Source organism: Scomber scombrus, chromosome 22 (assembly GCF_963691925.1).
Source record: "Scomber scombrus chromosome 22, fScoSco1.1, whole genome shotgun sequence".
NCBI classification, from domain to species: Eukaryota; Metazoa; Chordata; class Actinopteri; order Scombriformes; family Scombridae; genus Scomber; species Scomber scombrus.
In genome coordinates, this window is record NC_084991.1 from 16793665 (window position 1) to 16916997 (window position 123333).

At 39.1% G+C, this 123333-nt stretch overlaps 9 protein-coding genes across 10 annotated transcripts; 3 read left to right on the top strand and 6 right to left on the bottom strand.

Annotated features, from left to right (window-relative positions):
* Positions 1–2805: 2805 nt before the first annotated feature.
* apaf1 (apoptotic peptidase activating factor 1) lies at positions 2806–47236 on the bottom strand. Of its 2 annotated transcripts, XM_062443426.1 has the most exons (27): positions 47127–47236; positions 45551–45732; positions 44890–45079; positions 44407–44604; positions 43943–44132; positions 43294–43406; positions 42945–43076; positions 42555–42793; positions 42162–42329; positions 41836–41967; positions 41416–41529; positions 39600–39784; positions 39039–39165; positions 38260–38385; positions 37909–38049; positions 37596–37721; positions 37170–37316; positions 36162–36290; positions 35734–35859; positions 34334–34453; positions 34032–34157; positions 29047–29172; positions 27369–27500; positions 27153–27278; positions 25105–25230; positions 23526–23672; positions 2806–4597 (listed from the first exon to the last, which is right to left on the bottom strand). In XM_062443426.1, the coding sequence occupies exons 2-27, from the start codon at positions 45692–45694 to the stop codon at positions 4451–4453; spliced, it is 3777 nt and encodes a 1258-aa protein (XP_062299410.1). In that variant the 5' UTR covers positions 45695–45732; positions 47127–47236; the 3' UTR covers positions 2806–4450. The 2 variants fall into 2 exon arrangements, with proteins under 2 accessions (XP_062299410.1, XP_062299411.1); XM_062443427.1 differs by lacking the exons at positions 2806–4597; positions 23526–23672; positions 25105–25230; positions 27153–27278; positions 27369–27500 and adding an exon at positions 31975–32023 and having other exon boundaries at positions 29121–29172.
* A 2309-nt stretch (positions 47237–49545) lies between these two features.
* On the bottom strand, positions 49546–58595 carry tcp11l2 (t-complex 11, testis-specific-like 2). Its single transcript, XM_062444036.1, has 10 exons — positions 58499–58595; positions 55599–55779; positions 55108–55240; positions 53859–53979; positions 53421–53644; positions 52997–53133; positions 52451–52638; positions 51445–51626; positions 51124–51296; positions 49546–50992 (listed from the first exon to the last, which is right to left on the bottom strand). The coding sequence occupies exons 2-10, from the start codon at positions 55765–55767 to the stop codon at positions 50730–50732; spliced, it is 1590 nt and encodes a 529-aa protein (XP_062300020.1). The 5' UTR covers positions 55768–55779; positions 58499–58595; the 3' UTR covers positions 49546–50729.
* Positions 58596–61091: 2496 nt separating this feature from the next.
* Positions 61092–66184, top strand: depdc4 (DEP domain containing 4). The gene is made up of 9 exons (XM_062443801.1): positions 61092–61167; positions 61750–62173; positions 62308–62462; positions 62592–62787; positions 62957–63207; positions 63467–63609; positions 63896–64021; positions 64283–64361; positions 64899–66184. Exons 1-9 carry the CDS (start codon positions 61092–61094, stop codon positions 65096–65098), a joined length of 1650 nt encoding a protein of 549 aa, XP_062299785.1. The 3' UTR covers positions 65099–66184.
* Positions 66185–66976: 792 nt separating this feature from the next.
* scyl2 (SCY1 like pseudokinase 2) lies at positions 66977–77943 on the top strand. The gene is made up of 18 exons (XM_062443667.1): positions 66977–67110; positions 68536–68732; positions 68877–69034; positions 69437–69581; positions 70460–70609; positions 70768–70989; positions 71545–71661; positions 71805–71930; positions 72119–72295; positions 72861–72983; positions 73231–73344; positions 73593–73725; positions 73831–73949; positions 74083–74183; positions 74425–74494; positions 74601–74678; positions 74784–74906; positions 74990–77943. The coding sequence occupies exons 2-18, from the start codon at positions 68556–68558 to the stop codon at positions 75620–75622; spliced, it is 2766 nt and encodes a 921-aa protein (XP_062299651.1). The 5' UTR covers positions 66977–67110; positions 68536–68555; the 3' UTR covers positions 75623–77943.
* Positions 77944–78020: 77 nt separating this feature from the next.
* si:ch211-244b2.3 (uncharacterized protein LOC557230 homolog) lies at positions 78021–83003 on the bottom strand. The gene is made up of 12 exons (XM_062443668.1): positions 82979–83003; positions 82848–82868; positions 82682–82727; positions 80984–81258; positions 80738–80858; positions 80573–80651; positions 80315–80426; positions 79950–80055; positions 79742–79823; positions 79601–79664; positions 78782–78890; positions 78021–78655 (listed from the first exon to the last, which is right to left on the bottom strand). Exons 1-12 carry the CDS (start codon positions 82982–82984, stop codon positions 78594–78596), a joined length of 1083 nt encoding a protein of 360 aa, XP_062299652.1. The 5' UTR covers positions 82985–83003; the 3' UTR covers positions 78021–78593.
* Positions 83004–84360: 1357 nt separating this feature from the next.
* si:ch211-244b2.4 (uncharacterized protein LOC541512 homolog) lies at positions 84361–90300 on the bottom strand. The gene is made up of 10 exons (XM_062443916.1): positions 90255–90300; positions 88602–88717; positions 88275–88464; positions 87302–87446; positions 87071–87203; positions 86833–86953; positions 86650–86728; positions 86301–86403; positions 86075–86195; positions 84361–85216 (listed from the first exon to the last, which is right to left on the bottom strand). The coding sequence occupies exons 1-10, from the start codon at positions 90268–90270 to the stop codon at positions 85161–85163; spliced, it is 1080 nt and encodes a 359-aa protein (XP_062299900.1). The 5' UTR covers positions 90271–90300; the 3' UTR covers positions 84361–85160.
* A 1072-nt stretch (positions 90301–91372) lies between these two features.
* Positions 91373–93904, top strand: si:dkeyp-38g8.5 (uncharacterized protein LOC568385 homolog). The gene is made up of 4 exons (XM_062444037.1): positions 91373–91512; positions 92060–92153; positions 92880–92967; positions 93060–93904. The coding sequence occupies exons 1-4, from the start codon at positions 91440–91442 to the stop codon at positions 93774–93776; spliced, it is 972 nt and encodes a 323-aa protein (XP_062300021.1). The 5' UTR covers positions 91373–91439; the 3' UTR covers positions 93777–93904.
* A 1063-nt stretch (positions 93905–94967) lies between these two features.
* On the bottom strand, positions 94968–105928 carry epyc (epiphycan). The gene is made up of 9 exons (XM_062443669.1): positions 105743–105928; positions 100012–100174; positions 99137–99634; positions 98601–98813; positions 97523–97654; positions 97108–97266; positions 96779–96981; positions 96384–96479; positions 94968–95138 (listed from the first exon to the last, which is right to left on the bottom strand). The coding sequence occupies exons 1-9, from the start codon at positions 105926–105928 to the stop codon at positions 94968–94970; spliced, it is 1821 nt and encodes a 606-aa protein (XP_062299653.1).
* Positions 105929–111206: 5278 nt separating this feature from the next.
* Positions 111207–112375, bottom strand: kera (keratocan). The gene is made up of 2 exons (XM_062444047.1): positions 111514–112375; positions 111207–111376 (listed from the first exon to the last, which is right to left on the bottom strand). Exons 1-2 carry the CDS (start codon positions 112373–112375, stop codon positions 111207–111209), a joined length of 1032 nt encoding a protein of 343 aa, XP_062300031.1.
* Between the last annotated feature and the right edge of the window lie 10958 nt (positions 112376–123333).

Consider the following 123333-nt stretch of genomic DNA (forward strand, 5'->3'; position numbering starts at 1 on the left):
TTAAAGTCTGTGTAAAGTCAATTCATTGATTTATTCCTAAACATACATGTTGTATGTATCTCAAAAAGGTTACAGAAAACGCAGATAACTATGCAGTACTGAATTGTGGAGATAGAGCCTTAAACTGTTTCTCACCTTCACATTTTTCCTGATTTTCTGAACCTGCAAAAAAGGGCTACCCCGTGACGCAGTGGCGTACTGCGACCTTGGTCCCTCCCCTACTATATAAGAGTCCGCTCTCCTCAGTGGTTAACCTGCCTAGTGGCGAGTTATTGTTAATATTTAACACTAGGCTACTACTACTACACAGTCTACAGTTAGCCAGTTAGCTGAGCTAGCGGCAGAAAGCTGTCAGAGGTAGCGTCCATGTTTCTGGTAGGTGACACTTGGTAGGGGGCGGGGTTTCAGCGAATTTGGCGGGCACTCCCACAGTGTATGGGAGCAAAGAGGCTGGTTTTTACCAGGCGGGGAGTTCTGCTCTGAAATGGTGCCAACGCGGAAGTAACTTAAAACTGCATTCTATCAAAAGGCCACCAGGGGGCGAACGTTTTGGTGTCAAAAGGATTTTTATCTCTATACAAGTCAATGGAGAATTCACCAACTTCTCACTTGATTTATAACCTCAGTAAACGTTTTCAAAATGTGTTTATGGTCTCAATCGCTAGTTTAAAGCCTTCTTCAATGCAGTATGATGTTCATTTGTGAAATTTTGGCTTCCCTGATTTTATATTTGACGATAAAGTAGGGTATGCATTGCATGCATGCGTGGCTACGTCGTGATTGACAGGTCGATTGGTTCATAGGTTCAGGAGGGCGCCTCTTGCTCCTCCTGATGCCCATAAAAGTAGAATCTGTGGGGGGGGGGCTTTACCCGGCATGCACCAGAAATTTTCAAGATGGCACTGCCCAGATCCAAAACTATTCGCTTCCATCACGTCACATCCGTCACGGATGTTACGTCCATTTTATATACAGTCTATGGTTTTTACACAACTTTGAATTTCAATTTCTAATTTCATATATTTGGCGATTTTTTTAATCATTCAAATTTGGCAGGGTGGTTAACAACACACTTTTCTGTGGTATGTCAAACTCAGAACACATATTTATTCTTACTTTACACGGAATCTAAAATACAGTTTCAGATTTGTGAAATCTTTATTCTGATATTTTTTCCATCCAGACAGCATTGGACCAGATCCAGATCAAACATCAATATATTTAAAACGCCAGATTGACAAGTCTAAGTACAGTGGGTTTTTCATCTGGACCTGGTCTGGATGGGGGGGGGGGGGGGGGGTCATATTTGTGTTAGGATGGATCATAGACTGTGGTCACTTTCATCCCAAATCTGATGAAACACTGCACAATCACACCAGAGTTTTCAGTCACTGTTACAACACACAACTTAGTTGAGAATCTGTTCTCAACCTTCACCCAGCAAAATAAGTTTAATGAAAGTCAAGTAATCGATGGATACGAAAACATAAATCAACCATATTGCCTCAGTAAATGTTAACACTGCTTGTCACCATGGATTGCAGCCCACACTGTGTCAGCATATAGGATATACATCAAACGCTGTGTAACAAATACACACCTGATGCACCTGTTGTGACTACTTTAAGGCAGAAAGCTTAATATTCTTCATTGTAAAGCCAACACATATGAAAGTCTGTATTATACTGCAGCACTGCAGCTGACAAATGGAGCTTGATTGGTCCAGATTTTGTGATTATTTCTACCTGCTTCCCAAAAATGTAATTTTGATAAAAGTAACAGTGTGGCTCACAAATAGATTTAGACAAACAAAACAAAACAGGAGGACAATATGTTTGTGTGTCCAAAAGAATAAGCAGGTATGTTTGTCAGCTACTGTAAATAGCTAAGTTGTTCAAACAGTGGAACACATTAGGGAGATAACAGGGTACAAGGGGTTTCATCTCTGTAATCACCGAACTGGGACAGGATGTTATATCTGATCCATGTCTATTTTGCTGTTGTACATAATACTCCTTACATTGTAGCACTTTGTACAATGTTAGAATTAAATAAAATGTGTCTCCAGGCAGTTTAACACACTTTGAAATAACAAGTCAAGACACCCAATTTCCCACCTTTTCTAAATATATTCTTTACAAAATCTCATTTTGATCTTATTCAAGATGGACTGTGACAGAAGCAGTAAATGTGAAGACACTGTGTAGTAATTCGGTGATGAATCTGAAGGAATGTCATTTCCCAAAATCTAAATAGTCAGAAATAATTAAGTAAAAAGCATACAGTGATATAAATCGTCATTATGTAGTGATCATCAGTAGGCATGTGTCCAAAAACTACTCATTATTGCTGAAAATACTACATAAATCACTACAGTTTTGCTATATATTTCAATAGCAATCAAGTAGTAGAACCAGCAGGTTTTGTGTGAAGTGAAAATAGTGAGTGATTTAATAGTTTTTTCATGAGAGGCTTTATATAACTTATTTGGCTCGAGAGCAGGGATGACTTTCACTCAATTCATTCCAAGCGTGAAAACATTTTCTCAGTCACTGGATGACATTTGGAGTGAAGATTGAAGGTGAAACAGCAATTCAGACAGTTTGGGGAATTTTTAAGACCAGTGTTGAGACAGCAACTAAATCACTAGAGGAAGAGGGAGGATGTGTGCCAAAATGGGAATGATAAACTCATAGATTCCTTAGTCATTACACACAAGACAGCATCATAAAGCAAGAAATGAATCAATAATTAGAATGAAAATTGAAATCGAGACAAAGACCCAAAACAAGATCATAGTGTGCTTGGTTTAATTTGTTATAAATTACACTCACATTGCACCATATCATATAACAGTATCAATACATCCTGAGCAGACATCAATATTTGAATGATTTTGCTTGACAGAGGCCTCCTCACAGGAAGGAAATCTCTTGATTGAATTTATGCTGACTTTAAAGCACCAATCAGGAAAAGCATTGTTCAGAAATGTTGAAACGCATCCTTGCTTTTAATTCATTTATTGTCTCTACGTGCTATTATCCCCACTGTCATGAATGGGTTTGATAGTGGAGGGGCACTTGAGAAGAAGCACTCGGCTGTCTAGTCAAATCAAAGTATGGATGCATTTGTAGAGTCTGGACAAAGCCAAGTTAATTAAAGCATCATGTCGAAGATTGTAACTGCTGCTTCAAAGTGCACAGAACAGGAAGAATGGCTCAGTAGTAAGACATTGCACAGATAAAAATTTTAAGTAGAATATTGTGTTTTAAAAAATTACATAACATTTTGGTGTTTGGTGTTGAATTTTAAATAACATACTGTGATTTTTTTTTTTTTTTCAGTATTTTTTGTAGAAAACCTTTGATCCAAGTTCAAAAGTACAAATAGTTTTGGAAATACAAAATAGTCTCACAGGCTTTCAAAAGGCTTGAATTCAATTTTAAATGCCTAATCATTAAAACTTAATCATGCTATCAATTATTAACGCCTATCAAAGTGCACCAGTAGTACAGTCAATGTATGCTGGTTGACTGAGAAGGGAAAACCCCACGTACACAAATCACACACCCTCTAGTATTTACAGAATTCCTGTTCAGAATAAGGCTGCAGTGGAAATAAAAGGCTCAGAACTGCTCATACTAAAGACCAAGATTCTTTACCCTGGAGGAAAATCCTGCCATGAAAACACAAACATATATATATATATATTTTTAAAAAAAGATGGTTTACAACATATCACAGCATAAACAAGTCTAATGCGCTTCATGACTTCTAACAGATCCGAGGACGCTCACGATGGCTCATATCGATTATATACGGCGGAGTGGAAAATCTCTCACATTACATGCAATAACATTCAGCCCCAATGCATATGGATTTACATTTATTATTCACAATCCAACTGATGTAGGTTGATATGAACCTTTTTATTAGGTTTAAATGATTCAAAGGATGCTTGCGAGGACCTGAGCGTCAGGAATGACGTAGTAAACTTGTTGCTTTTTGATGTACCTTTTTTTCCCTCTTAAAGGGGATTCTGCTCCTTTATGTACAAAACCATGTATCTGCATCCACTGTCTTGATGTGTTTAAGTATTAGATCAGGAGCAGGAATTTTAAGGCTGATGCATAATCACTCCAGCTGGAATGTAAGCTGACGGTCCCTGCAGTGGTTTTCATTTAAAGAGGGTGTAAACTAATGAAATTAGCAAGGTCAGCTAATTCTACAGAACTGATTGATAAAACGCTCTGTTTTAATGCTGCAAACTGCTAATAACTGCAGTAGAAATGCTAACTATATATCTGAGAAGTGTGTGTTTGACTCAGGGATGCTGCAGTTTGTAGTTTAACCTTCTGCGATCGTCCTTAATGCAACCGAATGTGTTCACTTCAATGTAAATCGGTAACGCTGTAGTTTTTTTCTCCTTTTTAAGGTAGCAGCGTCATCATCACACGACCCTCTGGAGGATGTAGAGGATGCCGATGTTGTCGATGGTGACGAAGGTGGAGAAGTCGGATGACACGTGGATCCTCTTCAAAGCGCATCCTGAGGGGTAGAAGGTCTGCAGAGCTTCACCTCTCTCCACATCCCACCACTGGCCAAGAGAGAGAGAGAGATAAATTAATTGAATGGTTTTAGGCTCCTTGTAGACAAAACTACTACAGAATACCTGGGCAAGGAAAATAATCCTAACCGAAGAGCAAATTGTGTACAAGCTTGGTGAGTTTGTCAGTAGAAGATCACAGACACAGGCAACCACACTGTGCTCACTCAAGAGATCAAAACATTGAATTTTCTGTCTTTGAAATGTGTCAGACCGCCTGTCTAAAATCATCAATCCGACACGTTCACACATCTTTAAAGGAAAGGTTTATTTTCTTCAATACCACAATCATGACCGTCTGTTCTATTTGAATCTGGAGCCAGTTAGCTTAGCCTAACTTAGTATAAATGGGGGAAACTGCTGGCTTAGCTTTGTCAAATGCAACAAAAAAAATTTGCTCTTAACATCACTAATTAACATGTTATGTGTTTTTAATATAATTCATACAAAAACCTAAAGTCTTGTCACCTTGAGATTGCCAGGCAACCAGCACAGGCAGACAGGAAGTCCCTGCTACCACCCAATACAAAATCTGGCAAATCACAATGGTTGTTTTTACATTATCTATACTTTTTATGTTTTTGTACAGATAAAATAAAACTAACTATTCTTTAAATATATGTACTATTGAGTTTGGCACAAAATATGTTGTTTCTTTCCTAGAGTGTCTTTCTTTATTGTGTTTTAACTGCTGCTCTGTTGTTCTTTGTTCTCGTGTAACTTCTTTTTGCCACTTCATTTCATCTATGTAAAATGTCTCTGGTTGCCTTTAAAAGCACTGTATAAATAAAATGGATTGTTATTATGCTCGTCTCCCTTCTCAAGTGCTCCGACTATAAGTGCGTCTTGTTTTTCACAGCAATGAAATCAAGCATGTTTCAAAACTGTTTGTCGTAGGTCACAATCGCTCAAAATAGACGGCCCAGTAAGACGAGCGTCAAGAGTCAATATTTCATACCAGAAGGAGTGTCATCTCTCAGAAAGTCTCAGATCTCAAAAAAGTGTTTGGGACAGGTAAATCACGCACTGAGTTTGATCTGAATCTGAGCTTTTATTGGCTTTTTAAGATGGCCATGATGAGTTAAATAGTGCAATATTAGCAGACTCAAACTCACACACAAACCCTCTGTTGTGCACACATCCGTTCACACACACACGCAAACCCACAGGCTTCCCAAACACACAGACAGAGATGTACACACATACACACACACACACACACACACACACACACACACACACACACACACACACACACACACACACACACACACACACAAAAATGTCCCCCAGCAGCTTTCCTGAATGATTCCGTTTAATCTCGGTTTAAAGTTGACATTTTCCATTGAAGCCCCTTTCTCAATGGGATGAATCATCAAAGGCACATCCAGTCAATCATTTATAGCCTGGCACGGCTGTGTGTTTGTATCTGCGTGAATGCACATTCAACTTTGACAATGATAACCATTATAACTACACATCAAAATTGTACCTCTTCCATCTGAATAAAAGAGGACACGCGTCAAATTAATAAACTGCAGTTTCACTAGTGTGTGTGTGTGTGTGTGTGTGTGTGTGTGTGTGTGTGTGTGTGTGTGTGTGTGTGTGTGTGTGTGTGTGTGGGTGTGTGTGTGTGTGTTTGGAAAGGAAAGTGGGCCAACTCTTCAGTCTCTCAACAGACAGGCGGACAGACAGACTGACACATAAGAGGTGGCGGCAACAGATGTCTAGATTACAGAACAATCCTAACACACTCGCACACACACACACACACACACACACACACACACACACACACACACCATAAATCACACACTCTTCAACGGCATTTAGGGGAACTCATTTGCATTTTCCCGATATAGCATTGAAACACACTGTCTGTGGAGGTGTGCTAGGTGCATGTCTCAGATTTTCTTTCATATTTTCCCCCTCAGAGGATAATAATTCTATGTAGGCTAGATAAATTGCAGTGTGTGTGTGCTGATAAATGGCCCAGTATATTTCTATTGCTGCAGGGAGGTTGGCCATATTTCCACTGATTAGATGTTCTCCACTGTAACAATCATAACACGCACAGACAAACACACATACACACACGCTTGCTTTCCTCAAAATGCAGCTGCTTCATGGAAACCTTGTCACAACAAATAAACACTTCTGAGTAAAAAGACAGAAAACCAAAACATAATAAATTGTATTAAAACTTCATTAAAAACGGAACTTAAATTGATCTGGAATAAAGTCTTTCTGCTGAAAAAACAAGATTTTGGGCTCTAAAAGAAAATAATCTGCTTTAGTTATTTTGGGAGTGTACTGGGACTGGAGGAAACAACATGAACAAAGACATCTCCGAGATAATAACCTTTATCGCTTAGTGCGATATCGCTTTAAGACTCAACAATTATTGAGGCAGTTTCAACATGTTTTCCGACACTGACAGCTAAGTAGTTTAGTTTCAGTTCATTTTACAGTCTCTAACATCCAGTGACTGTTTTTTAATTTCACTTTCTAATAATAACTGTCTTATTATTCTTACTCCATTTGTTTTCTCTTTGACTCCAGCTAATTAACATTAAGCATGCACTGATTTTCTTCCTCAGTTGAAAATCAGGGATGAAAACATTTGTTGTGATGAGAGATATGTTTTTTTCTTACAAGTATTTGACCACCTACAGATTAAGCACAGGTTAAGTCTGGCTTTTTCCTCCTGCTGTATATTTAGACCAAGAGGTGGGTCATGGCTCACTTAGTTTAATACCCTCTTTCCTGGTTTGACATCTTTACACAGGTCAGATCCGACAATAAACCTGTGTAATTGTCCTGTGTGAAGAAGGCTTTAGATAACTGAAAGAGTCAGAGGCCTGCGACCTACAATTATTAATAATTCAATGTGCAAAGATAACTCTTTTTCTCCTTACACATTTCTGTTTTTTCAACTAGAATCACCCTGAAGTTAGACAGGAAAACATTGCACACAGTCCCATAATAAAAACACTTAATTGATGTAGACTTACTGTGTGCATTTATTCAAAAATAATGAGTTTTGCTTATTTTTTCAGGCTTAAGCATACCATAATAAATCTGGTGATGTTTACATGAACAGCAGAGCTATGCAATGTAATTTGCAGCTGGCCTCAGGGCTAAATGTGTTATGAGTGAACACAACATTTAGTCAAGCTAATTAATTTCATGTTTCTACAGGGTACGTACATTTAACATATGGACTGAATAACAAACCCAAACATGATAAATCATTGTTTGTGTGGTATTTAAAATAATCCTCTGAAGATTAGAGGACTGCATGAGGTATTTAATTGCACAGGATGGAGAAACAGATGCAAAACAGCTGCACAGTCAAGCGCGTGTTCACATAGGCTGCAGCAAAACTCGCACGTTTTTCTGCGAGATAAGAAAGCATACATTCTGAACACGGGAGCATAAAAAGATTCATACAGCGTTCGCTATCGGATCACCATTTGATCTGTGGACTCTGCAGGCTGAATGTCAGTGTGAAATGGTCAGCCCAGACAAGCTGACCTGACAATCCACATTACTGGTAAGTGTAAAAGAATAGGTTGACAGTTAACAGACAGTGCCTAACAGTGCCTAAATAGACATTGGCATGTTTTTCTTGCTGTAATAATTCCTCCAGTTCATGCTGGCCATTAAGAGATCCCTTCATGATGCATGGAAAATATCCACTTTACCTGACTGAATCAGGACAAGAAAAATGATTATAGTGAGCAAAATTTGCTTCCATGTTCTTATGGGCACCTGATTGTTGCTTTAAGATAGACTTGAGAAATTGTGAACCCATCCTTTAACACACTGTGCCACTAACATCAGGGAAAGTTAGGGGGAAATTAAGTACTAAGACAGTCTACAAAGGGAGAGGAAGGAGGTTTTTCCACTTGGGGATTTAACAAAGAACTTTTCAAAGTCACAGAATAATCATGTCAGCCATATTAAACACTTAAGTCACCATGTCTTCTTCTGTTGGTCTTTATGAAAGAAAGTGTGAAGGTTAATCACACAGAACATTGAACACTTCAACATATACTCTTTTTTTCTGTACTGATCATTTATTATAGATTAAATCTGGGTTGTTTTGTCAAGAGATGAAGAGAACGGGGGAGATGTCTGGCTGGATGAAGAAAGATGGACAAAATAAAATTGGGATCGATAAAAAGGTGGAGGGGTGAACAAGGAGAGCAGAGCAGATATCAGAGGAGGGTATGAGACATGGTTAAAGTGTAATTGCATCTGAATGGAAGGAAAGATGGCTGCCGGCCATCAAAGCACTGACAGCTCCAACAAAGAAATAATACTTAGATAGTTACACACACACACACACACACACACACACACACACACACACACACACACACACACACACACACACACACACACACACACACACACACACACACACACACACACACACACACACACACACACACACACACACACATTTAAGTACAAATGCAGAAATAAACCTCCAAGCAGACAGAGCGAAACAGACGAGAGAGAGAACAAGTAGAGTTGAACAACAATACTACTGAATCCCACGACAAACAAAAAGAACAGACGAATGATGAAACTCCACGACAAAATAGAAAACAAGACATGGAAAAACACTCCATAACTCCAGCTGGTTATAAAAAAAGGATTAGCAGAGAGATGCCATGTTTGGAGAAAAGAGATGGTGCAGAATAAATGTTTAAACGAGTCCGCTGGCTTGATGGAAGGAGTTGTGCAGATGGAGAAGTGCAAAAATGACGTTAGCTTCAGAGTGAAATTGGATTTACTAAGGAGGGAGGAGAGAAAAAAGGCCAGAAAATCACTATGTTGAATCATTTACACCAGAGGACAGTGACTAGATTGGATGGCATACATATTTATGCATTTGCATGCGAGGGAGACAGAAATGTCTTTGGTTAGTGACAGAGAGGAAGGGTAAGACAGAAAATGAAGGTGCACACATGGGAAGTAGGTAAAGATAGAACACAAAAACAGAGGGAAGTTGCATTAAACAAAGGAGCAAATGCATATTAAAAATGTAAAGATGCTGCAAAACACAATACACATTTATCATAATAGCGACGCACAAGGTCCTTGTCTGTTCTTAAGGGTTTGGTCTCTCTGATGGGAATAAGCAGCAGTGCTTTATGTGTTTGTGTGTGACACAGAGAGCCCATATCCTCAGAGCAGATGGCTGATGTGCTGATATCAACACCATCACTGTGGGACCATTGATTTATGGTAGTGCCAGTGATGCGCATAATCGCTAAATGACTGTATGTGTGTACTTCTGAGTTGTTGGTGAGAAGACAATACCCCTGGGCGTGTTTACTGTAGAGGCGAGTATGTGTGTATTTGTGCGACCGCCTTGGATTTTTATTACTGTGGCCACAAATACTTCCAAAGATCCAGCACAGCATCCTCATCCTCCATCTGTGTGCTGAGGCTGCTGAAATTCACTCGAAGGATGGTTGGAAAACGGGTTTGTGACAATGTTCATCTGAACATCACATGAATACTAATGCGAGGAAGACACACACACACACACACACACACACACACACACACACACACACACACACACACACACACACACACACACACACACACACACACACACACACACACACACACACACACACACACACACACACACACACACACACACAGGTGGGACTAATTGGATATATATTGAGAAATGACATGAATGTATTAGCATTAAAATGACACACTCTTAAATCAAGTGTGGAGATTACAATCTGACACTCATACATTGAATGCAGGTTATAAATATGATGGAGATTATTCCATAAAACAGCCAGTGTTTCTTATTGACTCCCCTTACTAAATTTATACCAGATTAAAACCTGGTGAGCAGCAGAGGGAGATAATTCAGTACTCTGGTTTATCAGCCATCAGTTGGTCATAATAATCATCATCATTTTTAATGTATACAACAGATTTCAACCGAACTCCAAGGAGCAAAAACTGCTTTCCGATGAAAGGCAAAATAGTATGAGCAACAACATGGGCCCAATGAAGTCAAAAATAATTATAATTCAGGAAAAAATGATTAAAGATTAATTGCAATTTTCTTGGCTGATTAAATTTTTTTTTTAAAGTCTGACCTGCAGATTCAGATTTTTTTTCTTATGAAGAAAACAAGTGATCTCTAAAAATAAAACAAGAACAACAGAAAAAAGACATAAAACAGACAAAAGATAATACTAAAACAGCAGCATAAAGCACGATGGTAAAATGATGAAGCTGTGTCATGCAACACGGTTTCTATTAGGATGATAAGAAGGCGACTCTATAAAAATCCTGCACCAGCTGATCTAAGAATCCATCAAAGTGGAGGATAGTTTTGTCCACTACTCTTCCTAAGGTCAAGAATTAACTTTCAGTCTCAACGTTTAAATCCAACATGGACAAGAATCTTTAAAATCATTTAAAAGTGAAAATCTGAACATCTTTAACTACATGAACACTGGGCGAACTCCATCTGCTGAGAATGATCATGTGATACGATCAAAAGCTCCAGCACAGCTACTGGCTGGACCTTGCAGATAGCCTTTATCTTCAACTAATGTTTCAAATGGAAAAAAAACCTTAATCTCAATTTATATTATGATACTGATTTCAACCATGAGTTTGTGAAGTAGAGCTGCAACAATTAGACGATTAAATGATTAGTCAAGTGATGTAAAAAAAAAAGTGTAAGTATTGATTGACTGATTAATCCTATAAATCACTTTTCAAGCAAAAAAAACCAAAAACATTTGACGGTTCAAAAGGCTCGTTAATGTGACAATTTGCTTCTCTGATCACATATAAATCAACTTTGTTTGGATGTTAGACTTGAGGTCAGACATTTGATAACATCACCATCACTGTTCTGTTTTATAGACTAATCTATAAATTAATTAATTGTTGTGTTATTAGACAACAGAGAGGTGGATTGATTGAAAAACGGCTGCAACTCAATGGGCTTTTTTTTTTTCATTCATTGTATTGTAACAATGTTGCTGACTTGGCAGAGCACAAAGAGAACAGAATGATGGGGTTTGAGGGTCGATGCATACATCGCCTATTTGAAAGGTGATGATAGAAAACAACCCTTATCTATAAAGCCACACCCTACTGCAATTTCAGATAAGCTCCCTCTGAGTGTCACACACACACGAGTCAAAATCACATCTGGGAAAGCCGGATAGCCGGCGTGTGTGTGAGGAACCCTGATTCATTTCAGCTAACAGCATATGAGCAGCAAATCTACTGTGACAGTCCCTCAACGCTAGCTCTCGTGAAGCTAAATAGGTCTGCTTATTCAGGCTACCTGAGGGAAAGTTAACATCGCTTACATAACAGAATTATCTGTCCATGTGTGTTCTTGTGATGCTTGGCGCGGACTAGCGCACAGTTGCGTCTTTCAGAAGTAGTGGAAAGAAGTAATTTATCTTCCTCCGACATAAATAGCTCTGATACAAGTCCAGGGGGAATAGATACCGTTTCTACACTTTATAAAAAATCATAAAGACTCGACAGCCAGCGGGACGCACACAATGGACGGAGGGAGGAGGAAAGGGAGATTAAAGATAGAGGGGACACCAGCTGGAGTAGATTCAGGCGATTTTATAAGGCCACCTCCATTACAGAGAGAAAAAACAAGGGTGTGTGTATGTGTGTGTGTGTGTGTGTGTGTGTGTGTGTGTGTGTGTGTGTGTGTGTGTGTGTGTGTGTGTGTGTGTGTGTGTGTGTGTGTGTGTGTGTGTGAGACCAGGCCAAGAGTCTTGCGGAGTGGGAAACAGTGTGACACTAAGGTTGAATTATTCATCCAAGGTTCCGTCCAATGAAATATTGATGCTCAGACAATCCTCTATACATCCCTCCCTCCCTCCCTCCCTCCCTCTCTCTCACACACACACACACACACACACACACACACCATCTTTCATTCTTCACTTTCTCTCACTCGCCTTTCTTCATTTCCACCGGCGACTCTTTGTTAATCGAAGATGCGACCCTGAAAGAAGGAAAAAAGCGGGGAACCGAAATGAATACGGAAAACAAGAGCTGAAGAAAGATATTACGTCCTTGGATTAGATGGATTCTTCCTCTCTCCTCTATTCATTAGTTCTCTCATTTCTCTTTCACACACCTCCTTTTGGCCTGTCAGACCTTACGGTGTGCAGAGAGTGACAAATCCATAAAAGCAAACATTAGAAAGAGAAACCATAACACAGAGAGAACAAGAGACATCAAAGGAGAAAGGGAAAAAATGAGCTGCTGGAGAAAGGAGGAGCAGGGGAGTGAGAGAAAGAGATAAAGAAATATAAAAAGAGAAAAAATATCATGTGAGTGAGAAAAAGAAATGATGATGCAAAATAAGACAACAGGTTATATCATACTGGTTTATGCTGATTAACAGAAGGGTTCGGGTTTTTATAATTTGGTAATATCAGCGCTTTTTCTAAAACGTGGCGCTGGTTTTCCGGGTTTTCCACCAGCACTCAAATGCAGCGTGCACAACTAACACACACAATAAGACCTTCAAAAAATAAAATAAGTAAGACAAAGAAACAGAGTTCATGACAAAAATGATAAAGAAAAAGGAGTAAGAAGGACAGGACACTGATAGAGAGATTAAGAGAAAGTAAGTCATTATGTGTGTGTATCCATGCATTTTATAAAGCACACACCATCTCCATCTCTCTCTCTCTCCCTCCACATCGTCCTCTGTCACTGATCTCCCATCTATGCTTTCCCTCATTTCATCTCGGTGTGATTTGCACACACAGCGGCCCTTCTTCTCCAGCCAGAGAGACAATTAACCCTGGCTTAATGAGCGACAAGCGGGAAACAACTGCCTTCCCAGAGACAGATAAATATTTCACCATCCTGTGTTTATACCCTGAGCTCGACAACAAGAGCACAGAAACCAGGCCACATTCGTTCCGAGCTCTTGCAGAGTTCTCAACTCATTTCATCTCGTGAGGAAGCAAATGACAAGTGAAAATGGCAAAATAGAGAGCCGGGGACGTAATGTGGAAAATATACATATACTCAGGGTGCTGGGTGATATAGTGGAAATATTTATCACGATGAAATGTTTAATTTCAGTTGATCTCAATAATTATTGATAATACAGTGACCTATTTTTTGATGAAGACTATTAGATAAAGGTTGGGGGGAAAAAAGCCAAACTGGAAAGCTGGCCTGCCCTTCTTTTAAATCAACAGATACGCCGTTTCTGTTGTTCTGTCACATGTTGATGGGGTTAGTGGGCTGTTTGCGTGTCACACGTAGCAAACTCCATTATCAAGGTATAAGATAGGTTGTTTATGGGCCAGGGAGGTAGCGCGCATCTTTGAAAGCAATTTTCTTACCGGTATTGACGAAGTCTCTATCGCTGGTACATATCGCTATCATTTTAACACCCAGGCCAAGTGTAAGTTAAAATACACTTTTTTGAAACTTGAAATGATGGGGGGGAAAAAAATAGAACAATAGATTCCGCGAGAAAGACAGATGCACTTTCAGGAGCTGTTTTGCATCTCATGAGTGTGTGTGTAGGTATTTTTAGAGGCAGGTTTGCTTCTCCCGCCGAGCAGCTCTGTGGGGTGCTTGCTTCTGAAAAAAAAAGAGCGGTGAACGCAATCAAAACTGCAAACGTTTCCTGAACCAACATGCTGTCCTGTTACCTTGGCTCATTTACATGTCCTCTCAAAAGAGAGCAGTCATCAAAATGTGTTATTTCCATCTCTGGGCCGATTTTGCAGGTGGCGGGGGAGCAAGGATCAAAGTAAGAGCCTAGTGGGTGCAACTAGCCTGTCAGCCAACGTACTGTAAAGCACAGTAAAGTAGCAGTAATAACCAACAGGGCAGTCTTTATGCTGCTTCACAAATGCAAAAATGTACAGGAAAGTGCTGCTGGGAATTCGAATGGAAGGTTAATGAACTCCTATGAGGAAATGCAATCGCTGTTGTTGAAAATAACGTGTCCAGAAAGTTTTATTCGAAGCAGGAAAGAAACATTAGAGGAATAACAAAAAGAGAAAACAAAGAAGCACACTAACTCCCTGGTTGCCAAGAATGCGTGTATTAATAAAGAAGTGCTACAGCCTATTAATAGACTATTCATAAAGCACCCGGCATAAAAAAAAAAAGAAACCCACTGCTGTTCTTTGCTACAGATGCAGACATGTGTCAAAGCTCTCCTACAGGCCTGTCATTTAACAGCACACTAACATTCACAGCCAGTGGGATGAAAAAAAACCCATTATATATGTTAGGCCCTCAAAGTCAGCCGTACTGGAAAACTGTGACACAGTGATGAAAAGTGGACTGTGTATGAGTCCGATTCAGTCAGCTGCACTGTAAAACTGTCACATATTCTGACTTTGAAAGCTTGCCATGATTTTTCTTTAACCACTTAAGCAGTAGCAATGAAAGACTGGATTGTGTTGTGTTGACTGTAAAACTGGCATTTCTCTATGTGGAGGGGCATTTGGAACGTATTAATTATTACCACATAAAACTGTATATATATATATATATATATATATATATATATATATAGATGTGTTTTGATGGGTTCTTCTTGCACAAACTGGATTTTTACTCGGAAATAAAATCAAATAAGTGCTACTTTTGTTCTGGCTACATGAATATACAGTAGGTGTAGCTGCCCAGCTGCTATGACGATGGGTTAGATGTTTGTTGCCTACTGTTGATGTGAATTTGAGGGATTATTCTCTGATCCTTATATTTATCTAATTTTGTTATTCTACTTCTCCACATTGTAACTATACTATTGTTACTTCTATCTACTCTGTCTTTCCTAGTAGACGGTATCCCTCCAGTGTTGCTCTTACTTAAGTTTCTTGCTATTTTCATGGTTAAAAAGGTCTTTTGGGGGGGGTTTTCCTTGTTTGAGTTAGCATCTAGGATAGAGGGAAGGTGTGTGTGTAACCTGTATGAAAAGCTGATATTGTATCATGTTGCATCATCCTGCAGGTTCTATGTTGCTAATTTCAACAATTTCCTCAAACAGTGGCTGTCAAACGTTAAAAAATAAAAAATAAAAAATAAAAAAAAATCTCTCCCTCTCCTCTCTCCCCCTCCTTTCTTCTTTCTCTCAACTCAAGCAACCAAGGCAGATGGTCGCCCACCTAGGGCTCGGTTCTGCTTGAGGTTTCTTCCCATTAAAGAGGAGTTTCTCATTGCTGCTGTCGCCAAGTGCTTGCTCATGGGGGAATGTTGGGTCTCTTTAAATTAAATTAAAGAGTACGGGCTAGACCTGCCTTGAGATAATTTCTGTTGTGATTTCGCATTATATGGATATAATTGAATTGAATTGACCTAAAACACAAAGTAGGGTGCTGAGTGTTCTTCCTTTCTTCTGACACCACATCACAAACATCTCAAACTAACTCTGTGAAATGTGGTTTCTCTTTCTGGCACATAGCCTGCTTTGTTGTTATTTCCAACCAAAGGCATTGACATATGCAACAAGTCATATTTATGACTTCTGAAACAAAAAAGACCTCAGAAGAGGCACCTGGAGGCAACATACATCCAACCTGGAAAAGAAGAATGAATACTGGGACTAACTAATGTTTAGCCTCAAGAAGGAGCACAAAAGAACTGCTTTGCCAGCGAGAGAAAATGTAGACACATTTACTAATGGGTGAGTCAATCTCTTTATACAAGAATCTTGACTGTTTGATACCCCACCCATCCCTATGAGAGGTGATAGCACTCAATCTGTGCTCTGTCCTTTCTGCTCACTCCCTCATTGCTCAATGTTACGCAACAGTTTCTTAATCTTTGACAGATTCTCTGCCCATCAAATGTCTCTCGAGGGAAGGTCAGCGCAACCTTCACTCCTTCATTTCATCACGTCTCCCTGCCCTCCTTCCCTGCTTCATTCACTTTGAGTCTTGCTCAGAGTGATGACTGGCCGTAACAGTTAATTGGCTGCTGAGGTCTCGTTAAGACACGGTTAACGATGATGGCTCCAGCTGAGAAAGCAGGAAAGAGGATGACTAAAACCTGATATCGTTAGTGTTTTGGAAGGGTTTAATCTAACCTACTGTACAAAATAAGCATCAATTTAGAAATATAGTACACCGTGCAAAGGGTTGGAAGTGTAAAAATTACCTTTCAGTGAGGGAGCCTTTAAAAAAAAAAAGGTCAGCAAAGTGGACAAAGAAAATGACAACGCCAAGACAAAACAAATGAAGGTGTGAAACAGAGAGATAACGTCGGAGAAGAACACAGGAAGAGCAGGTCTGTCGGGGACTCAGAGTCAGAATAATAGGGAATGAAAGCGAGGTGAGTGTAAGAAGGTGAGATAAGGTGAAATTGTGTTTCTCCCTTTCTCCTCTATCAAAGGCTCGGCTGATAAGTGATGTCTGACAACACCGGTGGCAGGGGACTGCTGTCATCTAAAACACTCCCATCCATCTGGGGGGAAGAGTGTGTCTGTTTGTGCTTGTGTGTGTGTGTATATGACAAATGTCAGTGTGAGAACATGTGGGCGCGTAAGTTAATGTGACAGTGAGCATGAGGGGATTGAAAGACAAAAAACAAAGAAGAAAAGCAACAGTGTGTTGCTTCTTTCCTGTTTCAGTAACAAGTTGTCATGTTGTCGACTTGTGACGCTTTAGTTTAAAACAGTTTCTGGTTTCAAATTCAAGGTAGTCAGTCTTCTTGTTGACTGCATACGTGCATACGTGACTATTTATGAGAAAACTTCCGTTTCATTTGTGCTCCACCCTCTGCACGTATACTCATAGAACTGGGGTTACATCCAGGTAACGTCTGTTCCTTATGGATGGAGACGGTCTGTGTACTCTTGTTGACAAGTTGATCAACTTGTCACGGCCTGTTGGGGGATTTCACCTGTCCTGCTTGACAACACAACTCCAGCACACAGCCGGCAACACATTTCACACCAAGTTCTATCATGCTTTGAGCTCCTGGGGATGACACAGTAGCAAAAAAAACACTGATGTGGAAATAAGTCTGCACGTATTTCCACAAAATTAAATATATATTTCTTCCACCGTGTTACCCTTGGGAAGCTTGGTACAGTGCTATCGCACCTTTTTTTTCCTGCAGCTGACTAAAATAAACCGCACAACTCCGCCATCTTTGCAGTAGACTTCAGGGTGCTGAAGGTGGTGAGAATTCATGAAAAGTATCAAAAATGTAGGTGCCGCAATTATTCTGTAACTGAAAAATGTGACATTTTTAAAAAAATGCTCACTATACTCATCTTCACTATTGAGCAGGAAACAGGAAAGGGGTTAACTAACATAACCAGTCGTCGTAAGTTATTTTCCCACATGGATGAATGATTCCTCTCCAAAAGTCTAACTTCTTGGTACAGTAACTCACTGGCAATTCACTTTTCTAATTCAGTAGTGGTACCATGGTTGCATCAGGGAGTCTGATCCGACTGAAATGGGAGGATTAACAGAACAGAACATATCTGCCATCCCAGCTGACGACATGACACCTCAGTCTGGGGTTTTGACAGCTGGCTTAGCTCAAGAGTACCCAAACATATTGATTAAGACTGAATCTGAGAAAACAGTTCATGAAAATAGGTACAGTTAGAAAGATCAGTGTCAGTAATAATGAAGAGAAATTTGTTCAGTGCTTCTGTTTGGTTTGCTAGGTGTGAATTATTCTGGGCTGCTGGGCGTGTGTGTGTGTTCGTGCAGTCAGGATGAGCCTTTTCACACCTGCCGCCTCCCTCTTGGATCGTGGCACTGTGACAGATACTTCGGAGAGTGTCTCTATGTGTGTGTGGTGTGTGTCAAGGCCAGGTGTGAGACAGGTACAGCATTTCCTGGCAGGACCCAGAGCAGAAGGAAAGAGGACTGATGGGAGTCAGTGTAGGATGTAACAGCCTCTCTCAGAGGGCTGGCCCACACCACTTCATCACACACACACACACACACACACACACACACACACACACACACACACACACACACACACACACACACACACACACACACACACACACACACACACACACACACACACACACACACACACACACACGGAAAGATACCTACTGTATCTGCTTGGAAGAATGCATCCTTACAATTATACAACCACAAGCACATATCTCATGTTATTTTTTACTATAGAAAGCGAAGCATTGATGAAAAGGAGCATAAAACATGTTTAATTAAACACTCTACACAGGTACCAAGTCACAACAGGGAATTGGAAAGCGCATATACTACCACACAATAGCCTGCTGCTTTTAATTACACTCACAACATTCACCCGACCATACAGAGAAGGGAGGTAGTGATAAAACTGAGATGGAGAAAACAAGAGGGGTGGAGAAGAAGGGGGAAAAACAAGAAGCCTGAGAGATGATTAAGGCGCGAGCACTGATAGAAACGAGTAAAAAAACAGACGAGAAAACATCATTCAACACAGGGAGCCAAAGAGACAAATAGAAAGAGGCAAACAATAAAGACCCTTCACACAACAAGCCTCACGTTGCATCACATCAACCCATCAACTGAGTGAGAACCATGGGAGACATCACCCGCTGTCACTTCTTCTGCTCTTATCCGACCAATAACAACATCATCCAGTTTAGAGCGGCGAGAGCAACACACTGAGTCACACTGCAGACGGGCTTCTGATGTTCAGAGCTGCGATCACAGAGGATCTGATAGCTGAAAAATCTCCACTGAACCACATCTCGAAAAGAAAAAAAACATTACAGTCAACAGCACTGCTTATTTTTATTTATTTACCCAGCAATCCTCTTCAAGGAATACTTTCAGAGCGATGAGGATCACATTTATGTAGAGTAGCATGAGGCCAGGGATTGCTGTGGCACTAAAAACTGAGTCAGCTGCCAATTGAGACTTAATAAACATAATAAAAGAAGCATGTTTTTAATGACATTGGCAAAGAAAATGTACTTAATTGACAATCAGTTATATGTGGTTGATACCAAATGCGCTTTATAAGTTCAGTATGGATTGTTAAGCAACAGCTAAGTTGGGATAAAATATTGTTTAAAGTCCCCCTCCACTCAAAAATGTACTTATGGTTACTTCAGTTAGCTGTTTGCTTCCCTGTGCAGAATGATGTATGTGCAGAGTTAGATGCCTGAAGGCTGTTTTCAAGAGTATCTGCTCAAGGTGCAGCGTTTGTCTGTGCTCACTGAAAATGTAAGTTTAAGACGTGTACTTTTGTGACATTTCAACTAGTTTGGAAGCCAATCGTGGTCCAGAATACAACTTACACAAGTTTGATGTGGAAACTTGAAGCCTCCAGAGCACCAACACTGAGAATGGACTTTACAGTGAAGTAGGAGACATGTTGCAGTTGAACATTTGAAATGAAGGATATTTGCACATGAATAGATCCTTGAATCTATAATGAGAAGGAGTATGTGTCATTTTTAAGATTTTAATGAGATAATTGAACTTTTATGTGGGAATAAAACATATTAGACACTACATATTTAAAGTAGAATATTTTATTTACATTGTAAAACATGCCTGGATGTATTTAAGTCAGAAAATAAATTTTGAAAGCAGATTGAACAGTTTGTGGTCGTTTGAAACCTCAGTATTAGCTATTTGTTTTTTAAGATTTTGCACTGGATTCTCAATTTGTATATATCTGAAAACAGCAAACATCTATTAATCTGCAGCTTTGTTAAGTCAACCTAGAATAGGAAATCAATGAGCTCTGTCAGTAAGGTGAAGCTGTGGTATCTTTATTTTCAATATGATCCATCACTTTATTATCATGTTATGTAGTGAAAATGAATTTCTAACCTCATATTTCTACTATCTAAAGACAAGAAATGTTGCATGTGGCATTCAAGACAAACTTCAATATCATTCAGTCTTCATCTATTATCCAAATGCACATCTTACACAATCCCCATGATCCTCCATAATGAAATCTCTCCCTGACACCAGCTGAGGATAAAAACAAACCAAATACCTTCATGAGGACGCTCATATGACTGCCAAACTGTTTTCCAAGACTGACAGAAAAATAATTACACCATTCCATGATTTATTTTATTTTTTAGATGTCAAAAAGTAATTTATTTGACAACACTGGTATTCTTGTTTCCTCGTATTTTATATGGAAATGTTAAATTCATTTTTGTAATAATAATAAGTTGGTTTTAAGTGCAGAGTCGGAGCATAATTGCTAAGTTTTAGTTTCAAGACGTGCTGATACAGGCTAGTATGGAGACACGCCTTTGCAATAATCATTAAAACAGATAGACAGTTAGATGATTATCATGTTTCCTCACTCTCTGGGCTATATTATCTGTCATTAAAGGTACACACTCTGTCACGGTGATTAATATGACAGACAGGATGGCCTCTCATAGCTGTCCGGCCAATGCACAGTGCGATTAATCAATCAAAGCTCACGACTTGGGGGAGGGTTCACCCTTTAAGACAGGCATAATAATCCATCACTGCTCCGTGCATCCACATGCTGATCCATCAAGTCAACACTCCTTACAGAGGATGTAAGACGGAGGGTGTGAAACGGAGTAATGGAGTGATCCGTTAGCCGATTCCCAAAATAATTATAAGTGTCACAATGATCTAAGTGAGGACGAAGCTAATGATGCTACATTAGCACATCGAGCAGAGCGGGCCTGTCTGTAAAGTTCACAGATAAACAAATCAGAGGCCCTATTATTGCAGCAGCTCCTCATATTGTCGTCTGTACCCCCCAACAGCACTGTCAGACAAGATTCATGCTCCAAATATGTTAAACTGATTGTGAACATAATGTCACTGTCAATTGTATAAAAGTAGGTACCGTTTTAACTTGCTCTTCATACAAGATGATACTGATCCTCCAATTGTCGACATTAATAGTCCCCGTTTCTCTTGTTTTGCTCAAGTTCATATCAAAACTAACTATTTTGAGAGGCACAAGCTGGATGTTTCACAATTTTATTTTCTCTGCTTGCATGTGAACTAGTTTTTAAAACACATACTCTCAATAGCAACACATGGTTTCAGTTGTTACACTAGACTCAGGATGGTTAGAGGTGTGTCCTGAGCAATCGGCAGGTAGGTAGGGCTGAGCAACAGCAAATTCTGTATACAGTATATGTAAGATTTACTTATGTGTAATTAATTGATCAAAACTGATATTATATATATATATATATATATATATATATGCAGGAACAGATATTGACATTTCCACTCTGAATCTGCGACTTGACAATTTTAAGTTTAAGAAAATCCATAAATTCAACAAAATTAATGATTTCATTCATATCATGATGTACACCCTACCCTATACACAGGTAATCCATAATCTGGAATATATCCAGATTGGCTAGTGTGCTGCACTCTTATGTATCAAAGAAGCAATGATTTCAAGCCCTATTAGCACATACTGTATGACGTCATGCAAACACCTCCTCTTTCTTCTAGATAGTCTAAGGCAGTGGTCTCCAACCCTGCTCCTGGAGAGCTACTGCCCTGCATGTTTTAGGTATCTCCTCACTCTAACACACCTGATTCTAATAATCAACTCGTTATCAAGCCCTTTGACGAGCCTCAGCTGCTTGATAACGAGTTAGAGTGAGGAGATACCTAAAACATGCAGGGCAGTAGCTCTCCAGGAGCAGGGTTGGAGACCACTGGTCTAAGGACTTTCATTTTAATGCCCTTTTAAACTGCCTGTGCAGTGAGTACTTTGAGAAAAAAAATGATGGCTCTGACAGCTGAGAGTTTCCTAAAAATCCTCTAAATGCCATAAAACAAATAAGAAGAAAAGGTATTCAGAAAAAGAACACATATGGGGCTGTCATTATGTTCCAACTCAGGCTTTATGATCTTGTCAACAGCCGCATTCATAGAAGAGATTATGATGTGTTTTTGGCCATATGTCTATAAAAAGCCTGAACAATAGCAACCACTGCCTTCAACGCCGCTGTCGACCCACACAAGCAGGTATAAACAAAGACGTGCATGCTGTTATTCACGCACACAACACAAGCCTGCACACAATATCAGCAGCAATCTAAGGTATCAAGCCTCATCGATCAGAAATGCTCTCCCTTGAGGATTACATCATTGCCCAGCAAATAGCCAATCAGAGCAGAGATGAGACTGCCCGCTCTGTGACCCCATCTCCTGTAAAAATAACGGCAATAAGAAAGGTGTACACACACACACACTCTCTCACACTCTCTCACACACACACACACACACACACACACACACACTATTCCAGTCACGTCACAACAAGGCATTGATATCATTCTCTTGGGTATTTTATGGACAGTTTTTTAGGTAAACCTGCAGCACTACAACACTTCTTTGGTTAATGTAATACTGTGCATGTTGAGGTCATCTCTTCATTGTTTCTCCTGTGACACATCAAACATCTCTGATACATTGTTGAAAACAGCAGAACGTATGCAAAGTAAAGGAATTATGCTGCATGGCTTTGTTAAAGTGTCTTTATGGGTGCATATACTTGACTTTCAGTGTGGGAAGCAAGAGACACAAAGTGCATTTCAGTGCCAACTATCAGTCTGTATTTGTATCCACTGCAAAATACTGTATGTACAGCGGCTAATGTATTACACAACAGTTTTAAGAGGTCTCTTTTTTTTAAAGCTCTGGAAAACAAGAATACATAAATGACCACTTAAACTTCATGAATTAATAATTATGTGTCGATTTTGTCATTAATACAACAATTTGATGATCACAAGACAAAACTATTCATGTAAGACTCATTTTTATATGCCAAACTATGTCTTTTACTTCCCTGTGACTCCATACAACCAAGGTGGAGTAACTACATGAGTCTGAATGTATAGTATTTGTTAACATACCTTGATGTATCCCCCAGTGGAGACCAGGAGAGAGTTATCTGGGGAGAAGTGCAGGTCGGTCACCCAGCCTCCGTGGAGTGAGTCCATTCCGTCTTTACCGTCCCGCGAACAAATCTTCAGCAAAGTGCCATCATTGACACTCCAGAGCTGTAATGGGCAGTTTAACATTATAAATTACCAATAAAATAAACATTAAAAATCACTATTAAAACAACAAAGACGTTGGATTAAACAAGTCAAAAACTTCTTGACTTTGATAACAGACTTAAATTTTAGTGAATCATTTTAGATTTATGCAAGCTTGTGGTGAGATCACACGTTGTTATTTCCATATTTTGCTGCATGTGGTGTTAAAGGACATAACATGGTAGGGTAGGTTTTAATAACTTTGTAATGTTACAATGCCCTGTATATACACCTTTCCATTCTCTTGAATGAGAACACTTCAACACATGACAAAGATAACCAGGAAGAGTAACACCCATTGCTCTTTCTGCAGTATGGATCTAAATGAGGCCTTACCTAATGCACCATGATCAAACGCTTGCTTTGTGATTCCATCGTCACTAGTGCTGCACGTCATGTCTGTCTTGCAGCTGTTATGCAACTGTTCACATGCCGTGTACATTTGACAATGACACATCCACACATACAGCTATATATAAAACTTGGCATGCTTTGTCCTGAATGACTCACATTTGTTTCCATAGAAACCGGGGTGAGATTTCAGTGAGGTTTATGTAATTGGATCTGATGGATTTGGCCATTTCTGGATAATGGAGCGGTTCAGCTCAGAGGCCACCAGAGGGCATTAACCCTTTGTTGACTGCTTTGGCGCCACCATTTGTCGCTGAGCGGCGCTGATTGACATTTCCACATCTTCCTTTTCCTTCCTTGCTGTGTGTGTGTGTGTGTGTGTGTGTGTGTGTGTGTGTGTGTGTGTGTGTGTGTGTGTGTGTGTGTGTGTTCAAGCAAGTGGTGCAGATTCCAGTTTGTCCTCTCCTTTTCCCTCCCGCTGTCAGACATCTCCTCCTCTTCCTGCTCTCTTCAACTTAGCTTCTCACACAACCAGCACCTCCTCTGGCTCCTGCACCCTGCCTCCTTCCTTTCATCTCATCCCTCCTCTGTGCATGTGCGGCAATCATGATGTACTAGTAAGCACTTTATCTAAATGAGTGATGAGATGTAATTAGGAGGTGATCTCTGGAATAAATGTTGAGTGCTGTAATTGCATTTTTGTAGGTTGCATGGAAAATTGCAGGGTTCAAAGCATTACCAGTACTTCTCATATTAGTAACATAATGCCATTTGATAGACACACTGATAAACGTGTCTATAGGCAGGAGGCGCTATCACAAGACTTTCCTCACCTCTCATATTTAGCCTTTCTTCCAAATTACCTCCATCCCACCACTCTTCTTTTTCCTACCAAAATATTCTAGTTCCCACCCTCCCCTTCACCCCTTTGCATTCAGGCAACATACTGAAGTCGGTTTCCAACAGCGAGACCAAACCCAATGAGCCTGACTTCCTAGTGAGACATGCAAAAATAAAAATACTGCATGTTTGCAATACGCACCCGGATCTCTCCGTTGTCATCGCCTGTTGCGAGGCGTCGGCTGTCCCATGAGAATCGGCAGCTTCGGACACAGTCTTGGTGGCCGCTAAGCGTGTGGATACACTGCCAGGAGTCACAGCCCCACAACTAGGAGCCCAGAAAGAAGATATAATTAACAATAAGCACACACAAATTTAAGAGAAGCAGTATCATGAAGTAGAAATCGGGATTAATTGTTTATCATAAACAGATAGAGACACATTGTGAATGTGCTATTAAAGTGAAATGAGTATATATATGTGAGTAATAACCCATTTAGAAGAACAGACATCATGTTTTTTTAAACACAGAGCAGCTGTATGGGATGTAACTCCCCTTGGAGTGTGATATAGATGAAATGTACTTACAAAAATCAACAGAGCAGTGATTACCTTGGAATAACAAGTAATAATAATAATAATAATAATAATAATAATAACAATAACAACAAAGTTTTATTTCTGTTTCTCAAACCAGCCATCAGCCACTGATAGGTCTTGTGAGGACAAATAATCATGCCCAATGAGACGCTGCTTCAGAATGATGCAACTGTTAATGACTGTTTTCTCGCTCTCTGCTGTTTTCTTTCTTTCATTTTAAATTCCTCCACTCGATTCCTTTTTCTTTCTTTTCCCTCCCTCCCTCCTCTCTCTCTCTCTGTTCCTTTCTTACCCTGGTCGCATCCTGTGCTGTGCAGAAAATAACACAGTTCATAATTAGACACTTCATTTGGCAGCAGGCTAACTACGTCTGCACACAAAGTCCAATTCATCTGAAGGTCAGTCGGAAAAGAAAGAAAAGGAGAAAAAAGAGGAACAGATAGAGATGGAGGGAAGGAATGAGCTGGACAGAACGCCCTCCCTCTTTTTGCGGTGCTCAACAAAGACACCCATGGCTGAGCCTTTCGGTTTGACCTCTAGATAGATGGAGACCGGGGACTGTGTGTTTATGTGTGTTTTTGAGCCACCAAAGCCCCTATTCGGTCTGGAGAGCAAGGACTATGTGACTGGCTGCAAACCAGCCCCACAACACACACACACACACACACACACACACACCTCAATTATGATCTTTGCCAAATCCATAAAACACACATTCTCTCTCGCTCTCTACCATCCTTTGACTGAAGCCAGTTTGGCTGGCGACCCAGTGGCTGTTCTCTACAGTAAGTGTCGACCGAATCCAAATTCCTGTGTGAAACTCAGTGGCAGTGGCTCTTGATCAACTGCTTTAACAAATGCCTGAGAGAGCAGCTTTTCACTCAGGAACACCAGTTGTCATCCATGAGTGAATATTGGATGGAGAAGTACAAATAAAAACCCACAACTGTTTTCACGATTCAAGAAAATGAATGACTCTGACAGAGAGCCCGTGTCAAAGGGGGATACAGTCTCAATACAGCATGAACTGTGAAGTGCAGTTCACTTCTCTGTGGATGATGAGTAGGTAAAGCAATGATTTCAGAGCTGCTCAAGGAAAAAGGTTGAAAATTGTATCTCAAGCCCACTGAGTCAGTCAAAGTCGGCGCAAAGTCAAGCGCAGTAGTGTCTGTAAATGACAACCTGGCAATAACTACATCCAGACAGGGAGGTGGGTAGGTTGTGAGCCAGCCTGCCAGGCTGGTGGGTCAGCAGGTCCACGAGCTGCAGTCAGACTAAATGGTCACAGGACGTGGGTGTAGGAGGACAGACTGACCTGCAGCTAACTCACCATGTCTGGGACCATCTGCTGCACGCTAATCTCCAAGGTCCCTCGCCTCTCTACTAGAGAAAGTTAGCCTCAGATATCACCCACAGCAACACATCAGTGTGCATGTGCTGTAAGTAATCAGTTCGGAAGGAGGTTTAAGGGAAGACGCTGATGTGTAATAGGTCACGTTGTTACTGACAGCACAGACAGATATGTCTCATCCCATGAATATATGTGTGTGTGTGTGTGTGTGTGTGTGTGTGTGTGTGTGTGTGTGTGTGTGTGTGTGTGTGTGTGTGTGTGTGTGTGTGTGTGTGTGTGTGTGTGTGTGTGTGTTGAACCTTAGCAGTCTTGTCAGCAGAGGTGGTGGCGAAGAGGCATCCGTCTGGCGAGACATGACATGACAGGATGGCGCCTTGGTGAGCCTCGGTGTCCTGCAGCTTCTCTCCGCTTTCCACATCCCACACCTTATAGTGTGTGAAAGAATGATTATTTTGCACTTGGTTTCATGCTACAGTTAACTGTACTGTGTGTGTATGTGTGAGTGTATGTTTTACCTTGATGGTACCATCGAAGGACCAGGACAGCAGTCTTGTATCAGCAGGTGAGGTGGAGAGCAGAGAGAAGCATCTGATCTGCTCCTTGTGACCCTTCAGGACTTTACACTCCCCTGACTGCCACCTCCACACCTATAGAAGGCAGCAAAGAGACAAAAAGGGGAAAGTGATGTAATAATAATGTTTCAGTCAGTGATACTTTTCTTTGCTCTCACTCTGATGGACTCAAAGACTTCGATGCACGTGCATACTTTCCACTTTTTGGTGGGGCGGGGAGATCGCCCCAAATTAATAGCACTCTTATGGAAACCTTACATTTAACTGGCTACAGAAATTAATTTGTATAGGTAACATGTGAGATCTGTCCTGTCCTGTGGAGCCCATGTACCTTTGGGCCCCAAATGTTGCATTACAATAAAAGGCAGTTTCTTTGCCACAGGTAATACATTAGCCACGTAGCATACACAGATCATTTGATTGATGGGAAGCAACAGAGGATACCCTCATGTATACATGGGGTATAATCTTTCTTTAGAGCATTACTAAATTGCTAATACAGTAGAGCACAATATTTCATGTCACTCTTTTTGCTTTTCTGTCTTCCTGATCACTAATTGGGTGTGCTGGGTTTATGCTAATGGCTCTGCGGAGTCAAAACTCAAAACCTGTGCATCTATCCACAGAGTGCTTGTTTCCTGACAGTGTGCCAGCAGGTAAATGAGCAGTGACAGGAGTTCATCTGAGCTCAAACATGGGGGCAGGACAGACAGAATCATCCGGATCATCCTATCAATCATACCCTTCTGAATAGCGTCTGTCAGTGGTCCAAAGGTTAGAATCCATCACCAGCAACAACATCAATATCATTAGATCTCTTAACATTCACTGTGCATCTGCATTAACATCTAAATACACACTTCCATTTCCTAGAGAGCACATGTCAAACAGCACGCATCTGAATAGCTTCTGAATAAGTGGTGGACGGTCCGAGAATAGTGATGGCGTAGGCAGCAGCCGCATGAATACAGAACGAGGTGCTGCGCTGTCAGAGAGGGAAGGAAGTGCTGCAGTGGACAGGTCTGTCGGCAAAAAGCAAAGATGAAGAAGGAAGAGGAGGAGATGAGAGAGGAGGAGAGGAAAGGGGAAATGAGCAACAGAGCATGAACGGAGGGGGTTGACGGAGCGTAACGGCCTGAAAACCACACACATAAACTATACAGTCGCACACGGTCAACACATGAGCAGGATGGAGATAAAGAGCTATCGACAGCGGCATAGCTGCAACCAAAGAGAGGGATAAGGAGGGAGAGGAGACAAAAGAGGGGATGAAGAATGCAGAAGTGAAAAGGCCGACAGAGAAGATGGTAGTCTAACAGGTTGGGGAAGGTGAAAGCACCACGGACACCTGAAACACTGCTTGGCTGAGCGATTCAGCAGAGCAGGCAGTTTTACTCAAGGTGAAGAATGGAGATGGAGGGGGAGGAATAATCAATAGCAGAGAAGACAAATGTGAAGCAGGTTGGGGGAGGAGGAGAAAGAACATATCATGAATTAGACAGAAAAGACAGTGAGGTTGAGGGAGAGGTCGATGAATGAGAGCAATACAAACAGGAAAACCAGAAAGGGAAAAACAAAAAGCAATACAGATCAACTGAAGGAGAAAAGGAGTTAAGCCAACCCTTATGGTGGTGTCCTCTGAAGATGTGATGAGTGTTTGGCCATTCTGACTGAACTGGCAGTGCAGCACCGTCTTGGTGTGTCCCAGCAGAGTGGCTAGGATCTTCCCAGATGGCACCTCCAACACCTGGAGGGGGAAAAACAGAAAAACTTCAGCACCACAAGTATCCCAACAAACAGTAAAAACTATTATATAGCTTGGGTGTACTTGTGAGTTAATTAACAGGCATTTCTGGCCAAAATAAATGTGAATACTGTGCAGTGAGAGCTTCATCTCTAGAATATCTATGCAAACCTCAAATGAGAGCAGTGTTTGCCAAGATATACTCCGGGAGGAAAAGTGTCCCAGAAAGTTTCCTTAAAAATCTTGACATGAAGTCCCAGTTTGAGGAAGTGCTTGAGAGGGAGAGAGGTGAAGTGTGGCTGCATGGTAATATGCGCATCAAAAAGAAAGCCGAGTCGGGGGAAAAAGTCTGAGCTTTGAAAGACTGCGACTGTTCAGTCCGGTCAGGACCGCTGAGGGCTGCTGGGGGTCTGACAGCCCTTCAGGCATTACTAGAGGAGTTGGAGAACAAAACAGCTTTGAAGCTCAAAAGATCTAGCTCAAAGAAAAAAAAATGTCATCACATGAGAGATTTCTGCATCACAAAACTGTGTTGCAATAAACTCTTCACAGATTATTCAGTGCTGGTTTCGAGAGATGATTTTGTAAACATCCTCAAATAGATTGGCTGGAAAGTTGTTAACACTACAACCCAGGGACTTTCACAGGGGATGTATCAGTGATCCTCCACCATTGTGGTTTAAAGTGAAATATCTCGACAACTTGGAAGAACAGTAATAACTTTAATCATCCTTCAAATTTTCATATAGCACCGTCATCAAGTCAGAATTTGACTTGTCCAGTACTTTGCTTTATAACTAAAAAATAAATGATATGATCTTAGTTTTGTAAGTATATTAACTATTTTAAAAAATGTGATGTCTTTGCAGATAATATTCCTTGAGAAAGAATCTTATTTAATATGGTCCATCCTTTTGTGGCTTTCTGGTGGCCCATGGCTTAAACACATTACACAGTTGAAAAACAGGAGTTAATTTTATCACTAGACAGAGCTTATTCTACCTATCAAAAAGTAGTACAAAGAAGGCCACTTAAGGAATTATGCGGTGAAACAGGAGTTTAGATTACAAGTGTAATCATAAAAACTGCTCATACCAAAGCCACAATTTTTCTCATTAACCTCCAGCGAGATCTTTCCAACGATATTTAAAAATGCTTTAATTAACCAAACAATAAAATACTGAAACTCATGCAAATCAATCATAGGTTCATTAACTTATTTTCAAAATAAGGAATAAAGCACAGGAATCTCATGAAAATACTTTCACCACTTAATATGCTGAACAAATAAAACTGAATTAAGTACAGCATAACTTTATCTTCAGTGTTGCACAGCACCTCTAGTATTCTAAGTACAGAAAAAAGTAATAAAGGCCCATGACTATTGGGATTTACCAGGTACTAAAACATTTAAATATCTGAGTAGAAAGTTGAAATGTCTGAGCAGAACACGTCGACCATGTTTGTCGAGCACTTGTTTTAAACATCACTACCAAGAGAGTCAAATCAACAAACACAAATAAAAGTTGTAAAGGACGTGCATGATGAGATGTAACAATAGAAATGTGATACTGAACTGAGGGCTGGGCAATATATTGATAATTGATCAATACTTTGATAGAAGACTAGATATGGTCTTAGATTTTGGATATGGTAATATCATGATATGGCATAAGTGTTATCTTTTCCTGGTTTTAAAGGCTGCATTACAGCAAAATGATGTCATTTTCTGAACTTACTACACTGTTTCAGTTGTTCTATTATTTGCCTTCACCAACTTTGTCATTATATTCACATTATTGACTATTGTTTATCAAAAATCTCATTGTGTAAATATTTTGTAAAAACACCAATAGTCATCCCTACGATATTGTTGCAATATCGATAGAGGTATTTGATCAAAAATATTGTGATATTTGATTTTGTCCATATCATCCAGGCCTGATTCAAATATGTATTTTCTGTACTCAACGATCTGCATCTTCTCTTCTAAGGCATCAAAAGGCCTTTAGAATCAACACCCAAAATAACTGACAGCAGTTGGTGACTTTTGAACACATACACACAGATAGTACACACACTTTCCCTACCATACCTGCACGCTGCCTGTACACAGCCCTACTGCAAGCACCAACCCCCTGTAGGAGGTCAGCAGTCGTCAGATTCAGCAGCCAACCATCCTCAGTACCTCACTAGCTGTCAGCCCTGCTCCCTGGCACAGAAGACACACGTGCACACACACACACACACACACAAACATTCACAACTGCACTCTTTCAATCATAAAGAAACACACACTGACTTTCTGTCCTTTCCTGCACATCTGACACAAAGTCGGCATGTCAGTATGAATTTAAATTGATGTATTATTGCTGATTTTCCCTCCAGTAAACTGGTTAGAAAAAGTGCACTTCCACTGCAGCAGTGACGGAAACCAGGAACATCTCCCAAGCTAACACTAGGGCTCCCCCTGGTGTAAACTCATGGGACTAAAAGACCAAAAGCTGTGTGGACTCTTAAGAGGATTAAAATCACTTAAAACACACCCAAATCTGTTGGAAGTAACTGATCAAATATAAAGCACAAAAATATAATGTTCAATGAGCATTCTGGCTGAAAGGAATGCTTGAACAATGAAGCTGTACAACAAGGAATAGAAAATCCTTTGGACATTGTTGCATTATGACAAAATGATGTTTTCATTTCAACAAAGAGAGGAATTTTTGGATGCTTTCCATGTAATAAATGATTATGTTAAAATGGTGAAGCAGGGCAGCAAAATGAGAGCGTTAGAGAGGCTATTACCTTCGAATTAAAGTAATCAGACTGTTGAAATGTGATGGTGTTCAAGTTGCTGTGGATAAACAAAAAGGTAATAACTGTGGAAATAAACTCCTCTCCAGTGGACACAAACAAATCTATGACAGTAAATATGTAACCATAAAAACACATTCACATTCTTCTACAAATAAATAACAGAAACTCTAAGTTGTGAGATGTATAAATACAAGTAGCTGTGCAAGAACCACACCTAAATAAAATCTACAATCTATAAATCTATCATCTATAATTGTGACTTCAATCAGGAACTATGTGATCAAAACACAGTAAACAAGGTTACAACTCTGACAAGATATTCATCACCAGCTTTCAGTTGTTTTGAAACATAACATTGCGTACACATGTCAGTCGTTACCAAATAAGTATTGCGGTTTGACACCCAGCTCTAGTCAGTTATCACCTGATTTATCAAGGCTAAAAAAAAACCTGCAACACAGAAAAACCTGCAGAAGAAAAACCCATTACACCTAAATATAATTTGGCGTATTTTGTGTGCATTACTTGGTTGCAAAAAGTGGACTATATGTAGCGCAGTAATCTACAATAGTCATTTTTATTCTCTCTAAGTTGTCAGAACTCTGATTACTAATCATCTTTGCTACTTTTACTCCTCATATGCAATATCCTTCCTTCTCATATCTCCAGGAGACCAGGAGACAAGAGGAGAGGCGCATGAAGGGGCAGAAAAGAGCTGTAATTAAAATCATTAACCCCTGCATCAATTAAGGCTGCAGTACCTTTTAATTAATTAGAGTTGCTCTCTGCCTTTGGCTACCGGCCTGGACACAGCACACATGTGTCAAGGGAATCTTTGAGGGTGTGCTTGTGTTGTAATATAGGACAGAAACTTTTGGGGAATGACCTCTACTGTTGAGGCACAGGACTCACATACACACACACACATGCCACATGCAAACTAAGACCTAATTCTGCGCCTGCAAACAACAATTTATCACGAAGACAAAGAGTAGTGGAGCAAGGAGAGCAGACTGACAGACAGAACAAAAGGAAGAAATGAGACAAAACGAAACAGGGAATAAAACACAGAGTATGTGACAGACGTGGTAAAATATAGAAATAGAATGAGAACTGCTGAGAATACAGATCACAGGTAAAAGGAACAGCAGGAAAGACGGGAGCGGAGAGGTGGAGAGGGAGACGAATGACGTGTTTTTTTTTTTAGATAATCTGATGTACAGCTGACAGGAATGATTAAAAAAAGGATGACAGTCAAATCTCATGACTCAACATGGACTGCAAAACACCTCCTGAAGCAGTACTAAACAGAGATTTACACACGCTTACATGCAGCGCTACTGTTATAAACAGGTACACAATTACACTCAAGAAACCGTCACATACACACACATGCACACAGTGGGAATTTACAACCTAGACTGTAAAAATCAAGGTTATGAAATTGTGAGAGACTTTTTTCTTTGGAATTGCAGCAAAGACATGAAAATTCATGATCAAAATCTGATTAATTAAGCAAGTAGGTCACTAAAGAAAGACTTGGCAGTAAAATTTTGCCACTTGCTTAAAAAACTTAATATTTCATATTATTCATTTGTAGAGTTTTTTTCCCCCAACTGTTTGCTTAAAAATGTCACACAATAGAGAATAATATATTTCTTGTTCAAAGACATTCAATTTACAATTACATAAATCAGATAAAAGCAGCAAATCCTCACAGCAGACAAGCTAAAACCACTCATGTTTTAGTATTTCTGCTTGATAAAGGTTGGTGATTAATTATCTCTGAGTTGATTAAACATGTCAGCGCTAGAATGCAGTGCCTAAACTTGTTTGATTGCCCTGTCGCACATACACACAAAATGCTGAACAAGCAGAAGAGCAGTTTCTGGCACAACTTCGACTACTTTGACGGTGCATGGAGAAGAGAAAGAAGTCTAAACTTTGTTGTTCTATATACTATAAGTGTTACTGGAGTTTTAACCTCTTTACACATACACACAAACACTCACAGCGTGTACTATATATCTTAATGTGTTGGATACCTGTACAGTGCCATCCTCTTGGCCCAGGACCACAGCAGAGGGCTGCCTGCACATGCAAGTACACCGGATCCTGGATGGCTTCTCCTCCGACTGGAACAGTACTGAATCTGTTCTGCCATCACGCACCTGAAAAAAAAAAACACACACACACACACACAGAGAGATACAAACACAGTACGTTAATACTTGTCTACGCTTGTGCACACACACAAAGAAAAAACAAATCCCAGCTTCACATTCCTGTTTCAACCCGCCGCTCATTTATTCATTCAGTTTCTCTCCTCATTTCCCCTTCGGCTCACCTGCAGTCTGTTGCAGTTGTCTGCAGCCGACACTATGATTTGTTCATCATTGAAGAGAACATCAGAGTCTCTCTTCAGGCAGACGGCTGAGGAGGTGTGCACCTTATTAGTCTCCCATAGCTACAAGAAAAGAGGCACAAGACAACAGGTTTGAGTGGGATGTAATGCAGACTGCCAGTGAAGCTTCACACAACATTTCATTTCACTGTTCTTATGTTTGTTGTTAATATTTTTCCCCTTTATAATCAACATTTTCATAGAGTGAAGAGTTAATCTGAAATACCCTTGGTGCTACTTGATATATTTTCACAATCGCAGGTGATTCAAGTCATCAGTATCTTACTCATGAACTTCTGTTTGGCAATTCAATTTGACTTTACAGATATGGTCTAATAGCTCAAATGCATACAGTTAAGGATTCTGGTAAATGGAGGAGCCTGAGTAGTGTGAGATATTTCCAACAATTTGGCAGAACATGTAGTTACAGGTCAGGTGGGGCTTTTCTTTTTGGCAGCAGAGAAATCAGAACTGGGTCATTTCAACCCAAGTGGCAACCTCCAGGGCTGACAAATGAAGCCAGCACTGAAGTGGCCTAAACTGCAGTTCTTCCAATCGCAACTTGAGGCTGCCTCGAAAAGCGAGTCAATCCCCATAAACCCCCATGTAATACTGTCTAACATTACAACAGAAATAAACATGTTAACAGCCTGGTACAAAAAACTGATTAGGTCATGCGGGAGTGATTTTTTGATATAACTTACCCGTACATATTTCATTAAGGCTCAAAGTTATGCCTAATTAAGAACATGGCCGCTTTGACTGACACGTGGGTGTCATCACAGCGACAAATAAGGTTAGGTAACGTAACCGCAACATGACCTAAGATTCACAGAGTATAGGCGTCATTATAAGTAGTATGAACAGCTCTGTTGCAACTCTGCAGCTTTATCATTCAAATTGATAAGGCTTTGCATCAAAATATTAATTATACGATAAATGTTTTCACCACCGTACATAAAATAGTAACGATAAAGGCCATAAAGACTAAACTGCAGAGATATTTCTTTGTTTTCGGGCTGTTCATGCTACATATTGCTTTGTTTATGTGGGCAATGAGTCAAGACACATCAGTTACGAATTTATGTTTATGTAACCTAATAATAGGGGGGAAAAGCCTAAAGCAAGTTAAGGCAACAACTCATACAGAAAAACTGGGTTCCTTTCTTGTGTATATTTTGGCTTGAAAGGGTAAATATGCAACGCTTTCATTTACACAAAATAAAATTACTCATTAAGGGCTGAAACACAACAGCTGGCAGAGGCAACAAAGTATAATGAATGTTGACGTGTCTGTGTACTTGATAAACTCATAAAGATGCATCAAATACAATCAATCTTACCCTGACAGTTTGGTCATCAGAGCAGGAGAGCAGCTGTGAGCCGTCGGGGGAGAACTGGACACGGTGGACCCAACTCAGGTGACCACTGAGGTCAGCCATCTTCTTATTGGCCTCTAAGTCCCACAGCTGGAAAACACACACATATGCTGTATGTACATTTATTCACCAGTATATTTAAAAGCACTGTTATTTTTAGTTTTATAGAGCAGTTTATGGTGCCAAAGTGACACATCTTAACACTGAAAAAGGCACAAAGGCACTTTTATACATGCAATGTGGGCCTACTTTGTGGTTCTGCCTCTGTGAGGAGAGACAACAAAACAGTGGCAAAGTACCCCTGCCCCTCAATCAATATGTTTCAGACATAATAGAACTGAAAAGGAAATTCAAATAAATAGAGGGAATGTTTGTGAGTAAATGTGTTATACCTCCACAGCGTAGTTTGAGAACGCGATGGCCAGCAAGTTACTAGTCGGACAGGCTTGACAGTATTGCACCGTGCTCAGACGATTGGTCCTGATCTCCAACAACATGTCTGATGTCTCCACGTCAAACACCTGTGAGACAGAAACAGACAGACGATAAATCAGAGTCCACTCAGTCTGGCCCCAACATGGCAACAATTTCCACCAGTAATATTTAAAAACAAAATGTGATAAATGAAAACTAATTAAGTTGAAAACACACACACAAACACAACAACCTACATTAAGTAAACTATTCAAACAATTACATTTGTAGTTTTACCACTTTGTATTCACAAGATAAAATTTGGGTTCACCCACTAATTCAAAACAATAATAGAGACTGTGGATACTCTATGGATACTGGACTTTTGACACAGATTTCAATATTAATTTGGAAGAGTTTTACTTTTCTAAACACTGATTAATCTGTGATAAGATCAAATGAGCTGATAGTATAGGGCATGCAAATGTTTGTTTGCTATTGTACTAAAAATACAAAAAAATACTATCTTGTGCATGAATATTAAAACCTTAAGGAACCTTGCGAGATTTAAGCCTTCTTTTTCCTCCAGTTAAAGCAAAGAAACAATCTCAGACATCTCTGTTGAGTTTGGGTTTTTTCCAGAATACGAATGAATGAAAGAGTGAAGGGCACAGACAGACTGATTACAGGAGGAGACTGACTGATTTTGGGAATCTCAGGAGAGGAGGGGCTGCTCACATTTACAACCAGGACACACACTCTTTAGACTTTCTACAACACTAGCTGGCAAACAGCCTCTCTTTCCTGTCACCTTCAATGAATGAAGAATTTTTATCTGTAGAACTGAAACAAGACAGATCCACATCCAAATCATTAACACGCACACAATCGCACATTCGGCAACGCCCACGCACCACACTACAGCAAACAGTATCATGCATCTCCACTTTTTAAAGCAAAATGTTCACTTTTCATGCTCAACACACCAAAGCGGCGTTCCTGGCAGCACATATGATGCGTTTGCCGTCAGCAGTCCAGGTGCTGCACTTGACGAAGACTTCTTCATCGTTATCCGTGAACATGCTCCTCACGTCGATTGTCTTCCACTCATTGGCGGACGACGCGTCAAACAGCTGCATAGGAACACACAAGAATACATAGGGTGTCACTTAAAAATACCTGAAAAGCATCAGTGATTACAAATCTGTGTATAAAATGATTGAATATTGAATTGATGATGAATAAAAAGATGCTGTGTTTTAAAACTATCATCAATTCTTTGAAATGTGATACTAGATCTGGTTTTGGTATTGAAACATTTCACGTATTGAGCTCTAAACTGTCTGTCACTACTGATCTCGTTTGCGTTAGTAACTATAGAGTCTGTAAGTATCTAATTGAATGACAGTCACCTTAACGGTACCGTCGTTGGAGGAGGTGGACAGAAAGGCGTCGTCAGGGGAGAAACAGCAGTGGTTGACTGACTCAAAGTGGCCAAACATGGTGTTCTGTGACGATGGTTTGTTGAGGTTCCACAACTACAGAAAATACAGTGATGTAGAAAAAAGAGAACGAAAGAAGAATGAAGAGGAAGAGACAGGACCAGAAAAAGAGTTAGTCGGTTACTTTTGACAAATTAATACAGTAACTTTTTTCTTGCCTGTACATGGTTAAAAAAAACACATTTAAACACGTCAAGACAGACTTAGGCATGAAAACACAAACCTTCACATTCAGGCACTTGTCGTTGGAGCAGGTGGCCAGCAAGAGGCGTCGTGTTGTGTTGGTGAACTCACAGTGGTTGACCTGCTCCTCATGCTCCACATCAAAGACCCTCAGCAGCATGGCTCGCTCCACATTCCATACCTGAAGACACACACAGAGTGGAAGTTTTAAACAAATAAACCTTCTTTCTGCTGTAGAAAACCTGGCATGGTGGTTGTTCAAACGTTGTGAAGACGTTTGTTTCATGACAGAAAAACAACAAATGAAATTTTAGTACAAGATATCAATGTCATTTTGGGTTTATTTCACCCCGGTTGATCACAAGGGATGAGTGGACAGTTATGTGCTTACCTTTACTTTCCTGTCACTGGAGCAGGTTGCTAGGAGATGGTCATCAGGGGAAAAGGCACAACAGAGCACCTCGTCATCATGGGCCTGGATCTCCGTGAGCTTCTCACCCGAGGTGCTTTTAAATACCTGAGCGCATGATGAGGACAGCAGTTACACAAAAGTAGGTATATGCAGTCAAAGTATTATGTCATTCATTGAGGCCAAAACCTCCGAACTACAAAAATACACTTTCAGAGGTCTTCTAAATCATTTTTCACTACTTTTTTTTTTTTTTTTTTTTTACAAATCTTGATTGGTGTACAATTTATTGCTTCTCCCTGTGATGAAAACAGATAATGCCCTAACACAGCTATTTCCTGGCAATTTAGTCTTTAGTCTTAGTTTACTTGTCTTTTAAGGCAAGCAGTTCAGATAGCTATAGGACACCTAGAAAAACTTCAAACTAAAAAGTACTACAGATTTTTTTTAAAGGATGCTAGCCATATACAAAATAAATTAGGTCATACAAGCAGATAGAAATCAATGTTGCATTCAATAATATTCAGAGTTCTTGCAGCATTAAAAGTGGATCACTTGACATATTTTCCAGAGCTTTGTCTCCATGGAAACCATATTCCTTTTAAAGACACACACACACACACACACACACACACACACACACACACACACACACACACACACACACACACACACACACACACACACACACACACACACACACACACACACACACACACACACACACACACACACACACACACACAGGTATGCTTTGATACCTTGAGAGTCTTGCTGGCTCCACAGGAGGCGATCTTGGCTCCATCGTGGGAGAAGCAGGCAGAATAGATGGAGCCCTGGTGGGGGTGGATCACCAGACGGGACAGGCTCTCTAAACTGCTCTTATTCCTGGAGAAGAAAAACAACACACAGACCAGTCCATACTGAGATACGCAGCCTACGACTGATCACCATTTTACAGTATTCACACAGAATGGGTTTATCAAAAAGATAAAATGTTAAGGTTAATGTTCATGTTTTTGCACTTTTTTAATAAAATACAGGCATGAGACTAAGTTAAATGCTTTTATGTCAGTCATTGCTGCATCATCATGCATTCTGCTGCATTGTAAAATGCTGATTTTTACCAACTCACATGAGCGTTCATGAATAGAGTTGCAAGCATACACATTGCAACAAAAAATGTTATATATAAATATACTGTCTATTCTTATACTACAATGAAAACCTAATCACTACTGACCCACTGATGTATAAGGTCAATTTATTAGTTCAGATGGATCAACTATCAGAATATCATGGTAAAATGCTTGCTTGCATACAGCCAGTCAAAGTAGAGTTTCCCGGTACTGGCCCTCTCCTGCGCCTGCAGCAGAGCCTGTTGGTAGACCTCAGAGGTGTGTGGCTGAGACAGAGCAAGCTGCACCACGTCAGGGAAGGGACGTTGCTCCAGTTGGTGGCCGTTCAGAGACAGAAACTCCTGGAACTGACTGCGTACTTCACTGTTCTGTAAGGGGACAAATTTCTTTTTAAAAAGGCTCATAAAGTGCACTGCAGTGTCAAGATTGTCCATTCATAGCAGTTCACAAGAATGCATTACCTTTGATATCTCTTATATGAATAGAGGACTAGGAAAAACTGCATTCACCTATTATGCTTCTCCTAGGCAAAATAAGCTTCAGGACTCTCTTAAATTATTAATACATTTTTATCCCTACAACATTTTGAGATTCTGTTGGACAGTGTTTTATAAAAATGAATGCTCCTGTTTTTCTTAATGTGTCTGTTTTATTCCTGTGTAATGTACTTATGTTACTGTCATTTTCTTTTTGTTCTTTTGTATTTTATCAATAATTTGTCTTAAGTTTGTGTTGTATTTATGTTTGGTATATGAGAGTTGTTTTTTTTTACACTTTTTGTTATATGACGTGTTTGGTTGTGAATTTGCAGGGCACCATTTTAAGTTTCCCCTGACTAAATAAAGGTAAATAAAATGTATGTGTATTCTCATTTCCATATACGTCACCCTAACACTAAACGTGTTTTTGTCCAACTTATTAGTTAGGCGTTTTGTTTTGTCACTCTGAAGTAAAATATGAAAACTGAAAACTAAAATTTTCATCCAAAGGTATTGTTTTTACATTCATGCAGGAGTTATGTGTTGTGAAAATTAATATGCCTGTAATTTATATGAATTAAAACTTACTGATTCAATCTTACCACTTCAAATACAGAGTAACCACATACATGATTACACTGTTACTTTGGTATGAAATTATAGATTGCTCTTGCCTCTGGACATTTTTGTGAGAAACATCAAAGTGCAGCACCTTCTTACTGTGCATGTTCAAAATCAACAATCAAAATAAACAAATAGAGATGTCAGCAGTCATAAATCACTGTATATGATAACTTCAATGATGCACAGCAGCACAAATAAACTGATGTGTTTCAGCCCAGGCTTCTTCAGTGTTGCTGTCACAGTTCTGGGTTGACCATATTACACAGCAGCCAGGAATCCACTGGTGATTAAAACCACCTTAAACAAATCGTCAAATTCAACCTAAAAAATAGGAAGACAAATAACACCTCCTACCAGTCACATAATTTGGAACTTCTCCTCAGGTGCCTTTAATTGTTTTGGATTTTTAGTCATTTTTTCTTCTTCTTTCATTCTTTCTTCTTGTTATTTCTGGTTGATGATGCATGTTGTGATGATTTGTTTCAGGTGGTTTTAATCACCAGCGGATTCCTGGCTGCTGTGTAACAAGGTCAACCCACAACTGTGACAGCAAAGCTGAGGAAAGCCTGGGGCTGAAATGTGTCAGTGTATTTGTGCTGCTGTGCACCATTACAGCTATGATATACAGTGATTTGTGAGTGCTGACATCTCTACATGCCCTATTAAAACAGGTGCTGGAGTAACAGATCATCTGCTTTAATGTGAGGGCAAAGGCAAGAAAGACAGAGCTCTAAATCTGCATGTCCCCAGAGGAGGGGCTCATTTATGGGCATAATTTACGTGAAGGGAGAATGGATGGCACCCTCACCTTCTATCATTTTAATCTTTCTAACTAACTCACACAGAAGCAACACCTTGCTTCATTTCATATACAGTTAAGCCTGAATTCTGCTGACCTCTTTGTCCAGAATGGGTCCATACTCCACGTAGTCATTGATGAGGTGAGCTGGACCCATTATTTGGGCTTTTATGCGGACCCAGTCCAGAGAAAACATGAGGGAATTAAGCTCCTACACAGAGTGAGACACACAGAGAGAAACATGCTGAGCAAGGAAAAACACAGACGGTGGAAAAATAACACCTTGTTATTAATTCTCTGTCATGTACAGTTTTACAGTGGCTATGCATAACTGAGTACAGTGTGTGAGTGTGTAGGGGGAAAAGTAAGACAGTATGTATCACAAATATTGGCAAAATCATATTAAAGAAAATCTCATTGATGTCTAGTGAAAGAACATCTGTCTCACTTGAACAATAAAACAAAATGATACTATCACAATTTGATTCCACTGAAAATCAATGTGTGAATGTGTTACCTGGGAGAGGTTGCCTTTGGCCATGTGGTAAGTCAAGAATCGGATCCAGTAGAGACATTCATCATCTCCTGAAGTGGGAGGTCCATCTCTGTAGTGCTGCTGGTACTGACGCACCACCTTACTGTGAAGGCTCTGAGATACACACACATGAAGAATTAGACATACAATGCAATATGCCAAACAACATCTCTTAGTTGTTGTAAACCAATGTTGTAACATAACTCACACACAAGATGTCTTGCTTAATTGACAATATTGCCCAAAAAGTCACAAAAAGTATGAAATCCCAACAGTTTGATCTCTTGTAAGTTTGCATCAAGACAAACCTCTAGCTGGGTGCGATTCTTCTCTTCCAGGAAGTCCAGCTGGAGGTCATGGAGGTAGTACAGGTAAGGTTTGTGGTTACTGTCCATAAAAAGCAGAGATTTGTTGACAAACTCTTCGAGAATGTCCTCGACTTCCTCTGGTTCCAGGTCCCACAGGATAGACAGCACCTGGGAGAAGGAATGACATCTTATACTGTGTAATCTTTGAGGTGACGGGAGCCCATCTCTTGTTTTTTTTTATGTGCCAAATACTGGAACATTACTGGGTAGTTATTTCCAGCTATTATCTGTGTCACAAGTAACATAAACAGGGTAAAACCCTGATGGGTTTTCTAATGTACATCCACAGAGAGTTGAATTTGTGAGGGCAATTACAAACCACAATATCCAAACCTTAGCAGGGACTTTGATGTCCTTCTCTATCACAGTAAGGTCCTTGTATAGTTCTTGATGTTCATCAGGTAGAACCTCAATGCTTGCAGCCATGGCCTGGTCCAGGGCATCGTAGTCATAAGAGGACGATTTCCTTATACGTTTGAACTGCTTCTGCTGCAGCTGGCAGAGATAGTAACGCCAACGGTTGGGCTTCTCTTTGAGTAAAGCCCCGATAAGGGACACCACCAGAGGGGAGCCTATAACAGTAGTAAAAACAAGTAGAAAAGTGTTGTATTAAGGGAAACATTTGTCTTTCTTTTCTTTAAAAATCATCCATACAGCTAATTATGAATTTAAAAGTGCCTGTAATTTATAAAGTGGATGTACAGTTTCTGTCAGTTTACACACCTTTACATTCTCTGACAATGCTGCGAGCCTCCTCAGGTAGCCCCTGGGGTTTATTATTAGTGTACAGAGCGAGGATCTCCAGTCCTTTGTTTTCATCCATACCACTCTCCACTTCCACCCCATATTTAACACCTACAAAACAAAAATACATTTCTAAAAAACAGGTCTTTGCAAGTGGAAAAAAATAAATAAATAATGGAATGTCTAAGATTGCATATGTTTAGTGACCAGGGTATAAAACAACAACCTCAAACATAGTAACTAGAAAATGCAACTAAAAGAATCAAAATCATATTTGAATATTCAGATAATCAGTACAATGCTATAGCAAGTAAAATAGTGCACGTACCACTAACTGAATCAGTAAGGCTTCTATTTCTGGTGGTGAAAAGTATCCGACACTGGACATCAAACACCTTTAGCACTGTGCTCTCCCAGACGTCATCAAGAATCAGCAGAGATCTGAAGACACGAACAGGAACAGACATGTGATCAGAGACAAGCAGGAAAGAAGTGTTTAACACTGCATCTAGCAATCCATACTGACCAGTCAGGCCCTCTGGAACCTACATTTTCCTAGTTCCAAATTTAGCACTGCCCCTTATTGGTATTGTTGTTTAATTTAAAGTAATGTCATCTATTGTTTTCATGTTTTCCTGTCATTTCTTTATACAAAACATCACCTTTTATTTCTTTAAATTATTTTTTTACTGTTAACCATCATTTTTTTGTTTTTTTTAGGCTAATAATATATGCTTATGGATACTGTGCTATTACTGAGTAATATTAGATGTTTGTTGCTAATCGTTCTCCATTTATTATTTATATTTATATTGTTGTCATCACTGGCATGTCCACAGCATGTCATTTAAACATTACTTTGAGATTATTCCATGATAAAATGAAGCCCATTTAATGTGCAATGGAGATTTGAATTTGCACATACTGTAGTAAAATAAATAACACAAAGCAGATCATGTTTATCTCAACATATTAACCTCGGATATCTGCGCAGCATGAGGAAGCGTAGGCGTTCCTTGGCCTCGTCCAAAGAGTTGGGCGGCCGGTGGAGGGACTGGGCATCCAGGCTCTGCTCCAGACGGAAGCACAATGACTGGATCTTCACCAGCAGGTCGGGTTTGTCCAGCTGGCCGATGGACAGCCAGTGGATGCCTCCGGGAAAGCACTCTACAGATGGAGGAGGAAAGAGATAGGAGTTCTGAGAGGCAGGAGGTGCTACCAAAAGCTGACTACTTGGCTACGGCTTCTGAAAGTGCTCTCTCGTGCATCATGGGTGTTGCTCTACCAAGATAATTGAGTCCTGTAGTGATCTTCCAAATACTAGAGAATGCAAATCAATCCAGTATTATTGCAATTCGTCCTACTAAACTTGAATGTTTCAAAATAATGTGTGTTGATACTGTCGTTAGTGTTAAAGCAGTGTCAGTCAAAGACTACTCACCTTCGATAAGTCCTTGGTGTCTGACAGACTCAGCAGCCAGGATAGATTTGCCTGAGCCAGCCATGCCGAAAACAGTGATCCAGCCAGGTTCCTTCTGGAGCCGGTAAAGTTTGTCCCTGATCTGGTTCACCATCGCCGGTCTGCTGACAAATACAACAGGCCTCTGGGGTACACCGCCCTCACTTAGCACCGTTTGGACTGTTAAATGAACAGATAAGGTAGACATTGATAGATATAAGTGGAGAGGTAAAAAAGTACTCATCACACCATACTGTTTCTCTCTGAAGCTATGTCTAACCACACACATACACACATACACACACACACACACACACACACACACACACACACACACACACACACACACACACACACACACACACACACACACACACACACACACACACACACTATTTATTTTCTCCAACACTCACAGACTCCCACACACTGTCAACACAGCCTTACAAACCTCCATTTTCTCACCATAGGATGTGAAGGTATCAGAGGTACTCTTATATGCCTCAGGTGAGATGCGTGGCAGATTATCGTGAAGCAGATTGGCTAAATCATCGTATGCCTCCTTGATCAGGGCGTTGTAGAAGGAGATATAGGCACGGTTGTCTTTCCTCAGCAGCAGCTCCAGTAGGGCCACAGCCTGATCTTTCCTGGTGGGCTGGAGAAAGAGAGAGTGATATCAGCAATGACATGTAAACCTAATAATATGCCTTTTTAAATACTGCTATTCTGAGGGCTCTCATATAAGCTGGTGAAGAGATCTGCAAGAACTAAGTCAAAACAAGTTTTTAAGGGAATAAGCAACACAGATTCCCATTTAGAGATGTCCAAACAGAGTATAAAAATATCTGAAAACTCGTCGAAAACACATCACACAGGATTTGAAGATAAAAACTCAAAATAATTTTTAAAAACTAAATCTGCCAGCTGTTAAAAGGGGAAAATGTACATGTACCTGTCATGTTGTTGAGAAAAACTAAAAAAAAATTAATAATAAAAAAAAAAACCCAACTAAATCTGCTCACTCGTCATTAAGTCACTCTAGAAAAGAGAGCAAGCTACATCACATGGACTCCAAATTACACATAATTCGCTATCATTCACCTTCCCATCTTGAGTAAAGGCTCACCTGGAATTTGATCTTCTCTTCCTCGTCCACTGTCAGCACATCATCACTGATCATGTGATCCATCAGGTAAGAGGGCTTGATGTCCTGCTCTAGTTTTTTGCGGAAGCGCAACAGACAGCTCCGTGCCCCTTCCTCCAGCGCCATGTCTGCTTAACGCACCAACCATGCAGGATCCTATTGCACTGCAAATCAACAGAGAGTATAGATGGAAGTTTGATATTAGCCTCTCAATTTAACATCATCGTTGAACATTTGACTGCAAAATCCACTACTCTCTGTTTTTTTTTGGCGGGGAGATGATTCATCCCAAAAATGATGGACGGTCAAGTTTTGCATCTACTAAAGGTTTTACAGTAAACCTAAAAGCTTGAAATAGCAAAAAGGTCACTGCCTTTTACTTTTAGACCAAACATGGGAAAGTATCTCGCTTTGCACACAGAAACACTAACATGTTGAAACAGGAAAAGAGCCTTCTTCACACTGCTGCCAATAAATTGGAGGTACAAACATCTTTTTATGCTATACAGCATTAAGATGTCTCTTGTATTGGGGTTCTTAGAAGGCTAGGGGTCTAAGATGCAGACCATGTAGAGTCTGGATAGAGGACCCTTGTTGCATGTCATCCTTTCTCTCTCTGTCCCATCATATCATGTCAGATGTCTACTTCCTAATAATTAGCCAAACCCTAATCATGACAATAAAGCTGACATGATTAGTTGATTAATCAGCCCACAGAAAATTAACTTTTTTAATAAAGCTAATATTTTACTAATAATCAGAATTTTTAAAAAGTTATTTATAAAGCATACATCTTAAACATTCACTGGTTCCAGCTTCTTGAACGTGATGATTTGCATTTTTTTTTCTCTTTTTTTGATCATACATACATATGACATACATAATTTAGACATATCATAAATAAAATATCTTTAAGTTTTGGACAGTTGATTTATTTAAGAAACTATTTGAAGACATCATATCGTGCTTAAGGAAATTGTTACAAGCATTTCAATTACTGTCTTAGAGTTTATGTAATAAACTATTAACAGTTATAATAATTGTTAGTTGGAGCCCTGCAGAAAAACAGCTCAAAGTACTTGTGTGTACAGTGTAACTATGTGTTTAAAGTACAAAAAGAAGAAGAGGAACAGGAAGATCCTAAAAGTGAAAATACTACAGCTCATCAGCTGTTCACACAGGCCTGACTCATGTACTACAGTACAGCGGTGAAAGCTGGAAACGTTTCAGAAGTCTAATATTGTGTTATAAACTACTAAAGCCAAAGTTGAGGTAGCTTACTAACCTGTTTACTATGAAGTTTCCTTCTTAACAGCGAAGAAATGGTGTGAGAGAGCACTTTTTAACAGCTGTCATATAATGTGAAAGTGAAGGTATACAGATTCTTTACGTCTGGGTTAAATTTAACTCAGCTTACATACTTTATCGCGAGTTTTCATCTTATCAGTCTGAGGTTGGACAGGGATACTTTGCTCATTTAATTAGCGTTACTTGTCTCGACAAGTCCACTGACTTTGACCCACTGTAAAACCAAACAAAGACACCGGTGAATACTTACGAATATCTCCTTTTCTTCAACGAGGAAGGTTTTTGTTGGACTGTATATGGCTGTAAAATGAAGTTGCCTTATACAGAATCCACTCAGTAAACTGAAAATATATTTCTCAGTGCTACGTTATACTACTACACACCCAAATTTGAAGTAGGAGAGCTTCCTGATTCACAACAAAAACAACTACCCCGGTGCTGTGCGAGGCAGCCAATAGCGTGGAGGGATTTAAACCATGTGACCGGTGAGGTCATGTGTTGGACAAACCTGTAACTGGGCAAACTGATGCTGCGTTTAAGGACCACTCACCTGCTCGTAGATATGTGCGTTACCTTATTTATATACATTTTGTCTCAGGTAAAATGAATAAAAATGATATCTGTATAGGGTACTTTCTTCTAGTAGCCGGTTTTTATAATAATCGAGCGCCACATAGGTATTTTGTGATTCTGGCGCAGATAAACAAGAAAAATGCTCATCACTTTTCGTAATTTATTTATTTGTAATACATTTAACTAAATACATTTCTGTGTAGCACGTTTCTTACAAACTCTTGACACAGCTTTAATGCTGACAGCCTCCTAATGATTACATCTAGACAAAATTTGGGGGTCCATTTCTGTTTGCAATAATGAATTGCAAGATTTCCTGACTGCATTTAAAGGTAACAGTATTGCCTGGTGACAGCAAGAGATGAGCGCACGTTGTTTATTCCACAATACAGAGTTGCACTGATAATGCAATTACCATAAATAGATCAACTGTACTATCAGCTTGTTGCTGAACCTGCAAAGTATATTACGCTTTGTTACCTATGTGTCTACATATATTATTATTAGGGCCCAAGCACTACAGGTGCGAAGGCCCTATTGTAATCGTAGTGATTATTAGGGCCCAAGCACTATAGTGCGAAGGCCCTATTGTAATCGTAGAGATTATTAATTAAAACAAACGCCTTTTTGACAGCCCAAACGTGCCCCAAAACTCACAAAAATGTGCACGCACATCAGACCCAGCGAAAAATTAGATATTTTATTCTATGGTCCAAAATGTCCGTCCTAAAATGGCTCAATAGCGCCCCCTAACGTATATAAAAATGTGACAGATTGACGTACATGAACGAAATTTGGTATATATATGTATCATGTCCAGACGCACAAAAAAGTCTATGGTGCCCATGCCGTCACTCCAACAGGAAGTCGGCCATTTTGAAAAATATGTGCGATTTTGGCGTTTTCCACGCCTAGTATTTTAACGAACTTGTCCTAGGGATTTTATCCGACCGACTTCAAGGAAGGAAGTGAGTTATTGTGCATTTCCTGCGTCAATTTTCCGTTTTTCCCACATAGTTTAGACGACTTTCCCGTCTTCACAGAATCACCAAATTGCCCACATAGGTTCACACTCAGGAGCACTTTCATTTGAGACCATAATTGCCCCTAGGCGTGGCACAACAGCTCAATAGCGCCCCCTAATGCCTTTATCCATTTTGTACATTTTACCAAACTCCTACACTCACCAAATTGTACACATACTTCAACAGTCACACAGATTGACTACTGACAAAGTATGGGATTTTTAAGTGAGAAGATGACTCCACAGCGCCCCCTGGAAGATTTCAAAGTTTAAGCCCCGCCTTCTACATTGACATAGAAAAATGAAATCGACAACGCCTATGTATTATGTCCAGACGCATAAAAAAGCCTCTTGGACCCATACCATAAGTCCAACAGGAAGTCGGCCATCCAGGCAAAAATGCTCAATCTTGATGATTTTTTGGCCCTTCACCCACATTCCTTTGTGCTGACAAGTCACCGAGACTCATTTGTGGTCATAATTTGCCATCTAGTGGAGACATTAACCGCATCACACAATGTTCAATTAAAGGCACAGGAGCAAAGACATGTACATGCCAGTTTTGACAGCCCTGCCACTGCCACACGCACCAACGTGCACGTACGGCGCGCGTTACAGTTGGGGGGGAAACTGGGGGGTGCGAGGGCCCTTCGACACTGCTTGCAGTTTTAATTATTATTATTATTGTTATTATATTAAGAAAAGATTAGATAAAATCTGAATTTGGTTAATATATACATATAGACATATTTGGGTGTGTAGTAGTACAATGTAACACGTGGCATCAAATGGAACTATTTGGGTGTATCTAAAAATATTTTAATGTGAATATGTGACACAAATTAATTTAATTTCTTGAATAAATTAGTAAAAGTACTGTCTCAGTAAATACCTGTTTTTCAGATTATTTCTTTTTAGATGTAACCATCACTTACCATAATATTTTTCACCATTTGTTGTTCCTCCGTCTATCATTTTGAGTAATCCTACATCATTGCTGACAAGTCAACATAGAATGTATAACATTGTATAACATCAAATTTGCCCCCCAAATTTGTTAAGACATGCTCAATTTAGTTTTTCCTTTAAAAGTTTTATTATATTAGTTGTGGTACAGAAGAAAAGAACAACAACTTCCCACATTTTTCATGTAAACTTTTACAAAATACGTAACTGCTTTTCTTTGTGCATCTTTGGGTCCACTTTGGACATCACTTTGAATTCAGCACCTTTCATTTCTCCATGGGTTCTAACAGCCAACACAGCAATACTGTAACAACTACAGTACCTCAAAATGTAACAAAAATAACAACTAAATCCGTATAACAAATATTCCACGGGCAGAGAATAAGTAGAAATACTGAACATACAACATTTGACAAATACTCCAACAAGTTGCTCAAGTAAAAACTAAAATGACAAAAAACCCAACACAAAGCTACTCATGCAGACAACAGTTATTGCTTCCTTTGAGAAATCAAAATCCAAAACATTTAAACTTCTACTTTATTTTTCTGCTGTTTAGGAATATCAGTGGATCAAAAGGTAAAAAATACAGAATGTTTTTCTGGCTGATGAAAAAGGAAGAGCAATCAAAGGACTAAATCCAAGGGATAAGGGCTATCATGTTTTGCATTAATATCTGTAAAAGGTGGCACTTGCTATTGTCAATTCTTCCTATAGTTTACTTTAGTTTCAGCACACTATATAGTAAACTATAAAAAAACCTTAACATTTAACAGTGATAAATAACTTTGTTATGTTATATGTAAAGAATCTGAAATGCTACTCTGCTACTATTCTAAATATATGGTTTTTATTCCTCTTTGCTTGATAAAGCTCACTGTATGTAATAGACATACTAAGGTTTTGCCCTTTTCTCCCCATATGCACTCCCTTCAAAATAAGTACAAACTTTGATTAAAGACAAACCTCGGGGGTCACCATTAGGTTCAGAAATTGATCTTTTTAACACTGCTTTTCCTGTTTGAAGCAGTGGATGTTCATAGGAGAGCATATTTTATGGCATTTAGCACAACATGTGCAGGTCACACGAAATGCTGACACTGCAGTGCCTTTCACTGCTGAATGTAGTGATAAAAACTACATTTATAATACGTTGAAGTTAACTGAAATTATTGGAGTACACTGGCTGAGCAAAGCAGGAGTGCTGCCTAAGTTATTTTAGTACGTCCTTAGCTTCAGCTATGTCTAGTATTCAAAGCTTCTCTAGTCTGCATGAATCAAATTCTTGTTTTAAGTAGTGGTGACAGAGTCTTGGGCGGTGTCCTGAGGAGGGTTTGTTGCTGGTGGGCTACTGCTGAACATCAGCTTCCTGATGATATCCGCATAGAAAGGTCCATAAACAGTCTTGTTGTAGTTGACCATGGAGATGAACTTTGCTCCCATCAATGCTAGTTCAGGTTTTATGGCAGTCAAGCCAGCTGGTACCTGTTCAAGTTTGGCCTGGGGTTTAGGATCACAGATGAGTATCATGAAGTACTGCTGCACACGGTCCTCTGCAGAGAAATGACGATAGTGTGAGAGGGGAGACAATTTATAGTATCACACACACAATGCATTGACATGAAAACATCTATATTGTAAGGCTCACATGAGTATACAGTGTCTGCTGCTCGTTCAATCTTACCAACTAAAGTGCGGATGGGGTTGTCCTTCTGGGTGATGCTACAGATCTGGCCTGTGAGGGTGGCCTGTAATGCTGGGGTCAGTGTTGGGTAGTTCCTCTCTGTTAAAGACTTGTTGAGCTCACAGCAGATCTGAGCACTGACACCCTCTAGTGCCTCTTCCATTTTAAAGTTTCTGCAGATAAAAAGAGAGAAGAGTTCTGGGTTGAGCTTCCATTTCAGGTCGCACACAGCTACAAATGTAGTAGATAATCTCTTGTGTTATCAACAGTTGTGTGTTTAAATAGGGTTTGTGGATTTAAGATAGAAAAAGGTGAACTGACGGGCTGTGCATCCCATCCAAAAGCACACTGGTCATCCTTTTCAGCCGGTCAGACAGGGAGGACAGACCCTGGATAGGCCCTCCAATAGTGCTATAGACGATGAGCAGCACTTCATTCACTGCCTGACACTGCTGGAGCTGCCATTGAATCTCTCGGAGACGTGTCTCATCTGTCATCCAGGTCTAATAAGGAAAGCAAAATATAGAATTGATGCAACTAACAACTCTGCAGCGACGCCTGAAAGAGTCCAGCTTCAGATGATGTAATAGTCATGATCACACTGACGCTATTTCAGCCTGAACTCTAATGTAGCCTATTTCACCTCGTAAATGGTCACATAGTTTAGTAATTAATGTTACATAGCAGCATTGACAATGCAATGTGTGTCAAGAATAAAAGATGCTACTTTTGCTGGAAAAAAAGGTTGGAATAGAGGCTATGATGATCCCTGCTGACCTGATGTTTCATTCATAAAAAGGGTATAATATTGAGTTATAGCCGACCAGTCAGATGTGTGTAGAGGTGTGTGTGTGTGTGTGTTCTGCAGAAGCCTGGTGTCATTTTACTGGTCAGATAATTTGAACCAGTCTGTGGTGGCAGCCATAATAGTCTACCCATTGTCCTCTGTGTTCTGATTATGATTGGATTTAAAGATCCAACATGTTAGAGTAGGCTTAGATATTATTGCTGTGACAGTAATACCAGGCTTTCATGTTACCACTTTATAATCCTAACACCTGAAAGTGGGGGGCCCTATTCCAATGCCAGCGCTACTCTGCATCAGTTAGATAACCTTAATGAATGCTTCATGATAACCAGAAGACAGGAAAATGTCATCAGTTAAGTTACATTCTTGGTGTGTTCTCAAGTTTCTTACAATACAGAATAGGACTCAACCAAAGACACATAAATAAATATATGTGTATTTCACAAATAATAAGCACAGAAAAACACAAGTTATCAAATCTCTTTCTCAGTTACAAACATTAATACAACATATCGTCACCTCAGGCAATGGGCTCTTATCGTAGTCCCATGTGAGGATGTGGAGGAAGGCCGCATTGAGGACTTGGAAGGGCCCAGGCTTCGCTCGCTGCCCTTTCCCCTGACCATTAGTTTGCTGTGTGGGGATGGTAGCCGGCAGCAGCTCATCCAGTGTAGATTTGATCCAGGCAGTTGTGTGGTCCAAAGCACCTGAACACGTTTATCACAGTGACACTGGTTGAGTCGTTTATTCTTAATACTGTTTTTGTGTATTTCACTGGTTAAGTTTAATTATAAGCATAATTTTCATGCTTTAACGCAATACTTCCTTTGCTGCACACATGTCCAGCAGCTATTTTTATTTGTGAATTATTTTAATTATTTCCTTTTTTTCACTTTCTGGCTTCGTCATTATAAATCTTAGCCTGTATATCTTATTGGTATATTTAAACATATAAGTATTTTCTGTAATGCAGCATGTTGCAAATTTTGTTACTATCTGGTAACAGGAATGGTTAAACATAAAGTATGAAAAGCGAGTAGAAAGAGTGAGTTCTTGTTCACTCACCAGGTGTTTTTTCCAGGATGCTCTGGAACTTTTCCCTCTCATATTCAACACTCTGCTTCTGCAGGACAGGCCTCAGATTATCGATGGTGAAGTTGACCATGTCCGCCTTCATTAGGTCCAGCACACGGAAGATCTCTCTAGGGTGTAAAAGAAATAAGACCAGTTGTAATTTACTTTCTTCTTATATTACAGCTAAATAAAAAAACTCACAGGATCCATATATTCTCTCAGACAAACAGTAAAGTAGGTGCTCTCACTGCAATTTGTCAGTGCTATACTACATACACTTTCAGTAATAAATGTTTAGACGCTTTAAATCACAACTTGGCAAATGTTTGAGGTCACACATACGCAGATAAACAGATAGCAGCACTGAAGAGACAACAACACAGCAGTAAAGATTCTCTAAATCCTGATATCTTACCTGAACATTGTTGCAATGTTATCTGTGCTGTCCCGCAGTTTCTTGATTTCTTCATCCCTAACTGGTGCACACATCTTGCCCATGGTGGTGATAATGTAAGAGGCAAGCCCCTGTATGTCTACAGCATCGTTGTCAGCCTGCTGACGAATAAGGTCCATGTCCAGCACCTCCATGATCTGGGTCCTCATCCGATTGGCACCCGGGTTAAGGAATGACAGTAAGATCTGTCCAATTAAGAAAATGTTCATAATTTTAATGAAGCATTATTTAATTTGTCCTGTGAGGTGATGCAGAAAAAGAAAAGCAGAGAATATGGATCATGCGAAACACACTGCACATAAATATTAGGAAAATGTTCCTTTATTTTGCACAGCCAGAGGAACAAAGACAGTTCTACAAATGCAGAGAGGCTGTAAATATCAGACTGTGCGTGCTGACCTCTCTGATTTCCTCCAATAGTCTGATGGCTTGTCCGTACTCAGGTGGGTCATCATTCAGCTCAGACTCCAGGATGTCCCAGAACGCCTTGTGGACATTTTCTCTAACCATCTTCCATAAACTAAAAAAAGAAATGGCGGATTTAGTTTAGCTGAGCATATTATCTGCCAGGAGCAATGGCCATTTATGAAATGGGCTTTTATGGATTTGTGGCCCCACCTCTCCAAACACTGAAGGACAAAACTCAGGGCTGTTTGGTAGGGATGGTGCACAAAGTAATACATCATTATCACATGCATTATCTTCAGTATGAAAAGTATCCCTTATTGCTGAGCATGGCAAATAATTTGGAAGCTGACATCAGTAATACTGTGCAGTGATAAATTACACAGTCTATCTTATCTGCAGCTGTCCGTCTCCTTACTCTTTCCCTAAAGAATTGCTTTTTCTCTCCTCCCCTCATCTCTCAGTCCAGCTTCTTCATTCTTTTGTTCACTTCATGTTGTGCTAAAGGTAAACAAAGACAGACCATGAATACAGGAGAAAAGACAACTTGATCTTTATCTGTCTCTTTACTGGGAAAAGAAGTGATAAACTTCAATCCAGATCCAAAGAGATGAATTTGATCAAAAGTTGGGGCTGATGATCCTTGAATTTATTTAATATGAAAACGTACCTCTTAAAAAACTACTTTAAGACGCAAGTGATTATTTTCTCCTTGGAAATAATTCAATTAAATTCATTTCAAGCTTTTTTGTAACAAACGTTTCATCGTCCTCCTTGTTGATGCAGTTAGTCTGTGTTTAGTAGATGTTGTCATGATTTTAAAACTTCCTGTTCCTGTCAACTTATTCAATAATTCATCAGTTTTTTTGACAATTTCATTGGTAAAGTAAATGAGTACAGATTTATTTAGGAGGCTCTTTTCAAGTAATGGCTTTGGATTTATTTTAGTTTTCTCATGTTCCTTTTTAAACTAACATATTGTTGTTGGTTGACAGGCATATTTTACAGCTTACAAATTTAGCAATTGGGTTTGGTAACTAAATCTTTATATGAGGTATACACAGTAATTTTGTCAATACTATAAAACAGAGCACAGATAAAAAAAATAGCCCTCTTTGACTACTAAATCCAATTTAGTCTACATTGAAAAACCTGGACAAACTAGTATTTTATTATTAATTTACTACAAAACAATGATCAAATCGCAAAGAAGCATAGCTCTTGTTTTATGCAGCTGATATACCTGTTCTGTGGTAGGCTGTCTGGCTCCAGGTGAAATTTGTGATTCACGATGATCTCATGGGCAAAGCTGAGATTGACAAGGTCTCTGGCAGACTCCATGACTTCGTCCAGGGTTATGGTTTTGGGTGGGCTCGCTGTGGGAACCAAATATTAATTTAGACACAGACAAAAAAGCAAGAGCATAAAATTGACTTAAGTTGCATTATGACAGCAGTGGTAATGATTATTCCTGGAATGGGACTTCAGATAAATAGGTCATACTCAACTGATTTCCCAGTAATGTGCTTATAGTCTTGGACTTCTTAAAATATTACCAGCACTAACAAAATGGTAGCCCGACACAGGGCAGAAACCAAACCTACTAGTAGGCGTTTACTGAGAAGGGAAGACAAACATGGACACAAACATGAAGGCAGTAAATCTGATACTGTCCAGCGAGCTAAAGCAGGAAACAGAAAAGAAGAGAAAAAAACTGTGAGAGGGTAAACTCACACGAGGGTGTGCAATGCTTGCTAGAGCAGTCGCTAGTGAAGCTTTCACGGGAGCAGTCCAGGTCACTGGTCGAGGTCATGCTGTCGCAGCGCTCCGATGATGATTCTACATCACTGCCTTGATCTTCACCGCTGGACGTGGAGACGGGTCGCTCATTGTTAAGAGGCATCTTGGGTTACAGCTGCACATGGAAAGTTGGATACAAGCCACATCTTGTTAAATCTAGCTTTTGCAGATAGCCAGTGGACTTCCTACCACTTTATCTAACTCAAGCCGTTCAGCAAAGTCACGAGTTAATGTTTATTTTACTACTCTGAAGGGAACACTTTAACCAGAAAGGGTATCATTCCTTCGTTGTTTGGAGTCTTTTGATAAGAAAGTTGTTTGTTTGATCTAAGATCTGAAAATGCAGTAAAAGATCTCTGACATTTTAACAAGAAATTCCTGTAAAAGGATACATCTGGTGATTTTATTAAGAATTCCTGCATAAATAAAATCCAACAACACACCAATCCTACTAATTAGTATTGTCTGTGTTGCCAAAGGCTAATATAACTTATTTCTTCTGTGCCATAGACCTCCATTGTTGTCCAAAAACTATTTAAAAGCACATACATGAGGCCTGCAATTACATTGGGTGATATATTCCTTCATTATGATCAAGACAGACATTGTAGTTCATTTAAATACATACAGTACACAGCTGTGATGTGATATGTGTGAAGCAACATATTTATTCATCTCCGCCTTAAGACAATACTGTAGTTTCAGGAGCCATGATGTTTTAAGAACGTACTTATCCTTTTAAAATATGAAAGAATGTATTTGTTTTGTAGGACTTTCATCAGTGCCTCAGTAGGAGATGAACACCATAGACAGGGTAGAGAAGTCCCAATACATTGAGAGATGTAAACCCCCCCAACAACAACAACAAAAAAACATATACATCACTTTCCATATCCATTAAGTAGTATTTACCTTGGATTACCTGTGTGTTTGTGTGAGAGAAAGGTGGAGGGGGGCATTACATTTTCACTTGAGCAATAGCTGTTGTTGCCAAGGCAGTTAACAGAGAGTAACAAAAACACCAGCCAAACTCAATAAAACAACTGGCAGACCAATCACCATGGAAACAGACATAGCTGCCTCGTTGCACTCTTCAGACAATCAACATGTTATTAAACTCATGGAAGAACATGAGGTAATTCACTGGAAAAAAACTCTTGATGATGAAATGTGTGCTGACTGCCACGGGGTTGACCATACTCAGGCAAGGTCAGGACACAAAAAAAAACAAAAACCATTTCCACAGCTAAGTTTAAACAAACGCTGGTGTTCCTTGAGGATAAAAAGCGACATTGTGTCGAGGCCCATCTGAGATCAATTGTGTCTCCAGGGCAACGTGGGACAACAAAGGGTTTCTCAACCGTCAAAAGATCCTGTTACACCTGTCCAAGTGTTGTCTCTCTAACACACACATATAATCAATCAATTAGCATAAGAAATAAACACACTGTTGTGAGCAAATTAAGAAGAATACAAGCTGAAACTGAACGGAGCGAACTCAGTATCAAAGTTGTGTATCTGTATTTTGATTAATGTAACAACTGAGCAGGTGTCAGTCTTTCTAATATTATCTAAGACACACGTGCTGCAGGGTGACCCTTGGGTGTTCCTGCTCATGCTCTCGGTTATCTGCAGCCAAAAATGAATGCACACTCCCTCGCTGTTCCTCTGGTTTAAAGATAGCACCGAGGGGTGAGGATGGGTGCGAGGTGGAGTGAGGGGAGTGGGAGGAGTGTGACTTCCGTATACCCCCCTCTGTGCCCAAAACTCATTCATTACATCATCTGCTTGATGGGACAGCTAGGTCACAGCAAAGCAGCAGGCCAATTTTCAGAGATTATCTAGAGTGATGGGAGCAAGGCAGTCCAGAAAAGCGATGACGGATTAGTCCTACTCTGTCATGCACTGCTTCTTAATGCAGCCTGACTGTAATAAAATGTATTATTTGATCATGACAAACCCAAAAAGTGTAGACATGTTTAGAGATTGGATAATAAAAAAATGTTTTCTTTAGTACTGATTCATACAATTGATATATGACACTGTGCATTGTAGGCAGATACAGCACTGGAGAGCTATGTGCTCATAACAACACATCTACAAGAATACCCATACGGCTTGGCCAGATGTTTTGGATCTATGTCATAGGAACAATAACGTGAGGAATCTGTAGGGTTACAGTAACTCCTTCAGAAACAAAGGGGGTCCAGATTTGACTGCAGCATAATGTAAACAAAGCAGTGGATACTGGAGGGTGGGGCTAAGCACTCAGGGACTCTCGCTATTGGCTGCAGCTTCCTGTCTCTCACCCCTACATGGAAAATCTTTGGTTACAAAGCTGTGCACATGGATAAAAAAAATACCCACACACGCGTAAGAAGGGGGTACACGTGATCTGAGCTTCAGACCAAAACAAGAACCCCGTGCACATCTATAATAGTACATGTATCCCTTTGCCAATGCTAGAGTCGAGACAAAAAGTGCAGTAGGAAGAATTACATTATACTGTCTCAACAATACGATCTGTGTTTACAGTCAGTGCTGTTACATTTTGGCAACGTTTTTTTTATGTCAGTTTCAGTTAGTTGAAACAATTTTCTAGCAATGACAAGCCACTATAAATCATACATTTTGTTCTTTTTTTTTTACGGAAGAGGAAATATTTTGACGTTTTAGTTCACATGCTATAGTTGAAACCCTTTCGACGACGGTATTACCCAAGTTTCCGCAAACAAAAACACAACAAAAGCGAGACTCAAATCAAATATAAAAGTAACCAACTGGGACAGTCGACGCTAAAAGAGGGAAGCGAGCAAAACAAAAGCGACTTTTACCTCATTCAAGTCTCCTGAGAGACTGACACCAAAATAGCTCAGGTCTGGAGGGGAATTGGTCTTCTTGCTGTAATGTTTGTCTTTGCGTTTAAAGGTCCTTCGTTCCCCGAGTTGGGTTTGAGAACAGGCAGGTGAAACTATTTCGCACATAGGGGTGTTCAAAGGCCAAGACAAGGCAGATATCGACAACCTGTTTTCTCATATATATTGTACGTTTTTATAAATTGACAAACACGACTATAAATGCGTGCGTATATTAATGTCTGGAAAGGAAATGTAATTGCTGTTCTGCCATGTATATATTACACTGTACCCCCCCCTTTGTTGAAATGGTACGCTCTGCTCTGCTTTGTTTACGGATGTGACCTCAGTGTTTCTCATACCTGGCTCATACTGTGTGTATATGTGTGTGTGTGTATGTGTGTGTGTGTGTGTGTGTGTGTGTGTGTTTAAATGTATTTATTTATTTATTTTGGAGGGGGGGTAATTTTTTGTTATTTTATATTCCATTATTATTATTATTTTTTGTATTTTTTATTTTTTTTATTTAAAATAAATACATTTTTTAAAACAAAAACTGTGTGTGTTGATGTAATATTGATGCAATATAATTGGATATATTGTTGTCTATGAATTCTGGAGAAATATCGCTTATTTTGTGTTGTATTTGGAAGGATTTGGAGAATTTTTTTTATTTTTATCAAAACGTCACATAAGATCTGTATTGGAGAAGTATTATTTCCTGTTTTGTGTATAGAAATATCAATATTTGTAGTATTGTAACCTTTTTATTTTGTTAGGTAAGTTTCATATCCACAAAGCGATAATATCAAAATCAAAGGTCATTAAATTGTAGGGTCAAGTTGTTTTTGTCTTTTTCAGATTCAGATTCACTTTAAAGGTCATTCGCGTGCATTTGCATACATGAAAACGAATTAATTTTTCGTTTAAAAAAGAGAGAATCAATAAAAATAGGATACAAGTCAAGATTATTAATAATGGAGTAATAATGATTAATAATCATTATAAATAAATAAGCTAAGAATCAATTACCAATAAAGTGACTTCTCTAAAGTACAAGTGCTTCACTTCAGTCATTTCAGTGGCATTTCATTTATTTTTTTTATTTTTTATTTTCTATATAAGTACAGTCCATTTACCATAAAGGAGAAAAGGCTGTGGGAGGGATGAGAAGAGTCTTTAGTGATACTGCAGGCTCTGCTAATGCAGCGTTGGTTCTAAATGTCCAGCAGGGATGGCAGCGAGGCACCAATGATCTTTTCTGCCGTTCTCACTATCCTATTGCACAAACTGCAGCTCTCTATCTAGATTTAGGAGAAGGTTTAGCCACAACATGAGATATAGAGAATAAAGATAAGGGGAAATATCATCCAACACGAAGGATTGTACAGTCCTTATGGGAAAATGAAAGAGAAGACATGTATGATGAGAAAAACAAGTAAGATATTGATTAGATTCTTGTGCATCACCAAGACCAAAGGTCAGTTCTAAAGGGACAACAGAGGCAACAATAGACTGGTTAGACAGGAACAAGGAAGGCCAATACTGATAGAATTTGGCTTAGGTCTGCAAGGCCTTGGAAAATGCCATTACATCATTGCATACTATAAAAGGAACTACATAAGATATCCATGGCTTTAAGGTGAAAAAATGTTTGGATTTGAAAGACGTTATCTTCAGACATTTGGTTATTTTTATTTTTATGTTTTTATATTTTGTAAATAAATCATGACATGGACCTTATTTGGAACACACATGGGCTTAGGTGTCACAGTAACAATTAAGCCAATGCCAGACTTTTGAATTTTTTCATAAAATATCTTTATTCTCTATTCCAAAATCTACATGAATTAATGAATACATTTTCAAATAAGAGATAAATCTGGCTTTATAAGAAACAATCTCCCTTATACATCATGTCAGTATCCATGAAAAACATCTTAACTTACATTTTGGTGGGCTTAATGGGTACACTTACCCCAACAGTTGAAAACATTCTTTAGAAAATTAGAGAAGTAATCAAAAAGTAATAAAATGGAATAAGTTACTTTGATGAAGTAATTGCAATTTTCACATTACTTACATTCATTTATACATTTTAAATAGGGTAAAAATAATCTGTAACCTATTACATGTCCAAAGTAACCTTCCCAACCCTGTTTGTGAGGCACCTGCTTTTGAAGATATATACAATTATTGCATTTACCAATGAGATCAAACAATACATTAATTCAATTCAATCCTCCCTAAAACCAAAATCAATTTAAACTGGATATAAATCCCCATCCCCCTAGTATTAATATATAATTGTAGTAATGTGTACATTTTCTTTTACATATACATTTACTTTTCTTGGTATTGTGTTATATGTAACCAGAATGTATACGGTTACGTACATATAAACAGTTTTTTGATTGTATTTGCCAATAAATAAATACATAAATCAAAAAATAAAACTGGCTTGCAGTACGTGTTATTGTCTCACGGGGGCAGCAACGTGAAGTCTGTCAACACGATTTGGAGGAGAAGAAGAAGAAGAAGGAAAGTGTTTACGTCACACGGAGAGTTGGTGATGGCGGTAGATTTGACTCCTCGGTTCAGACGACTGAACAGCCAAACACGAAGTTTTCGAGAACATATACAGCATGGTAAGTTTTGAGTATACAATATTAAATATGATTCAAGTTAGCTTATATATTTTTTATGTAAATGTAGCTGCAGGAGCGAAGTACAGCTGTGTAAACATATGCGAGCACTGATATATCATTAACATTAGCCTCCATTGCCCCGCCGTGATTACTGGAGAGAGGTAATATCTGGCACTTAAATTATTTATAAACCTGTGTTTCATGGAGATGGAAATCTGGGCACCTTTTTTAAGTTTAATTAGGCTGCATTTAGAGTTTTCATCATACACAATTATCATCAGAGTCATTCATAATGAAAATATTAATTAATAACCTCTGAGATCTGAGATGTTGTGGAGTAGAAGTGTTTAGTATAAAATGAAAATACTCGAGTACTTTGAATTTGAGCACATGTATATTCCACCACTGGTTTTCGATGAGCATGCCAGTGTTCATTTTTAATAATACTCTCAAGGTGTTAATTGAATTGAATGTCCAACCAGTTTGAAGAGGTGTTGCACCTTAATGAAGTCTGTCATAAAATTTTAAATGTATAATCAACCGGTTTTTTTCTCTTTTCTCAAACCCTGTGTCTGGTAATAGGTTTCACAGGGCCTTTTGGTGCCACCCAGCTGTGGCACAACATCATCCATGCCCTACAAACCCAGGTGGAGGTGCGTCGCTGTAGGAGACATCTGCGTGTTCATCCCGAGTGCTTCACAGGCTCTGACGCTGTGGATGCAGTCCTCAGCTATTTGATGCAGAATGTGGTGTTTTGCTCTAGCGAGGTGTCTCGCCTTAAAGCAGCACGACTCTGCCAGGCTCTGATGGAAGCCAAGGTGTTTGAACCAGTGGGGACGAAGCTGTTTCGCAGAGACAAGGAAGTGACATTTGAAGACAGCAGTTACAGTCTTTACCGCTTTCTGGAATATAAAGTAACGCCCAATTCTGCCATGCACGACTACAGTAGTGACACAGAAAACATGCCACCACAGGGGCTGGAGATAAAGAGGAAGAAGAGCTCCAGGTTGATTTTATTTAAAATATCTATGATATTGATATTATCACTAGTTTATATCTTATTTTGTGTATTAAAATTATTGTCATTATTACCCAATCTCCCTACACAGAAGTTTGTTAATTCTTCAACTGCTTTTGTAGGAGGCTGAATGAACTGAGAACGATCTCTAATCCCCTCGCTGTTGGACCATCAGACAGGAGGGTTGAGAGGCTGCTGAGAACTATCAACCTGCGACCATCCATGTCTCCAGCTCTGACCCCAACCCCCACTACTTCTGCCTTTCTGTCCAAGGCTGGTAAGACTGAGCTAATCTGTGTGTAATTGCCAGTAAGATGTGTGCCCTGTGCGAGTGACATTGTGCAGTGTCTAGAAAAAGTTGTAGTGGATATTTGACTTTTACTTAAATGTTTTTCCTCCTTTCTAGTGGTGGAGGAGGTTTGGAAGCAGCAGACGCTGCTACAGCTGCTGCAGATAATAGAGTTGCCCATGCTGGACTGCATCCTGACCTCTCCTGCCAAGGTTCATCCCCAGGCTTGCAGGGCTACTCTGGCCACTCAGGACATTGTTATCTCTAACACATGCCTGGAGAGGGAGCTACCTGACTCCCTTAAACTGCCCCAGTTAGTGCTCTGATTAATACTTAAAAGCTTTTCTGGACAGGAGACATAAAACTAGAGTTGTATAAATTAATACTGTTAAAATACACTTTCGTAACATTGAGAAAATTAAATATTAGTGACAGTAAAATAAGTAAAAAATATTCTTTTTCATCATTCATTTTTTTCTCAGGTTGGATGAGTGGCTGTCGGCAGCAGCAGACTGCTTGGAGCTCTTCCCCGACCAGCTGATTGTTGTTGCAGGAGAACAGCTCAGCCTACAATGTGGTGATGACTCTGTAGACGGTGGCCAGGCAGAGCAGAGGGAAAACCAAAAGAAACTACTCTTTGACACCATTGCCAAATACTACAGTGGACAGGAGAAAGCTCCACTTCTCTCAGGACGCTACTTGGATATACATGTTGCCATTCTGAATTTGCTGGGTAAAACAGGTTTACAATGATTGTATAATTTTATGTATGTCATCTTGACTATATTCAGGGTAAATTTTACAATACATCCTGGCATACTTGACATCCGAAAATAGGCATGTGCATACAGCGTTAAGACATATTTCAGTGACAGCACCAACCTAACATAATGCATTTTCTGGCACAGTCTTGGTCTAATCACGAAAGTCAGTACTTTTTCTTTCTATGAGTGTATTAATTTTTTTCTCCATCCGCTCTTGTTTATTTTCAGATGTCGGGAAGGTACAGGATGCCATCAAAGCTTCTCAGTTGTGTTTGCGGCTATTGGAGACAAGCATGAGAGACGAACTCCGGAGATTACTGGCTTTCATGGCCACAGCAGCTCACCTGGATGCCTGGCGTCTGCAGAAGCAGGTAGCACAATAGGCTCTTTCATTAGCTCTGGCCTCTTCTGCACACTTACAGGATTCTTAGTTTATTGAAAACAATAGAAAAATATAGTGTAATTTCTCCTGCACTAATTGTTCAATACCATGCAGAGTTACTTACCATACTGCTCTAAAGCAGTATGTGTGCTGTATATCACTTGACTGATTCATTGGATTCCAGTGTATCTTTTTTGTAGTATTATAACCAAGGTTGGATTGATGGTAAATATATTGGAATGTATCACTGACTTTCTGCTTTGTTTTCCTTTCAGACTGATAACAGGGCCCTGGTCTGTCGCACTTTTCAGAGGGCAATTGTCCAGAATCATGACTTGACTCGTTCCCAGAGCGAGACCCTGGTGCTGTTTCTCATGGACAATCATACTGACCTCTTCAAGGTACACTTCTGCCCTAGTAGAGTAATTTAAAATTTAGGTTTCACAACCATGTATAGAAGTTTTGCATCACCTAAAAATTAAATTAAGTTTTATTATGGTGTGTATTTGTCAGAATAGCAAGAAATCAGTCAAAAGATTCATGATTACATTTATAAACTTCCATTTAATGTTGTGTTAATTGTCTTATACATAGATGTAATGTTGACTGTAGACCTACAGGCATAGATTTAACCTTTCACAAAATTACTGTAATGATTACAGACTCCGACATCCCTTATTGAAGCTGTGAGGAGAACACTGAGGACGATGCAGCAGGGCAAAGACCCTGACTCCATTGCCAGTAAGACAAATTCAACTCCAGTACAGTTTGCACATAACAGCTGACCTTACACAAAGCACCAAATGAAATAACAACTTGTCTTTTATCTCCATTGTGTATTTAACCCAGATTTTGATCTGGTCAAAAATAGCCTTCTAACTTTGTATGTAAATAACAGTAAAAACACGTCAATGATGGTCATATCAATTCTGTTCAACAGCTATTGGTTTTGATATGATATATTTGGGCTTATTTGCTAATCTTCCTAAAAATGTTGTCCCAAAATTGGAGAGCATCCAGAGAGCACACACCTCCAGCAAAGCTACACAATCCTTTTTTTAAATTTTAAACTTAGTAAATGTTTAACGAGGGTAATCTGCTACAAAAATACAGTGACCTTGGCCGGATTTCAATTCAACACCTAAATGTTTTACAAATGGCCACATGGTGGCATTGTTGCTCCAGAACCACTCCAAAAACTTTCCAACTTGTTTGCTGACATTGTGCATTAAGGCTCCAGCTGAACACTTGCGTACTCTTCCCCACTATGTTTTGCAGCGTTCACCTTCTGCCAGCAGGTGACGCCAAAGGAATACGAGGACCAGCGTGAGGCTACCACTCTGGAGAGCCTCAAGCAACTTCTTCATGACATCTCCTCCAACAAGAAAATGCCTGTCAAGGAGAAGAGGAAGCTCCTCAAACAGTTTGAGAAGCATCACCCTGTGGTCTTTCTCCAGCACTTTTCTAGCACCTTCTGAGAATGGTACTGATTGACTTCCTAGGTGCACTTAAAAAAGCCTGTAGATAAGAGTGTTAATACCTGCTTACACTGTAGAATTGTAGAAGTATTTTTTCCCCCTAAGTAATTCTTACTGTGCTGTAGCACTGGACGGGTTAACACTGGATTTTAATGGAGCATTTTGAGATATAAGTCTGTTTGTTGAAGCACAGACTTAACTGTAATTGGGACTGGTTTTGCAGTAGTTCATAAATGATCAAATATCTGTTAATCTAAGATATCAGGTGCCTAAATAGGAGTTGTCTGAGAGCTGTGGAAGATTCAGCTGTTGGCATTTTGTATTAAATGAGAGAATATTTTTAAGATGTTACATTGGTAACACTCATTTTATATCATTCAGATGAATAATGTTTAAAGATGGTGTAATTATTTTGTGTCCTGGATTGTTCTGGCATTATTATAGAATATATGTAAAGCATACAAAATTGCCTCAAAAAGATTTGAGGAATGATTAAGGGCATTATTTAACTGAGGTTGTTTGGGGCTTCGGAAATGAATCAGTGGTTTTCTGGAATACAGCTGTGCACTTCAATCAAGCGTGAATTTTTCTACATATCAAATGAAGAATTACAATATTATAACAGCAGTCTTGTTTCTTGTTGGTTTTTGGTTTGGTTCAATTTGACTGTGTTGTGGAAAAATACTAAAAAAAGCGACACTATTGTACCTTGACATGGTTAAACATAGTTTAGCTAGAGATGAAGTATGAAAGATGTGTTTCTTTCCCTTGGAAGACTTAAAAACTAACTAACATGAACTGACAACAGAAAAGGTACTATAGTGTTAGTTCAGGTTAATTTAATATGTTTTTATTTGTTTAAACTTGACCATATACCTTTTATTGCAACTTTAGTTTTTACTTGGAAGGTGGAAGCATAACACGTATATTGTTTTAGGCTTTTAATTTATCTTAGGTCAATTGTGATGGCTCAGTTGGATTTTTTCTTTTAATTGATGAAGCCATTGTCATACAAAACTAATCTACTGTCAAGTCTAATGTCAATCAGCATCGTCTGTTCTTTGTGTTCACTGAAACCATGTGAGAATGCACTTTATGATGCTGAAACATGCTTTATTAACTGTTGGAATAACATCTAATAAAGGTTAACTGATGATCTCAAACATGACTTTGCTGTAAGTTTTTAGTGTATGTCTTGTAGGGTGGAGTTCACCCTTGGTGGTTCTTCATGTTCCCTAATAAGAGAACTTAATTCAAGTTTCCCTCCACCCAAAAATATGTTTTTTTCCTTTTGTTCCTACAGACAGATGTTTGGGCTACAGCTACAAAGATGAAATACAGCTTATTATTTTATTTTATTATTATGAGTGAATAATACACAATACAGGCAAACATCATATCATGCATACAGCCTATCCAGCTCAGACGTTAGTTACACATATGAGGAAATAAACAATTATGTCATAAAAAATACAGTATAATAAAAATTAAAGAAGTAAACATTTAGGGGTTCATATATAATTTAGTCAGAGGTTTCAGGGAATTATGTTTTGTAATTGTTTCTTAATTTATTACTTTTCTTATTCTTTACTAGGTTAAGTGATTTTAATAAAGGGTTCAATTCTAAGGGGGAAGGTGCAATTGTAGGTGATGTTTCTGAGAATTTCTGTTTATGAATAAAATATTTGGCCAGTGTATAATTGCATGAAACATGTAGGTTACTTTAAAAATAAAAATTTAAAAAATCATGAAAACAAAGTATTTTAATAACATCATGATTTTGTTCACTAATTTGTATTACATGTAATGCTACGAGCTCATGATATGACGTCGACGCACCTGATTCCGTAAAAAACCCAACCGGAAGTAGGGTTGCTCGTTCACTAGCGCACCAAGCTAACTCATTTTGTATTCTACTGGAAGACATGGGGGCTGTGTGTCCCAGCAGTCATTGACAGCTGAGAGTCTACTTTATCAAAATAAATAAAACTAAGACGCCTTTTCACGTTAAGGTAAGCAGCTGGAGGGTGTTTTTTGGAGTGACAGCGTTGAAACAAACGTAGTTGTAATGACAGTAACGCCAACGTCACTGTCTACTGGCGCATTGTTGGCTAGTTAGCTCGCTTTGATATTAAACGCGTTTATCTCGTTTAACGACAGAGAGCAGCGGTGTTATACTGAGTTAGTTACATAGCGATCAGCTGTCTGTTTTCCCTCCGCTTACCGCAGTTTAACAGTGATGTGCTAGTTTTGGCGTATACAGGCTAAACAAGATGGTTAACTTGGCTAACATCAAGGCATTTCTATCCCCCCCTTAACCAGACATGACAGTCACATTAAGCGATTAATGCACTATTTAAAAGCCTTAACCCCATCAAAATTATGGTTTAACCTCACACGAATAGTCTGCAAAATCATAATCGTTTTAGCAAGCTGGTATTTGACGGTTTTTGGTAAGATTAATGTAAGTTATCAAAAAGCTGCCCTCACAGTTTATCTTTATCTGTGCTACAAGCTACCAACTTAAAGGTGACATAAAGTTACTAGTTCATGTGCTTTTAATGTTACTGTCATCTTAAGGTAACCATATGTGATTCAGAAAATAAACCTGTTGCCGATAAAAGCTTTGGACAGCCTCCATGATGGGGGGAATTAATGCAGTATTGCTGATAATTTCAATCTTATGATATAAACAAAGCTTAGACTATCAAACAGAGATGCGTCTGTTGGCAGATTTCGTTTGGCCGCCCTCGTAATATTGAAATAGCTGGCATTGGCTTAGCAAGCATACCTGACTGAGCTTGAATGAGGTGCTTTATATATAGTATATCCACATTATATATAGTACAAGCAGAGATTTTCATTAATAGTATTGGTTGAGGTGAGCTTTGGAAAGTACCCTTTCAATTTGGACTTAGATTCAGTATACCAGAAAGATAATTTAAAAAAGAACCTGAAGAAACTGGACACATAAACATGATATGGCGATATTGTCAGCACTCTTGTTCTTTCTGTCTGACTTCCTGTTGCCCAACATGCTTTCAAGTCACCCTGGAGTCTTTTGAAATAGAGCCTCAGTGTGGTGTGCTCGAGCTGGCTCTGAGTCATTTTACATTATACATTTCTGAGGACAGCTTGGGCTGTTATGGCTGTTATAATGCTGATTTGCCTGAGACAGCACAGGTGGGCACATTGATGTGCAAATGTTCAACCAGGTGAATAAGAGTGCACATCTAATGGATTGCTGACAGTTTTGCTTTAGCTGCAAAGGGTTAGGCCACAGCTGTCCCTTTCAGTAACTGTAGAGACTTTTATACTGTTTCCATATTCCATATATGACTGACTGTGGTATTTATATATCTCTTAATCTAAAACTGTATTTTCCTTGAACTGCTACCCTGTCCTGGGTGGTCTTTCATCTACCTCCCTCACCTCAGCTGCCAGGTCAGACCTGAACATGGAGTCCATGCTGAACAAGCTAAAAAGCACCGTCACAAAGGTGACGGCAGATGTTACCAGTGCTGTGATGGGCAACCCGGTGACACGGGAGTTTGAGGTTGGACGACATATCGCCAGTGGTGGTCCTGGTTTGTGTTGGAGGATCTACAATGGCACCAAGAAGTCCACCAAACAGGTGTGTGTTAATATCCTACCTGAGACCAGACCAGCTACTCTTCATACAATTTTATATTTAAATGAATACTCCATGTCAGGAGTAGTTTTGGGTCTTTAAAGTAGAAAAAATTGACAGCCTTGTTGTTTGTCTTTGACCCTCCAGGAAGTGGCAGTGTTTGTGTTTGATAAGAAGATGATTGACAAGTATCAGAAATTTGAGAAGGACCAAATAATTGATTCTCTGAAAAGAGGGGTGCAACAGCTGACCAGATTGCGTCACCCCCGTCTCCTGACTGTGCAGCATCCTCTGGAAGAGTCACGGTGATTAGCGCACACACACACACACACACACACACACACACACACACACACACACACACACACACACACACACACACACACACAAACGAATGAGTCACAGCTCAAAGAGGGGCTTGACATTCTAGGGAAAAACTGCATAACAAATCTATTTGTCTTATTCTATGTGTGGGGAATGTAAGCAGAAGCTTTCATGATCAAAAGACCCTGTCGACTTGACCTTGAATAATTTATGCACCTTGAGGGCAAAATAAGGTTGAGGCTGACATGGGCTTCCTTTTTTCCCCCTAATGCTCTTTTTTTTAAATGTATTTATGTTTTTTAACTTTTATCCAATGAAGTTCTTACTGTAACTCATAATGATGTTTCTGACTCTCTTTTTGTCTTTTTGTATTCTGCTATCAGAGATTGTTTGGCGTTCTGCACAGAGCCGGTGTTTGCCAGTCTCTTCAATGTGCTCGGCCATTGGGAAAACCTGCCCAGCCCCGTGCCTGCTGACATCAAGGAGTACAAACTCTATGATGTGGAGACCAAGTATGGCTTGCTACAGGTGAGAGTGCAGGCAGTTGTTGGGCGGTGGTCTGTCATGGCCCCTAAGATAAGATGCCTGTAGCAAAGGACTGTCTTAAGTCATGCTCAACAGATGTTAAGATAGAAAATTAAATTAATTCCTGCATAACATTGATATCACACAGCATGCATTTGAGAAACAGTAAAACGCATAATAAAATGTTAATAAAGCAAAAAATTTAATTTTTGCCCCTTTGTACAATTAAACAACCTCTCAGTGCTTGACACACACACACACAAAAAGAGCATCATGACATAACGAGCACATAAAGTCTTAATTGTATAGCAGGTTTTATTGCTATGTAGCCAACATCTGGAATTCCAGTATGACATTGACACACGTAGTTTCTTCTCAAAGCCAGTTATACCAGCTCAATTCCAAGCCTCACCTTTCATTGTTAGTCTCTCGTCTGACAGGCTGTAATATCAACTTTTTCTTTTTTTTACCAGGCTGTTATTTTCTTACTCCTGATCCATTTATTCTTCCACTCCTCCACATTTTTCTAGAGTTTTTTATCTTGCCTTTTTGACAGCTGGTATTTCATTACTGAAATCAGTAAATGTATGGCTAGAAGAGCTAATGCTTGAAAAAGAAATGCCTGAAATATTTATTATAAGGTTATATTTCGTATGAAGTCTTTTAGTCATTAGTAATTCCTTGTCATAATGTGTGTTGACCTATTTTCACTGAATATACATTAAATATGTATATCTTATGCATAGCTTATACCACGCTTGAGGTTTTGGGGTTCTCATCCTGATTAAGTGAGTTTAAAGCGAGACTGTTCAATGCAAACAACGTGCTTGTATCTATCTCACTCAAAGTTTGACTGACGTGTTCCTCTTCTGTCTCTTCAGATCTCGGAGGGTTTGTCCTTTCTTCACAGTGGGGTGAAAATGGTCCATGGCAACCTGAGTCCAGAGAACATCATCCTCAACAAGAGCGGAGCCTGGAAGATCATGGGCTTTGACTTCAGCATCTCCTCTACCAACCCATCAGATGCTGATGTAAGTTGATTACTGAACTGTTCCTTCAGTTCAGCCTGTCAGGCAGGGATTTTTTACCACCTTTTTTACTGAAGGAAATGGCATTTGTACACAGTCTTAGATGAGCTTTGTTTTCACATTTTACACACATCTTCCTATGTTCTCTCACTCCCTTTTAGCCTAAATACACATGTAAAGAATGGGAGCCCAACCTCCCTCCTCTCTGCCTCCCCAACCCTGAGTACCTGGCTCCTGAGTACATCCTGTCTGTCAGCTGTGATTCAGCCTCTGACATGTACTCGCTGGGTGTGGTCATGCATGCTGTCTTCAATGAGGGAAAGCCTGTTTTCCAAGTCAACAAGCATGACATTTTTAAGAGCTTCAGCAGGCAATTGGACCAGGTGAGTGAAGTATGCCCAGTGTAGGAGAATGACCAATCGCTGCATAGTCAGAAAAGATTAGGAATAGTATGTTTATCCAGTACTTAATACTGTAAATTGTTCAACTAATCAAGTAATACCAAGCAAACACTAAACACTTTCTTGTTAAGATAAAGATTGATTTGCTTTTCTATTTTTCATAACATAATAACCATTATACTGTATACGCATTTAACTTGGCATGCCCACGTGCTGCTACAATATAAGGCCATCGTGCATGTGCTCTACTTCTCTTTTTCCTTTTTCTCATGCTCGTCTCTTTGGCAACTGCTGTTGTCTGCTCATAGTTACAGCAGATATCTTGTCCACATCTAAACTGAATGAGTAGAAAAACAGAAGCAGTAAAGATAATTCAGTGTTTTGACTTGACAGACTTCAGGATCATCTGCTCCACACTAATGTGAACTGTGTTGTCTCAGAAATCAAATCATGTTGTGTATTTATCAGTCAAATACTGATTTTGTGCCCCTCCTTGCATTTCTACTCTTCCTTTATTTCTATTCTATTCAATTGTAGCTGACCAATATAAGTCCAGCACTGTTGAACAAGATCCCAGAGGAAGTGCGGGAACATGTCAAGATGCTGCTCAGTGTCACGCCTACTGTCCGACCTGATGCTGACCAGATGACCAAGGTTTGTATTGTACATGCATGTAGATTCAAAGAATATGTCCATTTGCACCTCAAATTGTCATGGTATGTGCTTCTGATTATTGGTAATGTCTGCTAGTTTTGATGACAAATTTCTTACTTATTATGTTTTTGTGTGCAATCCAGATCCCATTTTTTGACGACGTAGGTGCAGTGACACTGCAGTACTTCGACTCTCTCTTCCAGAGGGACAATCTACAAAAGTCCCAGTTCTACAAAGGCCTCCCAAAAGTCCTGCCTAAACTACCCAAGGTAATTGTTTGTATATTTTGGAAAGGAAATGCAATAAAAAGTAGGTATTTATATGTTTAAAGGTTTTCCTTGCCCTCTCTTTTTTTTGCTTTCTAATGAACTCATGGACATGCACTACGTACATTTTAAAGTAATCTCCTTTTAATGGCAGTTTTTAAAAAAAATCATTCTGATTTCCTTTCTCACAGAGAGTAGTGACGTATCGCATCTTGCCATCGTTGACTTCTGAGTTCATCAATCCCGACATGGTTCCCTTTGTGCTTCCCAACGTGCTGCTGATAGCCGAAGAGTGTACCAAGGAAGAGTATGTTCGTCTCATCTTGCCCGACCTCACACCTGTTTTCAAGCAGCAAGAGCCCATCCAGGTAGACACAAACACCTAACTCAACTCATACAGAGTGCCCTTTGCATATGTCTGGCACAAAGTTGGTTGTTCTAGAGACTCTACTAATGCAGTCAAAGCATGTGGTGGTAAGTTAGCAATGCACTCAAGTGATGACATGATCTGCAGTTATGTGCTTTGCCTTCTTTTAAAAGAGCTCTGAAAAGTGGATTTTTTTCTTCTTCTATTTAAATCTTTGCATGATGTTTCCGCTCTTTTCCATTTGTGTCTAATGGAACAGATAAAAATAACCTGACTAAAGAGCATGCTCAGTTGGGCTCATTCTGTCACTTTATCAAGACTTGTTTTTCTCTGTATTTTTCTCTCCATGCTCCTTCAGGCTAGTAATATGGTGAGTGGTCTTTGCTGTGAATATGTTGCTGTCACATCATCTAGTTTGTGCCTTGTGTTGTCTGGAATACTAAATCCACTGAAATCACAGTCTCCGCTTACTGCCACGTACCACCTTACTCATCCGTAGGAAATAGTACACAGCAGTCTCTTTCTCTTGATTCTTGTTTTCCTAATGGAGTCCCTTTGCTGTGCAGATCCTGCTGATCTTCCTGCAAAAGATGGACCTGCTGCTGACCAAAACACCAGCGGAGGACATCAAGAACAGCGTGCTGCCTATGGTTTACCGAGCTCTGGAAGCCCCTTCTGTACAGATCCAGGTACAGGAGAAACATTAAGCCTCTCAGTGTCAGAGGTGCTGTAGACACCCCATTTTTTAAGGACAAACATTGTGAGAATTGGTGCATATTTTTAGAATAACAGTTACACTCCTTTGGAAAAATTGTTGTCACATGCTGTTAGTCGGCATTATCATTACAGTGTTATCTTGACAGCATGGTAAGAATATGCTGCACTTGGGATCATAAAAATGTCACATTTCATAACATCTTATCTGTGGCTGAACAGGAGCTGTGCCTGAACATCATCCCGACGTTTGCCAACCTGATTGAGTATCCGTCCATGAAGAACTCCCTCATCCCTCGAATTAAATCAGCTTGCCTACAGACCTCCTCTCTAGCCGTGAGTCTCTATCAGTCATTTTCTGCTCTCATCTCACCCCTGTCAGCCCCTCTACCTTCACACAAATGATCCTTTTCTGTAATTCTATATTTTGAGGTGTATTTATTTTTGTCTTTGTCCATTTTGAACATGGTCTGCTATCAACTGAAATATCTGAATTTCTCTCTCAAAATGGTGTTATCGCGTTAATACTGTAATCAACTGTGTATGTATTTTGACTTTATGTGACCTGTTTTTTCATTGTGTAGGTGCGGGTGAACTCTCTAGTATGTCTGGGGAAGATTTTGGAGTACTTGGACAAGTGGTATGTCATTGATGAGATCCTGCCCTTTCTACAACAGATCCCCTCTAGAGAACCAGCAGTACTCATGGGCATCCTAGGTAAAGAAATCGGAGCCTCTAATGATTTCTTTTCTATATTAAACAAATGAGCAGCTTATTGGTTTGCTTGAGCATTGGTTATCTGACTTTCACATCTCACTTCAGGAATCTATAAATGCACCTTCACCCACAAGAAACTGGGCATCCCCAAAGAGCACCTCGCCTCCAAAAGCCTGCCCCACCTTGTGTCTCTTAGTATAGACAACAACCTCAACCTTAATCAGGTACTACACAGCCAAACACATACTGTACATACATTTTTTGTCTTTGTCTTCTTTTGTTACTTCAAAGAAGTCGTTATCCTTATAGGTGTTGCTGACGTTTCCTCTTATATATCTGATGTTTTCCCTGTTTCAGTTCAACTCGTTCATGGTGGTTATCCGTGACATGCTGAGTCGCATGGAGGCTGAACACAAGACCAAGTTGGAGCAGCTGCATGCCATGCAGGAGCAGCAGAGGTGTCTATAACAATTTTATGAACCCTGTACAATATCTGCATTTATATTCAGTCTGAGGAAGTATAAAATGGTCATACATATTATTGGGGATTTTATACAGATTAGCTAGTAAACTGATTATAACGTAATTGGATGTGTCAATGCAAGTGTCGACACTTGTTACATGATAATGATGATTATGGTATGAGATGTCCAAATGCCTCTTCAGAATCTTTTCTAATATTGTTGTCTCTCATATTAGGAGTTTGAACATATCTACCACAGGGATCCAGTCAGAGGAAACCAAGAGTCCACCTAGCTCTGGGAACCAGGTGAGAGGTTCATTTTATGACAATCAAAAAGAAAGATTTTCTCTTGCCTTACATTTTATCTCTTGGTGCTGCAAGCTATTCCATCCAGTCTTCTTTTCCCTTTCAGATGGATGATATCTTTGGCAGCACAGGGGTTAATGGGAAAGAGAATGGATCTACAGCTACAGCCCCACAGCCTAATAGAGTATGGAAACAATGTCACGATTCATTTACGCTGATGTTAACCTTTTGTCTGTTTAGCAAGTAGTCTAATTTGCACATTGTCTCATTCTCTGCATCACTGTTTTAGATGTCGCTGACTCTAGAGGAGAAACAGCGATTAGCTAAGGAGCAAGAGCAGGCAGCCAAACTGAGGAGCCAGCAGCCTTTAGCACCACAGACTATCAAACCAGCCTCCACCAACAACACTCAGGTAGAACCTGCATACTTATGTGTAAACACTCTCCCAACACTCATGGCTTGTGATGATAAATCCTACTCCTTTTTGTGTTGCAGACTAAGGATCTGACCAGCAGCCTTTTGAACAACATGGCATCTATAAACAGTTTATCCTTGGCTAACACACCACGACCAGCCCCAGTACAGGGCAGCACCATGTCTGTCTATCCCTCCCCCACCCCCATGGTGGCCCCCATGGGCGCCCCAGTGTCCAATGGCTTCAACCCATCCATGGGATTCCAGGCAGGAGGCATGGGGATGGGCATGCGGCCTGCAGGCCCCAGCACCTACGGCGGCATGGCCACCACCACCAGCACCCCAAACTTTGGCGCCCTCACACAGAATCATGGACCTCTTGGACAGACCAATAAAGGCCCTGACATGTCAGCCTTGGACAATCTTTTTACAGCCAACAAGCCCAAAGTCTCCCTCAACCAAATGGGTCCTATGCCTCCACCTGGAACCAACACCCCCTGGCTCAATCAGTACGGTTCAGCCCAGAACTCTCAGACTCAGATGCAGGGAGCGCCAGTAGGTATGGGAGGGATGCAGAGTGGATTTGGGATGCAGGCAAACCCATTTTTCAGCCCACAGAACTTCTCTCAACCTACCGCTACCCCTGGCATGAACCAAAGTGGGCTTAAACAAAGTGCATCTGTCAACAATGATCTGAAAGACTTATTCGGCTAAAAAGTATAAAGCATATTCTTTTAATGACTGTGGACAGAACAGCCTTGATTTCTCTGAATGTGAAGATTTAAAATCCCATCAAGGGGTGTCGCTGTCTGTATTTTTAATCTGACCTGGTTTAAATTCTGATCACATTTTGCTGGCCGATAGGCCTCGGCAAATTAACCTGCACCTGAATTCCAATTCTACTTGACCAGAAGGACAAATGGTTGGGGTGGGAACTTCTTCTATGCTGTGTTCTTTAAATGCTGGGGGTTTCCTACTGTTTTTGTACTTGACATTCTTGGGAGTGCAGATGTCACGGGTTGAGATTAATCCCAGCTCAGTTTATTTAGGAAGGATTTTTTTTGTTTTATACATATCATGAGTGATCAAATGGCTCGACTGGACTCAACTCCCTGAACTATTTGCATCAGAATCACTCCTTAAATCCTGGAAGAAGACAGAAAAATTGTCTTCCTTGGTTCATATCAGCTTATTTGCACTCATCTTATCCAGGCTTCTGTACCTTTTTATTGCTTTCCCAGACTATATTATGATTTGCTGCATGTCTAAAGTAATCACAGGTTGGCTTAAAAACAAATACCGCATAAACCAAAATGTCTCAGCCCCGGGGGAGGTAGCTTGAAGTGTAGCACTAACAAGCTTGCAGTCACTGATCTGCATCCAGGAGGCTCCTCCGTGGAGATGATATGAAAGGGGATGTAGAAAAATGACTGCCCAACAGTTGCTGTAGTAGACTGCAGTCTGTCTCCATGGTAACTGCTTCTCTGCAGCACCAGTAGCCTCCATTTTGTGAAAACAAATTGGACTGGCTCACATTCTTTTATCTGGGGTGAGCTATAGTGAAGTTGTAGTGGAGCTATCATGAAGGTTAGCTTTCTTTCTTTCTTTCTTTCTTCCAATATTCTCTGACATGTGAGCAAGCATGTTGTAAAGGAAAAAGGGTTAGTTTTGTCTTGTCAGAGTTTAACAACCATTTCACCTCCTTTGGAAACAAAAGACATGAATGAGTTTCTGTAGATGCAGTATCTGATGAGGATATGTAGAGTAGCTTTTACAGCAGTGTCCTTTTTAACCAGATGCTAATGTTAAAGGCGACAAACAAGGAGCACATGCACTGCTTAGGCTATTGTGCCTTACAATGTGTACATGTGTAAAACAAGACAAGACAGTATTGATCTGTTAGTCAAGTATTGACATTTTCCCCTCTAATCAGTCGTCTGGAGTTTGCTTCTCAAAATGATTCTAAAGTTTGCTTTGTTGCATGTTACTGAACTTGACCACAAAAGATCTAAAGTTTGATTTTTAGCATCTTTTCTAACAATGATTCCTAATGATTCTAGTGACCAATGATATACTCTTATTTCACACACATACAAGCTGGATTTTCTCTGAGGTTTTTAAGGCGCTCCCAATCCTGCAGTGTACCATTTCTGTTTAACAATTTGTATAATGAAGAAGAAGAAATCACTATATATTTTGATTTCAGCACTTTTCAGCTGTCGGAGGACCTGTGCTGGTGATGTGATGATATTATGAAGTGTAAATATATAGTTATTTAAAAATGGATTGCTATGTGAGGGCCTTGGCATTTTTATGTTCTTGTGATAATGGTTAAGAGGCCTTAGATGAGTTGTGTGCAATAATCTTTACTGGTAGTTGAGGGGGACACTGTAGTGCATTTCAATTTGCTAATGAAGCTACATGTCCTATCTCTTCAACGTCATTGACCTACAATAACCACATAGGTCTGTCAGATTTTCTAAACTGCTTCAACATTAATGTGTACTCATTCAAAATCTCACATTTTGAAGGTAATTACACCATTTTAGAGTTTTTAGATGCACCTGGGTCACATTGTGTTACTGATGAAAATGATTGTTGTTAACATGCCGAAGTGTAATGTCTTTAATTAGATTAACTTTTTTTTTTTTTTTTGGGATAACAATGCCACTTATACACAGTGGGCTTTCTGTCCAGCTGCATGGCAGTGTTACTCGCTGGTGAACCTTACTCTTCAGGTTCTCTTCATTTCTCCCATTGTCACTGGCTACAAATGTGTCTGTGATCGGATCTTTTTCCATCTGTTGATCAGCATGTATTACAGTACGTGACAATTTTGATTTCATCACAAAGTGGATGTGATCTTTGGAGAGTGTCGCATATCCTGGCAGAACCCCCAAAGCAGAAAACTAAAGCTTATTCTTCTACAAAAAATAGTTTGTGTACTACCGCTGTCCATATATGTGTAGTGTGGCCCTTGTTTTATGTGTTAAGGTGCTGGTGTCTGAGGTGGTTCAATGAAAACCTGTACATATAAAGGAAAATACAAAATCATCTATTCTCAAAGGGTGATAGTTATTTGTGTGATGGTTTTAAAACACTAAACACAACTTCAGACAGTGGGACACAAGTAGCTGTAATTTAGACAAGAAAAACAGATTACATGGCAGTACCAATGGAAATTTTAAAGTTGCCTGTGTTTGAGTGAGGCAGGGTTACAGGAAACCTAAAAGCTAAACTTCCTTTTGGTTTTAGGTCAAAAGAGGTATCTTGTTGAAAAGAGAAGTGCAGTCATGACAAAGCAGTTTGGAGGAACATTTTAACTTTCATGTAACTGATCACTGCATGCACAGAAAAGAGGCAGTGTTATATGAAATATTGGTAAACATTCTTTGGTTAGAAGGTTAAAAATTTAACATTTTTAAAAATATAACTTATTGTTATTTTAAAGTGCTTTCATAACAAACCTACTTTTGTAGAGCACTGCAGTGATAATGTAAAGAATATTTCCAAATCTTATATTAAATGTTAAAATCACTGTTATTTACAGTGAGATTGTCAGCAAAGACAGGAAGAAACACTTGAGAAATGCTATTAAATCATTTCAATATGACAACCTGAGGCAGTGAGGTCAGAGGCTTTTCTGATTGATTGGTAAAACAAACATGATCTGTCGTAGTCTCAGTCACTGGTTAAGTCTTCGTACTCGTCTGGTGGTTGTAGTGGACAGGTTCATCTGAGTCATTACTGCAAAAGACATGCAAATTCAGAATGAACGTCCAATAAATACATTACCATCTGCATCAATGTCTGTAAAAGAGACTTTTACATTGTCTGGATGATTTAAAAAAAACATCTGTGTTTGCAGCTCACCTGAGAAGTTAAGTTCATAGCCGAAGCTCTTTGTGGTAAATCTCATAGTGCCCGACGGGTATTGTTGGTAGTGGAGCTCAATATCCTGACTGGAAACGCTAGATTTTCCCTACAGAGAGGATCAACACAACATTAATGGGAAAATAATACACATAAAGGTCAGGTTTGCAATTTTTTAAGTCTGTCTACACAGTCATTTTGTTAGTTAATCTGAAGCTTATATGAGGCTAGACCTCATAGTAAGTGGATATCTGCCACATTTCTAGTAATTTTACCATCATATTCCCTCTTTGTGTTTCCTCAGACAGTGTTTCCCTGTTGAGCTGCAGTGGAAGTATAATATCAAATGGAGGAATTTGGCACTAATAAGACTGTAACCTTGAAATAAATCTATCTTGATTTGACTCATTTGGACAGCTGAAGTTTCATATTAGTTTCTGATAAACTTTTACATGCATCTTTTCACAGAAGGAGGACGGTGGATTTTGGCCTCCATCACTTATATTGTAAGTGCATTATGAAGGGATCTTCATCTATGGCCATCTATCTATGGCAAGAAACATGTATTTCAGTGTTTGTTTGGGCATATGAGTGTTGTTTGAAGACAGACTTAAAAAAACTGTGAACCTGCCCTTAAAGCAGTGTATATATGTGTTTGAGTGCATTTTATGATTACAGGATGTTACTTGGATGTTAGCTCAATAAGTAACATATCCTCTTTTGGATGAAAACATACTTATTACACTATTTTTCTAACGTCTAAATTATTAACAATATCTACAGGTATGTATTCATGAACAGAAGAGAGTTATGTCTTACATTAGAATAATCTTTCCATATTCCATTGACATCTTTGAACTGCCAACGTGCCGATGTACCTGATCTGAAGAAGAGAATAATGTGAGAAAAACATTTACAGAACCATTCATTGCATCTCTCATACTAAATTATTCTCCTGACCTGCTGTTCTGTTCACTCTCATAGTCTGCAGTCCTCCTCACTGCTCTTGTAGTCCCGATTGTGTTGTTGATTTGACACATTCCTATGATAAACCAGTGTAGAGAGAATTTTAGTGCCACTTAAAACTCCTGTTCTCAAAAAAAAAAAATTACATTACAGTAAGACAAGAGCAGCTGTATTTTTATATAGGTACATATGCAAGCATTACTTGAAAAATCCAGCGTATAGGTGAACCTATTGATCCTGAATTGTAGCTGGGCACGCGGGTTCTGCTGGTATTGTGCTTCAATATCAGCGCTGTCAAATGCACAAATCTGCACACATGCAAACAAGTTTAAACAAATCCATGTTACAGAAGAAACATTATCATGAAGTTATTCTCAATTTGACCACCAGATGCCACTACTTACTCTCACATTTACTAAGAAAAAAAAAGAATGAAAGTATACAAAAAAGGACCTTAAAATCATAAAAGTTGTGGTGATCAAAACTACCAGTATTAACTTTCTTTTGGAAGTTTTGACAGTTAACTTCTGACTCAAGCTACCTGAGATTGCTGGATGCCCTACTTACATATGCTTGGTACTCAGTCCATTGACCCTCCTCTCCCATGAACTCCCACTTGTAGCCTCCATCAGTGAGCTGAGGGGAGGAAGCTTTTGGAAGAACTGAGGCGGAGGAAAGGCTGCAAAGACATGAAGAGAATATCATGCATGTTCACACTTATTAAACTCTAGCTTCAAGTCAGTTTGTGTGACAATGTGCCTGTCTGTGTACAGGAAAGAAACATATTTAAGCAAAAGTATAAATCCTAAAGAAGAAAAGTCTTACCTCGCTGTATTGGAAGTGAATTTTGGACGTCTGCGGACATTCCTGCGCAGGCCTGTGATGCAATTTGTTTGGGTCATGGCTGCAGAGTAAATTAGTTAAAACTGAGTGACGCATATATCCAAAAATACTAAGCACACATAAGCAAACAACAGAAATATAACATACTGGAGTAGTCAAGTCTGTAGCTTGTAGTGCCCACTATGAAGTTAAAGGTTCCCCGAGGGTTTAGAGAAAACTGGTACTCCACATCTTTACTGGTGACTGAGGAGGCCAGCGTACCCAAGCCCTGAAGAAGAGGAGGGAAGATGATGGGGAACAGAGGGAAATTTTAATTTTTTTGTGTTACTGTATGTTGATCAAGAAGGAATAAAAGATTTGAAGAAAACCTATACCAACAACCTATCTCCTCACCTGGGATCCATATTCACGCCACAGCTGGTCATCTCTGAAGTACCATCCTATGTCCTCAGTCTGGCCTGGAGGTAGAAAGCTTAGTCTCTGAACCTTTTGGGCTGCATTCAGTGTCTGCATCTTATCAAAGTCTATGAACACTTGCCCATTGGTAGTGTTGATGGTGATTCCTTTAGCTCCAGGTTGGCAATAGTGGGTCTCAATCACATGGTCGTTGTTAATTGATGTCCACTGATGTCCATTTAACAGCTGCCACTCGTAATGTTTCCCATTGTCTGTAAAATAGAACAACAGGGCATCATACCATGCTGTTATTGTTTTATGATTGATCTGTTATCTAGGCTATTTACAAATATGATAGCCAGTAATAGAAGCACACCCAGGTTCATGTTGAACAATGTGGCAGGTGTGGCGATAATTAAGTTAGCCCAGGTACACTATCTGGTCTGTAAATGTATTTAGAGAAATCAGACTAGAAAAGTGTATATTAAAAGCTGAAATATTCAGATAGCATCTTAACCAGAGAAAGATGCTTTACCTAAACATAGGCCTAATTTTCACTGGGCAGATGACTGAGTTTGTCTCACGTTGATGTATTCCTGTACAATATGTCAGAAAGGCTTTTATTAACTTTCACTTTCAGTTTTCAGGCATTTCTTGGAAATGCGACACCAAATAAAACCAGAACAGGTTCTATGTGAATTATTAAAAAAGTATTGGCTGCCGTTTTTGTTTTGTTAGACGATTGACTTTAATATTAATAGCATTTTGATTGCAGTAAACACATGTTCATCCAGATATATTAGCCTAGGCTTTGTAATTTAACATCTGTGTAAATGATTGTGTTCTTTTCATACAGTTAAGCGGCTGATTGGTTACAGCAGGGATATGCTGATGAGTCGATGGTAGCACACAGAATATTCAAAACCACCTTGAAACCACTTTTTGCAATTCTGAGTAGTTCACCATATTTACATATGAATCCAATGCATTATATCAACACCTAATATCATTATGAAATCCCTGAGATGTTTCCTTGTTAAATCAGAAGACAATTTTTAGATATGGTACTCAAAAGGAAAATGGCACATATATTAATATTTCTCATGTCAAATTATTTCAGAATTAGTAGTTTTTATAATCTGGGACACAATATTTTTAGGCTTAGAAATACTTTGATTTATATAAAGCAGCCTTATCTGCCAAAACTTTCTAAAATGTGCGTATCCATATTTTTGTCGGCCTACATGTTGTTTTGCTTTATGCATCAGATTGTTAAAACAAAAAGTAGCCTGTATGTTCGCATGTTTAACGTTAAACAATATAACGTACACAGTTTGCATTATACTAGTTAGCTTTAGAATAACTGAATAGAAAAAGTTGTCCCACATTAGTCAATGTCCCACATTACCCTAATCCACCCTACATTAACAACAACAACTATTATTATTATTATTATTATTATTATTATTATTATTATTATTATTATTATTATTATTATTATTATTATCGTCATGATTAATACAATATGTCCAATTAGAATCACTTATTTTTTTTAAACATCTTGAAATTTAGACATCTAGTAGACTACTTGTTGTTGTTCTATGGGTTATAAATCCTTATCAATAGCGATCAGCTGAAAGGCTCAACCATAGACATACATGTAAGCGAAACAGGGATTTAAAAGAGTTTACATACCTCCAGCTGGAGTCTCCTCCCAGTAACTCATCTTGTCTTGATTTCCCTTTAAATCATAGCAACAAATACAAATAGATTACGAAGACAGTTTAGAGTATTATCGGCAGACAAGTCTGTGAAGCTTAATAGCAAAAAGTCACAAGGAGGAAATGTTTTGTAGACTTACCGTACTCCCGTTAAAAGTACACTGCAATAATAAGAACGCGCTGATTACACAAACAGAAAGAGAGCACTATTTCATTTAATTCAGGCTTTGATTAAAAGTTGACATAGTTTCATTAAATCTCCTTTACTTACTCTCATATTCAGACACCGAAGTAAAGCCACATTTGACTTGTCAGCAAGGCTGTTGTTTAACTTTCACTTTCAGTTCTCGGGGATTTCTTGAAAATTGGACAACAAATTAAACCAGAACAGGCTCTATGTGTATTATTAAACAGGATTGGCTGCTGAATTTGATTTGGTAGACGATAGACTTTAATATTTGCATTTTGATAACAGTAAACACATGTTGAGGCACCTTCACTTTATTGGACTAGAAGTTTCGTCCATATTAAACTATATTTTGTAATTGAATTAGGCCTATTTGTCTAATTGTTGTGTTCTTTACATACAGTTATGTGGCGGATTGGTTACAGCAGGGATATGTGGATGAATCAGCACACAGAATATTCAAGCCCCCCTTCAAATGTTGTAAGACATGATATGATAAGTTGTGTGTTGCATGGTTTTAGCTTGAAAAAAGTTAACATTTACTCCTTCTCCATTTGTTTATGTTGTGTAGCAGGGGCGGATCTAAGAGTTGGCAAGATCATCAAGAGCATCCAGAGTCAGGGCCTATTCTTTTGGATGGTTGAGATGCTCAGAATTCAATTTTACTACATTATATGACTACTGCAAACCAGGGGCCATTCTAGGATCAGACCTTTAGGAGGGCTCAGCTCCTGATGAGAATGTGACATACAATGCCCTGCTAGCGTTCAAACCAACTACTAAATTACTAATTTCACAACGCAAATTACAAAAAGAAATATTAATACGTAGAGTGGTCTACTATAATGTATAATAATAATGGTTCAGAATAAACAATCACAGATTTCACAGAGAGTACTTGAGATAGTTAATGAAACCTGAGGGAAAGACAATACTAATGACATAACTATCCAAAGTACATTAAACCTGTTAAAATAAAACCAACCATCAGACGGGCTTGCAAAATAATAAAAAACAAACAAACAATAATATTTTATTTATGTTTAGGGGTACTGAGATCAAATTTAGGGGTGCTTGAGAAAAAGGGTCTAAAATCGCTGCAAACATTATTATCATTAGTAGTAGTACATCTAATTTTCTATTCAGCACATATAGCTTAATTAAACGGTGACTTGCAAGAATGATGTTACTGGCACATCTGACTGAGTGGTAATAGGCTATCCACAGTAAGCTATTGTAATGAGCCTTGGGGTTTTTGATTCTGGCATATGATCACATCTCCTATGTGTCTGCTTGAACTTGATATTACATCCCTGAGAGTGAGAATATTGCACTATTTGATGAATTAAATAATATTAAATACTATATACTTATTTTTAAATGCTACTGTAACAGCTGCAAGATATAGCTAAAATGTATGAACTTCACCAAAGTGTTGAAATCATGTCACATTTCGACAAGTGATAGACAGTGATACATTCTTGTCTTTAATTTTTTTCCTTCAAATTTCCATTACAGAGAATTCAATAGGATCCCATCTCAGTGCAGATAACGCAGGTTTGTCAGTTCCTTATCAGAATACATTAGTATGACAACCTTGAGTAAAAATGATATGAATCAAAGTGAAGAATTATGCATCTACAATCACAATTATTTTAATGGCAGAATTTAACCACCTGAGTTACCGGCTTCAAAAGTATGTCATTCAAAACACCTGTGGAAAGGCAGCCTAGTAAATGGTTTTGAATATGCACTTTGTGTAGTTTGGCAATGTGTGTGTTACACGAATACAACCAATATTATGTCTAATAATTTTAGCAGTATTTGTCTATTTGTTTATTATCTTCTCCAGATTCTGTTGCACCATAAATTATTTGCATAGTTCTGGTATGGCAGTGTGCAGTAAGTCATATGTCAACAATTCAAACTGGGATTTCGATAAAACAAAACAAAACAGTACAATACAGTACAGTACAATATTTGAGTTGTTTGGCAGTATTTGCATATTTTTAATAAACTTAATGGCTTTTGATATAAAGCCAATGAAAACCAACTCAACATGATAATTGAATCATACCTTGTATTCCCCTCTAATGTAAACACAATGTTTGATTTCCCATAAAGAGGCCAATTATCAGCAAAACCTATTAAAAGCTACCAATGAAAAGTATACTCTTTAACACATACAATAAATGATTAAAGTATAGAGTACGGTATTGCACAATCGTCCTCCTGAAGTCTTTGTCGTCCTCTTTGGTACCCTCTCCTACACACGTCTGATCTTGCGTGAATGTTTGGTCTTCAAGTTGGTTTGGATCATTGCTGTGGAAAATGACAGGAAAATAAAACAGATCTTCATTTTCCTTGTGGTGTTTCTAGAGATTTCTTAAGGAAATTACAGCATCCCCAGGAGATGGAAAAAACTATATCATTTGGCTCTAATAATAGCTGTAGTAAGGATAATGTTTCTGGTACCCATCCAATTGATTAATTAAAGGAATAATTTGAAATTTTAGGAATTATGCTCATGTGCTTTATTTGAAAAAGGTAAACAAGAAGCTTGATATCATTCTAGTCTGTATGCTAAATATATAGTTACAGTCAGCAGACAGGCCAGGGATCAAATCTGCCAAATTGAACCTCTAAACTCACTAATTAAACTGTTATATCTCATTAATTTAATACATGCGTGTAAAAACAAGCTGTGGTGGTTATATTATATTGCCCTGTGGTTTCAGTGTTTACGCTAAGCTAAGCTAAGCTAAGCCAAGCTAAGCTAAGCCAACTAGCTGCTTGCTGAACATATTTACAAAAAAAAAAACAAGCATATTCCCCAAAATGTGAAACTATATTCTTTTAAGTATAACAACAGTATTTTAGCCTGTGCAGAGCAGGTGTGCAGAACATGCAAAAAAGGGAAATGTTGTCTACAGACTAGCATACAATTCAACATGTTGGAAGGATAACATCTCCAGTAATAAGTATTATTTCACAGGGTTTAAATAGAGCAGTTCTTTCGAGGAAATTAATCTGCAGTGACTTTGAACTCACCACAACTAACTGAAATATAATAGTAATCTCTATTTAAGTTAGTTCTGAATTGTATTGTTATTTCTAGACAACTTTAAAGAAATTCACGTATTTAAGTATTGAAAAATCATATTTAAAACATAATTCAACCTCCAAAGTCCAGCTGGTAGGATTGTCCTTTCACTTTGAAGACCATTGTGCCTTGTGGGTTTTGCTGGTACTTCCTGTCAATGTCATCGCTGGTTACTGAGCATTCAGTAGGAGTTCCTTTCTGGTGAAACAAGGCCATCATATTATAACAATGCTGAGATGTATAACAACACTATTATTCAGAGATGAATAAAGCTTCTCAAACTCCATTTTGAAGATAAATTACCCTGGGTCTGAAGGTGTGCCAACGTCCACTGTCTCCCTCAAACTGCCATTGTGGTGTGCTGCCCACTTGAAGGCTCTGTAAACCTTGTGCTGCTTGAGAAACTCTGTAACAACAACATCAAGTAATGGACTCATGGAAACATGATGGTTGGAAAGCAAATGACTTGAAGGAATAGTTTGACATCTTGTAAAATACATTTATTGATAGCCTCAGAGTGGTAGCTCTGGTTAGCTGCTGACATCTTCCAGTGGGATGCAGTGTCTATTTCAGCAATGTTTGCATATTTCTTATTAAATGGACTAACATTTTTATCAATTTGGCAAACAAATTTTCTAAAATTCAAACTCACACTGCTCCTGCTTGTTGTTGTTGAAACTGTGGACGACGAGTAACTCTCCTCTTTCCCTTTTGACCCACCTGTCGCATTTCTAACAAACAACAACGAGGGAAGAATCAAGATGGTATGTAAAATTCAGTTGGACGGGGGTTATAAAAATGAGCAATATGTATTGTTTGTGCGACTATACTACACCTTTGAATCTAATCTCAAAGGTTTCAGCACCCTTGCTGAAAGTATAAGAGCTTGATGGGTTACTCCGGAACTTCTGCTCTATGTCAGTGCTCTTCACAGGACTGGGGTTCCCCTTTGCATCCTGTCAGAACAAGTTAAAAAAGAGTCATTAGTAAAATCTGTAATGGAGATTAAATAAAAACTTAAAAATTTAAACTTGAAATAACAAGTAATATGGGACTTGGGGTCAGTCATCTACCTTCTCTCCATACTTGATCCACTTTCGACTCAAGGTACAGTACCAAATCCACACATTGTTACCATCATCCAAACGTCTCACCCTCAGTCTCTTTCCATACACCTTCATCCTGTTAAAATCTATACTCACTGCCCTACAAAAAAGTGAGAGAAAAAAACCAACCAGGTCATTCCTTGCTCGTACTCATACCATAATCAAGTAATCAAGTAGTTTTCTTTTTTTAGTGCTTACCCATATGGTGTGTTGTAGATTTTAATGCTTTTGGTGTGGGGCAGGCTGTACTGGGCCTCAATGATGTGATTATTCTCAATATCCGCCCAGCCACCTCCATTATTCAGCTGCCACTGGTAGCATCGGCCATCAGTAAGCTTCACGTCTAATTAAAAAAACATAATATTGATTTATAATTACAATTAAATTGAGTAAGATAAAAGATTTAACAAACTTAAAGACTTTTGTCTTTTCAAAAAAGCTTGGATGGACTTTCAGTAAATGCAGTGGAACATTTAGCAGCTAAAATGGCAAATGTTTTTCTCAGAAGGTAGTGGAGACCAAAAAATAAGTTAAAGGGAGAATTAATATTATATTTACAATCTCTAACAACAAAAGCAAAAATCCATTACTACAGCTTTAACTTGACATTTATCAGCACTGCACTGCTGACGCATTCAGGTATAGCAACATGTGTGCTGTAAAAAATGAATTAAGAATTTAATATTGTAGTTATTTTGTTTCCTAGATAAGGGTCTAAAACCCTTAAATGTTTATTTCATGAACGTTTGGTCTTTTTATCTCATGGACAAGCATCTAATATAACTCATTCCATTTCTAACCCTTTATTTTTTACAACAGGAAATATTTGTATTGCTAATTACAGCAGGGATCCAAAGGGATCTAAAACACATCAAGCGAAGAGGTACTGTGTCATGAACTACACTTTAAACTATATTTAAAGAATCACATTGGTCAGTGAAGTCATTACAATCCAAACGACATGTAATTACCTCAAACCTTACACTCTCGATTCAGATAAGGAAAAGGCTATGACAGGAAAAAGGAAATCTCAATAAGAGTAACAGGAAGCAAGAGATCCCTTTTCCAAGATGGACAGAAATACTAGCAATTGTTTTATTGTTGCTGAGTAGACGGAATTAATAGTTGTAGAATTACAATATGGTGAAATGGAAACCAACTGATACCTTACCTATAGATGTTGACTCGTCTAAAGCCCTGTTGCTCCCACCAGAGGCAGCTCTTCCACCTCCTGAGTGGTTTAGCTTACAGTTGGATCCATTGCGGCAGTTTCCTTTCAGGGCATACTTGCAAACATGCAGGTAAGGGCACCTGTCACCACTCCGACAGTTACCTCTGTTGTAATACCTGCAAGGCACCCTCTGCACACACAGATAAAACTTAGAATAAAGATACAGACGTTTTTTTTCCATCACATGAGAGATAAATATTTTGTGTAAAGACTGGGTGAAAGTGGGTTTATTCTCCACTTCAGCATCTTCTCTATCCAGAAACACACCTGATTTTCCAGATCATCCCAATTGTCCAGCTCATCCTGATCGTCCTGATCATCGGATTCTTCTTCTGAAGATTCGTCACTGCCCAATTCGTCACTCTCATAAAACTCGTCAGATGCTGAAAAAAAAAGGTACAAAACCAAAGGAGACAAAGTTTAACACATATCATATGTTTAGATGTATGGTGGACACTTAATGATGATGGAAGTGATCATATCTTTAAATGTAAACTTAAAACATACCTCTTTAGTCTGGCTTTTGATAAAGAATGATGTATAGACATTATTTACCTTATTTTAATCGCTTATTTTATTGTATTCATGTTGTACAAATGTATTCAATCTTTATTATTAGTAGTAGTATTAGTATGTACCATTGTTTTGTAACGAGGTGGATCGAAATGACATATAGGTCAAATATTGGTGATAAAGACAGGGTAGAAATCAATAACTGTACTTCACACCACCATGACCACAAAAACACACATTAAATAACTGAAATAAGCGTACACAGTGTAAGTGTGTCATGGCCTTTCATGGGTATAATCCTGCAGACATTGTTATATCTTTGTAGCATTCCTATAATAATATTGTCGATTGAACTACTTCCATTTGTTTCAATGCTTGTCAATGATATTGGTTCTATTAGGACTCATAAACAAATATTTTAATCCTCCTGTATTCATATAATTATAAATATAATATATTGTAAGACATTGTCGGGTAAACTACCTGTATATCTCCAGCCTTTTATCAGCAACTATAGCACTAAATCTACTAATCAGACTATTTTATATGACTCAGTGACCTTAGAAGCACTCTTTGAATAACTTTAAAAGACCTTTTAGAAACTGCTCTGAAGAAAACATGTTGCTGATTTTTTATATAACCTTGACCCATGATTTGAGGCGGAGTGTGTTATGGATCTCGATTGTATGTCCTGTATGCCTCTCTTTTCCTTTAGTAGTCTGTATGTATTGTATGTTTTGAATTAAGTGAAATTGTTTTTCTTTAACGTGAAACTGCTTATCCAGCCATCTTGACTAGGACTAATAGATATCTTAATAGGGACTTTGCAGGCTAAATACAATTTGAATCTACTGCCCCCTACTGGATAAAACGATCACATGCAGTATATGGCCATGATCTATAAACTAAAAAACAACGACTACATTAAAGTTGGGTACTAAACGTGAACAAATGAATAATCTTCAATTTAATGTGTAAATTGGAATTAAAGGGTAAAGCATGATTTTTTTCAGGTTATAGTTGAATATATGGCTTGTGGAAGCTCCATAATCGAAACTGAAACTTAATGTGATATTTCTTTAGATAAATCTGTTTACGTTCAGAACTGCGTTACTCCCAATTGTTGTGGTTTTCCAACCCTAATGACATATATTAGTTACCCTATTGTGTTCTGGTTTGATTTCATGTCTCATAGAAATATAAGTAACCACAAAACCTACTGCTTTTTAAATGATGGCAGGTTACTTACGGTGAAATAAAATCATGTAGTTTGAAGGCAAAAACAGTTAAACTCACAAATCAGACAAATAAACAACAGACATATCAATCAGTTACACAACAACCCAACAACGGTGCCGATTAATACGAGTAAACAACAAACTACAATAATGTTTAAAGGTTTCTCACCGGAGGCAGACGCCATTCTGCAGTTTGAACTCTTTATTATAGCACTTTCGTTTTCATTTCTCTACATTAATAACAAAACAGTCACACCCATTGTGTTGGTCGAGAGGATGGTCCTGCTGTGGTACCCCAGAGCCCACATAACTACAGACTGAAGTGTTATATCACCCAATGGACCTTTTATTAGCCCATAGACATTACATCTAATTAAAAAACACTTTTTTTCTAGTCACTACTGCACTTCTTTTAATAGTTGTATTTTCCTTGATTTTATATCTTATTTTCATTCTTTTTTTTTGTATAGCTACTTTTAGTATGTACTATTATTATTGTTATTTTTATTCTTATAATACATATTATATTACATTTACATTTAATGTACATTTTTACATTTTATTTCTTTCCTATTTTTCATTTAAATCTTATGTTCTGGCTCTATGCTCCTTTTATGTTCCCTTCATGTGAAACACTTGGTGTATGTCCTTTTTTTTTGTTGTAAAGCATTTTGAGCTGCATTTATTGTATGAAAGGTGCTATACAAATACATTTATTCTTCTTCTTCGTCTTCATTATTATTATTATTATTATTATTATTATTATTATTATTATTATTATTATTATTATTATTATTATTATTATTATTATTACTACTACTACTACTACTACTACTACTACTAATAATAATAATAATAAATAATAATTTGCTGAACTAAAAAACTAAAAACCACTGATATCAGGAAAGATGTCTAACTTTTGAGGTTGTGATTAACTCATTTTGCTGCTGTCAAAATACTAATCAATGAGAAACTAAACTGTCACATAAGTATAATCTTTGTATGCTTAAACATTTTTTTTTCTTCCTTTCTACAATAACAGATTATCTAGAGTGTGAGGGGTCTGCCGTGATTTTTCCTTTCCATAATACCTTCTATCCTCCCTGGTATTATGTTCAAGTGATGTCATGTTATAAATAAAGTTCATTAGAGGACCCCCCCCCCCCCCCCCCCCCCCCCGCAGCTAAAGCTCCACAGCCTCCTCCCCTCCAACAGGTGGCGGTGAAGCACTCTGCAGCTTTTTCGATTAAATCACACGAAGAAGAAGTTAGGGTCCCTCTGAAGGAGGAAAAGTCCTCTCCTACGAAGTCCACTTCATAGATAGAGTGTCACAAAGAAAGGACAGCTGTAAAATATGGACTATCAGGATCACGCTTACACCAGCACCACATATGACAAAGTCAACCCCGTGGAGTTCACTTATAAAAGTAAGTATAGGCGACAGGAAACGTTTAAGTCAAGCTGGCCTCATGCATATGGAGTTAGCTTTGGTAACTTACCTACAGTAGCAAGGGCTCCACTGTGAAAGTACCCAATAAACTCCTTTCAATTAAAGAAAATGGGCTCACCTGAAGTCACTGAAGCTCTGCATGTTAAATGTACGTTTGTTTGTTTAATAAAGTTAAATAATCACATGTAATAAACATAAACAACAGGCGCAATATATAGCTACAAAACTGTCAAACCAAAGTTTGTTTTCTAATCAGAAAGATCTAATCTAATAAAAGAAAAGGACTCCCAATATTCTGTTCATTTTTCTTAATCAATAAAAGGGAATTCAAATGAAAAGTGGTAGTCATAATTAGCTGAAATAAAGTTTGTTCACTGAATAATAACCAGAATCCTGTTAAGTTTACTGTATTTTTTTTAGAGGGATTGGAAAATTGTGGACTGATATTTTTAAACTCTACATTTTCAGCATCTCTCATGCAGTAAGCTGTAACTAATCTTGTTTCTTTTTTTTGTCTCTTACAGTGAGTTCCAAGGAAACTGAAGATTTTGTGAAGCTGAGGATTTCCAATAATTCGCTCTTCTCTGGAAGAAGAAATACTTCTATGTGGGCATGGAGGTATGCTGGCAAGTTAAAGCTGTTGGAGACATCAGTGTGTAAAATGGGAAAGGTTTAAGTAAATGCAGGAAGAATGTGGGGTGTAGTGATAGGATATTCTGCACTGAGATTTTTCTTTGCAATGTTAAGTTCCACTGCATTTTACACTAAAGCCAGACTTTTACACTAAAGCCAGACCGATTTGAAATTTGGCTGCATCACACACATAAGGAGAAAACTTCACAGATGTTCTTCTCACTCATCTCAAACATGCACATCACACACTACAGGATGTTATAAAGATTATCAGCTAGGGGGAGCAATACACTACCTCACATGATCTAAAGGGGAAGCAGATGTAAACAAAATGGAGACTGACATAGTGCAACAATTTGCTTCAGTAAAGCTCATCTTTGTCTGTAAGGTTATGATGTCCCCCCTCCTTCCTTTAATTAAGACATTTTGCTCAAGATGTTCCAGTGGTGTACTCGATAATATATTTCCTTTTTAGACTTTTTTGTCTTTGCTATATCTTTCCACTGTGTCCTCCAGCAGTGATAATAATTTCCCTTTGAGAGTCTTTGGTTTTATTATTTTAAACAAATTGAAATGGAAAACATAGTGTTATATTAAGTCAAGTCAACTTTATTTCTGGAGAAAAATATCTTGCATTGAAGCAATTCAGAGTGCTTTACAGAGAAAAGCACAGATTACATATGCAAACCACTGAGATGCTTATATTTTCAGGGCCATCCTAAAACATATGGGCTTACAACACAAGATGACCCATAGTCAAGCATCCAAAAAATGGGAAAACATGAAGAAGAGATACAAGGTACTATTTTTTTTTTTTTAATGCCACAAAGATATACCAAGCATTTTGACAGATTTTTCTCTTGACTTGTTGCCCTCTCCCTGTCTTCTCAGGTGCTAAAGAGCCCTCCAGAAGGGGTAAAAGTCTTCCCTGAAATGTGGCCTCATTTCACTCTGATGGATAACGCCATGGACGGTCGGTTGGAAGGCAGTGCCCCTATCCTCAAAGCCTTCCCCAGCGAAAAAGACAACAGAGAATTCATCTCCAAACCCAAGAGGAGGAGGGTATCCATGGTAATACCGTCCCCTACAGCTTTGGTAGCAGGCGGGCCAGAAAGTGAGGTTTCACCAAATGGAGATGGGAAAGTGGGAGAGGAGACGGTGAAGGAGGGAAGCCTGGAGATAGATCGCATTATGCAAGACGTGGAGGATGAGAGGAACACAATGGACAGTGAAAGACAGGCAATGGAAAGGGAGAAACGGGTGATGGAAAGGGAGCAGCTGGTACTGCAAAGGGAAAGAGCGGTGCTGGATAGGGAGGTCGCCGCTCTGGACCGAGACCGAGCCTTGCTGGAGAGAGAGAGGGCGATGTTAGAGAGAGAAAAGGCAGTGATGGACAGAGAGAGGGCGATGGTGGAAAAGGACAAAGATGCTCTGAGCAGGGACCGGCTGGCTCTTGAGCGAGAGAAAACCAGGCTGGAGAGACTTTCTGCATCCAAAGAAAGGTTGGAGGCGGTTACAGAAGACGGCAGCGAGGTGAAAGACTTAGATATTGTGGACAGAAAGAAGCGGTTCCTCAACTTGTTTGAAAAACTTATTGAACATTTTTGAGAGTATCTTTCCAATTTCCTTTTGTAAATACTTTGTGAGTATTTTTATCCACAAAAAACAAACATTCTTGCTCATGTGTAGTTCAGTTTGCACAAATATATTTCTGATCAATTCCCTTCTTTGCTGCTATTCACAAAACAATACTTCACCTATAGGTTGTCAATAAAAACGTTGAGCCACTCCTTGTTTGGAGAGGTCTTCAAAAAAACTTTATTCACTTGTGGTTATTCCATACAGAGCACACAATAGCAAGCTATTAGCATTATTCTTAACCCCATCCACAATTACCAACCCCCCCTCCCAAATCACACAATCGTCTTTAATTGATTGACTTTAGACATTTGTCTTTGGTATAAGCTATTGTGCATGGTTAACACATCAATTTTTGAAATGTAATATACCAAATATTGCAGTTCATGTAAAAAAAAAAATCTTTTTTTTCAGAATATATATTTTTATATTACAGTACAGACTTTACAACAAATGATTGTGTTTAAATGCGTCTTTTATTGCATTAGATACTCAATATACCTTTCATTAAGCTCCAGCTTCAATAAGTTTATACTAGTATACATTTCCAAGAGTGTTAGATTTGTCATTAATATTATTAATATTATTATTTTTTATTTTTTACAAAACAAACATATTTAAACAATATTATTGGTTGTTTTTGCCAGTCTTGAACAGACACTTATCAGAAACATACATGTCATTTGAGGGTTTTCTTCAATTATCTGATTTCTTCACCTATTGTTTACAATTAATCAAGTTGCGGAACAGTTGGGCTTTTGAGAGAGTTCTTGTGTGTGTGTGTGTGTGTGTGTGTGTATTTGTATGTGTGTGTACATATGTTTTGGCGGATTTGACAGTGACCATTTCAGTGTGAACAGGAGGAAAATGAAGTAGAACAGTGTATATGTGCTTGATCACCAGAATCCATTTGTGGGTGTTTATGAAACATAAGTATCCACACAGAGTATCTGCAGTATATATATAATAATATATATCAGCAGCATGTATGGCAGTTTTAAAATATGCCGTTGTAACTTACTGATTGTTTGAAATGAGGAGTGAATGAATGGTATGTGTGTCTGCGTGTGTGGTCTTGTGTGTCAATATGTACAAAAATGTGTGCATGTGGTTGTATTCATGGGAGTCAGTGTGCAAGAGTGTAGGTATGTATCTGTGTGGTTAAATGAGATCCCCGATGGGTATGCGGGGCAGGCAGATGTATGCCTGTGGGGTCCTGCTGAGGTTGATGGGGTTGCCGTCCAGACGGATGTCCTCCAGTGCGTTCCTGATGTAATTGAAATCTCTCAGGTTGCAGAACGTGTCCTCGTGCATCATTTGAATATTGTTACGCTACAATGGGAGATAGAGAAGGATGCATAATGAGAAATCCTCTCAGGATCACATTTCTCTCAAGTCGTTTAATTTATTTATTTCCCAGAAGTGCACAACAATTTCAAGACCCTCATTCTCCAGAATGGGACTTGGTGCTCAGAATCTAGTCTTTAGTCTAGTCAGAATCTTTTTAGCCATGCTGGTAGCGTTATGGTCTGAAGAGGATGGATCCCACTGTGATGGATTTTCATCTAGCACCACCATCAAATCAGATTTTGAATCAAAATTTCAACCAATGCTATGGTTTATAACTGAATACCTGCAAAACTAATGATATAGCCTACTCTAGTTAGCATGCTAACATACTAAACTAAGTGAAAATGGTAAACATACTTGCTTAATTAACAAATTTAACATTCTGACATTAGCATTTAGCTCAAAGCTTTTATTGTGTCTGTCTGCCTTCACGGCTATAATCATATCATTCTCAAGTTACTGAATTTCCCTTTTGTTCTGAGCTACTCAACAACAGGACCTTTAATCCCTGAGTAAGGTTTGGTGCAATTTTTGAATCTGGTTCCAGGTTGATAAAAATATACAGGCTTGTTAAGCTCAGAATTAAAAAAAAATCTCTTATGAATGTTAACATATCCTTTGTATTATTAGCACTGAGCAATTTACAATAGAATTTACAACAGAAATACATCTCTAAATTAATGAGCATGAAAAAAGCAATGTGGGCTTCCTGTAGCATCTGCACAGACTACATAGAAGAAAAGGAGTTCTCATTTGAGTTAATTACCTAACAGCCCTGCACACTCACGGTCCACCCACATAGGTGTTTTCACATATTTTGCCTGATTACACTCCTTGTCAGTACCATGTGGGTGTATGCTAAATGGACATTTACCTGACACTCTTATTTATTTTGTTGCACCTTTTTGGGTAGGAGAAGTTACTGCTTTATCATTCTCATTGGCTTGTTGTGAAGTTGGAGGACCTCAGTATAGCTTTATAGATTTCAGTATAGCTATACTCAACTTCAAGCTCAGCAAAGGTCTAATCAGACAGTTAAAAAACGTGCGGGTGTACAAGGCCAGTTATTTATTACTCCAGATTGCCTCTTCAGTTGACAATTTTTTTTCCATTTGCCTTTTTTCATGTCAAATCAGAACTAAAAAATATTTCTAACTCCAAGACTGGAGCCTGCCCTGTGCTTTGAACACATCACTTTCAATCTTGACCATTAGCCAGAGCAGGTACCTGTAAGTGTAGAGATCGCAGGCTGTCTGGTAGAGGCACAGGGATGTAGTCAATGTGGTTGTCTGTTAGGTACAGGTACAGCAGGGCAGTCATATCCTGGATACAATGAGAGAAAGATACATTTAATTGTTGGCTTTCTAGATACTAATGTCACAGACGCTAAGGTATTCCCAACCAATGTTAAGGTTGTCTTCACTATACACGAAGAGATGCTAATAATGAACACACAATATTTCCATTAGTCCATTTCAGTTCCACAAGGTTTTATATTTTTTTCAATAATCTGTAGTACAAGTAGGTTGCCAATATTACTCTGGGAGTGTATAGAGGTAAAACAAAAGTGGTGTGCAATCCAGTATAACGAGCAGTCAATGTTTAAGAGTAGATATACGTACTTTAAACGCCTCTTTGTGAATACCCTTGCTACCAATGTTGTTGTGGCTGGCATCAATCAGGGTCATGGTCTCCGGGAGAGCAGGCAGCTGTGAGATGTGATTTTCTCGAATTACCAGCTCCTCCAACTCAGGCAGACCCAAAAATGCGTTTTCATCGATGGACGTTATCTCATTGGCGGTTAAGTCGATCCTCTTAAGTTTGTCTGGAAGGAGAAAACACATTCTGATATAATGCTCTCTATGGTCACTGACAGCTCATGCTAACATCAGCCAAAGAAAACGGTGCGACTTAATGCATTACATTCTCTTTTACATTTATGGAAACATACTCATGGAAGCAAAGTCAGACTTGTTGATCTTGGTGATTCTGTTGTAGCGGGCATAGAAGTGAGTGGTGTCTTTGGGGAGAGGTGGTACACTATCCAGCTTCAAGTCATCACAGTAGACCGAACCACCAAGGCACGTGCACAGCAAGCAAGTGGGCATACCTGGAGAACATGGAGAAGAAAAAGAGGAAAATGGAGAGCGGGAGTGGGAGTGGGAAGGGATAAAATATGGAAAAATAGTGATAGAATATATTTCAGAGAACAGTTGGTACCATGTGGAGTTATCCTTATATACCCCAAAGACCCAAAAGGTTCTAATCCACAGGGAAAAGTCGATTTCACAAAGGGTAGTTCCTCAAAAGGAACATAGTTTTATCATACTGCTCTGAATTTCGTGCCTTAGTTGTTCAATACTGACCTCGCCTGTCAACGTCAGGCTCATCAGGCTTGTCGGGCTCTTCAGGCTCTGGCAGGTCAGAGCTCCCTGACTCATCTATACTGCCAGTACCCTCCTGAGGGGTTTCTGGTGTGGTTGGAAGCAGCCCCTCCTCTTGTTAGAGACAAGATTAGGTGTTAGGTTAGATCAACATGGACATTGAACACGAAGTCTGGCAATCAGCAGGCCACTGTTTGCCGCAGTGATAAGTTACATATATTAGCAGTGTTACCCAAGTGTTTGTGGCATTTAACTGATGAATGAAAGTTAAATGTATATTGTTTTTGGGGTTAATACAATTAAATGATTTGCTGTGTGGTTACAAACAATATTCTTGTTAGTAAAGAATGAAAAAAATCCCAGCCCTTTTTGGAGAGGATTTTTTGAGTTTCAGTTGCTAATAGTCAAACAGTTGGATTTGGTATATCTATATATATGTGAAAACAGTAGAGTTACTATCTCTTTTCTGCAGGCAAGGTGCCGATGCTGAAGCCAGTTCCTGCAATAAATCTTGAACCATTCTAAGCATGTCCATTTCCAAAACATTCTTGTCCAGCAAAATGTTCCTTACATCCATTTAGTTTGCAGTCTTTTTTACTTTTTTTCTCCTTTGCTACTTTTGTACCACCACCTACTGTCAGTTAGTACAATAGCCTTAAACCTGTGGCAGTAATGTGTACATGATACAAACAGAACTGGGACCCACTTGTAAAAACAATGCTCTGCAATACTAGCAGTGGTTAAAAAAAAAAAAAAAAAAAAAAAAAATCTAAACAAAACTCCACAGGGTACATTTTAAAGCTTCTGGTCGAATCAAGTAAGCCATGATGTGAAGGGTGGGGAAGAGAAAACCAATGCTGCCAAAGTTCTACATCGATATATTGGAAGAGGTGGACAAAACTGACAAAGTTTGTGAGAATATTCAATGCCTTCCTGTCCCAGCATCGGCGCCAGTACTGGCATCAAAAGTAATTACTTTTTGGTGTTTATTTTGGTGCATGACGTATAGACTTTACCCTGCCCTTAACATGTCTCACACAAGTCTAGGTTTAATACTGACCTTTATCAACGTCAGGGACCAGGGTTACGTCAGGGACCTCGGAGTCTCCAGAAACAGAGATGCCAGAAGTCCCTGACTCTCCGGAGCCTGATAAGTCTCCAGAGGCTCCAAGATCCCCTGAGGCCCCTGAGATTCCTGAAGCTCCTGAGAACTCCCCAGAAGCACCCGATGCCTCATGGGGTATAGTGTCGGGAATGAGGGGCAGCTCCTCCTCTTGTTAGAGCCAAGGGGTGGGGTTAGGAGACATGAGGTTAGGAAGGTAGGTAGGTAGGATGGACAATCAACCCATTAACCAATCAATCACTCTCACATTTCAGATGAGAAGGCAGGTTAGGAGGACAATGATTATGAGTAACACAAATACAACGGGAGACAGTAAATTGTTATATTACAAGGAAAAAAGTCCACATTTAACCACATTTAAGAAGGACACAGTTAAATGGAATTACTGTAAGATGATTTGACATTAATCAGGTAGAGAAAGACAGATCAAGAAGTAGTATCACCACAAGCTTTAAAAAAAGCTTAGTACTAACCTCCAGATATCAATGTTATCCCTGAGACCCCAGACTCATCAGAGTCTCCAGAAACCCCAGAGCTTCCAGAGCTTCCAGAGGCCCCTGAGATCTGGAGATCTCCGGAGAACCCAGAACCAGACTGGTCCCCAGACCCTCCAGAGCCCAGGGGGAGTTCAATAGAAATTCCAGATCCTCCAGAGCCAAAGTCCCCAGAAGTTGCGGATCCCATGGTATCCCCAGATCCAGAAAGATCCCCAGATCCCCAGAGATCCCCTGATATCAAGAGATCTCCAGATACCAAGAACTCCCCAGATCCCCCCGAGATGTGGAGTTCCTCAGAAACTCCAGAGATCAGGACAATGTCACCAGAACCCCCAGAGGCACTGGAGACCAGTAGGTCTCCTGAGCCTCCAGACCCAGAAACCCCAGAAGCTCCTGAAGCCCCAGACCCTACGGAGCCCCCAAAATCCCCGGAGACATGAAGGATGTCAATGGGCGTCAGACGCAGCTCCACCTCTTGTTAGAGACAAGATTAGGTATTAATAGACAGACAGATGAACATGAAATGGATCATTAATTAGGTTTGTAGGCTATGAGTTCACAAAAATGATTAGGTTAAATAGTAAGTAACAAATGGTCACAATGACTGAACAGGACACATTTAACCAATACCAGCTAGTTAAATGGAATACATGCAAAGACAAAAGATGATTGTTGCAGACAATGAGTTTTGAGGACAGATTAGTGGATCTCTGTTTCGGATGGTTGATTATGGCTGCTTTCACAACTCCATAGGGCCAAGGAAGAGCAAAGCCCTCTCCCTTAAACCGAGTGAACTTTGGATATCAGGCGACTCTATGTGTACAGACTTAAATGTGTGTGCTTTTTCAGACCTTTCTGTGTGTCTGGGCCCATGAGAACCCCAGATCCCCCTGAACCCTGAGGGATGAGCTGGGGTTTTAGGGGCAACTCTTCCTCCTCCTCTTCTAGTTCTTCCACTGAAGCCTCAGGTACAGGATAGTTATAATCAGGTGGGGCCAGTGTTCCAATCTCTATCTAAGGGAAAGACAGCAGCAGTGAGTCAAAAATGTCAAAAAGGTTTAACTTCAGTAGTCAAACAAACAATATAATAAAAGACAATGAAATGATGTTCTTCTAAACATGAAATAAAAAGCAGTTTAAGCCATTGGTAATCATTAGCAGACTGGTAATAGTCAAAGTATGCACTGTGTTTCAATTCTACTTTTGTATTTCCTCTCCTAAATTAGTTGACATGACCAGTGCTGCCTAACAAAGGAATTAACTGAAAGTTTCCTTAAAACAGTTTTAAGAATGTAATTAATGCAATGTTCTTGGAGACAGAGTTATTAATACAGAACATTGGGCACATACTGAATCATACAGGGAAACAGAACAGCTGCAAACTCTGTACAGCTACATCTGCACCACACATTTGCAAACAAGCACAACACTATTAAAAAACTGCATTTTTATGGATTTGTGGAAGCTGGTGATATTTCCTACAATGAATATCTGACAATTCACTGTAAGGTTAATTGGCAAAATGCTGTATAGTATTTTATGAGATAGACATTTCCATTTCTATGCATGATGTTGACAGTCAAGGTATTTCATGCATTTCAGTACGCAGTAAGCAAATCCCGAAGAGTACATCTCTTCTTATGTGAAAATAAATAATTACAAGACTGGCAATACGTAAAAAGTCGCAAAGAATTTAACATTTTAATACAGTAATCTCACAGTCTGTCACATTTAGACTGGTTGACCAATTCATCTCAACATACACTATGTATTCAAATTGCAAAAACCCCCAATTGCAATAGGCTAGATGTCACATTAGATTCACTGTGGCCAGAAACTACTGACAATATTCATATTCGATTATTGTAATAACAGCTCAGACATCCTTATTGGTATGTTAATATTCCACATCTCAAGCAAAGGCATGGAAGTCCAACTCTTACACCACTTTCAACTATTCTCTGTACATGTTTTATTTGTCAGTGTGATGTTGTGTTTAACTGAAGGGTGCATGAACTTTGTGCTTTGTGGCAATGAGACACCTAATATTGTTTATGGGTTTAACATTGTTGTTATTTAGTACCATCATTAACCCTGTAAATTTATGACATTAAGAATTAACAACAGCACAAAACATTTTCCTTATTTAAATATGTTAAATGGTGCATGATGGTCAAATCTGTTATGGGACCATTTGACTCATCAAATTCTGTCTTCATCCTTCATCTGTCTCTCTTTAATGTGGTCGCTTAAAAGAAAAAGTCAAAATGCCAAAAAGGAAATCAAACAAACAAAAACTGAGAAACTATAATTAGAGATGACACAGTTTAACAGCTGCACCACAGAGCTGAGAACTGTGATAGGAGCAGCACAGACTCCACCACTAGATGGTAGCAAAGTGTTCAAATTTACCTATCAATAGATGTCGATAGCAATGAAATTGATGCCTCTACTTAAGGACATTTTAGTGTAGAAACACCAGGTAGTAACAAAAGTGATAAACATTTGCACCTGACACTGACCAAAAGCACATTCTGAAAGTATCAGTGTTTATGAAATGTCACTTCATAACATCAAATAGCCTATACAAAAACACAGTGATGGATGTCTTGCCATCATAATAAGTACCACAGACTACAAAAGCCCCACCTGGTTGACCTCAACTTCTATCTGGTTTCAAAATATTAAAATACTCCATAAACAAAGTTTTAGCACCTTTGTTTATCAAATAGGCCAGCATTGATGTAAGTAAGCATTATGTTCGGCAATAAATTAAAGGACAACTCTACCAAAACAACAAAGCTTTATGAATTACAGTGCATGTGGCACCTTCATTAAAAGCTTCAGGTTTATCCATCTGGTGATATAATTGTATTTACAGTGACTGATGTCCCTCTTTGATCTTTTGGAGTTTTATCAAACCTGCAGTTTTGTCATTCTCCAGACGAGGGCGATGAACCCCCACACACTGCCACAGGTAACACCTGACACTGTCTCACGCCCAACTAGGCTGACTCAAGGCTCCAAAAAGGGAATGGTCCTTGTGGAACCAAGACACACATGGTAACTACAAGAATCCATATTTTCTCCCTTTTCAACCCATTTCAACCACGTGCATATACACAATAAAGTCAAACTGAGTTATGCCATAAGGTGATAAGTTACCAGAAATATAACTAAATAAAAGAGTCATGCAGAAACATAAATTGCAGCAGTGAAGAGATGTCCAACATTGAAAGTTACATTTTAAAGCTTGGCAGAGACACAGTTTTGGGATACAACAAGGTAGGTCTTTGAAAAGTCTTGCACAGAGTTAGCTCGCTGCAGCTCTCCCCTTCATTTCCCCCTTTCCCCAAAGCAAACATATACACCCGAGGGGAAAGAAGAGGCGAAAGGCTGGCAACCAGAAATACAGAAAAAAAAACTGCATGGGAATACACATTGCACAGGGACAGACGTTGAATGTGAGCATCAAGTCAAAGCCAAATGTTATGTTGCTGCTTTACTATGCAGTGTATCAATCAGTAGATGCATTCAGCAAGGTAAGAGAAGAAAGTTTCTGCTACAAAACGTGTAGAGTAATTTTAAAAGGTCTTTAACTGATTAGTCTGAGTCTTTCCAAAAAATAGTGATTCTCTGATTGAATCTTTTACAATATGCAAAATGACAGCTTGATTTGCCAAACTATTCATGTGCCACGAATGGATGAGTTGCACCAGGACATCACCCAACCACATTAAGCATGATTCATTTCCCTATACAGCACACACAGAGTCAGATTAATTCAAATAGAGAGTTGAATCCCTTGAAAAGCCTGAAAAGTTTTCCACCCTGGATGCTCTGTGCTACACACTTTACTCCACTGAATACTGTAGCTTGTTGTGGATAGCTAAAAGGACAAAACCAGGCAAAATGCTCCTGTTTAGTATCTGCAACACAGTTGAATGCTCCCTTTCTGATTCATTCAAAAAGCACAACAAGCCTAAAGGGACAAATGAGGGCATGGTCATGTGTTCTGCACAGTGATTGTGAGAACAAGATTATTTAACATATTAATAACAAGATTTTGATAGTAACTATTTCTTACAACAGAAAGAAGCACAAACAGCAATCCCAGAAACTACATTAGCATTTAATAACTTGACACTTATGAAAAAATGAATTTTATGTACAGTATATTACACAGGTGTATGTTTTTTGGCCATTCCCTATTCAAAAACAGAACAAAAAAAATAAGTTACAGTTTCAAGTGACTAAACCAAGTTGTTCCTACAGATGTATTTGACTCAAAAGAAGTTGATGAGATAGACCAAGTGAATATCTTCATCAAACTAATCTTTGTAACTAAGTTGGTGATTAAAACATTTGCAGAGATTTTTAAATGCAGCAGACTGAAGAAATTTTCCTTGGATAACTTTGTAGATGAGCGTTTTCTCAAAAGAGACAAGCCCTGAGGAAAAGATAAATACCAAAAGCTGGATGTGGAAAGTAAAGACTCAGCATTCCAGAGGCATGGAGCTCATCATCGCTTCATTTCTCCCCTGAAATCTGATGTGTTTGAATAAAATCTGTTTAATCTTCTGTGTTCTTAAGCAACCAGTCTATCAGAAGATCTATCCCTCTCACCTTTTAGTGTGTTGTCAACAAAACAAAATGACAGATCCTTGCAATATGTTATTTCTCAACACTGCAATTATGAGTCAAAACTTTGTGATAGTTAACTTCAGACACCAATTGTACTGTTTCTCCTTTCCTCCCATAAACTGCCACAACATCTTATGTAATGTGCTGTGTCATATCCAGGCTTGTTAAACAGCAAGATATTATCAAAGCCATTCCCCTGCAACACATTACAACTTTCCCACACTAAGCACTGTTATGTGTAATACTCATTTATAAAGCCTTTGCACATCAGAATGCAATAATTTTGATTTAGATAAAAAAAACTGTGGTTGTACCTTTTTGCAACAGTGGACGACAAAATGATTAAATGCAGCCACAATGCATAATGTTGTTAGTTCTGCTACATCTTCTAAATCTGGACTGGATTGTGGCATAGGTCTTAGATAACACCAGTGGTGTGAATGCAATCCACATCAGGTTTAACTTGAGTCCCTGGCTCAGAGAATATCCAGTGTAAAACAATTTGCCTCGTGCCATCTTGAAATTGCCTTGGACTAATTTCCTTGGTTAAAACAAAAAAAAAAGAATTGGCTTGCTCTCCCAGCATGCCTTGCAGGCTGGCCACATCACAGTCAACTTGAGCTGATTTAAACTGCTCTTGGGATCCATTTTTCCTGGTAGTAGCCATTTCTTTCTCTGTTCTCTGCCCATATTTTAAAAGATGTTGTGCAGGGCAGAATCTGAGTAGAATGAGACCAGAACTCAGCCCTGAAAGGCACAGCTGTCCTTGCGTTTTCTTTGCTTTGCAGCAGGTCATTGACTGTGGCCAGCAAAAGACTTAATAGCAGCTGCCTAGCAGGTCAACCTCGCAGGTCAATGACAACCACTTGCCAAAGCTTTATGAAGAGAATACTGTGTATGGGTGTGAGAAAATAGACAGACAATTCTCCGCCTGCAACATGCAGTAGTATGCATTGCTGTTTCTTGGATTTTTCCTCTTGAAATGCCATAGCTGAAAATGTATAACCTTGATTAATGTAAGTACAAATTAAAGCACTCAAGGGGAATGTTCAAACTAAATAATGTAAAAAAATATATATATCAAAAAAAATAAAAACTTCCACTGCTGTGTGATTAAAAGTTATAGCTAGTTATATATTCCTCCATTTGGCAGGCAAATAAAACATATGTCTATCACTTTTCACAGCTAAAACTGCTACAGATGCAGTTGGATTCAGACTGTGGAAGATTCTGGGGCATGTAACTCAAAATGGTGGCTGGCCAAGGTATAAATGTTAAATATTTTGGCCACAGTAGTGCATAGAGTTGGAGAGCTAATTTGTCCATTTTCCAAACATCCCGTGTTGGTATCAGCAGGACGCCCATCTGCTCCATGAACCTTGTGACCTCCAATCAGAACTGGCCAATTCACAGATATTCCACAGTTACAACTGTACTTTGTGAAACCTGAAGAAAAGCAATACTATGTGTGATTGTAGCTGCCTGTATTCTTTCAAAGTGAGTTGTAAATCATCAGCAAGAGTAACCTGCCAAGACCCATCACACCAACAGTAAATCAACAATGAATCACTAATTACTTCAAGATCACCAACATGAAATTCTCTTTAAAAAAGAAATTCATTCACTTTCACTGCCAATTCAAATTGATGAACCACAAACTGTAACTACACATCCATCAAGAGGTGAATAATTAAAATACTGTACATTAATACAAATGCCAGTGAATAAATATCAAACTACTCTATAACCATTTTACTTTTTGAGATGGTTTGGTTTCCAATATCAAGAATGACATTTTCACTCTTAACTTTTATGTCTACGTGGACAAAAAGGGACCTCATGGTGCTCAGTAAAATGGAAAATCAATAAACAAAAACTTGCTTTGTCATCTATTAGAAAACATTTTTTTCTTGCTGAAGCACCCATACAGTTTCTTACCTGAGGATCATCAATTGTCAGCTCATCTTCATAGTCATAGATATCCTGGTTCTCTGAATTTAAATTGTCTCGATCCACATCATAGTTGGCACTGTCGTATGTGTCCAAGTCCACTTGTCGGGAAAATCTGGGGCTGGCAACCACAGCTTTGAGGACGAAGAGCCCCAACACAAGCCTCACGAGCATCCTCATAGTCCACCTTCACATGGACAGAGGTATAAAGTCAAAAGGGGAACTTCAATTAAAAAAATTACAGCTGTTGAGACAATAATGAACAGGACATGACAGTCAAAACTCATCCCCGTGTTAAGTTTGACTAATTTGTTCCATTTAAAAAGTTAAATTCCAAAGCGAAATAGGGAGAAACATACATAAAACATGTAGAAATCATTATAATAATAATCTTTAAACCAGTATACTGTGCAGAGGCCTTTGTTGTTGAAATGGAGGGCATCATTTTGGTATCATAACCAATCTGTGGTGCTGCAGACCAGAGCTTGACATTGCGTCACATCGCTAAGGTCAGTGGATTCATTACTGAGGTGCAGACAGCTTGAGGGATCGAAATATGAGGGCCTCTTGCCTCACTGTAGCCAGAGGCTCACTGTTCCACAGAGCAGCCATCTTGGCTCATATCAGTACTCGCCTGTGGCGTGTCAAAGGTCAGAAGTCAGAGTTGATCTGATAAGGAACCATGGGAACGTTTTCATCGGTCCGCAGGAGTGAAAACCTCTGGGTTGCTCCTATTCCCACTAAACACTTGTTTTGTGTTTTTTTGGTTGAGGGCTTCATTAATTTCTCCCCCATCAAACCGAAATGACTTTGGCAGAAACATGCAGCAACATTCTTGGCAACAAATTTGGCTGTTTGAAATGAGGGCACAGACAAGAGGATCCTTTTTCTACTTGAATCTAAAATTAGCATGTATGATTTTCACTAAGTGCAGATCCACTATGCACTGCCCTGACCTAGATAGCTGCTGTTTATAATCTTCTTCATTTCCTCAGCAGCACAAATGTGGAAAGCTTAGCAAGGTTGATTAAGTTCAAAAGTGTGGATCCCAGGTTGGAAGCACTAATAGGATTAGCATATGTTAATTACCTCCTAATTAGCTGGCAGCACAGACATTAGGCCTAAGACATGAGATCATGTCAAGTCCAAGAAACAACAGAAGAGTTTAAAAAGAGTCCTCCAGGCCGGGGCAGAGAAATGGAGAGCAAGGGAAGGGAAGAAGAGAGTGAGATGGAGGGAGACGTGGACAAGATGTTGGCCCTCAGGGTTAGATGGAGAGAGTGAGAAAAAGACTGAGTGGGGGAGAGCAAGGGGGAGAGAGAGAGAGAGAGGAAGAGAGAGGCAGGTTTCTAAGCTAACTCAACCCCTCGCCCTTTACAGAGGGCCTTTATGAGGCCCAGTCACTGCCTGTCTCAGCACTCAAACTCCAAATTCCTCCGAGGTTTGTGGACAGGATGGCAGTCAGTTACAACTGCAAGGAAAAGCTTCATTCAGCAGTGAGGGTGCACACATACACACACACGCACAAACTCACACACTCACACACACACACACAGACACACACACACACACACACACACACACACACACACACACACACACACACACACACACACACACACACACGCACACACACTTGGATAGACACATCCTCTCACAGATGCACACTCTGTCTCAACACACCTATCTTTCAGAGAGAGAACATTGAGAAACCTCTGCAGCTATTTTTGGGATGAGGACAGATATTACACAAAAAAAACCCTTCCTGCGTTATTTAAGTCATGAATCTAATCTTTGTTGATAACAGAGGTTAATGCAAATCAATCTCCACATTGACCAACATGAACTGAGTGCACCCTACTGAGAAAAGATGACTGGCTAGTAGCGGCACTGACAGATTTTTGCCATGAAAGACAGAGGTGTGCTTTTATACAGGCCATCACAGTGTACAGTGTGTGGAAACTGTGTATGTATGTATGAGTGTAGCCTCCAGACTACCTCTGTGTTATGCTTGGCTTGGCGATGGGCATTCCTGATATCCAGTGATTCTACCTTTTTCCCTCAAAAGCCACAAGCAAACTTGACAGACGTCCCTTTGCTACAGGTTGGAGAACAAACTGGTACATTTGTATCAAGGAAAGAAACCCTCTGTCAAGCGGGCGATAAGATATTGAGAGAAGTATGGAAAATAATATATGCACATAAGTCAGTATAAAATGTTATCAGCTGCCTCCCAAAGACTGAGATATTTTGAACAAAAATGGACAAAATATTTGAAGAACAGGTATGTTCATAAATATGTAGAGGCAAAATTCAGCTAGCTTGATTTTATCTTTTCATCAAAAGATAAAAAATACTGCAGCTGTCAAAATGCAAACATTTCACACAGGTTGTCAATGACTGAAAAAAACACCTGTTGGACACTCACAACTTAATCACATCTACTGAACCCCACAAAACTAAACAAAATATAAGGACAATAAAGACAACCACATTTCAATCACCTTCAAAACTGCTAAAGCAAATCCCTGAATGGAAATAAAGTGGCTGCACCACCGACCAATTAGCCAAGATGTTTCAATGCAAACCCTGAATAGTAATGTTTTTGGAGGGGGTACTTGAGACAGCCTGCCTGCCTAATCCCCTGAACCAGAGAGCCATTGAGCCAGCATGAAGATAGCACCAAGAACGCTTACCTCTGTCTCCTGCTTTCCCGAATGGTCCCTTCAGCCGTGATGGAGATGCTGAGGGCTCCGGGACTTGGCCAATGGTGAGAGGTCGCACAGAGGTGCCTTGAAGAGGGAGGGTGTTTTTGTGTGTGTGTGTGTGTGTGTGTGTGTGTGTGTGTTCAAGTGTTTGAATGTGACAAGTGTGTAAGGGTGTGTGTATGTGTAGGTCCGTGCGCTCTGACAGACCTGAGTGCCCTGCCGCTTATGTGTGAAGGTAGGCACTGAGACTGATTGGACCAGAGCAGATTGCTTTTGGTCACTCGCAATGTACCCACCCCGCACCTACCACACAGCTACATGCACGACCCTCTTAAACACTACACACACACACACACACACACACACACACACACACACACACACACACACACACACACACACACACACACACACACACACACACACACACACACACACACACACACACACACACAGAGAGAGAGATCCACACTGACATCAGACACAGAGAAAGAGAGAGCAAAGAAAGGCCCCCCAATGGCAAAATACCTTTTAATCCTTTACAAGAGTATCCTTTATTTTTCTAAGAGTGTGGCTCAATCAGACTGAAATATTTGTCCGCCTTTTCCTGAGGTAAAACTCTGGCATGTGTTGCTTTCATGTATGGGGGGGATCCACGGGGCCCTTGTACACAATGAGACCTCTGTGAGGAGCCCCTGTTAGCATGGTGCTGAGAGGAAGTCCCTGCTTGGAGGAAGGCCTTTGCCCTCCCTTTTGGTCGAAGCTGCTTTCTTTTTGCATATGTTCTCCCTTTCCTGCAGATCTGAGTTCAGTTGTGGGAGAACATAACTGTCTGACTTAAGGGAAATTCTGTGATCTGGGTTCAGAGCCGAAGAGACTCAAGGCAAGTTGTTCTTTTGCAGATGTGTACAGATATAGATGTGCATTCAAAGTCTGTTCTTAGTGTCTATTGTTAATACAAATAATAGGACACACACAGGAAGCTCTGTCAGCTTTATTTGGCCACAATTTTGTCCCACCTCTCTCTCTCTCACTCCCATGGTAACTCTAGACCTTTTGATGAGTGAGGGGAAAAGGACACAGTGGGAATGCCAGACATCGTTCGGCACCTGCCATATAAGCTGGGATTTATATTCAGAGATTTTCCTCTGCCAAGCATTCTCAAAAGGAAAAGAATTGTATGATATTTTACCCCAAAACCTTGACACAGTCATCAATGCCCAGCGTAATGACTGAGCATATTGTAAAGATCTTGAGAAATCATGCACAGTTGGTTTGGTGCACTCTGTAGAAGCATTCATGTAGTAAATGCCAGAGAAATTGACAAATTATGCAAGAAGGAACATGCATTATGTTTGAGTCTCACTTCTTTTAATATTTGGGACATGATCAAATGATAACCCTGATATATTCAGGGTATTTTGCAGTGATGTAATCATTGTAACTCCACAATATAAAATGGTTTGAAATACTTAATTGATGCAATAGTTTTGTCTCATAGCAACTCTGTTCATTTCATGGTAGTCTGCTTCTTGGTTTATTGCCAAAAGATGTTCAAAGTATAAATGTCCATACTATATGTTTACCTAAATTGTTAATTTCCCCTTGTTATTATCCAATAAATCCTGAATACAATTTGAATCCTTGCTAGATGAAGTTACAGATTACTACAATCATTACTATTATATTGCTCATTATATGATGATTTACATTCTCAACTGATTGATTCTTCTGGTTGGACAACTAACTAACTAACTAACTAACTAACTAACTAACTAACCAACTAACTAACTAACTAACTAACTAACTAACTAACTAACTAACTAACTAACTAACTAACTAACTAACCAACTAACTTTTTACATTTAGTTTGTACTCATGCAAAGTACTGGAGTTGTAAAATAATGAAAAAAAGAACAACATTCATTTTCAGAAGTTTTATTCAAATTGAAGACAATTCAAATGAAATCTCTTGCTCAGCTTTTTCAGAAAAATAATGACCATAATTAAAAAGTGGCATTTCTTAAAAACAGTTGTCACATTTTTTGGTATACAAAACATTAAGAAATATTGGCCATGAATATTCACAGGACTCTCACAGGACAGGTTTCTACTTATTTTTCCCCCAATATTAAATAAAAATAAATTACCTAAAGTAAATATGCATAGTTTTAGAGTAATTGTTTAAAGTTAATAAGACCACAAACCTAGAACATAAGACCATTCATTTGGCTTCAAGTCTACAAATATTAGGTTTTCCTGAAACAGTAGAAAAAAAAGTATTTTGCCTATGCATTCATAAGCTTTGCCTCCTGCCAGATCTCATTAAAAAGATAATGAGTCCTCAAAGCTCTCACCATGTCACGACTACATATCACTGTCATGCTAAATTATAGTCAGATTTTTGTTTATAATTGTACATGCAGATGTTTACACCAACATAAGGCACAACTAGAGGTCAACAGATTGCAGCCTGATTTAAACCAAATGCACCAATTCCTTTGAGATTTTAATTGAATTCCACTGAAGCTGAAATTTTCAATGACATTTTCAGAATCTAAAGTAAATAGCATTTCCCTAAGACACAACAAACATGCAAATATTACTCATGTCACCACTTTTGATGTATGGCTTTACAGGTCTCTTTATCAGACCATCGTCCACATTGCCAAGTCATCAGATAAGGGAAATTTGAATTAGCCTACAACATGTTGATGATTTTTGTCTGTTCTTTTTTTTTCTTTTTAGATGACAATGGACCTAAGGAGACGGAAGCACAGAATCACATCTCTGGGAATTGGTGGCTTAATGTCATTGCCATCCAGTCGGAGGTAGCGCAGTCGAGGAACACTGTCATTCACAGAGTCATCCACAGCTTCAACGGCAACAGGGCAGATGTTGGAGCCACTTACACCTGAAATGCAAAAGGAAAAATTAAGACTTAAAACTCTTTTTGCCCCAGTGTTTTCTAAAAAATATACAACTGAAACTTCTGCAGTTTACATGAGTTAATAATGACATGAACAGCATGAAGTGCTTGGGTAAGCTTACTCTTGATCTTGTTGTGGTCGAGAAGAAGGTGCTCAAGGCCTGAGGGAATGAGGGGCACCTCGGTCAGCTGGTTGTGGGACAGCTGCAGGTCCAACATGCTGGAGACGTTAAAAACATTTTTGGGAACTCCACTGCTTTCAAGCTTATTGTGGTTGAGCCTGAGAAATGCCATTTTAGGCAATCCTTTGAAATAGCCAGCAGGAATCTTCTCAATGTTGTTGCCATCAAGGAAAAGCTGAGTGGTGGTGGGTGGTAGGCCAAGAGGCATGTTACTCAGCTGGTTCTTTGCTAGATTGATTTGTACCAGATTGCTCAGACCCTTAAGACTCACTTCCGTCACTGCATCATCCATCAGCTTGTTCCCCTGGAGGTCCAAGAGGTTTAGCTTATCCAGACCTAGGAAGACGCCAGCAGGAATTTTGGAGATGCGATTGCGAGAGAGGCGTAGATGCTCCAGGCTGGCAGGCAGGGGAGATGGCACAGAAGACAAGAGGTTGTCATCCATGTACAGGTGGGCCAGGTGAGGCATTGCATTCAGTGCACCTTCTTCCACTCCCTCACTAGTGATTTTGTTGCGGTTCAGGTTCAGCCAGCGCAGCTGTGTGGCATTACGAAAGGATTCTGCAGACAGCCCTTCGATTAGATTGTTCTGCAGGTAGAGATACCATGTGTGTGGAGGCATTTTGGGGACGCTCGTCAGGCCTCTATTGTCACAGTAGACAGCACGAGGGAAGTTGGGGGGGCAGCGACACTCTTTAGGACAAGCTTGGAGTTGGGCCATATATTCTTCATAAGGCATGTCCTGGCTGATAACTGGCCCGACCAGGTACAAGATGCATAAAAGGCTCAGAAGAGGTGCCATTTCACTGCCAAACCTATGATGGAAAGAGAAAAAAAAAATCAATATTATGGTAAAAACAATCGGTGCAATGTGAGTCCAAAAAGGTATATGAATGACCTAGACATTCAAGGTAAAGAGGATCAGACATGGTGTTATAATTTGCCAAGGATTGGGGACTTTGAGGAATTAGGACGGCACAATGATGATCCATACAACTGTTTGCACTTCAGTTTGTATATCTGTTTCCATTATTTGATCATAAATAAACAACTGTAATGGTAAGGCCATTCACATTTTAGAAATATAACAGTCTGTCACTAGAATTACCACAAATCACGTTGCATGCTTCAAATACACAAGAATCAGCTGAGTGTCACTGAGAGGGCACAAATGAACACTCTTAAGTTAAAATTGTGTCCCAAATTAGCCATCAGTGTGTGGCACCTACTCAACCACTAATGTCATTGTCAATAAATTGCAATGGTAGCTGCAAACAGAGCATAGTATCCTGCTCTTTCCAGGTCATTACCTTCCCTGACATATACAGCTAAACCTCCAAAGACACAGACCCAGGTCAACTTTAATTGCATTAGGACAACCTTAAAGCTCAGATTTGACGACTTTGCACACCAATAGTAAGATGCACACTGTTCATCAGACTGTGCAATGTGTCTGACTCAGCAAGGCATTGCACACAATCAATTGAAGATAACTGAATTATTTTCCCTGTTAGTGACAATAGTTCAGGGAAAGGGCAGATGGTCCAATGATGGGGGTAAAAGTGCAGTAACTAAGTAACAGAGAAGTGCAAAAAAAAAGAAAAGAAAAGAGGGACCAATAAAATCTGAAGTTAGCACAACCATCTTCTATCCATCCGTCTCTTAAGGCTCTACTTTATTCTCCTCAGCTGCCATCTGGTGCTTGTTTAAATTCTTGATGCACTCCACGTTTGTCTGGAACTCATTTAACGTAGGCCATGCTTTTCCATGGATGGGAGCACTTCAAAGACAAAGCCGACACAGCTGTTTTAAAAGATGTGCGCCTGATTTCTCACTGTCAAAGCTGTCACCCAGCTTTGGAATATGAGCTGTGGTGCAGATAAGATAAAGCACGATCCATGCTTCTATAAAGATAAAATCACTAAAATTGCAAGACAAATGTTCTCAATACTACCAACCCAGGCCAATCCAGACTCCACTTCGAGAAACCCAGCTTACCTTAAACTCTGTCAGTTGCCTCTTGCCTATGTCCTTCACCAGCAAGTTATCAAGAGTTGTCCCAACTGATGAGGCTGCACCTCTCTCCTCCCTGTATTTGTACCACAAGCTTTTTCATTCAACATGTGCCAGCCTGTCACTCATGATGACACCAAAGCTTCTCTTGGCCAATCAGATGTTCCCAAGATCAAAGGTCATAATCCTATGATGGTGGGTAGTGTGCTAAGCCTTTTCAGCACTTGGGACATGGCCCAGTTTGAAACAGGCTAATGCAAGACTACCTGTTTGTTTGCTAACTTCCACATGCACAGGACAACCCTTCCTACCTTGGTTGGTATAATTGATCTCTTTTTAACTCCTATCACAAATCCCTAGAAGTCCTTTGCTGACCTTTGTGCTAATTTTGTGCTGCTGCCGTCTACAGAGCAATCGGGATTAATTAATGTGCTTGATGCAAATTATTAAATCTTAAACCAGTGTTTGCAGTCAACAGAGCATGTAGATTAACGAAAAGTACACAAATAATGCTCAATATAATTGTCATGCACAGACAATTGTCTTCAAATAAGCAACTCATTGTAGTTTGATGTGGATCTAGCATGAGGCCATTGTTCCTCTCTGCCAAGACAATAAAAACATAATCACCAAAGACTGGATTATTTAAATGCGGGAAGATCTTGCTGATCTGACACATTTTGTGTCAGATTTTGACCATCCTTCCTTGTGTCAAGCAGATAAACTAGTAAGTGGAATTAAGAGTGTTTGTCTTGCACCCATTAAATTCCATTATAATGAACATTTGAATGCTGCAATGTCTTATTTCTGGCCATGTATATCTCTTCATGGGTACAGGCTAACTCATTTTTGATAGTTCAGAAACCAGTTCATGGCAGCTCTACGAACATGCAATGACTTCAGTTTACTTCAAAACAATTTTGGCATGAAGTGGAGCATCATTAATGTTTGACTTGCACAAACTGGAAGATGCTACAAAATCTGCATAGAGCATGGATGTCCAAATAGTGAGGGAATTCTGTACCCAATTAAGTTTGTGTAGTATAGTGCAATTAGCTAGATACTTATAATGTATTTTATGGTGAACTATGAGGATTTTGAGTGGTTTCTTATACTGTTAAGAGGGCACCTTGTTCGGGCTGCTAAAGCATCCAACCCAAAGATGACGCACTCTACTTAAGTACAAAACATTGCCTGCAAACATTAGAGCTAACGGAGTTATGGCACGGAGGTCAGGCTTAATCTGAGGGGATTTCAGTCCAGGCTGGCCAGGCAAATTGTTTTGGTATGGGCCAGCTAGAGTCAGGATTGGTGACCTCTGAAAACACCAGCATGAGACTGCGCTCATTTCCAGTGATGACAGCAAGGGCTTGAACGCAACAGGATAATCCCTGCAGTCTTGTGTGAGGACAGGAGCAGAATTTATCCATGATCAGCCATGCAAGCCCATTAGAGCTCCCCCTGTGTGTAGGTGCATTTCTAAGCAGTGGTCATTCCTCTACACGTTTGTAATCTAGTATTATCAATTACACACACAGACATTAGTCCAGAGCACATTTATACATAGACAAATCATTGCCTAAATGAGTAGACACGTGTTTATAGCACATCAGTTATTGTGCTGTCCTAACATGGCTTGTGGGCTGGTTTGCCAAGTATACTGAGGGTTTTTTGGCAACTTTAGGGCAGTGAAACAAATTGTAAGCACATCATTGACAAACCATCACCTTAGAAATGTATGCGGGAAACCCAGGTAGTCTAGGTGTAACCATGTAATCCCAATGTCCCCAGTTTTGTGTCCTTGTTGCATGCTTCTCCCTATTTCTCTCCTCTCATTTCCTGTCAGCTCTCTACAGCCAACTCACTGTGTTAACAAACAGTTGCATATTTACACATCCAGCAGACAAGGAGGAACATTATCGGTTATTTGGAGTCATGTTTCTGGCTACCTAATGAAGTCCAGTATTCACTCCTCTTGTAGCTCTGTTGCTTGAGGGGAACATCTGGCTATGCAGCTGTTAAATGATTCACTGTTGACCATAGGTGTTGAGTTTTTTCTTTACCTGAAAACAGCCACCTGCTGTGTCTGAAAACAAGGCTGATGATAAACAGACTGAACCAAAACAGTAAAGTTATATTAATGAGTGCAGCTTTAACCTTGTCATTTGTAAAGTCTTCTTCACATACCATACTTTTATAATTTGTGCCAGCATCTTAAGTCATTTACAATCTTCCTCTAGAACTAAAAATGTATATACTGTCTTTTTGAGGACAGAAAAAAGATACAATCTTGTTTTTTCCCTGAGGATCATATAGTGTGCTGTCAAATCGCAAAGGCTGCTGAGCTTCCAAGTACTTGGCACTTGACTAATTCTGTTAAATAAGAGGACAGCCTGCTTGTAACCTCTGCAGTGAACACTGGTGTGGTGATACGTGGGAATGTGCCACTCAGCCTTTCTACTGCTATGGCAAACCAGGAAACTTATTAAAACCTCAGGGATGAAATCAAGAATCAGTCAGGATTTAGTGCAACAGTTAGGACTGTACAACTGGTTAAAGGGTAGAAACATCTGTCTTTTTACAGCCAGCTGCAAACTGTAACCAAACATTTACTAAAGGTGACAGAAATGTGGATTAAGTTTAAAAACCAAATTAACGATGTGTGAAGAACTCGATGTGCATACTTGATTTAACTGAAACTGGCATTGATTTGATAAAAGCAGTTTGCCCACCCAACAAATGGGGTGTACTTCCATTTTCATTATAACAGAATAGTTGTTAATAATGTTTGTCAAGATTTACAGTTAAATATCCCAACTGCAAAAAGGGGTGAGTCAGTGCCTCACAGACCTCTGCAAAAAGGAACGTATATTACTGAAAACAAATGTTGGCTACAATCTGCCTGACAGACTAAGGAGAAACACATGCAGAGGAATATGATAATGCTAATTTCCTGCCAGGGGCTTTGTCTTTGGGCCAGCTATGTTAATTACACAAGGGGTTGTATTTGCACTGCATGGCTTTTTCTTCAGGATCAGTTCCAGTTGATGGCTTTGCTGAAATCTCCTTCATGACTTTCAATCATTTGGAAGAGTTAGAGTGGCTTAGTGAATCCAGAGCTGAGAGAGAAGCTGTGTTTGTGGGTGATTATTATGTGGAAAAAAACATGTCTGGCAGTGAAAGTGATTTTCCTAGATATGTGTTATTTGGAAACTTTGAACAAACTAAGTTGTGTTTTCTTTAGTCCATTCATTTCCACATGTAAAATGTATTACAAAAGTATCTATCTATTGCTCTATGTATCCTGATATTCCAATAATAAAAATCCTGAATTATAAACTAAACTGCGACTGAATGAAAAACAGACAAAACTACACATAGGCTTCTTATATTTGCATGGTTATTTGACCATTATAAAGTATTACCTGTAAGTTTTTAAAAAACAGACGCGGTTAAGGTGCACCGTATCTAAAGTACGGATTGATCCAATCAAATGTAAACCATCTGAAAAATGTACATCTATGTCCAATCACAGCCTTTCACTCCTCCTCTCTCAACGTATTGCAAAATATGGACAAGATTATCTTTACCTGCTTCTCCAGCTGGTGTGAGTGGTCTGCATGTAGCCAGGTGAGGTTTGATTCTTCTGCTCCCCTAATGGATGGTTGTCCGCAGTCTCAGGTTACTCTGATGCAGTCAGAGCTTTGAGCTAGCACAGCTAGGCTTGTATTGTTGTCAGTTTGATTCCCCAAAGGCTGCACCTTGGACATGAATCAGTTGAAGCAAGAGGATGGAGCATGTGTTGTTGGTGGGAGGACGATTGTGTGTGAGTAGGGATGTCCTCTCAGAATTTGTGTTGCCTACTTTTCTGCCAGCCCAGTAGTTTTTTCTTTCAGCCTCTTTCGTTTAGTCTTTTCTTTTAGTGTAGAAATTGAAGTCATCAGTGTTGAGTTGAGGGTTAAACTGCAGTCACCCCACCCAGTTTACCCATTTGGTCTGCAATGGAGGATGTGCTCTTTACCCATCACTCTGGGGGATGGGCGCATGACCAGTTTATGGTTCATTTCAGCTCACAGGCCTTGTGGTGTGTTTACTGGGCTGTCAGGTAAGGTTATAGAAGGGCTTAAAGGGCTCAGACATTCACGCCCAACTTTTTATATGAAAACTCTCTTTTTTTACAACCTCAGTCTTCTTCTTGTAGTTTTTCCCATCATCCCATCAGTGATAACATATTACCCACTGATGTCACAGTAGATAATCTAGACTCAGTGGAAAAGACGCCTCAGACCAATTTAACACAATTAACCACTTATTTGGAAAAGAAAGTTAACCTTTATTATGTTTATAGTGTATTACCCATAAGATACCATGGAACATTGTAATCCCTGTAAATCTGCAGTAGACAACCTTTTGATGAACAATTACAAGCATTTGTGTATATTTTTAGTTTGATATATCCAAAGACATTCAAACTCAAATGCACAGATGAATAATTAAATCACTCTTAGCATTTAGCTTTAAGCACCACTTTGCATGGAAACAACCTCACAGAGTTGTCAGCGTGGCCATAGACTCTTAGATTTGTTGTTATATATATGTGTGATATTACTATAGTTTTCCTTTTTTTCATGTTTTCTGCCAATCCTGAATACATGGTTCCCTATACGCTTACACCCTGTTATCGCTAATATCACTGTACCTTCAGACTGATAACGATTGTTTTAAGTTTATTGCATGACACACTTGGACGTAAGTAGATAAAAGCATATGACAGCAGGGGCATGTCAACAGCTTGCATGCTCTATTTTCACCGCTTTCATTGTGAGATGGTTGGTTCTCTTTGGCTCAAAATCGTCTGCAGATCGATGGATGTGTCTCACAGTGTGAGTGATTCGTCACTGGCTTCCCAAGCAAAAATGCTGAAGTTAATACTGGTGAGCAGTTCTCTAATGCAATATATTTAATTAGCTATTTTGGAGTAGAAACTTGTCTAAGACCTACCTGTGGCTCATGCACTGTGTCCACAATAGACACATAATTTATGTAAAGTGGTGCAAATGGTGATTTTTGCCCCAAAACATTGCTGTGACGTCAGTGCCACAAAAACAAAAAAAACACCCCAAAAAACCCTATTTGTAAGAAAAAAAAAAAAAAAAAAGGAGAGTTACTGGGTTAATGCTTCAGTATTTTCCTTTCCTTCTGTCACCCCTCCTTGCTCTGTTTTCTCAGCTCAGCTGTGTGCGTGTCTGCTTTAAGGCCACAGATGGGACATCTGGAGCCCATATCTACACTTTTGGAGCAGGGGTGACAAAAGGAGAGTTGAACAAGAGTAAAAAATTCACAAAAAAGGTTTAAGAGCTTGAAATAAAAGAGGGAAGGGAAACATTTATGAATAATTATGAGGTGACTGTGTGAGTTTAGTGAAAGTATGTGGATTTAAGTTAAGGACCTGGGTGACGATAGATGAACAGAATTTGACTGAAAACAGATACAAATATAGAGATAACAGGTTGAACAGCTGGAGATGGTCTGGACTCTAGAATGATCTTTGGAGTTGGGTTGCCAGGTTGCAACAACTGATTATACTTTCACTTATCGTCTCAAGCATGAGGATGTGAAGCTTAAGGCTTTATAAAGGACTTTATTGTCTAGACATGGGCAGCAGGAGCCCCACTCAGGATTTAAATGAAGGCGACACAGGAGGAAGAGGAGGAAATATTCCTAGTTTGGGAATCGGTACAATTGACGTATGAAAACATGTGAAACATGTTACATGTTGTATAGTTAGTAGCAGTGAGTAGACTGCTAATATTTTTACTTTCTGACTTGTATCAAATTTACTTTAGCAATAATAGTTAAAATAGACCTTTAAATTATTCCAGTGTAGGATGTCAAAGGAAAGTGCTGCGTTTGGACCCCCCTAGCATCTAATCACAGACAGAAAACTACTAACTTTCATTCACAAAATTATCTTGACACCTGGATCTAATTACAAGCACCTAGCAGGGATAAAATGAGACATTTGGAAGCCATTTACATAACAACAATAAATGTCTCATATCTAATCAACTAACCTGCTGTCTTTAAATAGTGTCTGCTCTAATATGAACTCACGACTAATACTGAAAAACTAGTTTCTAGCACATATGGTACACATCAGCTGGGATTAGTGGTGTTGTTATAGTTGGTGCACAGCTCTGCAAAAGCAGTACTGATACTGTAAAAACAAGTGACAAGTGTATGTAAAGTACACACCCAAAGACATTGAAACTTGGCTTCTGATTTATAATCCACAGTGTCAGTGCACTCATATATCATGAAAAAGTGGTACAGGAGATGTATATAAGATGGAGTTCTACTGTAAAGTGGTTTTAGATAAACATTTTTATCTTATTTCCTTGCACTGTATGTTTTATGTAATGATTAATGATTTGAAATTGCATTATTTTAAATCTTACTCAAAACAAACTAAGCTAGTTGCTCTGCGAGGCTACATATCAGCATTGTTTTAAAGGTTCTGTATGTAGGAATCATACATTCCTTCTCATTAGCGACACCTATGGGCATTGAGCTTGTATGCTATTGCAGGTGATGTCCCCAACATCCCTCCGCTGCTGTACGCTCACACACAAACACACATACAGAGGCTTCTGTTGGGCTGTGGCGATTTTCTGGTGAGAGCGAATTCACACCGCCCAACCTGCAAAAATATGCATTAATCAACCACCTGAACCTGACCCGCAAACCAGCTTGGGTTTTATTCTACTATGCCAAAGCCTAGCTCACGCAGGCAGTCAGTGTGAGTAAAAATGGATACACAACTTTTTTTTTTTTTTTTTTTTACCAGTGAAGGGTTTGAAGCTGCAGCAGTGGCACAAACCACACACATCCTGTCATGCTTAGGCAGGAAAAAAATGTGCGTAAATGTCCGTATGAGTTCCAAGTTAGGTAAACATGATATGAGAAGCTCATAAGTTAAATACAGCTAATGTTCTTTGCATTGTACTGTAGCCAGCTAAACTATTTGAAATGATAGATCAATTGTTTTCCCCCTTGGGCAGCGACACCAAACTATCGTAGTCTTGTAGCCAAAATATTTCATATTTTATTATATTTTATCGTTTTGGTAGTCCTATAAACAATGATAACACCTGAGGCACGTTTCTGATCATGTCACACATTGACAACTCAGTTACCAAAGCTTCAAAAAAACAAAATATTAGTTTGTTAGCTTCAGATAGCACAGTTGTAGTTCTTTCTTTCTTTCAGTTCAATCATTTTATTTCATCTTAATCTTTCGTTTGTGTCCCTTCTTATATTACAGCCTGGACAACTTGGGTCATAACATTACTGAGGTAGGCAACATTTAACGAGACAATATAAACTTAAAAAGACATGATTCAGTCGTTTTTATTCGTCTTTATTTTTCCACAGATAAGTTTTACTACTGTAGAACTGTCACTTTGAGAAGTTAGTAACTCTCATTCATAATATTGTCATTGTATTATGTGGTTTTGAGGATTTTCCATTGTGTAGGCTGTGTAAATGATGATCTGATATGATGCTCATTTTTGTTTGAAACATTTGAGTAGCCAGAATATACATGTGCAGATTATATGGTGAATCAAATCCAAACCCTCCTTCCCTCTTCAATTTTCACATTTGTAGCACTAACATGCAAGAAAAAAAGCAGGGAAACAGTCAATTTAGAGGTACATTTTTAAAAGTCTTTTTCTTTTTTTGATGGAGAAGAATTTTCGGTTCAGCCCCTGATGGTTGACAGTCCAGCCAGCACCCCTGCATGCCAGCTAAAACAAGTATAAACTTGATATTACTTTTGAGAACAATGATTTTTCTAGCTCAAATGTAAATTTACTCTGATACAATCTTATATAGTGTGTATTTTTAGAGTTGTTGGCTGTGGCTGCAGATTTTATAGGCTCTGATACTATTTGGAAAACATTCACCTATAATGAAAAGCAGACATTTAAGGCTCCAACAGTATCCAATTTTGTGCTTTTTTCTGATGATGTAGGCACAATTTGATCCAGTTTAGTGGCCATTATGACACAATGGTACAATACTTATTGCAGTGTTGTGTAGGCCAAATCTCCGGTTCACTATAAACAACTGGACTGGGAGTTAGTTTCAAATGTTCATAAAATGTTATCAGTGTTATAAATATCCAACCTATGAGTGTACTATCAAACATAGGACAGCAATATCTTTCCTAATTTACATGTTAATGGTCATATAAATAAAAAATGACTTAAGCCAAAATATATTCCATACACTTCACATTAAAGATTTATTCTGCATGCCTAAATTGGATGGTGGTCTTTTCAAAAAATGGTGCAGAAAACCGAAAAGGAATGTGCTTGTTTTATAGCTTTCTTTCCCTCTGGCGCACCATGAAACACACATTTCTCAAACTCCTCCAATCACCACAAGAGTAAAAACACCTCACCCAAGAACCTCAACAGCATTCCCTAGAATTCCTTTTCATCCTTGACAGTTTTTGATTAACCTTTGGAGACGCAAAAAGTGGAGAGAATATGTACAGCAATTGTTTTCCCTGCAGGAAAACTATGATGCAAAAAGTTTGATGGATCTGCATTAATATGTTTTAAAACAAACTCAAGAAAGAAGACATTTATCACTTTGACCACAAGTGGTGCCAACAAGCACATGGCAGATCCCCTGAAGAGCCAAATATGCAGACTCAAATATATCTTATTGGAAACAGTACAGTAAGACAGTCTTCTTTAAAGGAAACTTTAACTATTTGTATTGAAGCTCCACAGGGAAACTTTACTGGGAAAATAAAGTTGTGAAATTGTGGTCTCTATCTGAGTCACTTGGAAGGATAGATTTACACAGAAAATATCATAAATCTGTATAGTATTAAGAAAAACCTTGTGACCCTTGCATCCCTCCAGGACCAGCAGTATTTTGTTTGACTCTACAGCTACAAATATATGTGGGATAGAACAAAGATAAGTCCTCTGTAATCTAAATCAGTGACTTCAGACTCACAGAGTCAGAACTGAGGAATAGAAAATGCAGATCAAGGACACAATGCATGGCTCTTTGAGAGCAATTTGGCCATGAATGTAAACAGGATATCTGAAACATACTGTCTAACTGGAGAATAAATAAAGGGATCTTACATCCATCTTGAAACTTCTAAATTTTCCGTTCGTAAATCACAGCAAACAACATGACTTCATCCAAAAGATTTAGGCCAAAAAAGGAGGTAGTAGCTGCCAAAAAGCCAGCAGACTCCACAGAGTAGGTAGTAATCTGCAACTAATTTGCATTAACAAGACATTTTAAAGGTACAGTCTGTAAGATTTAGTGGCTTCTAGTGGTGAGGTTGCAGATTACAACCAACTGAATAGCCCTCTCCTCACTCTCCCTTTCCTACTATACGAGAACCTACAGTGGCTGTGAAACTTGTGAAAATAACGAAAGGCCCTCTCTAGAGACAATCTTTGGTTTTTCTGTGCTGGGCTACTGTAGAAACATGGCGGGCTCTGTGGAAGAGGGCCTTCTCCCTATGAAGATAGTGTTAATTCTAAGGTGAAGAAAACACAATGATTCTGCTTGGTTCGTCTGCTAGGTGCCATTAAATTCTACATACTGCATCTTTAACTTCTGGGTCGTATGTTGTATTAGCTCTATGATCAAGAAAGGAGTTTTTCATGTTAAGTAACGCTGGTATTTTCAGATTTTCAGAGTTCCTAA

Bases quoted from the DNA above. Each gene is read 5' to 3' on its own strand.
- apaf1 (XM_062443426.1), bottom strand. From the start codon at position 45,694: ATGGCGCTGGAGGAAGGGGCACGGAGCTGTCTGTTGCGCTTCCGCAAA. The intron at 41,530-41,835 runs GTAACACATTCA...CACTCTGTGTAG, and splicing joins CCAAAGGCAACCTCTCCCAG to GAGCTTAATTCCCTCATGTT. The intron at 39,785-41,415 runs GTCAGCAGAATT...GTCCCCTTACAG, and splicing joins GACCCATTCTGGACAAAGAG to AACAGTGAAGTACGCAGTCA.
- tcp11l2 (XM_062444036.1), bottom strand. From the start codon at position 55,767: ATGCCTCTTAACAATGAGCGACCCGTCTCCACGTCCAGCGGTGAAGAT. The intron at 53,645-53,858 runs GTCAGCACGCAC...TTAATTGGACAG, and splicing joins TATTGGAGGAAATCAGAGAG to ATCTTACTGTCATTCCTTAA. The intron at 51,627-52,450 runs GTGACGATATGT...TTTCCTTATTAG, and splicing joins ATAAGAGCCCATTGCCTGAG to ACCTGGATGACAGATGAGAC.
- depdc4 (XM_062443801.1), top strand. From the start codon at position 61,092: ATGGCGGTAGATTTGACTCCTCGGTTCAGACGACTGAACAGCCAAACA. The intron at 62,788-62,956 runs GTTAGTGCTCTG...TTTTTTTCTCAG, and splicing joins GACTCCCTTAAACTGCCCCA to GTTGGATGAGTGGCTGTCGG. The intron at 63,610-63,895 runs GTAGCACAATAG...TTTTCCTTTCAG, and splicing joins CCTGGCGTCTGCAGAAGCAG to ACTGATAACAGGGCCCTGGT.
- scyl2 (XM_062443667.1), top strand. From the start codon at position 68,556: ATGGAGTCCATGCTGAACAAGCTAAAAAGCACCGTCACAAAGGTGACG. The intron at 69,035-69,436 runs GTGATTAGCGCA...TTCTGCTATCAG, and splicing joins CATCCTCTGGAAGAGTCACG to AGATTGTTTGGCGTTCTGCA. The intron at 74,184-74,424 runs GTGTCTATAACA...CTCTCATATTAG, and splicing joins GCCATGCAGGAGCAGCAGAG to GAGTTTGAACATATCTACCA.
- si:ch211-244b2.3 (XM_062443668.1), bottom strand. The intron at 80,652-80,737 runs GTATGTTATATT...TTTACTCTGCAG, and splicing joins CTACAGACTTGACTACTCCA to CCATGACCCAAACAAATTGC. The intron at 80,056-80,314 runs GTAAGTAGGGCA...GCATGTGTGCAG, and splicing joins GGACTGAGTACCAAGCATAT to ATTTGTGCATTTGACAGCGC.
- si:ch211-244b2.4 (XM_062443916.1), bottom strand. The intron at 88,465-88,601 runs GTGTGTTTCTGG...CTGTGTGTGCAG, and splicing joins GGGATGATCTGGAAAATCAG to AGGGTGCCTTGCAGGTATTA. The intron at 85,217-86,074 runs GTTGAATTATGT...CATTTTCCACAG, and splicing joins CTACCAGCTGGACTTTGGAG to CAATGATCCAAACCAACTTG.
- si:dkeyp-38g8.5 (XM_062444037.1), top strand. From the start codon at position 91,440: ATGGACTATCAGGATCACGCTTACACCAGCACCACATATGACAAAGTC. The intron at 92,154-92,879 runs GTATGCTGGCAA...TTATATTTTCAG, and splicing joins ACTTCTATGTGGGCATGGAG to GGCCATCCTAAAACATATGG. The intron at 92,968-93,059 runs GTACTATTTTTT...CTGTCTTCTCAG, and splicing joins ACATGAAGAAGAGATACAAG to GTGCTAAAGAGCCCTCCAGA.
- epyc (XM_062443669.1), bottom strand. From the start codon at position 105,928: ATGCTCGTGAGGCTTGTGTTGGGGCTCTTCGTCCTCAAAGCTGTGGTT. The intron at 100,175-105,742 runs GTAAGAAACTGT...TCTTTCCCTTAG, and splicing joins TGACAATTGATGATCCTCAG to ATAGAGATTGGAACACTGGC. The intron at 96,982-97,107 runs GTATGTTTCCAT...TTCTCCTTCCAG, and splicing joins GTCTGACTTTGCTTCCATGA to ACAAACTTAAGAGGATCGAC.
- kera (XM_062444047.1), bottom strand. From the start codon at position 112,375: ATGGCACCTCTTCTGAGCCTTTTATGCATCTTGTACCTGGTCGGGCCA. The intron at 111,377-111,513 runs GTAAGCTTACCC...TTTGCATTTCAG, and splicing joins CGACCACAACAAGATCAAGA to GTGTAAGTGGCTCCAACATC.